This window comes from Centruroides sculpturatus, unplaced genomic scaffold (genome assembly GCF_000671375.1).
Source record: "Centruroides sculpturatus isolate CEXI.00-Female unplaced genomic scaffold, Cexi_2.0 scaffold179, whole genome shotgun sequence".
NCBI classification, from domain to species: domain Eukaryota; kingdom Metazoa; phylum Arthropoda; class Arachnida; order Scorpiones; family Buthidae; genus Centruroides; species Centruroides sculpturatus.
In genome coordinates this window covers 1-130,472 of record NW_019384425.1, presented here as the reverse complement: position 1 = coordinate 130,472, position 130,472 = coordinate 1, and the positions used below count along the sequence as shown (strand labels likewise).

The 130,472-nt window shown below is 27.9% G+C and overlaps 6 protein-coding genes and 1 long non-coding RNA gene across 17 annotated transcripts in view; 3 read left to right on the top strand and 4 right to left on the bottom strand.

Moving 5' to 3' along the window:
• Positions 1-40,362, top strand: part of LOC111619534 (UDP-N-acetylhexosamine pyrophosphorylase-like) — a 57,233-nt gene extending 16,871 nt beyond the window's left edge. For 2 of the 11 annotated variants that reach the window (XM_023361264.1, XM_023361265.1), the window contains exons 3-13: positions 16,525-16,583; positions 17,595-17,886; positions 23,191-23,395; positions 24,904-25,079; positions 25,170-25,342; positions 25,974-26,167; positions 28,813-28,947; positions 30,924-31,109; positions 33,461-33,526; positions 36,875-36,947; positions 39,554-40,362. In XM_023361264.1, coding sequence (XP_023217032.1) covers positions 17,607-17,886; positions 23,191-23,395; positions 24,904-25,079; positions 25,170-25,342; positions 25,974-26,167; positions 28,813-28,947; positions 30,924-31,109; positions 33,461-33,526; positions 36,875-36,947; positions 39,554-39,661 — 1,596 coding nt within the window. In that variant the 5' untranslated portion in view covers positions 16,525-16,583; positions 17,595-17,606 and the 3' untranslated portion in view covers positions 39,662-40,362. Of the gene's footprint in view, positions 1-8,261; positions 8,389-16,524; positions 16,584-16,608; positions 16,683-16,746; positions 16,943-16,970; positions 17,101-17,304; positions 17,425-17,504; positions 17,530-17,594; positions 17,887-23,190; positions 23,396-24,903; positions 25,080-25,169; positions 25,343-25,973; positions 26,168-28,812; positions 28,948-30,923; positions 31,110-32,995; positions 33,527-36,874; positions 36,949-39,553 lie in introns of those variants that run through there. The other 9 variants (XM_023361266.1, XM_023361268.1, XM_023361271.1 and 6 more) reach the window with 9 other exon arrangements.
• A 1,700-nt stretch (positions 40,363-42,062) lies between these two features.
• LOC111619528 lies at positions 42,063-42,700 on the bottom strand. Its single transcript, XM_023361258.1, is given in 1 exon segment — positions 42,063-42,700. A coding segment is annotated over 1 exon segment (603 nt). The 3' UTR covers positions 42,063-42,097.
• Positions 42,701-45,115: 2,415 nt separating this feature from the next.
• On the bottom strand, positions 45,116-46,958 carry LOC111619519. Its single transcript, XM_023361249.1, has 4 exons — positions 46,780-46,958; positions 46,091-46,392; positions 45,636-45,867; positions 45,116-45,519 (listed from the first exon to the last, which is right to left on the bottom strand). The coding sequence occupies exons 1-3, from the start codon at positions 46,820-46,822 to the stop codon at positions 45,682-45,684; spliced, it is 531 nt and encodes a 176-aa protein (XP_023217017.1). The 5' UTR covers positions 46,823-46,958; the 3' UTR covers positions 45,116-45,519; positions 45,636-45,681.
• An 18,769-nt stretch (positions 46,959-65,727) lies between these two features.
• LOC111619532 (protein XRP2-like) lies at positions 65,728-92,725 on the bottom strand. Its single transcript, XM_023361261.1, has 9 exons — positions 92,461-92,725; positions 82,114-82,231; positions 81,124-81,215; positions 75,763-75,935; positions 73,692-73,795; positions 72,577-72,708; positions 70,568-70,648; positions 69,383-69,476; positions 65,728-66,094 (listed from the first exon to the last, which is right to left on the bottom strand). The coding sequence occupies exons 1-9, from the start codon at positions 92,535-92,537 to the stop codon at positions 65,913-65,915; spliced, it is 1,053 nt and encodes a 350-aa protein (XP_023217029.1). The 5' UTR covers positions 92,538-92,725; the 3' UTR covers positions 65,728-65,912.
• Positions 76,890-78,213, bottom strand: LOC111619533 (histone-lysine N-methyltransferase SETMAR-like). Its single transcript, XM_023361262.1, has one exon. It carries the CDS (start codon positions 78,041-78,043, stop codon positions 76,994-76,996), a length of 1,050 nt encoding a protein of 349 aa, XP_023217030.1. The 5' UTR covers positions 78,044-78,213; the 3' UTR covers positions 76,890-76,993.
• Positions 92,726-92,898: 173 nt separating the features above from the next.
• LOC111619518 lies at positions 92,899-102,240 on the top strand. The gene is made up of 3 exons (XR_002755766.1): positions 92,899-93,034; positions 99,508-99,592; positions 102,098-102,240. It is a non-coding gene; the product is annotated as an uncharacterized LOC111619518 (long non-coding RNA).
• Positions 102,241-105,081: 2,841 nt separating this feature from the next.
• Positions 105,082-123,709, top strand: LOC111619557 (SPRY domain-containing protein 3-like). Its single transcript, XM_023361308.1, has 7 exons — positions 105,082-105,235; positions 106,039-106,224; positions 109,127-109,276; positions 111,748-111,787; positions 114,482-114,544; positions 115,663-115,853; positions 121,649-123,709. The coding sequence occupies exons 1-7, from the start codon at positions 105,146-105,148 to the stop codon at positions 121,781-121,783; spliced, it is 855 nt and encodes a 284-aa protein (XP_023217076.1). The 5' UTR covers positions 105,082-105,145; the 3' UTR covers positions 121,784-123,709.
• Positions 123,710-130,472: the final 6,763 nt, after the last annotated feature.

Genomic DNA, 130,472 nt, shown 5'->3' with positions numbered 1-130,472 from the left:
GTCAAATTCGCCGACTCCGACTCCTTTTTACTTACCAACTTGTTATGTATATAAAACGGAAAAGTATTGGAATCGTGTCAAATTTGACCCTCCAATTTTTTTTTTTTTTTTTTAATCTACACGTTTGGAGACCACCGGAACCTCTCAAAAAAAGTCAATAAAAGGGGAAAAATTTGCGTGTGTGTGTGTTGTATCTAATTTGTTTAATTTCTTTATTTTCTGTTCTGAGATATTAAACAATATTTTAGAATGGGTAAAGTTTAAGAAACGAAATGTGGCACTGTAGCCTGCATATAAAGGGGCATTAATACTATTAAATTTTGGTTTTTAATTAAAAATCGACAGGATGAAGACATAAATAAAAGTGGTCATGCGTCATATCTTTTAATGAATTTTTTTTACTCGTTATTAGTGTTCAAAATTTAAAAAAAAGAGTAAAACTCATCTCTACCCTCAAAGTAAGCTTTTTTGTCATTTTACAGTAGTACAGTAAAACCCGTTAAGATGTTCTCGCCTAAGATGTTAGAATGTGTATGGGGACACGATTTAGTTCAACCACTTTGACGCTTAATAACTAACTCCTGTGTTAAACCATCTGACTCCGATTCTGACCACTCTGACCACAGAAATTATTAGGCTTCAAACAGGGTGAATGAAATCATGCCCCACACACACAGTTTAATTAACATCCACACATATAGATAAAAACCTCGAATCTTTTGCATATCTCGAAATTTCAAGGTGTCCCAAGTCCGAAAATGTAAAAATTTGGGAGGGGTCATTTTTTGACTGAGTGCTACACTTTCCCTGTTATATATAACATCCGGAAAAGTAAAAATTATCAAATTCATATTTATATATTACTTAGAGGAGTCTTTTAGCTTTGGAATAAAAAGTNTGCATCATAATCAAACAAACAAATTCTTATACAAAATCTATAAGAATTTGGTTGTTTATTTATGCTGCACATCTGAAAAATTGGACTTCTTTCTACAGCGACGCATGTTGACCTTTTTTCCTAATTCTATATTTGATATTTGCCTTCTACTTGATTTTATTACCTTACTTCCTATAATTGGAACTGTATTTATTTTCAAATAATTACTACAATTGATATCTTTAAATAAATTTTTACTGTAAATAATATCTTTAAAGCAAAACTTTTGTTTTGTAGGCAATAAAAATGTAATAAGCAATCTTATTAATTATTAAAATATATAAATTTGTAATTATTTATTACATTTTTTAACTGCAAGAAGTTTGTTTTTAATTTTTGAAAGATTTATGACCTGCATTGCTGAAATTAAAAAAATATTATACATATAAAAAAAGTTAATAAAAAAAACTAAAAGGAAAAAGTACCATTAATAAGCTATTAAAATTTAATTATTATTTAAAGTATAGATCTGACTGCTCTATAAATGATTTTAAAAATAGAAAAACTTTCAATTATGTTAAGTGTTAAAATTTGAAATAATATAAATTAAAACTTAACAATTTTTATCTATTTGAAAAATTATAACAAATACTGTATTCTTTAACTTTTTAATTTTATTTGATTTTTTATATTAATATTCTGTTAATTTTGATTCATTCAGTTTTATTTTTAGTATATTTATTTTTTAAGATTAAATATTTATATTTTTAATATTTGTTTTTTTAACTTGAACTAAATTATTTTCTAAATCAATAATATTTTATCACAATAGTTTGATTCTTCATTAGAATAATTAATTATTATAATAAAGAAGGCAAAAATTTTCTTAAAGACAAGTTATTGTATGTTAAGTCATTTAGATTTTATTAATTTTTATATGTAAAAAATTAAGAAAATACAACTATCAAATGACTTTTTTTTAAACTGAATTTGATAGATTAATAATTTAAAATATCATCTCTAACAAAATAATAAATATAACTATTTATCTCTATTTAATTCTTTCATTTTTATGGGAGGGAAAAAATTCAAAATTTATACATTATTGAAGAGAATTTTTAATTATTGTAAATTTAATTATTTATTTTTATAGTTCATTGAAATTAGGATTACTGTTTTTGATATTAGATAAAAACAATTAAGTAGATATAATACATTTAAAAAGTTTTTTGAATTATTTTGACTGTTTTATTGAAGAGTCACTTAAGATGAGTTCTTATGTTATAAAGCATTAAGATATGTTCAGTTTTTAATTTGATAATTGTATGTCCAGATATATACAACTCCATCAGAACAATCAAACAAATATAGAAATGCTAAAATATTAAGGAGTGTGAATATTTTAATCAAGGTTAAATGTTTTTCAAGACATTTTGCCTCGACAGATCACAAGAAATTTAAATAAAGAACAGCTTTTAGAAAAGTCNACAAAAAATTTTAATAAATAAATAAAATTCTTAAACAGTAGCATAAGATTCAGAAAGTAATGGGACAATTTTCTCTCAAAAATATATATTCTAATTAAGGGATGGTTTGTGCTTGTAAACAGATAGTTTAAATTATGTACAGGTATCCCTTGTATAAGACGGTAGTTACATTCCAAAAAAGTGCCATGTTATGCGAATCTGTGCTTTATGAAACAAAGGACTAATGCAAAACATAGGGTTATGTTCCAGAAGTTAACAAAAACATACTATTCTTTTTCGTTACTAGTTGAACAGATAAAAATTTTAATGCAAAATCAAATAAAATTCATTCGGTGATTATAAAAATTTACTCGAAGAATAAAATTCAGTTTTCTTTTTCTTTTAGAAAGCTCTTGAATTACTTCAGTCATGGTTGCATTAATCTCTGTCTGTGTCTGTATGTGTTTGTGTAAGTAAAGCCAGTCCATTCAATCATGATTGTGTTATTGGTAGATCTTAAATAGGATTTTAAAAGATGTAAGGTGGAAAATGACCTTTTACTGACACATATTACTGGAAGCATTGCCAATATTTTTAATAAGTTAGGTATAGATTTTTGGGCTGCAATTTGAAAAAATTGCATATCTATAAATTCCCACTGTTGTCTGTGTGTTTTCCCATTTGTCCTTCCTTTCCTTAATCTCAAGAATTGAGTTAGAAAGTTGAGATTAGATATCAAAAGCTTAGAATCACTGCACTTTTAATCCTTTAAGCAAAATAAGGTAAAGGGCCCTCCGATGATTAGGACATAGTCTCTACATTCTTGATGTCAAAACACTAATATTTAAATATTCCTATTGCCAAGATTTTAAATTGCCAATTTTAAATTTGTTCTGTGAAAACAATGCCGAAAACCTGTTCTGGATTCTTAAACATTGCTAAACTGCACTTAATAGTAATTACGCCACTTTTTTAAACTCAACCTGGTGAATACTAAGTGTACCCTTTTCTTTAGTAAGTACATTATGGTTTCGGCCAGGCCCTCTGTGGGGCAACTAGGTAGTGAGGAATGGGGCCTGACATTTCCAGACAGATTATCTCTCAAAAAATTCCTGGAGTTTTTCTATTTGTCCAGATTTGTTCCCAGTCCCCAGGGTGATAGGTTGCCAATCTAATCACTCACCCATCTTGTGTCTAATAGTTATGCCCTTTACTTTTATCTGACATGATTGATGTTTTCCACTTCCACTGATAACTTTACTAATTAAACACAAAAAATTTAAATTTCAGATGAAAAATAAGACTATAAAAGAAAAATGTTATTGGCCAAGTTAAATCAAAACATCTAACAAGAAAATTTTTATTAAATATATTTTTCTGCAGTTAAAAATACTATATCATTATTTACCTTTAGCAGCAGTGTTACAGTATTTGATGATTTAGTTTTTCAGAATTTAATACAACTGTTCTGTTGGAAATTTTAGATAAAGTGTATGGCAAATTTTGTTCTAGAAAAATTAAATGAACTAAAAATCTTCTGTAGCACATTCCTTAATGCTTCAATAATAATGAATGAAACAATATATTTAAAGATATTTTAACAACTTAATGATTTTTTTACATTTTAATATGGTTTGATTTTTATGTAAACTGGCCATGTTGGAAAAATTGTTGCTGAAATCTACAAACTTGAATTTTAAGGACAAAATATAGTGACAGTTAAATCTCAATAAAATTTTTCTGTTGTATGGAGATTATTGTGCTTTGATTAGTGTTCTAAAAAATTGGCATTAGTTATTGCAATTTAAATGAGAAGAGGCATAACATTTTCAACAATTTTATCACTAAATTTACTGTAGTTAGTATCCTTTGTAACAAGCATTATTCCATCTAATATGCATCTTAAATGTTAGTTTTTTGTGATTTACACTATGTCAAGGTCAGAGAGAAGAGGTGCAGTGTTGACTTAATTAAAAGTAGATAAGTTAAAATTGAAACTGATAAATAATGTTCAGAATATTTTTTTTTTCAGAAAAACAACCTGGTGATAAAAAGTTTAAAATATGTCAGAAAAAAGAAGTATTCTTGGAAAAAGTTCTTAAAAAAATTGTTCATTATCTGTTTACTACGTATTTTATCATGATCAAATAGAAATATAGCATTGGCTTCCATCTTATTTTTATTACAAAATCTTTTCTCCTTAGTAAAAAAAATGTTGGAACCTAGACAATTTTTAATGATTATAGATAAAACAGCAAATAGAAACATGAAAACAATTTATTGAAAAAAATAATAAACAGATTAATAATTAAAAGCAGATATTATTACTTAATTCAAACTGGTCATTAATGTGAAGTTAACCGGTTAAAGTATTAAAATTTTATTACAGAAGTTATTTTAGTTATTTTTATTATGAAAATAAATTATGCAATTATACATATATTTAAAACTCATTTTATTGTTGATTATTATTAAATAATATAAATAATATATTTAAAATCAGATCAGTGATGTAACGTAGTGGGGGCAGCAGGGGCGGCCCACCTCAGGCGGTACTTTTAGGGGGCGGCAGAATTTCACAATAAATAATAATAATAATAATATCTTCCATTTCATTTCATATTTTTATCGCACTTACGATTCGGATTGATTGAAATGAGCATGGAATTTTTCATTACTTATTCTGTGATGAAACTGAATTTTAGTCTTTTAAATTGAGATACCTAAATAAAGGGGCGGCAAAANTGTCGCACTTACGATTCGGATTGATTGAAATGAGCATGGAATTTTTCATTACTTATTCTGTGATGAAACTGAATTTTAGTCTTTTAAATTGAGATACCTAAATAAAGGGGCGGCAAAATTTTCCTCCACCCCAGGCGGCTGACACCACGCTACGCCACTGAATCAGATGATTCAATTTTTTAGGGTAATGAACTTTCTAATATAAATTTGATATCCTTTTTAAAATTTATTCATTACAACAATGAAACAGTAATAATATCAGGATATTATCACCATTTCATTGCATAAATAACCTGACACTTTGCACAAATAAAATTAGATATATGATTAATACACAAATAGAGTTTATTTTAAGTAACAATATAAATATAAATATTATATACATGAAATTGAACTGTAATTAAGACATTATTTAGTTAGTATGATAAAATATTAGGAAGACACAATTGAATATGTTAGTTTTTAAAAACATTATCATCACACAAAAAATTTTAATAAATAAATAAAATTCTTAAACAGTAGCATAAGATTCAGAAAGTAATGGGACAATTTTCTCTCAAAAATATATATTCTAATTAAGGGATGGTTTGTGCTTGTAAACAGATAGTTTAAATTATGTACAGGTATCCCTTGTATAAGACGGTAGTTACATTCCAAAAAAGTGCCATGTTATGCGAATCTGTGCTTTATGAAACAAAGGACTAATGCAAAACATAGGGTTATGTTCCAGAAGTTAACAAAAACATACTATTCTTTTTCGTTACTAGTTGAACAGATAAAAATTTTAATGCAAAATCAAATAAAATTCATTCGGTGATTATAAAAATTTACTCGAAGAATAAAATTCAGTTTTCTTTTTCTTTTAGAAAGCTCTTGAATTACTTCAGTCATGGTTGCATTAATCTCTGTCTGTGTCTGTATGTGTTTGTGTAAGTAAAGCCAGTCCATTCAATCATGATTGTGTTATTGGTAGATCTTAAATAGGATTTTAAAAGATGTAAGGTGGAAAATGACCTTTTACTGACACATATTACTGGAAGCATTGCCAATATTTTTAATAAGTTAGGTATAGATTTTTGGGCTGCAATTTGAAAAAATTGCATATCTATAAATTCCCACTGTTGTCTGTGTGTTTTCCCATTTGTCCTTCCTTTCCTTAATCTCAAGAATTGAGTTAGAAAGTTGAGATTAGATATCAAAAGCTTAGAATCACTGCACTTTTAATCCTTTAAGCAAAATAAGGTAAAGGGCCCTCCGATGATTAGGACATAGTCTCTACATTCTTGATGTCAAAACACTAATATTTAAATATTCCTATTGCCAAGATTTTAAATTGCCAATTTTAAATTTGTTCTGTGAAAACAATGCCGAAAACCTGTTCTGGATTCTTAAACATTGCTAAACTGCACTTAATAGTAATTACGCCACTTTTTTAAACTCAACCTGGTGAATACTAAGTGTACCCTTTTCTTTAGTAAGTACATTATGGTTTCGGCCAGGCCCTCTGTGGGGCAACTAGGTAGTGAGGAATGGGGCCTGACATTTCCAGACAGATTATCTCTCAAAAAATTCCTGGAGTTTTTCTATTTGTCCAGATTTGTTCCCAGTTCCCAGGGTGATAGGTTGCCAATCTAATCACTCACCCATCTTGTGTCTAATAGTTATGCCCTTTACTTTTATCTGACATGATTGATGTTTTCCACTTCCACTGATAACTTTACTAATTAAACACAAAAAATTTAAATTTCAGATGAAAAATAAGACTATAAAAGAAAAATGTTATTGGCCAAGTTAAATCAAAACATCTAACAAGAAAATTTTTATTAAATATATTTTTCTGCAGTTAAAAATCATACAGGGAACCAATGAGCAATTGGTTAATTGGTTCAAACAACCTTTGATCAATATTTCCCTGACTGAAAAGCATATATCATATTTGCTCTGCGGTATAAGTTATGCTCTTCAATAAACTCAAATCAAAATAATACAGAATACGAACTTTGAGTAGATCATTTGAGAATATAGGCTACAATGCACATTGCTTATGACCTATGGCTGAGCATCTGCAAGGATTGAAAATATGATACTCATGATTTCTGTTGGTTCAGGTTGGACAACAAAATAGTACTTGGTCCATCCAAACACTAGTTCATTTGCCTTGTGTTCACAGCACTCATGATTTCCAACAGCTGTAAGAATTATGTAACTGCTAAGTTACAAGAAATTTAGAAATAGAAGAAACAACAAAATATGAATATAGAAATGAATTTTAATTAAGAAGTGTTTTTTGGAAAATTTTTTAGTGTTTTTGCTCTTTTGAATTTGGGGATGCCAGGGCCACTTGACCCCTCCTGAGTGTGTCATTGGATTGGAATATTATATTTTTTTTTTATCCAAAGTATTGATGATTAAAGCATTATTCAGCCATTTTTGACTGAGTAAAGATGATGTTGCCATCTAGTGATGTGGACATTTTTTCCTTATAATATCTATATAATTTGACATTGTCATGTCCAACATCTGATCTCCATTCCTTCAAACATTATAGGAAAGTTCAATTAGGATTACTGCATCTCTTTTCTATTTTTTTTATAAATTTGGCAAACAACTGTATTATATACTGATAACAAATTTAACATTTCCAATTTAAAAAGATCTACAAGAGACTGACTTTCTATATTCAAATAACATACTGTATAAAAGAAATAGCAATGCATCTGATTTCAGACTGATATTGTTCTTCCTACTTCCTACAACTGTTATAATATTTCTATCTATTACAATTTTACACAAGATTTCCAATTATGTTTTAATGCTATATGCTGAAACTTCTACAAAAATTTACAGTGCATGAAACAATTCATATCAAGTTGCCTGGCTATTTCAATACAAGTGATTAGTCTATGCCTTATCTGAAAAATAAAGCAGAAATATGTATTTGTGTAGTCTGTATCTGGACTTTGCTTGATTTGAAATTATGATTAGTCAATGCTTTTATATCATATCTATTTTCAAATTATGCTTGTATAAACAGATAATTTGCATTTGACTTTGATAATAAAAATTAGAATTTTTTTATTTATTGAATTTAATTTTTTTTATAAAGAAAATGTATTTATATTTTCAATCAGACAAAAATATTTCACTTACGCAGAAAAGCCAATGATGTGAGTTGGATATATGAGTGTAATGTTTTCTATGTCACATTGTTAGTTTACTAGTTTTATTTTTTAATTATGAAATGAAGAATAAAAAAGTTAAAAATAAATAGCAAAAAAGTACTCAATAAGTTTGGATTTGGTGAGTTAATGTTCATTTGGCATAAGTTGTTTTTACTCAGAAAAAATTATTTGTGTTTAAGGTAAAAATCTAAAGGAAATTATCATTTAATTGTTTATCATCTATGAACATATTAAGTGAATATAAGTTATGGCAATTGAAAAATAATAATAATTTTCATAAATGTGAAATATAATGAATTTAAAAGAGAGAGTATATTTTTTTGTTCAGATCAATTTTATGGAAGTGATAGTCTATTTAAAATCAAATAAAATCAAAACTCAATTACCAAAAAGTCTTAATTGAAAAATTTATTTTTAGTTTTCTGTGTTAATTTATAATAAAAAAAAAATATTACATTTAATTAATTTTCATCTGATTTTTATTAGGGAATTTTTCTTTGGCTCACTTTTTTCTAATAAACTGAAGGTATAATCAATAAATTCAATAATTTTTAAAAAGTTAAATTTCATAGTCACCAATTTTTATACTGGTATAAAAATTGGGTGACTAGATGACAATCATCATGTCTGGAGAATGCTTTTTTATTAATTTGAGAAAAATAACCATTTAAATTTTTATTCACAAAAATAAAATCTTTATAGAGGTAAAATGATGATGGACCTCAGTTTTTTTCTGGGCTCAGGGAAAAATCCTATCAAAGACTGATTACTGGCAAGTTTGATGCACAATTGGTCATCCATTGCATGCCAAACATGCTGTAAGGAATGAAATTATGGCCATTGTATATTCTTAGTCATATAATCTTAACACTATATGCTGGTTAATCAACTTTAATATAACTTACTCTTATTGAAAAAATATTTATGCACCAAGGAGGAGACATTGAAATCTAATAAAATTTTATTAGTGTGAATGTAATAACAATGGTAATAAGTAATTATAGTATAATAGCAAAGGTACAATTTCCTGTGCATCAACCGTGCAATTTAAAGGAACTACTAGCACTTTTAATGGCCTCTTGCCTGGATACATGAAATGATACAATTGGACAGAAACATACAGGCACCATATTCTATTTTGTAATAGATTTGCCCAAAGATGTTGCAAATGCTATATATTCATAGATTGCCAAAGCTGGCATCCAATCTCACCCTACAAATACTGGATGGGCAAAAAATCTGGAGAATGAGCAAGCTAACAAAGTATGGCAATGTGATGGAGATATTCCTAGGAAATGCTAACCGAGTGCACTTGCATATTACCTTGCTGGAAAAGGACTGTTTGCAGTCCTGTAACACAAGGTCTCAGGATTTCTTGAATGTACTTCTGTTTGTTAATGTCTTGTATCATTACTAGAGGGATGACCAACTACCATTTGAGATTTTCTGAACCATCAAGCCAAAAGTGGGTGAAGTATGTGGAATTGAAGCACTTACTAGTGGTTCTACATACACTAGCACTATGTGGTTTGTTTGCAAACAGAAACAGGATTTGTCACTACAGATGGTACTCTGCCAATTCAGATCAATTTTATGGAAGTGATAGTCTATTTAAAATCAAATAAAATCAATGCTTTGCATCGCATTACTACTGTAAACGTCAACAATGTTGGAGTGCTAATGGTATGATGCATAGCAAATGCTATGCATACAAATTTGCCTATGCTAGTTGCCTGCCAATGGTATGGAGAGAGAGCTCTGCAACAAGGCTTCCAGCTGTCTCTGGATGGTGGACAAAGACACCATTGCAACTGTTTATGCTTGTCTCACAATTATAAGATTTTCTTCTGATGATTCATCTGGGACATTCAGAATCTGACCACAGTGTATGTGTGCTCTGACACTTGTCTCCAATCAAGTCAGAATGGACCAGATGATGGGCAGTCCTGAAAAACAGCCATCTTTCTATTTTCATTCTGATAATGCAGCCTTTCTCAAACTATGTCAATTCTGCATAATGTAAAGATATTATCCATAGTGAGTGTCCTACAGGCAGGGGCAGATCTACATAGGGACTAATAGGGCTTGAGCCCTGTGCCCCCAAGTGTCAAGGACCCACAAAAATTGAATTATTATCATAAATTTTTAATATCTTTCATAAACAATGAGCACTTACCATATAGTAAAAAATAGTTATTATTATTNAATTGTTTTTTTTAAATAATGCATGTTAAAATAATTTATTGTATATATAATATATATATATAATATGATACTACTGATTAAACTATATAAGCTTAGAAGCATTCAAAAGACAATTAGGAAGCTCAGGTGGTGTAGGGTGTAGTAATTTTGTTTTTTCTGTATAGGTAATGAGTTCCCACTAGTTCACAATATTAGAGTATTCATATTAATTTTTTAACATCTTACAATGATTACATTTATTTGAATCAGTGAAGGTAAAATAGATCACATATTCTTGTCAAAATATTAATAATAATGGAAGATTATTTTGGATTTAAAAATTTTTTGCAAATAAATAAACACAGTTCTAATTAAAGAAAGTAAGATGATGCATTCAAGTGGCAAGTGGAAGACAAATATTAAGTATAGATTTGGAAAAAAGGCCTTACATATAGCAATGTAGAACAACAACAAGTTTTTAGACATGCATCATAATCAAACAAACAAATTCTTATACAAAATCTATAAGAATTTGGTTGTTTATTTATGCTGCACATCTGAAAAATTGGACTTCTTTCTACAGCGACGCATGTTGACCTTTTTTCCTAATTCTATATTTGATATTTGCCTTCTACTTGATTTTATTACCTTACTTCCTATAATTGGAACTGTATTTATTTTCAAATAATTACTACAATTGATATCTTTAAATAAATTTTTACTGTAAATAATATCTTTAAAGCAAAACTTTTGTTTTGTAGGCAATAAAAATGTAATAAGCAANAATGAGCACTTACCATATAGTAAAAAATAGTTATTATTATTATTAATAATATAATAATAATTATAATTTATAGTATTTTTTGTTTTATTGTAATCAATGTAATGCAGTGTTTTTCAACCTGTGGGTCGCGACCCCAGGTGGGTCGCAAAGCCATACACGGGGGGTCGCGGGTAAAAGAAAAAGTCAAGTGTTTGTAGGTCCTACACTACAATAAAAAACTTACAATTTCAGTGAGAGGCTGTGCCTGTTTATTTTACAGTACAATTAGTTTTTTGATCGATATTTAAATCTCAACAGAAAGAAAATTTAATACGTAGTTTTTAAAATCACTGATATACTTTTTTAATATGGCCGTGGGGGTCGCCAGAATTTTTTAACTTGTAAAGGGGTCGCGTATTCAAAAAGGTTGAAAAACACTGATGTAATGTAATTGGTCAGTAATTAATCAATGTAAATATTTCTTTATTTCTTATGTTATTTATATAAGATAAAGTTTGTCATTCAACACCATTTCGTAAATAAATAAATATATTTAAACTGTTTTTGATGTTATTAAAAATGAATTTTAAATCCCAATTTAAATGGGGTTTTTCAGGGCCTAGGGCTAGGTTTTAGGGTGGATTTAGGTTTTTCAGGGACGTAGGGCTTATTGAAGCCAATAGGGGCCCCATTGGACTTCAATAAGCCCTAGGTCCCTGAAAAACCTAGATCCGCCTCTGCCTACAGGCATGTCTGGCATTCGAAGACCTCCAAACAGGTACTGTACACTGAAATTTCTGAATACAGTGAACCAATGTGAGCCTTTTTATAAGACAAGATATTGGGGTAACGATTTTAAGACACTCAGGTGATTTTACCTACCATGAAATATGACCACGACTGTAATCATTTATATACCTAGTTGCAGTAATGAGACAACTCCATTTGGGTGCATAATTTTTGTCAATAAGTTGTGATTTAAAAGTTAAGAATTACCGTTACTCCTAATTAGCCAATTATTTTTTTATTATTATAATTTTTACATCATCTGTATTATTATTAGATTTAAAAAAACACTGGAATAACATTATTCTAGTAAACAATAAAATAATTTGAGTCTTATATTTACTTTCCTGCTGTTATAATAGAGGGAAAGTATGGCGATCCGCAAAAAATGACCCCCAATTTTTGGACTTAGGTACCTTGAAATGTTGAGAAATGCAAAAAAAAAAAAAATGGTGGTAATTTCTGTACGTATGGATGTTTTGTTTACCCTCTTTGAAGCTTAATAACTCCTGTGCTTTTTGCCACAAATTTCTGAAATTTTGCAAGGAGTTTATATTAGGGAGATCGATGCTATTAATTTCGGTGGTTAAAAGTCGAGGGGGTGGGGAGATAATGGGGGTCGAGTATTTATCAAGTAGGGTCGGATTTAATGACGATTTTACTCATTATTAGCATTTACTTTCTATATTTTTAATTATTATAAAATGGCAAAAAATTAATTTTGAGAGTAGGGATGGGTTTTATAAAAAAAAAAAATGTAAATCCGACCCTATTGTGACCCCCTAAAATCTCCCCACTCCCTCGACCTTTAATCGCCAAAATTTAATAGTGTCAATTCCCTAATACAGAAACATTCCTGCAAAATTTCAGAAATTTTCGACAAAAAGCACAGGAATTATTAAGTATCAAAGATAGTGAAAAAATCGGCTCCCCACACACTAACATATTCTGCCAACCCCATAATGGAGAGACCGATTGGTGAAAGACGGATCCGAATATCCGGATCGAACTATCTCCGAAAAATTCTACGTTTTTTTATCCGCCAGATTCAATCTCGGGTACTCCATAGCGTTGGGCTGATGCCTTAAATCGCCTCGGACATTCGGCCAAGTTCACTTATATTAATGTTTCCGCCCGATTTTGAAAAATTTTTCACAATGAATTAAATTAGTGTATTAAATCCGTGAAAGTACTGTATATCTTTTTACTCATTTAACAAAAGCATTTCAATAATGCTAACCTTGAAATTACAAGAATGTTAATTTATTATACCACAAATGTACTATACTACTTAACGCAGCATAAATAAGTTTCATGGAATATGGAATTTAATCTAATGTTATAAACTTCGCCGTATTATTAAATAATAAACTAGAAACATATATAATAAATATTATTTTTAAAATATCTTTTGTTTTTTAATAAGAAGACTATAGTGCCTTTTTAGAATGTTCTAAATATGTTCTGAACAGTGAACGACCCTCCCTCCCCCTTACGTCACCGTTGTGTCACAATCACACCAACAAAGAAAATAATAATAAATAGCTTTCAGAATGTTTCCTACCCTCTCAATAGGAAAATTCTGTTGAAAATACCCGTGCTGTTGAAAGAGGTTGAATGCTATTTGATTCTTTTCAAGCATAAATTTTATGCTCATTTTTTCTATTGTATTTTCAGAATTTTAATTTGATGTAACTGTTTTTATACTTGCACGTTCAGATGTGATTATTTGGAAAAAAAAACATTCGTTTCGTAATACCGATTTAATATTTATAATAATAAATATTTAAAAACGTTTAGATATTTGGTTATTAAAATATCTTATCATCGATGCTTGCTCAATTTTGTTTTTGAAATTCGTTTTCTACAGTTTGTATAGTAGATGTACCTATATATACAAACAATTTACCTATTTTTTGTGCAATCTCTGAAAGTTTTTAACATTTAACACGCATTTCTTAATGTTACGTCAGAATGGACCAGATGATGGGCAGTCCTGAAAAACAGCCATCTTTCTATTTTCATTCTGATAATGCAGCCATAATATAATTTATCACAAATGCTATTTATATTTGAAGCATTGAATATAGTGTTACAAGATAATTTAATCATGTATTTTCTTACGAGTAATTTTAGATAAATATCAATTCACAAAAAATACAGTACATGTATTAATTTATAAATATATATTTAGAATATGATGACAAAGATAAACTAAATATAATAGTTATGATCTTAAATTTCTGACTTAAATATGTTTTAATCAAGCTGCTTTTTTCACATCATAAACATATTTTTATCTTCTACTTAGTATAAAAGCAAGCAATTTTAGAAAAAATGCATTATAACAGTATTTTCTACTCAAAAGTATAACACACAAAGCATTACCCTGACTGATTAAGAAAATTATCTGTTTATTTTTGCAGCTAATTGCGGCTTGTTTATGCAGCGTTTCCAAAAATCTGTCAGTCATTTTTATATAAAATGTGTAATAATACTAACAATCAAAAGTGTGTCAGCATTACTGAATAGTGATTAGCAAAAAAATGAAGGCGAATATTATTTTGTTAGGCAATTTCAGTAGGCATTTCTTGACATGCATGGTAAGTGAAAAAACACAAGTTGTCATTCTATTTTAGAGTAAAATATTTTCCCATGAGTTTTTCATTTATTCTCTCTATAAAAAGTTACTCTATTTTTGCAAACAATAAAAATTTCAGTTTTACAATTTATATTTGTTTCTTTATTATTGCATTGTATTATGTCTTATGAGGAATTCTTAGATCTCAAATGGAATTTTTTAATAGGCCTGAACCAACATTTTGGCTAACATTGAGATTACATGTGACCAAGCTGTTAAAGCTTGACCTAAATTTATTTTCTATTATCTTTCAAACATTAGTTTTTATTCAAAAGCAATTAAAATAATATTAAAAATAGAAGAAAATATAAATGATATAACACTTTCTATAATGCTCACTATATCATTATTTACCTTTAGCAGCAGTGTTACAGTATTTGATGATTTAGTTTTTCAGAATTTAATACAACTGTTCTGTTGGAAATTTTAGATAAAGTGTATGGCAAATTTTGTTCTAGAAAAATTAAATGAACTAAAAATCTTCTGTAGCACATTCCTTAATGCTTCAANAAATATCTTATCATCGATGCTTGCTCAATTTTGTTTTTGAAATTCGTTTTCTACAGTTTGTATAGTAGATGTACCTATATATACAAACAATTTACCTATTTTTTGTGCAATCTCTGAAAGTTTTTAACATTTAACACGCATTTCTTAATGTTACAAATTAAACATTGTGTAAAATTGAAGAAATTTGTTTGACATTATTATTAAAAATAGTAATAATAATAATAATTAAAACATTGTATATAGAACCTGCCTAATTTCAAAACTGTTTTAAAAATAAATATTTAAGGTCAAATACTGTGATTGTATTTAACGATAAAAATGAAATATTCGTCATTAAAATGTTAGAGGTGGTTTTTTTTTCGCTGATAAATTCACTGATTAATGCCTTGCTTTATTGAATATCTAAATTTCTATTGATTGAATATATTTTTAGAAGCAAAATGCTTCAGTTGAGCCAGGTAAATGAATGAAGAAAATATTGAATTTATGATACATTTGGATATTTACGTTTGTTTCCATCTCTGCTTTATTATTTTATTAATGGTCATTTATTTTGAACTAATTGGCCTAATTAAGTTTAAGGATTGTAATTTTTATAATTAGTGTATCTATGTTTTGTGTTAATTTGTTATCCCTGTATACTGTTAGTTGCCCAGTATGATTGAAGAGCAAATTAGCTTTGTATTAATTAANTTAATATAGTAATTTAATATATATTATTTTTAGTGTTAAAAAAATATTAGAAATATTTATAGAAACATATTCTAATGAAATCGATAGGTTTAATCATAGAACCACATGATAAACGTTGTTTATATTTTTCTTAATAACTAGAAAATTTATATACCGTTGTCAGTTGTGAAACTTAAAATGTTGTATAAATTATACCGGTATTATTATACCTGTGGAGTAATTTATACTGGTTGACTCATTGATCCAACTTTTTAGCGTGCTCTTTTGTCGAATAAAGATTTTAAACTTTTCCTACAGGACAGAAATTAAATCCAAAGTTCGTTAAATCGAGATGTGTTAAATCAAGGGTCTTTTATATTTACAAAACACGCAATTTAAAGCTCCAGAATTATCAGTTTTGAGATAGACTAAATAATACATTTCATTCATATTTGCACTTGAAAATTGATAAATTTGAGTAAATAAGTTTTCGTTAGATTTGGTCTCATCAATCTCTATCACTTATGTTTAAACTAGAGAAAACATGTCAAGGCTTTTAATATTTCTTATATAAATAATGCATGCTATCTGATCTTACATATTTAAAATCGTTAATAATTATAATTAACTACGTTATATTTTTCCTTAAATATAGAGGACATTCGAATTAATTAAAAAATTTTTAAAAATCATTTTAGTAACGGAACGAAGACAGTTGTCATGAATAGGGCAATAGGAGATCAGATGACGTCATAAGGTAGGTGATACGCGATTTTTTTTTTAATAATTTTTATCTTTTAGTGCTAGTCATAATTAAATATAGTTGTATCTATTAGGTTGTGTTTAAAGATTAAAGGTAAGAGGAGTGTCATGTGTCTTTTTGTGGAATTAAGACATTTTAAATTAGTATTAATCGTAAACTTGGCATATTTAACCTATATTGACTGTATAATTAAGATGTAAAAGTTTACCTTTTATCATATTTTAACTTCTCATATCGAGTTACATATCCGCTTATGTAATTTATCTTTAAGCAATTCATGGTGTTTTATTGTTTCCGGGAATGTGTAGGCAGTTTAAGTTTTGGGAAAGTCGAAAACATTACTTACGCGTAAAGTAATATATTTTTAAAGTTATTTCGTGTTGAAATTATGCGTTATACTTTTATTTTGGGGATATTTTCGATGACTTTTCGTTTTAAAAAAACTTTCGAATTATATAGCGACTTGTGTAATCTACGATGATAATTATCGCCGTTTAGGACACGTATCCAGGTCTGATTTTTTAAAATAAAATGACAGTTTATTCGAAATTAATTTTAACATTGGCGCAAATTAGTTTATTAAAATATGTTGAAGCGGCATCGTCCATTATAAGCCGAGTTTTATGTACTGTACACGTGGCAAAACGCGTACAATAATAGATGCATCGTTATTATTGAACTACAAGTTCAACTACTCTACTTCTATCGCACTCGAATGCGGTCATTCCGATAAATTGTCAAATCAATGTCGCGAATGTGTTCTTGAAATATAATCTGTATTAATTAATCACGACCATGCATTGCCAAATGTTCTAGATTTCCGATGTAAACAAAGGTCGCTGACACTGTCCTACTTAGATTAAATTTTCTTTTTATTTGTTTATTTTACCGGAATAACTACGAGATATTCGTCTGCAGTTCTATTTTCTGCTTCAAAATAGTTATGTGAAGTAGTATATATATTTTTTCATTAGTTAATAATTAGATTAATTTTTTTTTCTTTAGCTTTCGGAAGAAATGGACGTAGAAAGTCTACGAAAGGAACTAAGCCGCTTTGGCCAGGAACACTTGTTGCATTTCTGGGACCAGTTAAACAACGAACAAAAAACTGATTTGTATAATGATCTGAAAAGTATCGATTTAGCTTATGTAACTAAAATCTTTAAAGATTGCGTGAGTAATGGAGGAGGAGACGATTCGGGAAAACTGGATGATGTTCTCCAACCGATACCTTCCGACTTATATGGTAGCGTATCAAGAACTAGTCCTGAAAAATTAAGAGCATACAGAAATGAAGGTGAGTTTTATCTATTATTGGAAATTACATCAAGAATTTTTAAATTATCAAATTAGATAAAGACAATTTTAAATCGCTATTATAAAACTTTACAATTTGTGTAATTTTCAGATAATAGCAAATTTGATGAAAATCTCATGATAAATGTCACTTCTAAATTAATAATTTGTGACTTAATAAATTAATCAGGGGAATTTTTATTTTTTAAGAAAGGATTTTGTTATTTCTTATTTTATAAATAATAATAAAATTATTATATCCTTATTTTAATTTGCTTTATTTATATTATTTGTTAGAATTTTTCTATAATAATAATAATATTTGTCCAATATTATTCTAGAAAAGAAAACATTTTCTAGTATAAAATATTTTCATTGATTTTAATTTTAATAAAAATTTTAAATTGAAAAGATTTTTTCAAAAATATTTTAGTATTTGTTTATAAAAAATATAAAAAACTTAATATTTTCATATGTATTTGTATGTAAATACTGAAATATTAAAGTTTGCTTCAGTAGAAGCCAGTAAAAATATGAAAATATTTTCATACTTCATCATAAATGTTGTGGTTAAAGTGTGTTGTTTCTATTATTATTTGAAAATTTGTGTTTATAGAATAACAACTTTATTGAAAATATTTAGTTATTTATTTATCCTCACTTCAATTAAAAGAAGGATATTGTCCTAAATACAGAATAACTTCTAAATTGTGTTCAGAACCCAGGTGTTTTTAGCTGTGGTAGTTCCAAGAGATTATCATGTTATATCATTATTACAGCTTCAACAATAGAACAAAAGTTTATTAAAATTAAAAAAGAAGCACAAAAGGTGTTTAAAAATAATTATTGATAAAAAAAAGTTTGAAAAACCTACATCAAGGAAAAAAATAATAATAAAAATGGTGATATTTTAATAATCTGAAACTGTGCTTCAAACTTTGTTGCTTCAAACACAATGAAGTGTTATAAATTAAGATACTTGGCAGTTTTCTCATCTTTTATTCAGTTGATACATGTGAAATTATACACGTTTCGGGCTCTCAAGCCTCTCATCAGCTAACTGTGTATACACTCACTTCCAAAAGTTAAGCACAGAGCAGAAAATGTTGATGTTTGGAAAGCAATCTGCATTTGAGAGGTTGCAATTCACTGCAGAGGTAGGTGGAAGTATGCAAATATGTTATGTTACTATCAATCATGATTACGTGTCGCGAAATATGCAAAACACACAGTCGTATAAGAAGCCAGCCTTCTGAAGTGGGAGAGGAGTTGCATGTAAGTGCCGAGAAAAAGTGTGGAGAACTGTCGTACAATTAGTGTGCATGACTGATGTGTTTCTATGACTTCCAGAGGACGAATGACAGACAGTGAGCACTGGCTGTGTATGGGACGCCTTGAAACAGGACAATCAATCACAGATGTTGCTCTTTTCTTCGGTGTTCATCATTCTGTCATTTCACGGTTATGGAAACAATTCCAAACAAGCCAAACAGTTGTCCGAAGACCTGTGGCTGGTTGCCCAAGAGTTACGATCCCTGCAGAAGATTGCTATATTGCTGTTGTAGCCAAGCGGAATCAAAGAGCAACCTCTACACGTATGACATTGATGATTGCTGCAGCTATTGGTAAAACGATATCTGCTACTACTGTGCGCCGAAGGCTACACATGAACGGACTGTATGCCCGGGTACCACGAGTTTGTGTTCCACTATCTGTCCAATTCAAAGGCACATGATTAAAGTGGTGTCGGCAACATGCGAATTGGACTGTGTCTGATTGAGGCAACGTTATGTTCACGGATGAGTCGCGATTTTCCCTGGAGCCAGATGACAAACGTGTAAGAGTATGGAGAGAAAAAGGCACACGCAACTGACCTCAGAACATTATCGAGCATCACGCATTCCGAGGTGGAAGTGTTATGGTATGGGCAGGCATTTCGTTGGGATATTGCACCGACCTGCACATCTATCGAAGGGGTTCTGTAACTGCTGTCCGGTATCGGGATGAAGTCCTCAAACCTATTGTGAAATTGTATGCTGCAGCAGTTGGTCCTGCTTTTGTTTTAATGGATGATAACACATGACCCCCTAGAGCTGCCTTCGTTGACGACTACCTCGAGAGAGAGGGAATCGCAGGTATGGATTGGCCGGTGTATTTGCCAGCCCTCAATCCCATTGAGAATCTTTGGGATGCCCTCGGCCGTGCTGTGTGTGCACGTTTCCCACCCCCTGACACTCTCACAGAGTTGCAAACTACTCTACAGGAGGAATGGAACTTATTTGACTCTGGAGTGGTTGATCACCTCATGGAAAGCATGGTTACATGCTGTAAACTTTGTGTAAAGATAAGGGGTGACCATTTACCCTATTAATGTGGGTTTTGTTTGTTTGTTTTGCATTTAAACATCATTTTATTAATGATTCCAATATGATTTCATCTTATGCTTTATGAAAATTCAATATTGTTTTCATTTTTCTATGTAATTCTTTGTGTTGTTTCATGCATAAACATATTTGCTACTGTCCTGCCACATTTTGTGTCAATCACAGATGTATTTGTCGATTTTTTTGCAGTTTATTGCTCCGTGCTTAACTTTTGGCAGTGAGTGTATTATATATGTATTGTATACTTCTTTAATATTTTAGTTGGCTGATGAGGGTCTTGGGCACCTGAAACATGTATAATTTTACACATATCAACTGAATAAAAGATGAGAAAACCCACCAAGTGTCTTAATTTATAACACTTCATTGTGTTCGAAGCAAAAAAATTATGGTCTTGAATATTATACTTAAATATTTTCTGATAAAGTTTATTTAATGTTTAGTAGATGTTAAATAAACTTTATCAGAAAATATTCAAGTATAGTGGTATAGAATTAACGTAAGATCAAATTACAGGTTTATTTATATACTACTAGGAGATTATGACAGGCTATAACTTCACACTTAATGGCCCATAAAAGTCCGGCAATTAGATCTTTGGATAATTCAATATTGTGCTTTGGTTTATTTGTGTAGGGATATAGATCAAATATTATGATAAAATATACAGATGACTTTATAATTTATCATGAGTTATTCTACACAAAATGATGTATAAATAAATTACTAATATTTAGAAAATTTATTTATAGTTGAGAAACTGAGTAGATAGGAAATAGTTGAAATTTGGAAGAAATTATACAATATAACATAAACAGAATTTGAATTTACTTTAATATAGTTTGAGAATTCAGTTTTAGATTGTGTTTAGAGTCCAAACAGTTTTTATTTTATATTAATATAATATGGGTTTTTTATATTAATATAATATGGGTTTGCTAAGAATGTTGAATCAAAATTTTTTTAATCATAAATTACAATACATTTTGAAAATGATTTAACAAATCAAAATTTTTAAATAACAAGTAACCATTTTTAAGAATTTAGAAATAGTGTGGGTCAGATCAGTTAAAGCTCAACTCAAGACGTTACAGAAAGCTTAAATAATCTCTCAAAGAAAGAACTGTACAATTTATATAATTTTGTAATTAAAATTGTGAAGAAAGATATAATTATTAAATAACCAACTAAATTTAAGAATTTGTAAGGAAATAACTAAAGACGTAAATTTTTGGTATTTTGTTTACAAAATGTATATTTTAATATTTTTAATTGGTTAGTCCCTGAGTAATGGTGTGCCCACCCTTTATACTAATAAAGACTAATAATGATATTGCTTTATTTTTTCCAGTTTTGGGGTTCTGAGTCTAGGATTACACACTACGCATGTGAGGCACATGCCTAGTGGGTAATCCAGCACTGTGTGAAATTATATAAAATTATATTGATTATGAACAATTATTTATTGTGACATTGTCACAATGTCAGGCTGCAATTTTTAATCACATTTTTAATTTATTTTATTTAAAATATATGCTCTTCACCTCAAGTTAGTAGTGGCTTGATCCTGTATATCATATTTTTCCTTTAACAATAGAATCGTGCCATCAATCTATTAACTGTTCTCAGGGGAAAGTTTTGAATTGAAATAACATGACTTCTGGTTTTCATCAGACATTCATATATAGTTAATCAGGGCCTCCTGCCCCTAAGTTTCTGTCTCTGGGCTCGACTTTCATGTATCTAACTTCGTTCTCAAGATTAAGGAAGGACAGACAACAGTGGGAATTTATAGCTCTACAATTTTTTCAAATTGCAGCCCATCAACTATTAAGGTTTTCAGTTCTCAGCTGTTTTAATCTTTCAGTCATTTTATCAATGACAAATCAAAAGAATATGAAAACATACAGTATTTCCTCTATTTTCATGGTTTTCATTGACACAAATTCACTTTAATGCATTTGAAAAATTTAAAAATTTTAAATACTGTCAAGAAATAAATTTTCAACTTTATGGAAATAAATGATAGTTATATCAAAAAGTTTTTTGTTGTCAGTAAACTCTTATATAAATGTATATTTAAATTATTCATGTAAATGGAAGGATTACTGTGTTTTAAAAAAATGTTCACTTATGAAAAGTATAATGAAAACTGAAGAAATAAAGAAGTAATTCAATTTGCAAATATGAATGTATTGTTTTATTATTGTAATTAATCCCTGAAAATATATTTAATTACTTTTTTTCTATTAATATATATTATTTTGTTTCAGTTGTATAAATATTAAGTTTTTGTTAGATTAAGTACAACAGACTATTTTGCAAATAATAAAAAATGTAATGCAATCTTTTGTAATAAGTAATGAATTGTTTTAATTAATGATTAAAAATAGAAAAAAAATTTAAATATTTTCCTCAATTTATATGCTATTTAAATTTAAAAACTTAGCATATTTTATAAAGAAAATATTTTGAAAAAATCAAGAAATGTTCTAATAATTTAAAATAAAAATTGAATGAATAAAATTAGTAATTTAACAGATATTTCAATTGATTAAATCATATATTTAAAATGATTATGTAAAAACAAATAAAAAAAATAAAGAATGTTCTGATAGTGTTTTATCTATACAATATTAATATGTTATATTAACTTATTTTACTATCAAATATTCTTATCATAAGGCATTATATAATTATTATTTTATGTAAAAATTATAGTTGATTATGTTTGAATGAATAAGAAATTAATTAATACATATTATGTGTTATTTTTTAAATTAACTATATTTTAATTTGTATTTAATTAATAAATTAATATTAGCTTGATGATGATTGAATGAATTTGATAAGTTACTCATTTTAATAAATATGACTTAAATAGTTAAGTTTGTTCAAATTTTTTTTTTTTTTTTTGTAAGGTTTACAACAAATAGCAAATGGAAAAGTAGCAGTTTTGCTTTTGGCTGGTGGTCAGGGTACACGTTTGGGTGTTTCTTATCCAAAGGGCATGTACGATGTTGGCTTACCATCTCGTAAAACATTATATCAACTTCAAGGAGAACGTATTCGTCGTCTTGAACAATTAGCTTATGAATATACTGGAAAGAAAAGTACTGTTTCTTGGTATGTTAAGTTTTGTTTATGTATCTAATATTAAAGTCAAATGAACTGACAAATTATTGAGCTATATATAATTGGCAACACATTCACATGGTACATGGGAGTTGCAGGTCAGTCCTGCTTCAGGGCAATTCTTTTCTTCCAGAAAATTCTAAATTAAATTAAATTTGTTATAATGGCTATATAACTGCCTATCTCTNTTTACTTTTCTAGAATAGAAAATTATAGGAATGAATAGAAAAATTAATCTATATATATAGATTAATTTTGATGTGTTCACATATAATAAAATTCAGCAGTTCATTTAACTATTAATCAGGTTTGAGTTGATGTGTTCACATATCATATATATATGATATGTGAACACATCAACTCAAACCTGATTAATAGTTAAATGAACTGCTGAATTTTATTATATGTGAACACATCAAAATTAATCTATATATATAGATTAATTTTTCTATTCATTCCTATAATTTTCTATTCTAATAAAGTAAAAATTAATATTGCATATATCTCATTTGAATAATTAGCTAAATTAGAACAGACTACAGTACTATAAATACTACTTTTAGTTTTATGAGTGATATTTATACTTTTTATCCAGTATACAGTGTGTTTATGACTTTAATACTGTGAATGGAATATAACTTATTCCATATAACCAAACATATATTTCAAAATATTTTTAAAGAATTCCATCAGTTGCCATAGCTATCATAAGTACAAACATTCAACAATTTAAACTGTCATAAATTCAATAATTACAAATTACTATCACATTAATGATCTCAATGTCAGTTTACACTTAGTCAGTGTGTTCAAATAAAAATAGAAATAGCATTTTAATCTTATAAATATAGTATTTTAATCAAAATATTAATTAATTAATTTTTCATTTCTATGAATTGGATCTTAAAATTTTTATGCTGTAACATGTTAGTCAAAGATAAATCATATACGAGGCAATCAATGAATATTGTGTATCTTTGAATGTGATTATGAAAAATCTAAAAACGGGAAATATTTCAAACAGTTTAAAAATCAGGACGGCATTACTTCTTTATATTAATCATTTAATTAGCCTAATTCTAGCCCAATCTTTCAAGCGATCATTGGTTATTTCAGGACATCATATTAAAAAAAGCAGGACTGTTCATCTAATTTGGGATATGGTCACTTTATAACTTCTCTAAAAGTACAATTAATTTTAATTTATAACAATTATATAAGAATTCTTTTTGCCAGAAGCATTTGTTTCTCTTTTGGTACAGGTTTTCTTAAACAGTTTTTCTATACAAAAAAAAAATCTTAATTTTGTGTACAAGGCATTGTAAAAAATATTTATGAAATATATCATCTGATTATATATACAGAATTTGTATATAATTTTTTTAAATTTAAGAATCAATAGTTTATTATATAAAATTTCTAAGCATATTAACAATAAGCAAAATATTTTTAAATATGTAATTTATATAACAAGTAATTTAAAGTATATTTTTATTTAGGTATATAATGACAAGTGAACATACCATGGAACCTACTTTAGAGTTTTTTGAAAAAAATGAATATTTTGGTTTGAAAAGAGAGAACTTAATTGTTTTTGAACAAAATATGCTTCCTTGTTTTACCTTTGATGGAAAAATAATTTTAGAAAATAGCTGGAAAGTTGCACGAGCTCCTGGTATTATTTTAATGTGTTAAATTTATTTTAAAAATTAAATATTAACAGTATATAGAATATGTCATTATTCGTATTGTATAATTTTTTCAGATGGTAATGGTGGCTTGTACAAAGTTTTAAAAAGTGCTGGTATTCTCACAGATATGGAAAGGAGAGGTATTCGGTATGTTCATGTTTACTGTGTGGATAATATCTTAGTGAAAATGGCAGATCCAGTGTTTATTGGTTATTGTGTAGGAAAAGGTGCTAACTGTGCTGCTAAGGTAACAGATATTATTAAATATTGAATAATTATTAAGATTAATTCTATAGTATGAAGTATTTATACCAAATTCCATCAACTACCAACTTATCATAACTTAACCACACACTTCTTGAACCTTCCTCCCTTTTCCTCTTTCTGAACATTAATTCTATCAAACATTTTTGACTTGATGCAGATCTTATTAGAATCAAACGTATGTTATGATGTATTTATGTTAAATTATATTTGCTGCTATATTTTGAAGGTTTTGTTTGTGTTATTTTTTTATATTGATTTATTGCAGAACGTGTACACATAATGAACAAAATTTAAACTGCTAGTACAGTCTATAATGTGATTTGTATCTCATTTCAATTATTATTTCAATGTTGTCAATTAAAAGGAAAACTACTGTTTAGATATATTGCTTTATTATATTTATCCTGTAAATTTTTAGCAAGTCAATATAATAAACATAGGTTTGCACAAAAGCTATAGTAATATGTATTACATTTAAAAATTTTTAAATTTCAACAAGAACTGTAAGATATCTTTCAATTTCTATTAAATAAAAGGTTATATTTCATAATTTTTTTTTGTTTGAAATTTTAAAGTTTTAAGTTACTTAAGTGATATATTTAAATTTTCAGGTAGTTGAGAAAGCATTTCCTACAGAAGCCGTTGGAGTTGTATGTAAAGTAGATGGAAAATATCAAGTTGTTGAGTATAGTGAACTTTCATTACGTACAGCTCAAAAAAGAAATTCTGATGGCAGATTAACATTTAATGCTGGAAACATATGTAATCATTTTTTTACAGTAGATTTTCTTCAAGAAGTTGCAGAGTAAGATTTATAAATTTTTAATAAATGTTTTAATTAATATAATTAAAGATATAATTATATATCAGTAAAACAATATAAAGGTTTTTTGTAATTCTAAACATAAATTTATTAATATAATTACAATTTGTTGGTTCATGCTTGTGTAGTTGTTATCCAACAACTACACAAGCATGAACCAACAAATTACAAAATCAAAAACAAAGATTAAACAGACAAATCTGAATGTTGCCATCCTTGATTTAATTTAAAGATACAACATAAACAATAAAGTAGCTGAAGTGCTCCTCTACTGGATCCTTATCATTTCAGAGTAGAGGAGCGCTTTGTGTTTTTGCTATTCCTTTGCATGATACTCATATAGACTGGTCTTTGGTATACATTGGAACTATGGCTATGTCCCTTGGGATGAAACTAAAAGAACATACACATAATGGTTAGTAAGAAGCTCTTCAACAAAGCTCTGGTGACATACATTCTGTATGGGGAAGTGAGGGTAAATTTTGAAAGTGCATGTCGACTTCATCTTACCTCGGATACCATGCACTTGGGATATTCAGAGGTTTAAAATTTACAATGCTGTTAGGAATCAGAGAGCAATCAATTTTAGAGTCTGATACTCTCACTATAGCATGGAGGGCATGCTACAAACTCTATCAGGACTTTTGTTCTGTGTAGTTACTAATACACTACTTGCTTGCAGGCAATTTATGTTTAAAGTTGTAATGTTAATATTTTAAAATTGTAATTTTAATTTCGTATGTGTTACATTGGTAATACCACATCAATGTGCATGCACACGATTCAAACCACTTCAAATCTTTATATTTAAATGTATTTTATTGTTTAATTAATGTTGTTCTGTTTGGTATTTATTAAGATATACCTGATGACAATTATTAGAAATGGACAAAAATGTTTGTATTATTAAATAATTTTACTCCTTTTACTGGTTTTGGATATATTTGTGTGCTTTTTTTCATAATCTGTTATGGTTATTTAACTTAATATTAAATAAATAAATTATTTATTTAATTATATATGTATATATGGCTATTTATAGTATTTTTTAAAGCAATAGTACATTTCAGACATAATCATAAAATATTAATATGTGAACTCTCTACCTATGTACTGTACTTAGAAATAATTACAGTCAAACTCTGTTATAATGAGCACTAAGAGGACCAGCAAGATTTCCTTGTTATAACCATTACTTGTTATATCAGTGAAGAGCAGTGACATAACTAGAGGAGAATGGGTGCTGCTTTGGGTGTGAACACACGGGGACACCCCAAAGACAGCAAAACTTGTAGCTACACTACTGATAATTAGTGAAATCTATCTATTAATTTTTATTCTAAATAAGTTGAGTCAAAATAAAAAAAAAAAGGAAATTACTTTATACTGTGTTTTTATTAGTAATTATGTAAACAATACAATTAATATTAAGCAATTTATTTTCTTGTAATTAAAGATAGTACTAATTAATAATATGCCAAATTTCAGTTAGTGTTTTATCTACAAATCTTAAAATAGATGTTTGCTTTATTTTTTCATAATGTTGATACTGTTAAAGAGGACAAAGAAAACTTTCTGCACACTTTGACATTTTTAGCACCACATTCTAACTTGCAAATAATTTCTGCTTTTTCATAAACCAAGAGACATTTTCTTGACATCTTTCTCATAGAAAGGTTCATTTTTAACTAGAGTATATGGTAATTTTACAATCATAGTGATGATTAGGGAAATTGGCAGAGTAATACTGGAAGCTAGTCAAAAAGAGGGGTATAGTCTCAAAAAAGTTAAATGATAAATAGGTCAATCCATGCAAGTTGTAAAACTAAGCAACCCTTTTAGTTTTATCTATTCCAAGAATTTAGTACTGCATTTCTTTCTAATTGAACTGAACAAGTAAGAATATTCGTGTTTGCATAGCTACCAAAAATTTGCTCAGTATATCGATGAAGTTTCCTTGTTATAACTGAGAAAATGTATGAAAATACACACAAATTAAAATTTTTATGGAATTTTGCTCATTATAACTGTAAACTCATTGTATCCATTTATAGAAAATATATTTCGTTTTGACTATACATACATAGATGAGTCTTTGTCAATTTTCTGTACCTTCACACACTGTACAAGGCAATAACAATTCCACCGGCGAAGTTGACCTTTCTATGTAGGCTACCATTCGCCGTAAAATGTAAAACAGTTAATAACATCCTCTAGCTGTCCCTTCACACGCTGTACAAATTTTATTTAATTATTATTTTATTTTTAACAAAATGTAATTATTGATTGTGTTATGCTACCACTAGAGGATGTTATTAACTGTTTTACATTTTACGGTGAATGGTAGCCTACATAGAAAGGTCAACTTCGCGGGTGGAATTGTTATTGCCTCGTACAGCGTGTGAAGGGACAGAAAATTGACAAAGACTGATCTATGTATGTATAGTCAAAATGAAATATATTTTCTATAAATGTCATAATTTGTCCTGGCAATTTTTTATTTTTAACAAAATGTAATTAATCATTGTATCCATGTTCATTATAACAGAGTTTGACTGTAATTCATAAAAGTTCTTAGACTATTCTTTTGCTATTTTAAATCTATGTTAATTAAATTCTTTTTTTAGAGGACATGAATTAAAACATCACATAGCAAAGAAGAAAATTCCTTTTATAAATGAAAATGGAGAATTAATAAAACCAGAAAAAGCCAATGGAATAAAAATGGAAAAATTTGTTTTTGATGTTTTTGAGTTTTCAAAGTAAGTCAATTTTTAAATTTTTTATGATAAAAAGTTTTTAAATAAAGAATATGTCAAGAACTTATTTTATTGGAAAATTCTGTTCAAAAAGTGATTATTATAATGTATTATATTGATAAAACAGAAAAACAGGTTATAATTTATAATTTGAAATTAATCAAACATATATGCCATTTAAAATACATATTTATAATACATAAATCATTGACTATTACTATATATTTATATTTTTTAAATTAGTTGAATGGGCAACTTGCTTTTCAATATCATGATATATTATTACATTTCTTGTTAATGCTTTTTCTTCAGTAATTGTTGATTTTGTACTCAAAATTTCATTTAATTTTAAATTAGAGATTATTTTGAATTTCTAATGAAAAACATAAAAAAATTATGATAAGAAATTTGTTTTACGCTTTTGCAGTATGTATATAGTCATAATCTCAGGAATAGATTTCTTATTTGAAAACCAATTTAAAAGTTTATCTGATCATAAATCTGAATAACAATCACTATGTAGCTATGTATACAAAGGTTATTGGTTAAGTTTTGATCAGAATGATTTTTGTGTGGAAACACATAATAGGTCTGATTAACATAAGGAAAGCATTATAGAGCTAATACAAGAAAAACTTATATAGCATGTTTTGTAAGCATATGAATCATGAAGAAATTAAATGTTCTGTTATAGATTTGGTCTTCTGAACTGTACTCTGCATTTAGATCTATGCTATTTTGAACATTTGATAGTCTTTTAGTTCAGTATTTTTGTTTTATTGTTATTGATAAAAAAAATTACCCTTTATGTGTATTTTTGTTTTTGTAACAAATATTCTCACCCATTACCTCTACAGTTTCTCATTTCACACTTTCATAGCTGTATAACAGTTGAAAATTGGGAATATGTTCGTGACTTTTTAAACTTATTTTCATATAAAGAATCTATTTCTGATGTTATGACCATACATTCAAAATCAGAACTTTCATAATTATTTATTCTAGATGAAATTTAGAATAAGCAATTAATCTGTGAAAAGAAGTAGGCCTATATTAAATAGTCTTAATAAAATTAATGAAATTTAGTTAAGTTAAAATAAATTTATTTAAAAGCCTAATTATTTTCCAAATATATTCAGCTTGTCCTGAAAATAGTGAGATTGAATCATACAAAATTTTATTACAAATTTTATAAAACACAAGCCTTCAAATTACGTAGTACTCACATAGCAGTTCACAGTGGCATTTGCAGTGAAAGAAAAGCTGAAAGTCTTTTTCTATAAGTTGATTTGTGAGGTCAGTTAAAGCTTTCTTCATCATTTCAATTAATTTCAAATTTTACTCTTTGATTTTTAATTTTAATTTAGAAATAAAAATGTCAAGGTAATGGTAAGATGGTTGGGGAGAACAGAGATGCCTGTTTCTGTTGAAAATTGAGTGATTGAAAAAACAGCATGCAACAATGCATGTCATGATGAAAAATCAACGAATCTTTGATTTTTAGGTCTAGTGCAAAACTCTTTTGTAAGACGCCAAGAACTACTACTAAGTAGTGCTTGTTAGTAGTTTGTTTCTATTCCTCAATTGTCAAAAATGCACAGCAGTATTGTCTTTTGACTTACTTTTTTTTTTACAAAAAGATGATTTTGTGTGTCACTTTTTAAAATTTTATTATCAGTCACTTTTCTCCCAGAGTCTCACACACAACATGATGGCATATTTCTTATCTCCATCTCCATGTCACACACTATTACAGTACTTCATTAGTAAAAGAAAGTGAATGTATATATGAATATTGCAAACTGCACAAAATGTTTTTGAACTCAAACTGAAAGTAAAAGGATTTATGCTATGTAAAATTGGTACATTTCATTTTGTGCTGCCACTTTACAAGCTACAAAATTAATTTCATTGCTGAAGATAAACTATTATTATTTTTTATTTTGTAACATTTTAAAAATCAAATTATTTTATTGTAGTAACTTTGTGGTATGGGAAGTTTTAAGAGAAGATGAATTTTCTCCATTGAAGAATGCAGAGGGTGCTCAAAAAGATACACCAAAAACAGCATTACATGCATTATTCAGTCTTCATCAACGATATATTTTAAATGCTGGTGGTAAATTTATTTATGATGATGGATCAGTCATTCCTTTAATTCCAAGGTAGGATGTAATCTAGATAAATTAAAAATACAAATTTTAATTACATAATTAAAAAAGACCTTTTAAATGCTATTTTATCAATTATATAAATCAATTTTTTAAATACTAATAGAATAGAAAAAGAAAAGCTTAAGGTATAACTATATAAATTTCATATTAACTATGGTCTATTTATTGTAAGTTGGCACCTACAGTAAACAAACATTTTGTTGATATCAATCCATTGGAGATTTTCATTGGTCATTCACAATTGGAAGTGTCTAGACACATGTTGACCAGTTAAGCCCCTTACTCTGCACATGTTAAAGTAGGCCAGAGTGGTCACAACAATTTAAAAATTACTGAGATAATACTACTTTAACATTTTTACATAGCTGTTTAAATTATTTCCATCATTTAAATATAGTTAATAACATATATTTAATAATAATTTTTGACAAAGATTTACACAAAATATATTTATAATTGTGTAGTTGAACATAGCTGTGAAGATACTTCAGAATTTTTATTTTATTAAATAGATAAAAAAACAAACAAAGCAAATTTTCCAGCTATTTTTAAAAATCATTCTCAAACTCCAAATGAAAACATTATGGTAATGTCTGAATTTATCTATGTGATATTTACATAATTAAAAATTTTTATAAAATAATTATAGTGTAAACTTACCATATCAATCATTTGTACCAGAAGTTTGAAACAGCAATAGTTATTGTAATGAATGGAAAACAAAACCAAAACATTATAATGCATATGACCAGAAAAACTTTATTTTTAATGATTCACAATGTCAGATATTCATTAAAAATACCAATTTAACAAATATGAAATAATTGCATTTATAATCATTGCTAAGTGACCAGTATTTCATTAATGATTTTATAAATAACAAGGAACTAGTTTCTGTGGACAAAAGAGATGCAATATGGTTTCTAATTGATGGATGTAACTTTAAAGCAATAAACAAATGTTTACAGTAGGTGCCAACTTAAGAAAAATAGACTATAGTTTTATATAAAAATAATTTTATTTAAAAATTATTCCAAGATATTTGTTCATATTATAGTCCTATAAATAATAATGTAGAATTAAAGAACAGACACAGAAACAATGACAAAACAATTAGATTTATATATAGCATATTTTTTTGCTATTTAAATATTCTTGTGAAGTTTTTTGGTATTAATACAAATTTTATTTTAATGCTCAAATATTTGACCTTTATTTTGTTATTTTAACGAATGTTTGTTTTCTCCTACTTTAAATTTCACCTGTTTTCTTTAAAATTTCATATTGTTTTTGAAATAGTTAAATTACTATATAGCTTTAAAATCATAAAAATTCATTTTGCCTTGTCTAATTTCTCTTTCATTGATCATTCCAGTTTTCTAATGAATACTAAGAAATCTGATACTTATTTAATAAATACATTATTTTTGTGTTAGGGTATTCCTATTCTTTCTATAGATGATTGTTGTTTCAATCTATCAATTCTATTTGAATTTTTATTGTCTTGCTTAAATAATTTTGATCAGTCAAAAAAATTATTTATTCAATTAATTCAAACGTAAGATTTTTTTTACTTTTTGGTATATTAATGTACATTTACAGATAAACAAGGTAAAATAAAAATAGTTTGAGTTAAAATAGGGTTATTTATCCATTGAAAATCTCCTCATAATAATTATACAAAATATACATAATACATAAAATCAATAATTCTCTGAAATATTAATATAAAAATATCTTTTAAAATATTTATTTTAAGTGTTTAAAAAAAAAGCTGGCTATAATCCATCATATACAATTTATTTTAACTAATAGTCTTAATTAAAGATAAATTTATTTATATTTTATTATAATTGAACATTTTATTTTAAAAATAGATTTATATCCATTAAATTAATGTACAGCATGTTATGAGCAGTCAGAAAACAAATTCAGTGTTTAAAGATATCTAATAAGCAAATTATTGTAATGTATTAAAGATTTCATTCTTAATTCCTAATTGTGTAACTTTTTATTTATATTTGAATTAGTATTAATACAACTTGGGTAGCTTTTAAGTTTCATATTATTTTATTTATTCCACATATTAAAAAAAATGTTTACAATAAATTAATACGTTATTTTAGTAGTGGTGCACTTGATTAGTATTTTTATTTAATATAAAGTATATCAGTGTTTATTTTAAATTTTGCTTTACTCATATGCATGAAAATTAATGTTGTTATTTTATTTGTTAAGCCTGATATTGCATGATAATCGATTTATTTTCCCAAGGAATCATGGATGTAAGATTGTTTGCTTAGATTAGTTTTTTTATTTCACTTATTGCATGATGGATGCAGGCACACAGCAGCTGATTCTACAGTTAACACAGATGAGGTCCTTAGAAATGGAGATGGAAATTATGGGTATATTAACATTTTCTCTTCAGTTATTTTTGTAGATAAATTGTTCACTCAGTATTTAAAATATTTTAAATAAAATTTTTCTCTTACAATTAAAAAAGTCTATAATGCCATAAATGTAATGTAATAAATTAAAATTTAAAGAAAAATCATTTGTTTTATGAATGTTTGTACTTATGACAAGCAAATTTTTGCAAGATGCTTTATATAATTAAATAAGTTTAATTAATAGAATAAACTAGCAATAAAATAATGAAACTAATAAAATTTATACGAAGAACCAATGATTTTCTTGTTTTACATATATTAAAAATATTTTGCTCCTGTAATGAAGTAATTTTTCAATTATATGAATGTAATGAATTAATAAAATTATTAATTTTATTTTGTAAATTTTTATATTAAGTTAGATTGAATTGGAATTGTTTTAAAATCTATTTACTCAAAAAGTAAATTTAAATGAAATTGCATTTTTAATAAATTTTTATCTAACTCCATACATTACTTGAAATTATTTTATAAAGTGGTTTTAAAATTATGTATTTTATTGAGAATTTGAATAATTTTGTTAAAATAAAGAAAAACTACAAAAACTGTAAAAAAAATTCAAGTAGAAATTTTTATAGAAATTACAAAAATGAAGACTAACATGAAAATGTTTTTAAGTCTCCTAAATGTCCATTTCAGTTTGTCAGAACACACTCAACATTAGCAGAGAGAATCCTTTTTAAGTCCTCTCTGCTGATGCACATGCAAATCATCTAATTCTCACTCTGGCATCATTCTTACCATTTGCATATGTTTAGATGAAGAGGAGCCTATAAATAAAGGTTCTGATGACTAAAATGGGCATGTGGAAAATTAAAATGTTTTCATATTAGTTTTCATTTTTGTCATATGAGAGCTATTTTTTAAATAAGGTCCGTTTTTTAATAAGAAGAAAAATACTGTAAATATCATTAAAATATATTTTTTCCCATATTCTACATACTTTTATCTACTTTTCTACATAATTTCCATTTTTGTTCAAACATTTGTCATACTGCTCAACAATTTTTTGAATTCCAACTTCAAAGAAATCTGCTGCCTGTGAAAAATCCAAATCCATGACTGCAGTTTTCACTTCATCGTCATTGAACCATTGGCCACCAAAAAACTCCTTTAAGTATCGAAACAAATAAAAATCACTGGGTGCAAGGTCTGTACTATAATGTGGATGATACAATTGTTTCCATCCAAAAGAACTGATTAGACCTTGTGTTTATGCAGAAACATGTGGCCTTGCATTGTCATGGAGCAACATCATACAGGAAGACAGTAGACCATGCCACTTGTTTCGTATGGCACGCCGGAATTTTCTCAAGGTCACACGATATCCATCAGAATTGATTGTTGTGCCTCTTGGTATAAAATCCACTAACAAAATCCCTTTCTGTCCCAAAAGACAGTTGCCATAATTTTCCATGCTGAAATGGACTATTCGGCTTTCACTTTGGTTGGCGAATGAGTCCTGAGTCCAAGCAACAGTCAATGGAATGTGTGTCCCATTCCATTGACTGTTGCTTGGACTCAGGAGTCATGTGAGACACCCAAGTCTCGTCTCCTGTAATAATGTGGTCCAACAATTCATCTCCTTTCTGATCGTATTGAATCAAAAACGATAAAGCACTGCCCAATCTTTTTGTTTTGTGATCGTCAGAAAGCAGTCTTGGAACCCACCAAGAACACAATTTTCGATAATTCAGTTTCTCCGAAACAATGGTATACAAAACTGATCTTGAAACCTGTGGAGATTCAATTGGTAACATTAAAATCGTGAATTGTCAGTCCTCTCAAATTTTATCCACATCACAAATCAAATCTTCAGAAATCGGAAAAGGTTGGCCAGGGCATGGCTCATCATGCACATTAACTTGCCTGACCTTGAATATTCTTACCCACTTTCGAACTTTACTGTCACTCATAGCATTATCACTGTAAACTTCACAAATCTCATGGTGAATTTCTGCTGCTGCCAAGTTTCTTGCACTCAAGAATCGAATAACAGATTGTATCTCACAGTCAGTGGGTGACTCAATTTTCTTAAACATTATAAACTTTTACAGCTCAGCACACAGACAGACTATACGGCTGCAAGTGGTGTCTAAACACGCGCAAAGCATGCTCGAAGCAGACATACATACACTCTGCCATGATCGCATGTCATTCTCACTCTCATTCACAAATGGACTGTGTTTAAAAAATAGCCCTCTTATATTCCTTCCAGGGGATTCTTAATGATACCTTTTTAAAAATAAATCTTAAATAAGTTTTTATTTTAAGAAAATATAAATATTTTTTTGAAAAATTCTGCCCAAAATATCAAAAACTGGCCCTCTAAAAACCTCACTCAATTAAAAAAAAATAAATAAACCCAAGTCATTTGTATTTTGGTTAATTTAAATAATAATAATAATAATAATGTGGTTAAAATTTTTATATAAAAGACAATCTAATGGGTTTCTAAAATTATACATTTCTTATATAGCTCTGTTGCTTTCTGCTATTTTCCAGATAACCAATCTGGCCCTGTATTTATGTGTTCAACAACCTTATTTTTCTTATTAAACCCAGATATTTAACACATGCAAAAATAATGACCATTGTAATGATTTTTACCTATGATGCCAAACCATTGAAATACCATAGATAAACAAATCCCTCTGTATCATTATTTTGCACAAATTTTACATGTGATATGTGGAACAAAAGTTTTGTCCTGATCATTTAACTTCATTTTAAAATATGCTAAATACACCATTTATCAAGAGTTTGTAATGTTTTTCTGCTGCTTCATTATATAATATCCACATATATAGCAGAAGCTATTTAGAATTTTTAGGTAGACACTCCTAGATGCACCATCTATAAACATTAATAACAACAACAACTTGTCTTAAATAATGTAGCTTATATATACAGCTATATTTAAGACAGGTTGTTATGATTAATGTTTATATTTATATGTGTATATGGAGAGAGATTGAGAAATCTACAATGAAAATCCAGAGGGCACTTTTGACTTTGTCATATGATTAACCAGGGCTGTTTTTCAAATGGAACATGCCAGTAGTCATATCATTATGTAAGATGAAAAAGTACTAGTAACTTGCTCAGTAAAAATAATACTATATGTTCAGTCACTATATATTTACTGGCATTAATTTAGAACCTACAGAGTTCTGCATTCAAAATCTTTGTAGACTTGTGGCATTATTATTGATAAGTCTAATCTAGTAGTTACTAAACAAAATGTATTAATAAAGATAAACAAATTCATCTTACTTTTATAATTATTTGTTCCTATTTCAGCCAGAAATCTTACTTGAAGTATGAGGATCCTGTTGTCTGTGAAATATCTCCTTTATTGTCCTATGATGGTGAGGTATGTATTTAATAAGCTAAATTAAAAACAAATTTCTTCCATACTATTGGAAATGATAACATACAAAATATAGTACAAAATATAATTCAATAATGCAAGTTATTATGTTGGAAATTGAATCTAAAAATATGTTCTTTTGTTTAATTTACAGTTGAATTTCTATATTCTTAATGACATTTTACCTAAATAAAAGCTAACTTGTTTGAATTATTTTGTTTTATTTATGTTAAGATAGCCAAATGACTACCTGACTTTTAAATATTTCATGTACGTAATACAGTAGAGCGTTGATTATCCGAAAGAATTCCAGTCGGCAAATTTAAATTTTCGCCAGTGCTGTGGCACTGCAATCTTTGGCTATGTCTTGGGCTACTCAAATATTTTACGTTTTTAATACTAAATTAACTTCTAAAGTATAATTTTTTTATTGTTTTTATATTTTNCCAAAGATTGCAGCGCCACAGCACTAGTGAAAATTTAAATTTACCGACTAGAATTTACCGACTTTCAGATAAACGACGCTCTACTGTAATAAAAAATCCTCAATCTTAAGCAGTTTTGAGAAAAAGGAATTAGTTTTAAGCTGTTGGATTTATACACTTTAGTGCCGCTAAGGCTATATTGAGAGCAGTGGGGAAGCGGATGATGCTATATTCCAAGGACCTGTCATGAAGACAAAATACTAGAGAAAGACTGCAAACATATTCATAAGAGTGGGTGGCATAGTAATGCTCTGCTCCATGAGTGGATATCTCATGGCTGTTTTTAGTTTGAATTTTCAAAAAAATGTGAAGAGAGACAACACTAGCTAGCAACTTGGAAAGAAATATTTGTAAGGTAATATTTTTCCAGATTTCATCAGGTTTGCTCACATTTGATTAATGAAAGTAAAAATCCATACATTATTGCTTCAAATATCAGAATTTGTAAAAGGAAGAAAAATGTGTTGAAAATATGATAGCATCAAAAACAAAATTTCAGTTAGCTTTGTCAGTCCTTTTTAAACATCCTCTTGGCATTGAAAGAACAAGAAAGAGATAAATTCAAGAAATATATCCCTTTCTTGTTCTCTTTTTAAATACATCAACAGTGATCAACCATCATATTCATGTTCCAGTATCTTTAATTTCTTTTGTTTAATTGCATTGAAACACTCGTAATTTTAGTAGCAGATTTATTTTTAGTATCATTAAAAGTTAATAACTTATCTTTGAACAAAATATTCTATGTTTTGACATTAGTAAACTCAATTAGTTAAGTTAAACATATTTTAAATTAAATTTAATGTGATGGGTGAGCCTGCTTATTTTGGCACAATAAATTAAACCTGGGTTTAATATCAGTCAGTGCAGGTCTCTTAGCGATTTCTATGTTGCAAAGACAAGAGTGCTGCTTTGTTTTGATGTTGGTCATTACTGAAAATGCCATTTCTCATAAATAAGTGGTTGCAAATGGTAAGAGAACTGCCATTGCTAATTCAGAGAGTAATGAATACTTTGCTTTCACACTAAGCCAAAAAGAATCTACTATTTCTAAATATGAATCCATAGTAAATTTATAAAATATTGAAAAAAAATTGATTTGTCAAATTTTTCACGACCCCCACTTTGAGAATCACTGAGTTAGATGACTGGCACAACTGTACAGTCAACTCTCCTATAACACTGTTAATAATTCTGTTTTATATGAATTCCATGTTGTATGAGTCACTTAGATTTTACAAATACATGAGCCATTCACAGCCCGGCACACATATTTGTAAAATCTAAGTGACTCGTACAACATGGAATTCATATAAAACAGAATTATCAAGTGTTATAGGGGGGTCGACTGTATTGTTAAAGGAAATGTATGTACAGGGGCAAGCCACTGTGGATAGCTCATATTTTAAATTAAATAAATTTAAAAATACGATTAAAAATTGCAGCCTGGCATTGTGATGATGTCACAATAAATAATTGCTTGTTGACTTTATATGACTTTAAATATGGGAAACAAAGGAAAAAGCCTTAGTGTTATTATTAATAAAGAAAATTTAACATTGATTGTAATAATAATATTAAGAACAAGCAATTTGAAATTTCTTGTTCTTAATATTAAGACTAAGTTGTCAAATGGGTACAAAATCTTAGTATTTTCTTGATGTTGGAGTCAGAACATTTTTACAAATTCTGATTCCATTCAAAATTGCTTCTGACTTGACTCCACAACACTGATAAATTTTACAATATTTTTAGAAATCAGGATATTTTGTCTTAATAAAATTAGACTCAATTTTATTGAAGCCTTTCATGCTTCTTTTTGAACTTTCATTATTCTCTTCAAACTGTTTATCTGCTTGCTGGTAGTTTTATATTAGATTTCACAAATATTTCTTTCATATGAATGAAAGAAATGATAACAGGCTCAACCAATCATCCATTTTAATTGTCAAAGTCAAAAGAGGCAATTGGTGGTGGCAGTTATCAACATTTAATGTTACCTTAATTTTGTCACCCATTTGCATTAAAATTAACACTTAATCTTAATATTTATAGCTATTTTTAGTAGATATATAGAATAATTATAAGAATATAAAGTTTTTTAAAATTAAATTTTATTTGTAGGGTCTAGAAGAGATAGTTGCAGGGAAAAAGTTTTCTCCGCCATTAGTATTATGGTCAGCTCAAGAAAAGGAAATTCAAAATGGAATAAATGGAGAAATTATAGAATAATATAAACTACTCAATATAAACTTCTATTTGTCCAAATTTTCAAATGTATTTAAGTTAAACTATGACTGTCATTGCTGTCGTCATGATGATTAATAACAAATGTGCATTATGATGCTCATAATGTACAGTCAGAATTTTATATATTTTTTAATTTCAGATGTATGAGAATGATAGGGTTTTTTTATACTTCAGAATAACATTTCTCTATTTCATTTATGGTGGGAACTGTGATGAATTTATAAAATACTTTATTGGTGCACAAATGACATTTGATTTCAGATAATATCTAAATTTGGTGTTGTGAAGTTGGTATTTTTTTAAAAATTGAATAAGCACATTAAAGGAATTTGGTGTTGTAGATTCATTCCACTTTACGGGTGTTTGTTAAATATTTTCCTTTGTTTATCAATATTGCATTGCATTGCATATACTCTTGAAAAGTTTATCATTTAAAGTTATGTGATCTGAATTGCTGTCTTAATTTAGAATGTATTTATTGCTTGTCTTTAATATATTTTGTGCAATAATATTATGATTTTAAAATATTCAAAATAATAATTTATGCATTGTCTCGTATATTAATGTACTTATATAAGAACCATTAACATTGTATATTTCTCTAAACTGTTTTTAAAATGTAAAGTGCCTTATGCAAGGCATGATGTTAACTCAAAATATAAAGTGCCTCATTTGAGAAGGAATATGTAAACTTTGCTTTATATTAGTGATTCTCAATTTTCAGTCAGTCGTAAGAAAGTCTATTTAATATTACTTACTCGTTAGAGAGGCACAAAACACATCATATCTAAAACAACTTTGTACAAAATTTTTTAAGTAATTTACACTATTTAATTAATTTTTATGGCTAATATTTTAGATTAGCTCAGTGGTTCTCAGCAGTGTACCCCAAGAGATCAGAATATTATGAAAGTGAAAAGAAACTGATTTGCTACCACAGATATAACAACTCTAAGGCCTACAGAATAACAATTATTATAGTACACAACTATTTATAATTTAAAATATATTAATATATATTTTTAATTTAGTACACAAAGTGCAGCAGAAAAACTTTTCACATTTTACAGTGTGCCACAAGCCAAAAAGTTTGAGAACCACTGGAATAGCTACTCTAAAGTTTTTAACCAGTTTTTACATTAATTTAAAATTAATAAATATAAACATAGATTATAACACTCTGTGTGTGTGTATGTGTACATATAATAATGTAATTATTTCTTTAAAAAAATACAAAAGCTTCAATCCATAATATGTACGTAAATTTTTTTAAAATTCATAATAAGTTCCTGTAACTGTACGCCATCAAAGAAAATGTTGTCATCAGTATTATTACATGTTGTTGACAAGAGATCTGATAAAGCGTTCAAATTTTAAGATAAAATTTACCAAAACTTATTAGTATATCAACATTAAAATGTACTCTGAGAAGAAATTTTAGTTTAAAAAGAAAAAACATATTGTACTAATATAGTGAGGAGAATCCAGAATGAAAGACATGAATACTTCACTAGAATATTATGGCATGTAATAAAGAATTTAAGAGTACTTACGTATGAAGAGCTAGAGCTGCCATTTAAAAATTTTTTTTGTATGAAAATATTTGCATATACTTCCTAATTAAAATTTCTATTAGCTGAGAATTTCACTAGTGTAACAACTAGTAGTATATAAATATTTAATCTTATAACTTTTCAAGAGTATATAGATATGTAAAAACTGAAGCATACTCAGTTGTACTGTATAATAAAAGTAGCATTAAATCAATGGAATTATATTTAATGAAAATTCGTATAAAAGAAACATTTTATTTTTAATTTCTTGATTGACATGTAAAAGTTCTGTTACTGACCCAAAAATTACTTTTTAAAGTATTAATAAAATAGGACCAAATTCATTGTTTTTATCAAATCTCAAGAAACATTTTATATCTAAGAAAATNAATTTCCATTTTTGTTCAAACATTTGTCATACTGCTCAACAATTTTTTGAATTCCAACTTCAAAGAAATCTGCTGCCTGTGAAAAATCCAAATCCATGACTGCAGTTTTCACTTCATCGTCATTGAACCATTGGCCACCAAAAAACTCCTTTAAGTATCGAAACAAATAAAAATCACTGGGTGCAAGGTCTGTACTATAATGTGGATGATACAATTGTTTCCATCCAAAAGAACTGATTAGACCTTGTGTTTATGCAGAAACATGTGGCCTTGCATTGTCATGGAGCAACATCATACAGGAAGACAGTAGACCATGCCACTTGTTTCGTATGGCACGCCGGAATTTTCTCAAGGTCACACGATATCCATCAGAATTGATTGTTGTGCCTCTTGGTATAAAATCCACTAACAAAATCCCTTTCTGTCCCAAAAGACAGTTGCCATAATTTTCCATGCTGAAATGGACTATTCGGCTTTCACTTTGGTTGGCGAATGAGTCCTGAGTCCAAGCAACAGTCAATGGAATGTGTGTCCCATTCCATTGACTGTTGCTTGGACTCAGGAGTCATGTGAGACACCCAAGTCTCGTCTCCTGTAATAATGTGGTCCAACAATTCATCTCCTTTCTGATCGTATTGAATCAAAAACGATAAAGCACTGCCCAATCTTTTTGTTTTGTGATCGTCAGAAAGCAGTCTTGGAACCCACCAAGAACACAATTTTCGATAATTCAGTTTCTCCGAAACAATGGTATACAAAACTGATCTTGAAACCTGTGGAGATTCAATTGGTAACATTAAAATCGTGAATTGTCAGTCCTCTCAAATTTTATCCACATCACAAATCAAATCTTCAGAAATCGGAAAAGGTTGGCCAGGGCATGGCTCATCATGCACATTAACTTGCCTGACCTTGAATATTCTTACCCACTTTCGAACTTTACTGTCACTCATAGCATTATCACTGTAAACTTCACAAATCTCATGGTGAATTTCTGCTGCTGCCAAGTTTCTTGCACTCAAGAATCGAATAACAGATTGTATCTCACAGTCAGTGGGTGACTCAATTTTCTTAAACATTATAAACTTTTACAGCTCAGCACACAGACAGACTATACGGCTGCAAGTGGTGTCTAAACACGCGCAAAGCATGCTCGAAGCAGACATACATACACTCTGCCATGATCGCATGTCATTCTCACTCTCATTCACAAATGGACTGTGTTTAAAAAATAGCCCTCTTATATTCCTTCCAGGGGATTCTTAATGATACCTTTTTAAAAATACTTTTTTTTAATATAAATTGAAGATGTAAATTAAAGACAGCATTCTTTTTATTTATAGTGAAACTTTTGAATATGACATTCTTCCAAATTCTATCCAAATTTGGAATTACAGATTCATTTTTATAAACATGTATATAAGTATTGTGATATGTAATTTTTTTTAATGTATTTGTTATTGTTTTTGATTTCCTTTATAAGAACTGGCTAATCCTAACACACCAATATTATCATAGTGAAAGTGCAGTATACTGTACTTGATTTATTCTTAGAGCGTTCAATATATAGGCCTATGTATGTATTGTTTTTTTTATTATTTGTCAACAGTTTCCCCGAAAAAGTTACTAATCATAAAGTATTGGTAAGGCCATATTTTCATATTTATTTTTTAAAAAGACTGTGGATTTGTTTCTGTTATGATTATTTGTCGTTGCTTCCGTTTGCCGCAGGCTGCCTATTTCAGTTTGCAGGTAATTAATTAAAGAATTGTGTTAAACTTGTCTGACAGCACAGCGGAAGTACCAGTTAAAACGGTTCACCTCAACGTCCTAAGATTGCAGCCTCTATTGCTAACGATACGAATTTGAAAATTGCAGTTTTTTTCGTATGAAGATGATTACTTCAGGCTGAGTGGATGACAATATAGAAAATAACATATGCACATCCATACAGAAATTATTCCCGAATTTTTTTTTTTTGCATTTCTCGATGTTTCAAGATGTCCTAAATCCAAAAATTTATCCCATTTTAATGATGATTATTTTAATTTACTTAATTTTATTATTCTTAATTTATTTTAGTTTCACTTGTTTTTCGTTCTCACTTGTTTTGATTTTAAATCTACACCATTTATCCAGAACCTTAATTTTTCTCAGGGTTTTGAACATGTGTAATATAAATAAACGTTAAGTTTAATGTAATTTATTACGCAGAATTTATAATTGTACAAAAAAAAAGGACTGCGGGAATGCATATCTGTTCTTTTGCACAAAAATATGCGATACAAAATAAAGCCTATTCTCTTCTTCACGTGTATTTCTGTATAAGTTCGACACAGCAATTTTATGCTTTTTCCCCAATGAACATAGAACAAGAAACAATCAAGTATTATTGTATTTTTCGCTCTTCTAGCTAACACTATCTAGTCCACGTGTAAAAAAAAGGCAATTGTTTGCATCCTAAGTTTACACGATGAAAGCGAAAGTATATGTTATATAGGTCTGAACATAATAGGTCTAAGCCAGTGGCACGTTTATAGCTTTGGAGCCCAGGCAAATCTGAATTAGCGGTCCCACATACAGTACAATGTTGACTTCAGAAATTTTGCTTCGGGGAAACTTAGATTGGTATAGGGCTTCCTATTGGTGAGCCCCCGGAAAAATTGCCCTTTTTTGCCCATAGGATAACGCGCCACTATGCTAAGCTGGAAGCTATTAGGCCTTTAGGCTGTTATACACAATAGGGAAAGTATGGAAATCAGTCAAAAAATGTCCCCAAGATTTTCACATTTTTGGATTCGAGAACTTGAAACGTTGGGAAATGCAAAAAAATGAGTTTTTTTTTTTTCCTGTATATATGGATGTTAGTGTGTGGGGTGAAAATGATTTTGTCCTCTCACTTTGAAGCTTAATTAATACCTCCCGTGTCGTTTGTCGAGATTTTCTGAAAATTCGCAGAGTGTTTCTATATTAGAGGATTGATGCTATTAAATATTGATGGTTAAAGGTTGAGGGGTGGGGAGACAAAGGGGAACTGTGTATCATATCGAGTAGGGTCTGACTTAATTAAGATTTTATTCATGAGTTTTATGAAAAATTGTAAATGCTAATCTGTCAAAATTAGGCTTTTTACCATTTTATAATAACTAACTTTTTTTTAATGAAATAACAACAAATGGATTTTTTTACAGGATAGCCGTTTCGAAGTCACAGCACTATGAGATAGCTAATTAACCTGATCGGGAATAGAATCTACTGAAACAAATTTAAAATAATTACAGCTCACTAAATAAAATAAACAAAAAAGTTAGATTTTAGTTAAAAAAAACAATATCTACTGTATAAAGACAAATTGTTATATTAACTACAGTACCTTAGTTAACAAATTTTTACTTTACGTAAATATAATATTTTGAATAATGTATATCAGTGTATTAAAATTTTAAAACATAATTAGAATCCAGAAGAATCAGTTTAAAATTTCATAAGATCATAAATGTATTCCTAATCGTGAGAGATAATGCAATGAAAGTTTTTGCTCAAATTGCTTCTTGCACTGTGAAATCTATTATAGGCTAATAATATAAAATTAAAATATCAAACAATATCATGTTAACGACGACTTTAATCGAAATGTAATCAGACTAAAACAAACTTCTCTTCCAAGTATAATAACTCAATTATTTATCTTTCAATCAAGCATTTATATTCTCGATATTTTACACAAAAGTTAAAAACATGGCATTCTTCTTTACTACGCTATGACAATAAAAGTCAAGAGAATTCATTCGAATTTTATAAAATAAAATACAGTCTGAATGACGTAGGCTACACAAGATTTGTAAAACTTTTTCCTCTCCGTCAATCGTTATAAAAGTCCACATCTAAGAGTATTTTCCTGAAAAATAATAAGCATAAATTACTAAATAAACATATTAATCTTCTGAAGTCAATCATTCAAATATTTTGCAATTATTTTAAAATAATAATAAAACATGACAATTAATTACTTACCATAAAACCATATAATTAAGTCCTTTTGTAGAAGTCAAGTTACTTCTTAATCAACAAACCAAGTGTTGAAAAGTGAGGCTAGTTTATTAATCAGTGTGTAGTTTCTTAAGTAAACTCGTTGGTATAATGTTGGAGGCATGTAATAACGTTGAGATGTGAAATCGTCGTCTAAATACACCGAAGAATTCATCATATCCGTGTACGAACCGAGCCATATTTTAGTGTAAAAGTCCTGTCGGAAGACATTACAAATTACATTTAAATCAAATATTACAAACTTATAGTAAAGAATAATACGGCAAATGTTTTATCATCAAATAAGACATAATAAAACATGAATAATTGTTATCGAGTACGAGCAATTCGACTCTAAAGCGTTTTATGTTACACCTATTCTCGTTTTAATATATGGAAAATCATTAAATCGTTAAGAAATGAAAGATTCTTAGACTCACCTCTAGTACATCCACGTCCACGGGTCGAACGTATCTACCAATTGCATCGTTGGCATGAAATCCGTCGCCATGATTACCGAATCTTTCTGCTTTAAATCCTTTTAAGTACATCCGTTCTAAGAGGCAAAATCTGCAGATTTGATAATTGTCGCAATTTCCCGTTTTGCTAATGCATTTGTATCCACCGACGAAAACGATGGCGATTATAAAAAATCTGACACAGCGTTTGCAAGCAAAATTTCCATAATAATCGGTCCAGGCTTGACGGTCGCAGATCACGCATTTGGAATTAATAATGCTACCTAAGAATACATCAAAAAGACGTTTTTAAAACATTCAAATATATTATGAGAAACTACAGGATGATCCGAAAACAAAAAAGTTTTTACTCAGGAGTTATTGAATTTACTCAGAAAATAGTCTCAGAAATAAAGTATGACGACTCGTCTATGCTTACGTATGAGAGGCATATTTTAGTGATGAAGACACCTATCGAGATTTTAAAGGATAAACTGAAATTTAAAATAATATCCTTTAAGATTTGCATTCGCAATTGTTCTGAGATGCACAAAAACAAAATGAGATCAATTGACTTTCGGACCACCCTGTAGCATGATCTATAAAATTGTTCAAACTGAACGATTTTAATTTTCATGGACTTAAATAAAACGAGAATAATACAAACTTACCTCTTTGCCTTCGAAACTGCTCAATCTGTTCAATTGAACACATGTTCACAATTATTAATCGACAAGTGTTGGGATACAGGCAGATTTACACAAATGTCAGTCGTTCGATTTGTTCTGTGGAATAGCGTTTAAGGTACAGAAGGTAAATCCTGAATACGAGTTACAAATATTCGTCACCTAGGAAATATATACCGGTGACGTTTCTGTAGACCAATCAAATGCTAGGTGTATTTTTTCTAGTAGACGATTGGCAGTTTATGTCACTGACGGAACTGCCAATCATTCACTAGGGAGGGATCACTGGGCAAGGACTTCCCAAATGAAGAAAGTTGATAAAACTATGTTATGTATTTAAAAGATTGTACGTTTTTCGCTAACTTTTATATATCATCATATAAAAAGTGGAAAGAAGAAAATGATGTAGGATGTTCAGAGATATAGAACAGTTGAAATTTTTGAACATCTTTATTTGTCACAGAACTACTACTCCCTCACTACGGTACTCCTCCGTCAGGTGTTTTCTAAGGCAAGACACCTGGAACACTAAGAAGAATGCTAATAAAGAGTTCATAATCTTATATATATATAGTATAACTTACATATAAATATATTACAATATATATCTGTTTTATTCCTTCCAAAATACAAAAATTAAATAGTTAAAATTCTTTGTCTCTGTTCTTTTCTTTGGAATATTCGTCCTTTTAAACTCATTCTCTCTTAAAAGTATAGTATATGAATTTCAAATTTGCGATTAGTGTTGATGTATATTAATTATAATTATTACTACTGTTAATTCGTAACAGTAGTAAGCCTGTAACCCAAAAAAATATCCCAGGTAGAGATCATTGTTTCACGCACCGATGACTCCGTTCTTGATTAATTGAAAGCATTCGGAGTTTTCTTTGTTGTAACTTTTCTGGAATTATAATTAATTCAATTGAATCTCCTTCGATAACTTGTCGATTTTGTATTATCTTAGAAAATATAATATTTAGAATTAAAGTCTTTAAATGCTTTTCTTTCTTTGTGTTATTTTTAGAGTAGAGCAAATAAAAATGTATTTTAGAATTTTATATTTGAGTTTTTTAAGTTTAAATAAAACACCAACAAGTTTAGTAGATTACCAAATAAAAAGCTGTTATTTGTTACGGAAATTTCGTGATGAATCCGATAGATTATTATTTTATTTTTTAAATTTTAAACACCTTGATTGTATTGTCGTATTAGGGTTAATTGCCTTTTTGTTTGAAATCTCGACAGGTGTTAATCGTGGAACCACGCTCATTTGCACTAATCTCTTGTTAAATGTGTATAGATGACTCCCCAGAGAGCTTAATCTCCCCAACGACTAATGACTGTCCATTAAAGGCATTGTAATAATTAACAGGTCTCTCGAGAAGTAAAGTAACCGAAAAAACACTTAATAATACGGTTAATTGAAATTATTCCAATTATTAAAAGCTACATTTTTGTTTCTGCATCGTGCCCCATTAATTCATTATTATTTTAATATTCTATTAATGAAACAATACAATTATTCTTAATTACCACTATTAAATTTCCTAGAGTTATACAGTATTTGCATATTTAAAGCACTGAATAATACATGTTATAATCAGAGATTTAAAATATTTTGTGTTTAAAATGCCTTTTTCCTTCTTTAATCAACCTTAAATAAACATATAATTATTAAAGACATTTAATGGATATATAAATATACATAGTATTTATATATAATCTAAAGAACTTGAATAAGGCTGTTTTTCATTTATTTTAATCTCACTTCTCCTTATTACAGCATTTTATTTAATTTCCTTTGTTTATACCGAAACAGTGAAAAATAAAAACATACTTTAAAATGATTAATATAATATAAAAGAATAATCATCATTTAATACTTTAACAATCGTTTATAAAGTTCATTATGTAATGTCATAATGGAAAAGAGGAGCGTTTTGTTACGAATCTTGTAATAAAATAATTAAGCTTCTAAAAGAAGTAAAATTTTTTTTTGAATTTACTGTAATTTATTATTCATTAAGAAATCCTTTAATGTGTCACAAAAGTATGGATTTATTAAATTTATACTTTTATATATATTAAAATTCGGGTTTAAACAAAGAAAATTTAATCGGTAATTAAACTTTTTATTTACATAATAGAAATGATTAAAGCGAGAAGCAATAAATGGTACTATTTAAATCTTATTAAATTTTTTACACTTTGGTTCATTAAAATCTGTACCCAAAAAGGAGGGGTGTGAAAGATAATTGTGATGGGTTCCGAACGAATTGAAATATTTTGGAAAATTTTTTACGGATATTAAGTTATTAGAAATTCTTTCAGATTCATCATTTTCCTAATTACTGTCGACCCCCCTATAACACTGTTGATTATTCTGTTTTATATAAATTCCATGTTGTACGAGTCACTTATATTTTACAAAATGACTCGTACAACATGGAATTCATATAAAACGGAAAAATCAACAGTGTTATAGGGGGTCGACTGTAATTAATACACCATTTTTAAAATTTAAATATTCCGATTACTATTATAGGGGCTCGAGCTGATCCTCTTTCCAAGCCTATCACAACTCTTTTTCTTACACGTTCATTTTATAATTATTCTTCATATAAACAGTATTAGTTTTAAAATATTTACTTTAAATACATATTTTAGAAAATATTCCAAGTTTTCCTGTAATTTTAAAAATGATCTTCAACTGTCAGTAAAAGAAGCAAGCCTCTATTAAATAGATATACCAAAGTAACAGCAGTGTTAATTTTCCTCAACCGTTTTCGGTCAAATTCACCATCCATCTTCAGGAGCTGAGATTGACGACGAGATTGCCGTATATTGCGTTGCCATATCCTATCAAATCAAATCAATTAGGCCGTAAAACAGGGGTGATATTGGAATTTGAATTTGATTGGATTTTTGTTATAAGGCAACGCAACACGTGGGCGATCTGGGGAGTTTCTACGGGAAACTGTCCCCTATTTAGTTAGTGTCCGTGGAAAGAATCAACTTGGGTATTAACGATTGAGCAACGGCGCCCGTACTACATTGGGGCACCCGCCGCCCACTTTTCCTAATCCCCAAGGGAAGCCCAAACCACACTAGACTTCTAGCCTATTCTGTAAATATAAAAAAAAAACTAATGAACGATATTTGCCCATTGACCGATGAAACTTTGTCCTATATTGATCTAAAGCCCATTCCTTGTTTTCAAGGCCAAGATAGCCCGAGTTCAACCAGTGCCACCTTTATAGGCCTAGGAGTGCTGTCCGACGTTGAATCATGAGTTTGAAGCTCCTTGCGTAATGCACGATAACCTTTTTTTATAGTTTGTGCTCCCCTTTTCATAGTCTGAAGGAGCCACTGCCAATGAGTATCAGCCATTGATAGCTTAGTTGTGGCAAGTTACTTCCGCTTTCTTTCTCCTTTGTTAAACACGTTACCGCCGTTATAAACAGTGTTATGGAAGATTCGCGTTCTGTTATTGGAATACGAGGAAGTTCGCTATAGTATTCTTTAAATGCACGATTCTTTATAGTTAATGAACGCTATAAAAATTAACGCAATTAACGAAAATTTAAATTTAAAAAATCTTAATAAATTTTATGTAATTATGAAAAAATGAAAAATCCAAATGAGTAATAGTTGAAAAAATCTTTATTATAAAATCTGTGCTGTGTAAAATAGCTGCAGGATAATATATCCCACTAGTGCTAAAAGTATGGCAATGCAAATAAGTGATAAGCATAAATCAATTTCTTTACATCTATGTCCAGTTTCACCTGAAACAATTAGATTATTCATCTCTCTTCATTCAAGAAAAAACATCACATAACAATCTCTTAAAATATTACAGAACAATACAAATACATTAAACATACAAATTATGGCAAATAATATAAAATGCATTGTAAACATAACATTGTATAAAAATAAATACATCACATTTTTTCTTTTTAAATATTCAAACAAGAAAATGACAAATACTTTCAACATTAACACACAAATATATTTAAATTGGAATAACTAAGATTTTTCACTCTTAAATGAGTGACTTTAAATCATTTCGTGCTTTTGTATTTGTTGTCTCCACCTCAATAATGTAAAAGGAACTGTAGTATAAACACATTCATTAAACAAACAACAATATAATTCAAAGTGCAACATGTAATAACACATTGTTTTATGAATGTATTTTGTTCAGATAAAAAAGTTATTATTGACAATACTGTTATTGATTTTTTTTACAAGTCATTATATTTTTGTTCTTTTGACTATTCTAAAATTATCCCAATCAGGGAAAAATGGGCTTGTAACTACATCACATTTTAATATATACTACATAATGAATATACAGATAATGAAATTGTTGTAGAAGAATTCTATCATATTTTCATTATTATCTTCTTGTCTACTTAAATTTAAATTCTATTTAATTTAAATAACTTTCATTTCATTATTTTCACAAACGGTACAATATTAAATTTATCAATTTTTCTTTTATTAACAACAAAAACAGTAAATAATCATTAAAATAAAGAATTTCTCCAATAAAATGGAGTGAAGTGAAAAATGCAAGTATTGGTTTTCGATAAGAAATATAATTTTTTAAATCATTTTAATAAATAAATATATCTGTAAGTTAATCAAAATCACAATTTGTCTTATTTTCTAACAAATATGAAACTTGGCAATCTTAATGTATTCTTATAGGAATTTGGACAAAATGTACAGGACGGTATAAATTCATCTTTCAAATTAATTTAAACTTAAATATACTTTCTCATGTAAGTAAACCGAGAATAAACGAAGAAATCACAAAATAAAAATTAGATTAAAACCAAACTAAAAATAAATCTACCATCAAAACTTTGAATCATCTTGAGCTGGAACCATACTCTAAAGCTGTCTTTTAATATGAAACATTCTTTCAATTGAAACTTTTAGTTTCCGCAACTTTAAATTCAATTTTCTAACATTTCTGTTCTCTGTATGAATCTAATTCATGTCATTTGACAAAATGATTTTGTTTTTAGCCAAATTACTGATAACTTTATAGAATGAAGAGATTCATCTCAATCAGCTATCAAATGTTTCACATTAAAAACAGAACTTTTCTTTCAGTATTTCACTATTTATAATGTTGTACTATATTTATCACTTTAATTATTCTTTGAATGTTAACTCATTTGAAATCTGAATAGTAAATATTTTGCTTTACTTTTGCAAATGCAATATTTGTATTCTAATTTTTGGACAAAATTTACTTTGAATCTTTACTAAAAGCATATTACTTCAACATAAAAAATGAATTTAACTTAATTAAAAGAAATTATTTAATAAAATAAACATTACTGTATGCATAAAGAGAATACAAAATATTCTATTTAATTTCTTAAAAATAAAGAAATGCTTACAAAATTATTAATTTAATGTAATTTTGATTTAAAAGCAAATGTTTTTGATTCTGGAGATCCAATCAATGCATTCAAAGGATTCTCACACAAAGTTTAATGAAATAACATTTTTCATTATTCATTGCTAATATTAAATGATTCCTAATTAATTTTATTAAAATGATTAAATTATATTTTGAAATCTAGTATGTTTCATAATATCAAATTATTTTATAACATTGATGGATATAAGACCACTTTATAATATGTAGTAAATATTAGATTAGTATTGATAATCTGGAGATTGTATTGTATGATATCTAAGCACTGCTAAACTTGTCTGACTGCTCGTTATTATTGTTATTATTGATGTGTAATTTACAGCGACAAAACATCACATTTATTAATTAGCACACAAAAGACAAGTTAGCCAATGTAACAAGTATATTTATATATTGTTTAGATATCATACCATACAATAATCTTATTTGAAGACAGTTTTGTAACTAAGCTATTAGAGGCTAGAGAACTACTCACAAGTATCATATAGAAGAATTTTTCAAGGTTTTTATAAAAATTAATATAACTATTTAAATTATGGATATATCTAAGCAAAACTTTTTGCTTAGTTTATTTGATATGTAGCATGCTTGCAAACTGTTAGTATTTTGGAGCTGTTATGATAAAAGCATGCTACATTGAGTAATCTACTTTTTAGTCAGAAACAAAGTAATTTTCAATGCTTTAAATTAGTTTAATCATTGTATTATAAAATGCTAACTAGTTATAAAATGCATCAAAATAAAAAAAACTTCAAATAATTATGCAGTATGAAAGAAAAATATATTAGTTTACACATTTAAAAGTGATGAAAAATAAAAGAATCTGGAGTAAAAATATGTTATTCTTTTTATTAGTAAAAAAAATGCCATTAACAAAGGGACTATCTATTAATTATGTAAAGGAGTATAGTAAAGGAGTAAGAGGGTTGCAAAACAGTATATTGTTATATATAAACAGCACATGAGAGAAGGTCAAAGCATTGTCTACATGGACTTGTTTTAATGGCATATAAATTTGTTTTTATAAGCCTATTTACTAGTCATGTTAATAAACTATCAAAATATTTGCAGAACTTTTAAAAAGTAATTTCTTCAATGTCAGTGGGTCAATAAACTATTATACGGATACTGTACATGTAAATGAAGGGGAGAGAGTTTGGCAATAAAAATATCATTGTACACAACAGGAGGTCAAAAGTGGCTCAAAAACTGTATGCACAATTAATGGATAGTCCAAAAGCTATAGTACTATTTTCATTTCATATTCTTCAATTTTTATCAAATGATAATTAAACCTTTGAAATAAATACTAGTATTCTATTAAATTAATATTACAATAAAAAGTATATATGTAAATGTTTTCTTAAATGTACTCTTTTGAAATCTATTTTCATCTCATCAAACTATTTTTATTATAATATTTGTTTGAATAGATTGATAATATTTTTATTAAACAACACTGATCAATTAAAAATAAATATTACTTAAGAAAAAACAGAAAGTAGTTCAAATGTATCATTAAAATTAAATTATTACTTTTTCATTTTTTCTGATTTCTTGTAATGTATTTCATTGCTTTTTTCTGAATGAATAAGCTACTTTGTTAAATAGTAATTTCAAATCTAATTCTTAATGATAATTTTGTAAAAGCTTAAATTAAAAATAAAAAAAAACTCTTTAAAAACTAATTATTTACAAAATTCTAAAATGGTAAAAAGTTTCTAATTATATCTCGTGATCTAATATTAATTATACTCAGTTTCTCACTAATTTAAATTAATTTCCTTCAAAGCAGATTATGTTATTGTCACACTTTAATTTCATAACTCATAAAATAATATATTTTTGTATTTTTTTTGGTTCAATAAATAATTTAATACTAAAAACATTATTATAAAAACATGTTAATAATGCATATTTGAGTATTAATGTACATGTAAATCTATAATTAATATCTACAATTAAAATCAAATTAGCGCATGTGTTGTTTTCTATACAAATAGTAAAATTTTACATCTATATTAAAGAATTTCTAAATGCAAAATGTTTTCATGCACTTTTAACATACATATTTTAAAGCAAAAGCAGTTTTAGAAATTTGTAAAATCTATTATAAAAAATAAAAATATTTTTACTTAAGTACTTATTTCAATTTGTCTGTATTCTGTTTTACTGTAATATTCTACCTAGACAGACTAATAAAATTAAAATATTATAGATATTTCCTTTTTTTTTCTATTTTATTGTAACAAATTTAAAATATTGAGTCATCTTTCAACTCCTTATTACTTTAACTTAAAAATCTAAAACAATCTCTTGATTAAAAACATAACATATTGAATTGTAAATGAATGAATGAGATTTTTCTTAGTGTCATACATTTTCTCATGAATTAATCAAATTTAATAACTTATTAAAGTTGAAATGTTACTAACATTTATATTATGTAGGCAATGATGACATTTAAAGACTGAAATTCTTTTAAGAACTTTTACTTCTTGAACACTGCTATATTGTCACTGCCCACATAATATAAACATTCAACATTCAGCAATGACAACCTAATGATCAAGGCAGTTAAGGTGTCAATCTACTGTTCTGGGAATCCTGGATTAAATCTGGGAACCAGGTAGCTGAAAATCCCTAGGAATTTTTCACGAGTGGTCCATCCTGGATATGTTGGCTCTTTCTCTCACCACCCAGTTTCTTTCATTGTGGGCCTGGCCAAATCCACAATACCGGGCACTAAGAGGGTTTGGCTACAGAAAAAGATCCTCTTAGTGCCTACAGAGTGGAAAGAGTAAAACGAAAGAAAGAAGAAGAAGAAAAAAAATCAGAACTTTTCAACTTTAATAAGTTTAATTATTTTAACAATTCATAAATAAAAGATATAAAGCTGAAATAAATCTTGAAAACATTCATTTGTTTAATATAAGACATCTTTAACCAGACTTTAAAAATGTGTTTTAGATAATTTTAATGTTGTATTATATTAACTTAATTATATTGCATTGTTATTTTTAATATAACCTAATTCCTATATTTTTATTTTTAATTATATACATACAAATATATATAATATATTGTACACATACTATTTCATATGAAAATAATCTAAGCTATATTTTATTTAATATATAATTAAGTACAAAAATTTTAGTGAATATGTTAAATTTTAAACTTTTCATTTAAAAAAAGTCATATCTGAATTGAAAAATCCTACACTCAAGTCATAACTATAAAAAATAAAATTCTGAGGACTAATTTTAACTCTATTTAAAATTAAAAAAAATATAAACAATTATTTCAGTACAACTTTATAAGTCATTAAATTATTATTTATTTAAGTACTTATTCAGTACAACCTTTTAAGTCATTAAATTATTATTTATTTAAAAGACTACCTGTAATCTAAGTCTAACATAATGATTATTCCAATCAGTGGCATAGTGAGGGTATGATCAATGTGGTCCTGTCATTACTGCCAATTAACTGAAGGTACCAATGTTTTTAAAATTTTATTTATTAAATATCAGTAATAATAATATGCAGCTTGAGAAAAACAATGTGATAAAAGCTACATGATATATGTTTACATATGATATAATCATATATATCAATAAGTTTTTTACATTTTACTACATATGAAAGAGCTTTTTACATTCCACCATAAGCACAGCCCCAGATTTAGGGTTTTAGGTAACCTGAACAAGGGCCCAGTAGTCCCATTTATAAATCTAGCACCATATGAGCATTAAATTTTGTCATTATGCCACAGATTTCAATCAATATGCTGAAAAACTGTTTTTAAATATATACAGTATAACCATTATAAATGACACTCAGGTTAATTGTCAAAGGTAAAATAAATAAATAAAAAACAAAAATGACTAGAATACAATTCATTCACAAAAAACTCTTTAAAGTAATTACTACAAAATATAACATAAAAATAAATGTAAATGTTTTTATATGAATTTTAATTCTGTAATTTATCTTAGCATCTCAAAAACAATATTTTAATGATGTCCTCTTAGTGAACATAGTTGGGAAATGATTTAAAAATAAAAAATATTTCTATAAATTTGCAATTTAAAACAAATCTTATTGAAATTAACACATTCAATGCCAATTTATCATCATCAAAATGTATGCCACCTGTTTGAAACATGATTAATGATTCATTTAAAATATGCTAATTTTTTACATTGATGCATATAGTCATACATATAGTTTTAGATATCTTTATTCATATTAATTATTTAATATGTCCAATAATTTGATAAATATATTAATTTTTTATAATATCAATAATTAGAGTTCCATATTTCATACTTCAACTCATACTTTGATCATTTTATTCAATAAAAAGATACTCACAAATAACATTTTGTAGAATAATTATTGAAAATGATATAATTCCTTTACTTAATAATACTTTTCAGAAAATAATACCTCCTAAATTCTTATTAAAAATTATTTAGATTATATTAAATAATCTAGATTTTGAAACATTACTAAATGATTGCCTAAATAACCGAGCTATAACTCCGCTAATTTTAATAATTAATACTAAGTAATTTGCTACCATGATTAACTACGTAAGGTTACATCTAAATTTAAATACATCTGGAAGTAAAGGCTTACTTGGAGTCCAGGTGGTGCAACTGGCAAGCAAACCACACAGCAAGTGGAGGTTGCGAGTTCATGCTCTACCTGGGTCAGTTCTTTTCTTCCAGATGGTTCTAAATCATTTAATAAATTATTATTATTATAATTATTAATTTAGTTGAGAGATGGCATCTAATGTCTAGTAGCAAATTACTTAGTATTAATTATTAAAATTAGCGGAGTTATAGTCTGATTACTTAGGTCAGCGATTCCCAACCTGTGGTACGCGTACCCCTAGGGGTACGCGATAGGTTGTTTAGGGGTACAGAAAAAAGTTAGTTATTATGGCAGAAAAAATAATATATTATGTATCACAAACTAATAGTATTAAAAAATTATTAGATAAAAAATGTTCCTTGCAACAATCACAACTTTATTATACATTTTTTCTTTTAGGTTATTTTTCTTTAATTTAAAGTTACAATATGTAAAATTAACAATACGGTTACTCACTAAATTTCTTAAATGAGGGGTACAATCTAGAGATATGACATGTCACGGGGTATGCTAATGAAAAAAGGTTGGGAACCACTGACTTAGGTGATCGTTTGGTGATGTTTCTATATACATATCGGACTTTCCAATGTTTGTTATACTTTATATAAATTTTGTATAAACAAAGTATGATTCACATTCAACATGAATGTATAGAAAATAAAAATATACTCTGTTTTAATACATTAAAATACAATTATTGCAGAATTAAATAATCATTAAATACGATGTTCCACTTAAAATAAGCCCAACTGAAATGATAAAACATTAGTGATGTAAATTTTGTAGAGGATATTTTAAAGTAAATGAGAATCCCAGAACTATATCCAAACTGAAGGAAAATAATTGCAGAAGCATTGAGGCTGTTGACACCAGTATTTTATGTAAGGCCAGTCCAAACATGATTATGCATACACAAAGGTGGCACAAGGACCCCACTGTCAGCATCTTCTGTAAGTTTCTGTATGTTAATATGCATATACATCTTTTACAATTTTTGAAAGTGTTCTTTATAACTTATACTAATTAAAGGCATTATAAATTCAGTTTATAATCACTACCTAGAATAGCAATCACTCAGAGATTTTCAAATGTACTCTTATTGTATGTAAATTGTATTATTGTATCTAAATGTATGTAAAGTCTTATTTGTCAGGTAGTTGCTAACACTAAACATTAAAGATCACTGGTAGCATCATTAGTTTTATTAATTTAGTTTTATTTTTAAAGTTAAATCAAGTATACATCAGTCCACTCAACGAACTAATAAAAACATATAATCATAAATCAAATTATTTCAAAAAACTTTCATGGAAGCTGCAGATAAGAAAAGTTTATTGATACTTAATTTCAATTAATGATTATCATCATCATCAAAATTTTAAGATGATCAACACGTCTAAATTTATTTTTAAATAAGCATATATAAATATTATTATTTATTTAAGTACTTATTCAGTACAACCTTTTAAGTCATTAAATTATTATTTATTTAAAAGACTACCTGTAATCTAAGTCTAACATAATGATTATTCCAATCAGTGGCATAGTGAGGGTATGATCAATGTGGTCCTGTCATTACTGCCAATTAACTGAAGGTACCAATGTTTTTAAAATTTTATTTATTAAATATCAGTAATAATAATATGCAGCTTGAGAAAAACAATGTGATAAAAGCTACATGATATATGTTTACATATGATATAATCATATATATCAATAAGTTTTTTACATTTTACTACATATGAAAGAGCTTTTTACATTCCACCATAAGCACAGCCCCAGATTTAGGGTTTTAGGTAACCTGAACAAGGGCCCAGTAGTCCCATTTATAAATCTAGCACCATATGAGCATTAAATTTTGTCATTATGCCACAGATTTCAATCAATATGCTGAAAAACTGTTTTTAAATATATACAGTATAACCATTATAAATGACACTCAGGTTAATTGTCAAAGGTAAAATAAATAAATAAAAAACAAAAATGACTAGAATACAATTCATTCACAAAAAACTCTTTAAAGTAATTACTACAAAATATAACATAAAAATAAATGTAAATGTTTTTATATGAATTTTAATTCTGTAATTTATCTTAGCATCTCAAAAACAATATTTTAATGATGTCCTCTTAGTGAACATAGTTGGGAAATGATTTAAAAATAAAAAATATTTCTATAAATTTGCAATTTAAAACAAATCTTATTGAAATTAACACATTCAATGCCAATTTATCATCATCAAAATGTATGCCACCTGTTTGAAACATGATTAATGATTCATTTAAAATATGCTAATTTNGCAGGGTAATATTTTGTCTTTTTTTTTGGACAAAAGTTGTGTCTTATATGCCATAAAATACAGAACATATTTAAACATTTTTTTTAATGTATATGGAATGTATTTCTTTAAAAATAAAAAATATTCACAAAAATTCTATGCCAAGCATATTCTAATAATTTTCCATCAATTTTTCTATTACAAATTTTAAACGTTTAATCTATTAATTTGATAAACTTTATATATAGTATTTGGCAAATATATGACATTTTATAGTTTATTTGTATATGTTATAATGGCAAATAAGATTGCCAAATTACTTATATACAAAGTTATTAAGTTTTGATATTGCCATTCTACACTCTAAAATACAACTATTTCAACATTTCATATAAATTGAAATTTTAAATTTTCTTTCCTTATCTAGTTTTGTTCCTAATCAATAAACATTAACTGCTAACAAAATATTATTGTTCAACTTACTATATATATGTATATATATATATATACCTTCCTGAATAGAAACTAAATTTTTTCTATTTTCAATGTTTTTAAATTAGCAATATAATGATTTTAATGAACAATCTGTTTTTAAAAATGATTACTTTATTTTTGTAAAATATATGATGTCCTTTAAATATCCAGCAAAACTTTGAGAATACATCACTAAGATCACCATCATCATATTAAAAAGATGAAAATATTACACATGGAAAATGTGTGTGAAAATGTTTTCATGGAATATTGTGATACTGCCATTCATTACAGCAAAATATTTTTTTAATCAGAAACCAATGTATGACTTTAATGTATCAGGTTGGTTTTGTTTATATATAATCAAAAACCTTTAATTAGATTGGCTTCAAAAAAAAAGAAAAAGATAATTATATACGGGTTACAAAAATTTGGATTCCATAAAAAGTATTCAAAGTGACCAAATGATAAACTTCTCTTGAAATTGTTAACAATTCTTTTTCTTTTCTTTCCTTTCTATGTTGAAAACACTTCTAGAAAAACTGGAAACAAATATACCAAACACATTAATCACCTTACACACTTTTTCAGAACTAGTTTAATCAATGATTAAACTAATGATTGTTTTAATGTGTTTTTAACCTGAAGCAAACCTCTGAATGGGGTCTAAAACATTTGTTTTGATTAAACTAGTGCTGTAAAAGTGTGTAAGGTGTAGTGTGATTGCTGTGTTGTGTTTGCCTAAATACATGGAGAAAACAAACCTTACACAAAAAAAAGAAACATCTTTAGATTCATGTTCATATGAAAGGTTTTCATTCTGTTAGTACAAAAAAAATGTATTCTTGAAGTTTTGTTGGACATTTCAATGATATCTTACATTAAAATTTTACACTTTAATGTGTTCATAAATTGCCAAATTGTTATAGTATATAATAAAGATCAGAAAAAGTCATGAGATTTTGCCNAACATATAATCATAAATCAAATTATTTCAAAAAACTTTCATGGAAGCTGCAGATAAGAAAAGTTTATTGATACTTAATTTCAATTAATGATTATCATCATCATCAAAATTTTAAGATGATCAACACGTCTAAATTTATTTTTAAATAAGCATATATAAATCAAAGTCAATGTTTATAACTTATTTTCTTTTTTTTTATAAATTAATATGAAATAATGAAGAAAAAGTTCAACTAACAGGCAGCAAAGAAATTCAGGCACTGTATGTGTTAAAGTCATGTTAAGTCCTAAGTCCTTTACATGACATAAATTTAATTTATATGGAAATTTTTGTACTTTAGAAGTTCAAATAACATAGAAAATAAATGAGAATTTTGTGTATCAGAAATAAAATTAAGTCTCATGTCAAAATTAAAACTAAAAATTAAAGAATTATAATCATAAATACTAAATGTTGTTTTTAAATTTTAATATCAGTGTAATAAATAATATATGTATATATTATTTAATTTGTTAAATGATAATAATAAATTAAATAATTGCTGTTAAATACTGTATTTTATGACATATAAAACACCCCCCATTTCAGCACTGAATATTTAGAGAAAAAGGATGTAGCATAACAAGGCAATAAGATTCTATAAATCACTGGTAGCATCACTAGTGTTATTAATATAGTTTTATTTTTAAAATGAAATCTAGGGCAATATTATTATACGGAATGATGCACAGACAGGAGGACATAAGAATATCTGGCAAACAGAGTAATTATGAATTTACAAGGTTTAGAAGAAAAGATAATCAACATTAAGGACTCAGACACCCTCCCTAATGCATCTAAATGATAAAGGGAGAGGACTGGGAGAGGAAACAAGACAGCAAAAAGCTGTGGATTTCTGCTCTTTTTGCTTTCTTCAGTTTAATTTATTATAATTGAGTTTAAATAGAAAATATTAAATGATTGTAAATGATAGAACTTTGAATTTTGTATTTTAATTTGAAAATGTTCAAATGTCCAATTCTAAAACTAACAGAAACAAATGTGTTCTGTGTTCTAAATTCTGTTTAAGTCTAACGTTTATCTTGCAAATATATATATATATATTTTGCTTTCATTTTAAATGAAAAGTTAGTAAAAAATTAAATCTATCTTAAATTTAAAATTAAAATCCCTGGTAACCATGAATATTGGTACATGAAATTTGGAGAATTTGTTAGCTTTTGGGAGATTGCTACATGTAAGATGCAGGGTAATTTTTTGTCTTTTTTTTTGGACAAAAGTTGTGTCTTATATGCCATAAAATACAGAACATATTTAAACATTTTTTTTAATGTATATGGAATGTATTTCTTTAAAAATAAAAAATATTCACAAAAATTCTATGCCAAGCATATTCTAATAATTTTCCATCAATTTTTCTATTACAAATTTTAAACGTTTAATCTATTAATTTGATAAACTTTATATATAGTATTTGGCAAATATATGACATTTTATAGTTTATTTGTATATGTTATAATGGCAAATAAGATTGCCAAATTACTTATATACAAAGTTATTAAGTTTTGATATTGCCATTCTACACTCTAAAATACAACTATTTCAACATTTCATATAAATTGAAATTTTAAATTTTCTTTCCTTATCTAGTTTTGTTCCTAATCAATAAACATTAACTGCTAACAAAATATTATTGTTCAACTTACTATATATATATATATATATATATATACCTTCCTGAATAGAAACTAAATTTTTTCTATTTTCAATGTTTTTAAATTAGCAATATAATGATTTTAATGAACAATCTGTTTTTAAAAATGATTACTTTATTTTTGTAAAATATATGATGTCCTTTAAATATCCAGCAAAACTTTGAGAATACATCACTAAGATCACCATCATCATATTAAAAAGATGAAAATATTACACATGGAAAATGTGTGTGAAAATGTTTTCATGGAATATTGTGATACTGCCATTCATTACAGCAAAATATTTTTTTAATCAGAAACCAATGTATGACTTTAATGTATCAGGTTGGTTTTGTTTATATATAATCAAAAACCTTTAATTAGATTGGCTTCAAAAAAAAAGAAAAAGATAATTATATACGGGTTACAAAAATTTGGATTCCATAAAAAGTATTCAAAGTGACCAAATGATAAACTTCTCTTGAAATTGTTAACAATTCTTTTTCTTTTCTTTCCTTTCTATGTTGAAAACACTTCTAGAAAAACTGGAAACAAATATACCAAACACATTAATCACCTTACACACTTTTTCAGAACTAGTTTAATCAATGATTAAACTAATGATTGTTTTAATGTGTTTTTAACCTGAAGCAAACCTCTGAATGGGGTCTAAAACATTTGTTTTGATTAAACTAGTGCTGTAAAAGTGTGTAAGGTGTAGTGTGATTGCTGTGTTGTGTTTGCCTAAATACATGGAGAAAACAAACCTTACACAAAAAAAAGAAACATCTTTAGATTCATGTTCATATGAAAGGTTTTCATTCTGTTAGTACAAAAAAAATGTATTCTTGAAGTTTTGTTGGACATTTCAATGATATCTTACATTAAAATTTTACACTTTAATGTGTTCATAAATTGCCAAATTGTTATAGTATATAATAAAGATCAGAAAAAGTCATGAGATTTTGCCAAAAATTGCCTCTTTTTTTAATTCATATATAAAAGATTCTTTTATTTTGCTTATATATAATAAATTATTCAATTCATTTAATCATTTTTATTTTCAGTATTAAATTCTTAAACTTTCTTATGAACTACTGTAATATTAAAATAAGACATCAATTATGATTTGTAATTGATAAAATATATTTTAATTTGTCAACTTTTATTGGCAATAAAGTTAGTATTTAAAAACTTTGATTTTTGAGCATATTTTATGATAGGAATCTTTTAGTTTAAACAGATTTTATTTTGAACCTGTCAAATAACTGATGTAAAGATATAAAAAACTTAATAAAAATAGATATTCTTTTTTCTAAATTAATAATTATTATTGCATAATTTTAAACAACAATCAAATTCTGATTTTATGTAATCTTGTAATAAAATACTACTATTTGGTATATAATGATAATCATTTATTACTAGTTTTAAATATAAAAGAATTTGTATTAATTTTATTGCTAAAGCTTAATGAATTCTTATTTTTTAAATTATACTTATATATGAATATATCTTTAATGTTCAAACTATAAAACAAATATGAAAAAGTCATATTTAACTTAATGATTTATTAAAATTTATATTAAGATAGAAATGAAAATAAAAGAATAGTTTTAAATTGAATTAAAACTATAAAATAAAAATAATTCCATCATAAAAATTTTATTAAAAAATAAATTTTTTGTTTACTATAATCTTAGATTTATCACTAAGGGCTGGTTGCATGAATTACCATTTAAACTACAGAATAACTATCTGTGGATAAATTTAACCTTGCCTCTAATCTAAACTTATTGCATGAGTTATTTTGACTTGACAGATAGCTATTGGCAGTTAGCAGAAAAATTCTTACTGCACAGTTGTGTTACCAAGAGCAAGAGTAAATGAGATGGAAGAGAGAAAAATGAGTAAACAAAAAGTGTGAAATTGATTGGTATAGATGAAAATATATATTAATAGATTTGGAAGATACTATTTTCAATATTTTAATGTATGTACTGTATAACAAGAAATGATTAATTATTATAAAGTTACGATTTATTTAATTCTGACAATTAATGTAAAACTGTAGCTTTTTAAATCAAAATTGATTCTTGAAACTTACACTTACTGTAAAATGTTTTAAGATCAATCTTTTCTAAAAATATTCTGCCAATATTGGGATAAACTTCATTTAAATAGTTTAAACAAATGTTATCCATATCAAAATCAGGGCTGATCAGGCATCTTGTCTTTTCATTAATCTACAGAATAAATTTTATACATACAAAACCAATCAATTAACTTTTCCAGCAATTTACTCCAAAGATTTAGACTTGTGCAATGCTTTGTGGGTAATCCTGTGGATTAAAGTGCATTTAATCTTGAGATTAAAACTCATGCAACCAACCTTAAAGGATACAAATGTATAAAAAGTGACATGTTAACTTCTAGCATGATTTACTAACAGCAGTAAAAATGCTTTTAAAACATTGATTGATATAGAATCCTAATCAATTTCATGAAAAACAAAATGATTCAAATGCATTTATATAAAATTTTTCATTTATCTAAGATGTAAACTATAAGAAGTTATTTGAAATTATAGAGCAATTTAAAATTAATTTTAATAATTAACAGTGAAACTCTTTTTATGAAATTGATTTGTATGAAAATAAATTATGATCTGAAAATGGCTATCTAAAATGCTTAAAGTTTATACAATTACCAAATTCATTTGTTATATTATTTCCAAAAAGCAATGATATACATGCTTAAGGACAATATATAATTTGGTAAAGAAACTACTAAAAAATTCTAATTCAATATTCATACAACCTTTTATTGAATGTGCAGTAAAGTGTATATATTTTAAACTAAGTAGTTAATAAAAAATTTTGAGAATTTTTTTTCAAATTAGATCATCATTCTGCTTCCTTATGTCAATAATTAAATCAACATTTTTTGCTATGTAAAACAATTCAATTATCACTTTAATAAGCTATAGATTTCTTAATTATAAATATCATCAAGTCAAAAATTTATTTAATGATGTTAACTATAAATAGTGAAATTTTTGTATTTTTCTATATATCTATGTAATATGTAACAAGTTGAAGTTTTATGGATAATTTTATATATGAGAGAGAAATTAAATATTAGCAAGCAAAAACTTACACAAGGATAACTAATGTATTAAATATTCACTAAAATAAATATTTTCTTTGTATTTTATATTGAAATAAAAAAATAACTTATTTACTTAAAAAATTATTAAATTAAAATTTAAGTTTATAAATTTAGAATTAATTTTTCACATTGAAAATAATAAAATTTAATATAATTTTATTCTGCAATAGAATTAATAAAAATATATATTTAACATAAACTTATATTCTAGTATGTAATGTTTATTTTATAAATTAACCAATAATTTTTATATTATTTAAGATTCTTCATAGTTAACAGTATAACTTCTGTTTAGTTTTGTTAACTAATAAAATCTATCATAAAAATGTATATTTGAATCATATAATCAATGAGAAAGTTAGAATTAATATTAGAATATGTAGACATTAATTCTAACTCTATATTGATAACTGTATATCAGCATAATTAAATAAAGCTTCAACTTGTTTACAAGCTGTTTTTGCAGAACTGCTGACATATACTAATCCTGTAGATCCTGTTTCTGTTGCAATTGCTTTTGCTTTTTCTTGACAAATTTTAATACAGTTTTCTCCACTGTACTCCAATGAGAATACTGGTCCTAAAATACAATACATATATAAAAATTAATAAATCATATTTTTAAGTGCTTTTTATATTTTATAAATATGTATTTTATATGTATTCATTTTTAATATTAAATATGAATTATAAAGCTCAATTTAAGTGCAGCATATGCAGCTGACATTGTGTTGTTAGTGGCTTAAACATTTACAACAGTGGTTTTCAATAAAGGTGCTGCAATGATATTCAGGAATGCCATGAAATAGCATTGAGCAATACAATAACACTGCAATGATAACATGTATTACAAAATGATTTATTTTTATTACTTTTCATCACTTGATTTCAATTTGAGACAAACCATTCTTATTAAAACATAACTCCAATAATACACATTTTTTTCCTATTGCATTAATTGTATAGTAAATTATGTAAAAACTGTTGTTGTTAAATATGGTTAAATTCAATTAGGTATAAAAATAGCTACAATATAAACTTTATATATTTGTAACTTTTAATCCAAAATGGTTGTGGCTGTCTGTTTTATCTAAATTTTCAGTTATCTCAAGTAGCATCAGTCCACATTACCTTGGATAATTAGAGTTCTACTTACATAAATTATTTACTTAAGGCTAACTAAATCTATATATATAAAAATGAATGTATGCTGTCTGTCTGTCTCTATGTCCTTCATGCATTACCACACCATTTATCCGATTGCCATGAAACTTTGGGAAGTTGTTTAATATACTCTCATGAAGGTTTCTGGCATAGTACATTTATCCTACGATAGATGGCATGCGTTTATATGAACATATCACTGTGTGTTCGATCGATTTTAAATTGTGAAGACCATTTCCCCCCTGCAAAAAATATTTCTATATATGCATTTGTGAACTGTTATTTACGATATTTGTAATAATTTTTGTTTAATCACTTTATTTCAATTTTGTTTTGCTAATTATGTATTCGCTTGAACTTCGTTAAAACCTTAACTGTACCCCAAACAACTACCCGTGCTTCTCGCATGGACAACTGTATGTGGCCAGCTCATGCGTCGGAAAACCTTCTGATATATTTGTATACGCAACAGATGGAAAAACAAAAAATATCGTGTATCCACAAGCATTCCAATAAATAAATAGAATTGAAACAACACTTTGAAATGTTTTCCCGATGAAAATGAATAATAATAATAATAAATTTCAATAAAAATGATAAAATGTAAATTGAATTTTATCATAACGAGTTTGCTTGAATTTCCTTTCTTCTGAGATCGCAGCAATGCACGANTACCGATCTAGGTATCCCCCTTTTTCAAATTTTAATATTGACTCAAAATAATTTAAAAAGACAAATTACAATAAAACGGTTTATTATCCAACTATCAGAAATTTCACAACATGCCAAGGAAGAGAGGAAGGAGCAATTAAATAATTAAAATTATAAAGTATTAAAAAATATATATATATATAAATGGGGAATATCACACTTCTGACAATCGCTGCAACTGTGTGGGCTAAATTTGGAGAATCTCGCATGGACAACTGTATGTGGCCAGCTCATGCGTCGGAAAACCTTCTGATATATTTGTATACGCAACAGATGGAAAAACAAAAAATATCGTGTATCCACAAGCATTCCAATAAATAAATAGAATTGAAACAACACTTTGAAATGTTTTCCCGATGAAAATGAATAATAATAATAATAAATTTCAATAAAAATGATAAAATGTAAATTGAATTTTATCATAACGAGTTTGCTTGAATTTCCTTTCTTCTGAGATCGCAGCAATGCACGACGGGTAAGCTAGTATATAATAAAATACAATATTACTTAATTTATAAATTATATTTGTATGAAACTACAAAAGAATGAAAACAATTTTTAGTAGTTTTGTACAAATTTTAAAATAAAATTTGACCTGTAGATATTGCAACACCATGAAGGAATGCATGTAGCCACATGCAAATTGCAGGACCAGTAGAGATGAGAGATATGCAAATGATTAAGTTTGCATACACATCAGGTCAGGTGGTACCCAGTTTTGGGCTATAAAGACCCACAGCCAGCTTGGGACACAAATGCTAGCAGTGATGGTTCAATGCAGCCAAACTTTTGAAGAAGTGTAAAATAGCCTCAGAAATGATGGTAAGCTGAATACCAACAAGATCACATCCTGGAGCTGAATGATCTTGGTTTTTCAATATGTCTGTGCTGTTCCCACGTGTGTTGTGCACAAAGTGAATACCATCCAGGGATGTGTGGTGGATGCAGGAACATCTGCAAACATGCCAAAGAGGGAGTGGATTGCACTAGAACATGACAGATTGCATAAATTGGAAAATTTGCCAAATGATCTGTTGGGACCTGTTCACCATGGCATGTGACATCTGAAACCACTTGTCACTGTCAACAGGTCATCTGTGTCCACCCAAACCATTCACAACAGGTTGCATGAAGTCTGGCTGCATGCATAGCAACCAGCAATAGGGGCACCATTAACTATTTGATACAGAGCTGTATGCCTGGCATGGTATTGTCATCATTGTAATTGAATCACTGAATGGTATTGAATATTGTTTACAGATGAATCCTGCTTATGTCTGTGGAGGTGTGTAGCAGTATCCAAGGAAATGCCCTTTTTGCTGAGTATCACACTGACCCCATACTGAGCATCATGTTCAATCAGCAGAAAGCCCTGGTGCACATTTCTGGTACTCTAACAGTGAACCAGTATGTCACACGAATTGTGGAGCCCATGGTTCAGCTACTAGTGCAGGCTGCACCTGACATAGTGTTCCAGCAGGATAATGCCCGACTACATGTCACATGGTGAGCTCTCACCATTGTGAATGGAATTCACATCCTTCCCTGGCTGGCAGCCTCATTCCCATTGAACACCTATGGGACCTCATCCAATATGAGGTGCATCAGAGACCACTGCCACATACTATAGATGATATTTGCACTGCAATGAACACAGCTTGGCAAGGGATACCTCAGGCAACAATTAATCCCTCATTTATAGTATGCCTTGCTGTATAGCAACCTGAATAGCTGCCTGTGGGGGCCATATTTGTTACTAAATAAATAGGTGTCCGTTGCATATCTTTGTTTTTGCTTTTAATCATTTGCATATCTCTGTCACATCTAATGGTCCTGCAATGTGCATGTGCTATTCCTTTGTAATGCTGCAATTTCACTTTTGAGGAGTATTATCCACTTGTCGAAAAGGAACAAACTGTATTATTATTTAAAATTTAACAAAGATATATCTTTAATTATAACATATTATAAATTGTAAAATATTGAAACTTACCCCTTATTACAACACCATTGTAAGAGTCTGTTCCAAATATCCTTTCAGCTTGACTTTCGTCTAATTTAATCTCTTTTGTTCTGATTAACACATTCTAGGAAAAATATGTATTGTTGATTTTAAATTGATACTTTATCTTGTAGTATTTTCAATTACAAAATTATATAACATTTATATTTCACTTTTTTCATAGTAGTTTTATATACAGTGGTACCTCAGGATACGAACGCCCCAGCATACAAAATTTTCAGGATACGACATGAAATTCGAACATATTTTTGCTCCACGATACGAACAAAAACTCATCATACGACATTACATTAGTTCGCAGCGCCATTTTTTATTCACTTCTGTTCATCGGTCTCGGTCCGCGCATTTGCTTCGTCATGGATGGATCTCGCTCGATAAAGGAAATCTCGAGATATTATTGAAAATGACTGATTTTATTAAAAAGAAACATCCCGAAAAGGTTCACATTGGCCGTATTGCCACTCGGAGTAATGAATTTGCCTAAGTCATTTTAGAAACAGTTTAAAAAGTAGGCAAAGCCAAACCTTTTCGGATAGATATTTTACCAAGTGATCTCTATCCAGTGAAAGTGCTGGTGAAAGTGAAGGAAAGAAAGCAAAAAAGCAGTGAATAAAAAATTTAAAAAAAAAATATGAAACAGAAAAGATTAAAAAATTAGTGTTAACTTACATAATATAATGTAACAACAACTTAAGTTTTAGTGTCATTTCCCTTCTCCTTCTCTTCCACGCACCAGTTTACACCTCCACCGTCGTCTATCCTCAAAGGTAAAGTGCAAATAAAACTACATTTTTTTTTTCAATTATTATTCTATTATGGTTATTTATACATTTACAACTACAAAATGCATTTTTCAGTGTTTTCCTTACTATAGTTATTTTTTTTTAAATATACAACTTAGCTTTAATTTGAGTGTGTTTTTCGTGTTGGAATGAATTATTTGGTTTTATGTATAATCGTATGGGGAAAAATGATTCACCTTACGACATTTTCATGATACGATCTCAGTTTCGGAACGGATTCATTTTGTATCCTGAGGTACCACTATATTGCCAATTAATAACTTTGATTTACTTTTCTTATGAAATAATTAAAATAATATTTATTTAATTTTCTATATTTACAGAAACAAAAATATATGAAAAACAAACTTACCGATGTTTTATTTAATTCTCTTATATATGAAAGTGCTCGTTTCTGCGCTTGTCCATCAGGAAAGAATACTACTAGACAATTCTATAAAAAGCAAAATTTTTAATAATTATATTCAATAAACATATTTTAACAATTTTAAATTAATTAATATTTGGTTATTAAGTATAAAAATACCAAATTATTATGTTAATTAATAATTAAAAAAAACCATATTTAAAAAATGATTTATTTAAACAATATAATTGATTTGAAAAATTTTTTCTATCAATTTTCTAATGAATAAATGCCATGTTTTCTTTAAATTTCTAGTTTTAAAAAATGAATTCATTGATGACAATTCTAGAAAGTAAAAATGGTTGCATCATACTGATGTTTATGAAGTTTCTTTATTTGTTTTTGAAATGTATGCAACCAAGCATTATCATGAAGACAGGTGCATGCTGACATACAAATTCCAGATGTTGGATTTTCAACTTTTCATGAATATGTTCAATCCATTAACAGTATCTTTTTATGTTAATGATAAGGACATATTAAAAAGATTAATGAATCAAACCATTTATACAGGGGCAGATCTAGGTTTTTTGGGCCTAGGGCTTATTGAAATCCAATGAAGCTCCATTTACAATAAAACAAATAATACTATAAATTAACATTATTATTATTTATTAATATTAACTATGTTTTACTATACGTTAAGTGCTCATTGTTAATGAAAAAGTATTAAAAATTTATGATGATAATTCAATTTTTGTGTGCCCTTGACACTTGGGAGCCCAGGGCTTAAGCCCTATTAGTTCTTGTGTAGATCCGTCCCTGCATTTATATTCTGTCATACTGACAACATTATTTTTAATGATGAAGAAAAAGTTTGAGAATGTGGCTTGAAGTTGCATTTTCATTGAACTACTGAACAGATTATTTGTGACTGCTGTACTGTATCCATGTTTTTATTTTTTTCACAAACAATTTTATACATAAATAAAAACATAACATAAAGTCTTCATACAAAGTTTGAAATTAAAAACTTTACAGAAATAAACTTGCCAACATTTTATTTTTGCAAAAACCTGACCATTTCATATGAATCAATTTAATAGATGTTAATGATCAAAGTTCAGGATATTATGTCATGAAATACAATAACATCATTTATCATGTTATAACAGTTATGTAAAATTTTCTATTGAATTAGAATGGAAGAATTGCACATTTTTCTGGAATTCAACTGAATAATTTAATTTGTTCAACACTATAAACTATTCAACACTATAAAATTCAATTATTTATATTCCCCACTTAAGTTCTAAAAATTAATACAATTTCATAAGTAATCAAATTTTATATAAATTTTTCCTTATGAGGGACTTAAAACTGAAATATTTTATAATGTACAATCAGACATTTCAACTGATGTATTGATTTTATCTTTCTGTTTGATGTGATTGACTTAAATAGGAGTTACTTCAATAGTTTCCAATATGGATTAGTTTAAAATTATTTAAGATACTACAATTAATTAAAATATAATAGGAATTATCATAGATGCCAACACACTAATAACTTAATACTCATACAATGAATATTGAGAATATTGAAATGAAAATTTAATTGGATTTCATTGCTAAAATTTTATAGAACTGAATTGAAACCAATGACTCATATGCAAAAACAAATACTGAATCTTGCCTATAAATTATACATTATAGTTTAGAAAAATTATATTGTCTTAGTATAATTTATCATATTTTTTACATAAGTCCTAGATTTACAAATGAGAATGATCCAATTTTACTTAATTATAATTCTAATTTGATTATTATTTCTTGTGATAATGTGCATTAAACATATATCAAGTTTAATTAAAATGCCTCAATGTCCTTTTTTTTTCCTTATTAATATGTAAAGTTTAATCAATTTTACAAAGTAGATTTCTATCAAAGACATTATATTAATAAATCAAAAATGTAATTAAAATTTAAGAAATTATTAATCTTATATTAATATACCTCATCAGTTATTTTACACTCTCCTATATTATTTGTTTGTGGTACTACACTCAGATGTGGAGCCATGCTAATTTGAACACTTGAAAGTTCCTCTGATGATGGGAGGGGAAAAAATTCTTCTATTTTTCTGTTCTGAATTAAATATAATAAAACATTATAAATAACCATGTATAAATACTACATGAAGAAAATTTTTAGATCAATAATTATTTAAATTATATTAAGTTCAATATATATATTTATGTATAAAATCAATTTAAAAAACCCAGCAATGAGTTGCTGAACTTTCTTATGGCAACATTAAAATTTTGGTGATGTCCTCTGTTATGGTATTTTATTAAAAAACTTTTTATATTTTTAATTATTATAAAATGGCAAAAAGTTTAATTTTGAGGGTATAGATGAATTTTAGAAGAAATTGTAAATGCTAATAATGAGTAAAATTATCATTAAGTCTGACCCTACTTGAGATACGATACGACCTCCGTTATCTCCCCATTCCTTCAACCTTTAACCACCATAATTTAATAGCATCAATCCCCCTAATACACAAACCTCCCTGCAAAATTTCAGAAATTTTCAACAAAAAGCAAAGGAATTATTAAGCTTCAAAGAGGGTGAACAAAATTGTGCCTCCATACACACACAAACATACATACATACAGAAAGCACCCCCAAATTTTTTTTGCATTTCTTGACATTTCAAGGTCCTGAGTTCAAAAATGTAAAAATCTTGGGAGGTGATTTTTTGACCAATTGCCATACTTTCCCTCTTCTATATATAACAGAACTGGGAAAGTAAAATTAAGTTATCTGCAAAATTTAAATTTTAATACAAATAATTTATAGTAATTCAGGACAAGAATAAATATAAAATAACAGATAATATAACAAAAATTCACTATACCTTTAAAATGCAGTCTAGTTTACATCTGTCTAGACAGATGTAAACTAGACTGCATTTTAAAGGTATAGTGAATTTTTGTTAAATAGTAATGCAGTTAGAGATAGAATGAATAGAATAACAGATAATATATATTCATAATTATAACATATAATATATAACAGATAATATACAAATAATATTCATAAACTGAAATAATTTAAATTCTTACCTTTGGTAAAAGATTCCAATTTTCTTCTACTTCAGTAGGAGTAAAGTCATGTATATTATTCCAATTATTGTTGAATGTACTAAGGGAAGCTTTTTTGAATTGCTCTGCATAAAGTAAAACCAAAATTTTAAAATATGTTATAATTCAGTTAGATTTTTTGATGTGGAAATGTTTATTATAAATTTAGAAGAGAAAGACAAAGTCAATCATACAAGAAGAATTAATATTTTTATCAGAATTCTGAGAGTTCAGAGTTTCAAATATTTTAATGTTTGCACAAACTCATCAAATTTCCAATAATATTTTTCATTTCCACAATGTGGAACATTTTCTTAAACTTATTTAAAACCCAATGATGGCCTATAGCAGAGATGAGCAACCTGTGGTCCACATCACACAAAATATTAATAAATATATCAATTCTCCAATTTAAGAAAGTATGTAGCAAAAATTCTATCATTCTTTTCTACAACTTAGTGAGTGAAAATTTTGTAAAAAGTAAAATAAGAAATCAGCTAACAGACACTTCAAAACCAATTAAAACTAGCAGTGACTAATATTTCACCAAGTACTTTGGTTGGTTGCTCGGTTGGTTTGTTAAGGATTTTGGAACAAGAGCTATTTAGGCTAAGCTGTGCCATGTCAAGAGATAAACTATAAATAAAATTCTATGAAATATTATATACAAACTCAATAACAATAATAAAAACAACAAACAAATAAAGGAAGCAACAACAAAGTATTTACAAATAGAATAATCAGATCTCTTTGTACATATTAGTGATTTTCAGAAAGTCCAATAGTATGTCAAGATTTGGTCTCTGGACCAGAATTCCCGACAAATTTGTATTTTTAAAATGCTGATGATGACTCATTTCAAATACAGAGCAACTGCACAGTGTATGTTTAACACTTAAAGTACAATTGCAGTGCTGGCATACCGGTTGGTCTTTGCCCTTCAAAATGTATTGACAAGTCAGATGTCCGATTCTCAAATGAGTAAGAATGACCACTGATCTCCTGTCATAAACCTCATTAGGTGTCCAGTTCTCTATCAAAGGCTTGATCTTATACAGTTTATTGTGGACTTGTTCATTCCACATGTTCTGCCATATCTCTGCCAGTCATTTTTTAATGACCAACTTCAGATTTATTCTTTCTATTTGATCTAATTATAGATCAAATAAAAAGAATTATGATTCTATCCAAATTTAAAATTGGAATTTCTATTCTAAATAAAAATTTCAAAAATATAGAAATATGCAGATCATATCCTGGTTTTTAAATTCTTAAATTTATAATCACAACATACTACTATCTTCAGCAAAATAAATATATAGAAAAATGATAACTTGACTATTTATATTATAAATTTTATCTAGTCTAAAAGTGCTTTTAGCCAATAACAGAATGTACTGTACTAATTAATACATACTGCTAATCTTTAATATCAAACCTTGAATATTTGCAAAAATCATAACTTGTAAAATTATTTTGAAAGAAATAAAATAGTACTATCTCCATAATATTACAACAAATTTTTTAATAATTTGTAACGTTTGAAAAAAAAACTGATTGAAAGTGACTTTTAAATAAAATACTAGATCTAAATTTTCATTATGAGAAAAATAAGCAGTCTTCAATGTCTACTGCATTTAAATTTGAATCTGAATTGTTGTTATTCCATTTCTGTTCCATTTGACTGATGAAGATTATATGACAATTATTAAAAGTATTTGAGATTAAAATGTAGTTGTTTGAGTCAATTCTGTTAACATTGAAGTGTGAAAAGACAGCTTGAAAATATTTATTTTAACTCAAAATACAATAACTTTAATTGAAACTACAATTACAATAAGTAAAATTTTTTAAACATTTTTTAACTTGAATGTTTTCAAACATGCAGATTATAACAACAATATCAAGAAGGCAATAAGCATATTATTATTATCTAACTATATTATTATCAATTTTTATCTGGTATTTTGAATTGAAAAAAAATTAAGTGTAATTTAAAATATGCCATTACAAAATTATTATTGTTTATCTTTTGAAATAAAATATATCTTACCATCTAATTCTTTATAATGAAAACAGAAACAACCAAATCGCATTTCTGTACACGATTCAATTATTGGCTGTGTAGAGCAACAGAGAAATACATCAAGATCTTTACAATCTCTAGCACGGAATTGCTGGCAAGCAATAACAAATCTACATTCATGACAGTCCCTCAGAAATACACTATAAATAAAACATTTCCACATATGAATTTAATAAAAATATAATTATTATAATATAAGCATATTTTAATATTATTTTTAATGTCATGCATTATGTCAGCATTACATTATACAGGACAGAACAGAAACATCTCAACAGTTTTCAAAATAAAATAAAGAAGCATTACTTTGTACTAATGAACTTTTAATGGTGTACTTATAATGTATTGATATAAAGAAAGAAGATTTATCTTGAATAGAAAATCAGTAGCTCTTACAACTGTTACATTTACTTAAAAATTATCTTTTATATGGTCTCCACTACACCACACACATTGCTGGAATTGATTTCAGAATCTAAACATTACTTGCCATAGTATATCCTGTGGTCTGTTTTCAATTTCTTGTGTTATGGATTAATTGAGATCCTTCAATGTGAATGGGTTTAAAGTGTACACATCATTTAACTAACATTGTAGCAAAAAGTCTGGAGAGATGTCACAAGAATAAAATGGGCAATTCAAATCTTTAAATCATGAAATGATGTGCTCATCAAACAAGTTACAGACAGCAACCATACTCACATATGCTGTAGTCCTGTCTTACTGGAACCGTAAGTTCTCTTGATTAGATATAGCATTGATCTTTGGGCAAAGAAGTTGTTTATCATGTCTGTATAGCAATCAGCCTTGCTGTCATATATTCCTATTGTGATTTTCAAAGAAATAAGAACTAATTTTGCAGGATGATGAGAAAGTATACCAAACTGTTAACCTCAAACTATGCAAAACTGCTGATGTAAATCAGAGATTCATAACTGCTAAATAGCAGAAATTCTGCTTTTTAACTGCATAATCAAGATGAAAATAATCATCATCAGAATAAACTGTGAGGTTCCTAAAGTCAAATTGAAATTTTGATTAAGTATAAAAATTCCTAAGATGAGAAATTTTGGAGGTCAAATTGAATCAAGAGCTTATGTTGGTAATGTAGACTAGATAGAAAGGAAAACTACGAGGGTCGTTCAATAAGTCCTTAGAAAAAGATAGAAAAACAAATTATTTTAGGTAGATTTTTTTTTTATTTTTCAACATAATCTCCTTTAAGCTCTATACACTTTTCCAAGCGTTTCTCCAACTTTTTTAAGCCATCTAAAAAGTAAGATTTCGGAAGGTCCTCAAAATAGGCATTTGTTTGGGCAATGACCATCTCGTTTGACGTGAATCGTTGTCCACCAAGCCATTTTTTTAAATTTGGAAATAAAAAAAAGTCACTGGGGGCCAAATCCGGTGAATACGGTGGATGTGGTAATAATTCAAACTTTAATTCCGTGATTTTGGCCATCGAAACTGCACAGGTGTGCACCCGTGCATTGTCTTGATGGAAGAGGATCTTTTTCTTTTTCAAATGAGGACGTTTTTCCTTGATTTCTTCGCTCAACCGGTGCAATAATGATGCATAATACTCTCCAGTTATTGTTTTTCCTTTTTCCAAGTAATCGGTGTAGATGATTCCGCGTGTATCCCAAAAAACCGTGGCCATCACCTTCCCGGCCGATTTCACTGTCTTCGCCTTCTTTGGAGCCCTTTCGCCTTCAAAAACCCACTGTTTTGACTGTTCTTTGGTCTCTGGAGTATAATAGTGTATCCATGTTTCGTCCACAGTTATGTATCGACGCAGAAACTCGTCAGGATTGCGACGAAAAAGTGCCAAAATTGCCTCAGAGTCGACCACACGATTACGTTTATTCTCCACTGAGAGCAAACGCGGCACCCATCTTGCCGAGATTTTTTTCACACCCAATTTTTCGTGCAAAATTGAAAACACTGTACCTTGTGATATGCCTGTGGCCTCAACTATTTCACGCACTTTGATTCGTCGATCACTCAAAACCATATCGTGGATTTTGTCAATCATTTCGGGAGTAGTCACTTCCACTGGACGTCCCGAACGATGTTCATCTTTTGTGGATGTACGACCACGTTTGAACTCATTTACCCAATTGTAAACAGTTGCAAACACAGGAGCAGATGTGCCATGAACTTCATCCAACTCAGCTTTGATCTCTTTTGGTGTTAAGCCTTTTAAATATAAGTGTTTAATCACCGCTCGAAACTCACTTTTTTCCATTTTTCTAAATAAACAAAAGTTTCTTGCTTCAATTGACAATAAAAATTAAACCATATGATGGATATGACTGAGATTTTCACAACTGTCTAGTGAGACATCATGCTTACAAAAAACGTGCCATTTTTGAGGCTACGAGCGCCATCTATTGGATTTTCTAAGGACTTATTGAATGACCCTCGTATATATTTGTTTTAAAACAAATGAGATGTGGTGATGAACGACGGAAAGGAATGTGGATGGAGAAAGAGGGAGCTTCGTCAGGGTGCTCGTATGCAAGTGCCAGGGCGTAAACAATCAAAGAAATGGGGGGCTAATGACCAAAAGGACACCTGTTAGGTCATGTAAGCCATAGACCATTTGGGGGCGTAAATGGACACAAAACATCTGGCAAGTCAGCTAAGACAAATGTCCGAGAAAGACTATAATGGAGTAAATTACCAGTGCAGACTTCAAAGCTCCATCAACACCTCTCAAATCTTTCCTGTGACCCGAATTGGTCTCGATTTTGCCTGGAGACAGAAGAATGACCAATTGGGGTGAGGGAGAAGGGACACAGGACCAATCAAAAGAGTGAAATTCGAGGGGAAATCACACAAAATCTCTGAATCACAAGGTCGAAGAGAGTTCTCCTCCAGCCAAGTGTGCTCGTAAGTGACCCAGGAATCCAGTCCATCCTTTTGCATCATGCAACGAAGTCTCCACACTTGTTCTACGAATCCACATCTACTAGTGCCTCAGGGCCACCTCAAGTGTCACACCTTGTTTACCATCCGATGCCTGGAACTTCCCCAACACAAGTCGATCTAGATCACATTGCAATTCTGATAGTATGCAAGTTAATTTTTTTTATGTTAAAATAAACAGTTCTAGTAAGACACTTGTCATCTTTGCCTCTACACCACCACCCACATATAATCAGATCCTAGGCTTTTCCTGATTTGCAATTAACTTATTGCCCCTAAAAGTCAGCATCTTACAAAACCAAATTGACCAATATTTTAGAGTTGTTTTGCAACAGATTTAGCAAGGCTGTACAGCTTTCAACTCTGTTGTTTATGCCCATTGTTAGTGATTGTAAGATCTAAATTTTGTAGGAATGGAAATGTAACTCTGCACAATGAAAACACTTCTTGACAGTTCTGTCACAACATGCTTCCTAATGGATCTCCTTGGACTTTGAGTGAATGCATTTAGCAGTATTTTCCTTTGTATGAATAGCTCTACATCAACCTAGTGGGTTTGTGTCAACAGTAGAAACAGAACCTTCATCTTAAAACTTAAAACTATTCTTATAAGAGTATCTAAGGTCATCTTATCAATTGAACTATCTATGAAATTCTTGCTGAGTAGTCATTGCAGACTTCATTAGATTAAATAACTCAGTAACAGTTGAATTATTTAATATAATACAGAATGTATTAGATTAAGTCATGCAATAGCAACACAGTCATGTATAGATCAATGCACCATGGCAAACTAAACTCCAAGATGGAGGTTATCGTGTATTATCATGCAGGGCATGTAAACTTATAATGCCAGAAATGTCCATTTCAAAACAGTTGTTTCTGCTAAATCCCATATATAATACCATCATTTCTGAATCTATTCAAATAAATATGTAAAATTTTCTGTTTGATATCTAATTAAAAATTTCCAAAAGTTACAATAATTATTATATGTACTTAATACAATTTGATCAAAACTTTACATATATCCTTCATTATATGAAATATATCTTTATTAAAAATAGACTTAAATACAAATTTTAATATCAAATTGTATAAATAACATATTATGTTATCAAATTAAACATATTAAGTAGATTACTACTTAAAAAGTAAAAATAATTAATAATAGAGGATGTACACAAATTATTGGACAATTTTGTTACATCTTAGGTGAGTCAGAAATATCCCAGTATCATAAAATTCCTGTCTATTGTACACCATGAACGTATGTTTGGAATAGCTCTATTGCTACTGCCATCAGATGAGAAAAGTGCACATCAATGATGGGAAAAATGGCTGCCATAACTAACTGACTATAGTTAGCGTGTCCTAGAATATGCATGAAGTAACAGTGTTATGATTCAATGTTCCAGTTGCAATTAGGACATTGCAACTGGAACATCAATCCAAAGGTGATACAATTTTGCAACAGAGAATGCATCTGTCATCAAGGGAAAAGTTGTATGGGGAAGCCAAGTGTTACCAAAGAAATGGTCAACAGTGTGTGTGAAATTTTCATTTGAAACCCTAGGATATCTTGCACAATCAATGCATTTAATGTCAGTACAAAACTGCAAATATTCCTATTTGAAATAATGATAATATCATGTATTTCTTCTGTTCAATATTGGTGAAAATATGGTTTTAAAAAAATCAAAAAATTATACAGCATGTGCACAAATTATTGATGTTATTTAAATGACTTTTTAAACTATTTTATTATTATAAATTTTTGCTATTTTTATAGAAAGCTTTCAAATGTTTAATTGTCATTTAAGTCATAAATAATTAAATAATGTGTAATACTTTTAATAATGAATGCTAATGTAATAAATTAAACCACTGTTTTATATTTATAAATAAAATTTACATTGAAATTTTTTATAGATTACAGCATTCAGTATGTTAAAATGATTAGTCTTTAAGTTATAAATTTGATTAGTCCTAATTGAATTAAGATAGCATATTGCATCAACATGTTGTTTAATAATCTATATACAGTATATATATTTTCTATAAGATTTCACATTTCTGATATAAATACTTTCTGATTTATAAATATCAGAAAATACTGATAAATATATTTTTGAAAATTTTAATAATTATAGAATAATACTTTTAAAACATTAAAGTATAGCATCAATTTTTTCAAATTTATCACTTTTCAAAAATTTATCATTTATTCAGTTATTAAAAATGAAATTCAAAGAAAATTCTCAAAGAGTAAAATTTCATAATTCATTACACTGTATATGTTTTTAAATGTAAAAGAAATAAAAGAATAAAAGGAATTTCAAAAGCATTCTATATTTAAAAATGTTATAAATTTATCTAAAAAATAATTAAATTTACCTTCCTTTAGTTGGACCAATAAAAACATTGCAGTTTTTACAATCATCAACTGTTGCTGTGTTTATATGATCAAATATATAAATATTAGAATTCTGAAATTAGAAATAAAATCATTTTAAATGTGAAAATCATAAATTAATTTCATAAATAATTATTTAGTATAAAATTATAAAATGCAATCTGTTATAACATAATCTATGAAGTTTAAAGATTGTATAGTAGTTAATTAAAAAAAATAAAAACTGAACAATAAAACTTATATGTTCTTAATGAAAGATATTTGATTTTAATGATGTATAAAAATTTCAAAAAATTAAAGCAAATGCTTCTGATAATGCACACCACAGAGTTCGCAAAAAAAGTGCTTGAACAAAACTACAACCCGTTATGGGCTCAAACAACACTACTCAGATGCTGTAGCAACTGGAAACTCATCTTTATATGGGAATCTCTTCTCACAATAACCTCAGAACAATGCAACACTCCCACACTTGACCTTCCCAACATATGGGTCGCCCTATATAAACGGTTAAACAGTGATTTACATCAACTGTCACAACTTTGAATCCAATATAAGTCCTCTATATAATTAATATATTATTTGTAAAAATTTATTTTTCAATGTAGTGTTTTTGACTGATTTTATGAGGACATTAAAGAAATATATGCACTAAAAGGGGTTAGTAGTCCAAAAAATTTGGGAAACACTGATGTAGATGGTCAACTACAATTGTCTTAGAGAACAGTGTATCTATAATTCAAAAGAGTGATAATACAGGAAACAAACTTCAAATTTCTAGAAATACAATTTCCTTTTTCACCTTATAAATTAAGGTTATTACTAACAATAAACTGTAACAATTAAAGTTTATACTTATGTTTTAATTTTAAGTTTTTGTTGAAATCTAAAAATCTTTTTAGTGATATTATAATTTTCAAAATATATGAGTTTAATAAAAAAAAAAAATGAATTAATTTAATATACTGTACTTCACAGTTCTGTATTATAAACTGTTGTCCATTTACACTTCCTGGTAATTTTCCAGCAGTCTCTCCTTTTAAGTTTTCAATTGTATAATCTTTGGGATTGACTTTTTCTTTGTTATCCCTAGAAAAATTACATAAATAATACTTTAATTACATTTTATTATTTCCTTTTAACATTAAAACTGTTTATTTAAATAAAACAGAAATGTAAACACCACAATTTTACGTAAATTTGTAAACTTATTATTTAATTGAGATACTTTTTATTTGAAAGATAAATTACCATATTTTATGACATGTAAAGGCATGACTTTTGTCACAAAGAAAAAAAGCTCAAAAATTGTCCTGCAACTTATATGTGAAGTTACAGTCTCCTTTAGGCTAATGAATTTCCAAATGGCCTTCAATAAGCTATAAGTAATCTCTAACAGAATAGAGAGAGAACATAAAATTCTCATAATATTATGAGAATTTTTAGCCCAATTCTTAAGTAAAAATGTTATTGTTAAATTATTGGGTTTCAATTTTAATACTGAAGACCTATAAATTCTGACTAGCATCCATTTACTGTCTGTCTCTTTCCTTAATCTCGAGAATGGAGTTAGATAGATAAAAGTTGAGACCAGAAATGGAAAGCTTGAGAGCCAGAAGTCCTGATTAACTATATACAAACTTCCAGTTTGGAGTAGAAGTCATGTTATTTCAATTCAAAAATTTTCTCCAGAACAGATAAATGACTGATATGACTCTCTTGTTAACAGGAAAAGTATGATATACAGGGGGAAGACACTACTAAAATCAACAGAACTGTGCATTGCAATTCAAAAAATTGCAGTCCAGCATTGTGGTAATGTCACAATAAATAATTGTTCATTATTTTTATTATTCTTTGATATAATTAGCAGCTTTTACATGCATTCATATTGAATATTTCAAGAGTAAATTTTACTTATAAATGACTTCTTTTAAATTTCTCTTTTCCCTGACAAATAAAAGTGTGCATTCTAATTTTACTTTTTACAATCAAATTAAAGTTAAAAAAATTTGGGGAAGTGCCAAAGGATTTAAATACACTAAATACTATTTTCCTAAATACTCTGTGCTGAAATGGGAATACTTCTTATATGGCCATGTGTCCTATATGCTGTAAAATACAGTACTAAAAATCTTTTTTCCCCCCCCTTTCAAAATTTACAAAGAAAATCAATGTTATATTAATTGCAAAAAATTTCAAAACACAATGATTTAAAACGATCCCATGATCATTAAACTATTGTAAACAAAACAAATTCAAATTATAAAGTTCTCAGCTTTCTATATTTTTTGTAATGTGAATTAAATAATGCAATAATCAATATTCAGATATTTTTGTAGCTACTTATTTAAACTGTTGAGGAAAAATAATGAATAAAAACAGAATTTTTTAAAATAAAAATTTAAAAATCTAATAATTAGAATTGCACATTAAACAAAATTTAGGTAACAGCATTCATTTGAATAACTTTATCTTGAAATCTGTATTGATTGTCTCATTTATTTTTATTTTTGATCTCTAAGATTAATTATTTAAATTTAAATTGTCATATTTAATGGTTACTTCATTTTAAAAAAATTGATAACTGTCAATTTTTCAGTATATACTTAAAAAGATAGAACACTAATTCTTCAGTTCTAAGATGTGCTATGATTTTCAAATCAAATTTTAATATTTTTCTATGAAAGAGAAAATTTTAAAATAATAAATTTTATTAATGTTTGGGAGCTTTATTCCATGCTCTTCTGTGTACAGAAGAACATTTCATTTTAATGCTTTATCATAATGTTGTCATAAAGACATTTTAAATGTTCAATTGATTTGCCCTGATGTGACCTTTAAGTAGTAGAAGTAAAAGCATCTATTATTGGTGCATGTCTATTATATATATCTATCTATCTATCTATCTATCATCTATTACTGGTGCATAATGCACCAAGTAATCTACTCATAAAGAGTGCTGATTTTTATTTTGTTTCTAATACAATAATCAGCATTTATTTGTTCAAAATAGAGGTGTGTAAAGATACACCTTTATTTTGGAAAAATAGAAATGTTTAAAAATGTGCATCTTAGAATGAAGGAAATATGATAAAAATTTAATTTGAAGAAATATAACAAAATCAAAATTACTTTCCATTTTAAAAATATAATCAGTTCAATTTGACATATACATATTTAAAACATTATATTAAATATTGTTTTAGCTCTTCATATTCAAATAAACTAATAATTTTGGACACTAATATAAACTTAAACATATATCAGAAAACAAGCATAAAGTTTAAATTACTGTAAATGATAAAAGCAACTGATCTAAATATAAAAGTCATAATTATGTTTCAAATCCAATCATTATTAATTTGGACGTAACATAATAATAGATCTCTAATAAATTCAAGATAATTTGACTAGGATAAAATGCCATGAACATAAAATATTACATTACTACTACTATAACTTAGATTTGGTAAATGTTTTTCATATCAAGCCATTAAAATTTTAATAAAAAATAAATTTAAAAATTTATTAGTTTTTTACACTTTTATAAGATAAAATATTAGGTTGATGGTTTAAAGCAAAGCAAGGCAGGACAATTTGTCAAGGAAAAGTATGCCTCCCAGGAGGGCTTTCTACAGGAAATTGGCCCGTATTTATGTGTTATATAATTGAAGAAAACCAAACAACTTCACAAACCCACAACCTACTACCAGTATTCAGTGATTTTATCTATTTGGCCAGTGGTGGGTGCACACAAAATATCAACAAACAGCACATTAAAACGAAATAATTTAAAATTATTATTTAAAAGAAATAAAATAATCGATAGGTCTAATCAACTAATTTTTAAAAATATATAGTCGACCCCCTATAACACTGTTGATAATTCTGTTTTATATGAATTCCATGTTGTACGAATCACTTAGATTTTACAAATATGTGTGTCGGGCTGTGAACGACTCACGTATTTGTAAAATCTAAGTGATTCATACAACATGGAATTCATATAAAACAGAATTATCAACAGTGTTATAGGGGGGTCGACTGTATTTATTTTCTTCATTCTTTCAGATACAAAAAGTGTCTTTTCCTGTTACAAGGAGAGACAAAAAATTTACAAAAAGAAATGAAATAAACATTTTTATAAGGAATTGATAAGGCTTGTAAAAAATAATCATACACTTCATACAAATTAACTTTTAGTCATGTTAGTTAGACAAACAATTTCTATAAATTCTTACTTGAAAAAAAATCTATGAAATATCTACATTAATCTAAATACATTAATCATTATCACATGGAAAGTAATTTATTACATTCATTCAGGGAGCAATAATTTCTGAAAATACTAAACCAAACTATTGCCATAACTAATCAGGCTATTTTTTGCTACTATGAATAATTATAATAATTTAATATTTATTAAATAATTTTTAGAACAGTCTGGAAGAAAAGAATCGGCCTGAAGCAGAATTAGAACCACGTCTGCTTACCATATGGTGCGCTGCAAATTATGACAATAGTTTGGTTTAGTATCAATACATTTGGGCTTTGGGATGCTTATATATATAATTTCTGAAAAGTTAGAATCTATAATTATTTAAATTTTTTGAAAAAGTAATATAGTGATTGTTTAGCAAATATGGAAAATTTGTTTAACTAATTTCTTCATACAGATTCTTTTATTCATCTTAGTAATAAAATATCATAGATAGAATTTCTAATATATGATGATGATGATGAGCAAAAACAGGATTAACCAAATCTTCTTGATCTTTTAATGTAGAGCAAAAAAAAAAAATGCACTAAGATTGTAATCAATGCATTCTATTTACATTCAAAATTTTGACATCATTCAATTCTATTAATATATTCACAACCAAGGATCAAGAGTCAGAGTTAGAAGTTAACAAATTACCATTCACTTTACTTTTAGTATGTGAATGCTTATTAATTAACTTCTAATATAACTCTTGATCCTTGGCTATGAATACAAGCATAAATGTTTTCTGATAATCATTAGATGATTTTGTTTCCACAGTACCTATTGAACTATATACTTATCATCTTAATTACTTAATTATTAATATACAGTGGGTGATTGGTTAACGAACAAATCGGATAACAAACACTTTCGCGAAAGATTTTTATGATCGGATAACAAACACTTCACTGAACAAACACAAGAAGCAACATAAAATAATGAGTACCAATTGGTCTACTCCAGTGATTTTCAAACTTTTTCAATCCACCGCCCCCTTTGTTCCATAAAGTTATACCCAACGCTCCCTAACCCATTTTCCCTTGTGAGAGGAAGGATTGGAAATATTTTTAGGAAAAGTTTTCTACGAATCTCACACTTTGTGCCCTTACCGTACATTGTTCTCGACATCTGGAAACCATTAAACGCAATGTTTCCTCTTATCAGTTTAACAGAGGAAAAGGAACAGCTTTCAGTAACCCCAATTTTGCCTTTGGTCACCATTCAATACCCTGCCTCCAGCGCCTTCCTAGATTTACTCATCGCCCACAAGGGGGCATTATTGCCCACTTTGAGAAATGCTAGTCTACTCTTATCTTCGGGCAATAATTCAAAACTTTTCGGTGCGCGGGAGATGTCGACATCGACGTTCAACCCAGTATATACTGATCAGATAGTATTCCCCCAAACTTTGAAACTCTCCCTTGTAATTCCAGCCTTTTATATTTCTGATAGAAACAATTCTTTTACGTTTTCTTCTGAAAAAGTGGATTTATGCCGATACCTGCTATTAAAGATTTTTTGAAGAAGTGGGAGGATGTCAGAACAATGGTCTTAAAATGGAATCCAAACCAGGTTGAGGTTAATAGCTTAGGGATCTCTACAATTACAATGCGATTAATTACTTCTGAAAAATCATGAAGAAGACAAAAAAGCAATCGACATTGGACAGATTCTTTAATCCCCACAAACGGAAAAAACATGACTAATAAAAATGCAAGACCAAGTACAGTACATATGTATTTTTATTATTACATATGAATACACATAGTAAGAAAGTATATATTTTTTATTTTTTGGGAGTCTCCAGAACAAATTAATCAAATTCCCATAGAAACCTATGATAAATCAATAATCAGTTAATGAACAATTCAGATAGCAAACAAAGTCTTGGAACAGAATATGTTAGTTAACCGATCACCCACTGTACATGAAATTAATTAATTATAATAATTTATCAAAATAATTTATATATGTATACCAATAAAATTTTAGAAAGATAAATAAAAAACAAAAAATTTTTTAATGAAATATTTATTTATTTCAAATAACATAATGATAATTTCAACATCTTTGATATTAAATATAGCTAACAAAACTGCTTCAAAATTATATGAATATATAATCAGAAAGGAGAATTATATACCATATTTACTTGCGTATAAGATGAGGTTTTTATTTGTTTCTCACTGCTTCAAAAACCTAGGTCGTCCTATACGTGTGAGCAAAAGATTCTTTGCATTTTTGCAATAATTTTTGTGAACCATGTAGTCACATTTTTTACCGAATGCTCACCCTCTGGTGTTTAAAAACAAAACTATTTTATCTGGATCATTTGAATCATTCTTGTGTATTGTCAGGAATAAAGATGAATAGCAATAGGAAAGGCAAAGCTTTTGAATTGAATTCCGAATTGGAATTTCATTCCAAAATCACATGGGAGCCCAATATAAGTTTTAATCCATTCCCATGTGAAAACAGATGATTCTTCGGAAATCAGAATTTGGAGAGACTCATAAGTGTCGATTCGACAGAGAGTGGATTCAACTGTTAAAAATTGGCAAAAAAAGTTCCGAATTGTCCAGCTTTACATGAACAAATTTTGTTGTTGATTTTACAAGATTTTTCCTTAAAGTTTAAAATGCCAGTAATTTTGTAGGACAATGTGTGCATTTACATGCATTTGATAATATTTTATTTGTGATTAAACAAAATAAAATTAAAATTGTATTAATATATCTAATTTTAGGTATTTTCTTAGCACAATGTTGCTGTTGAGAACAAATCACACAGGAACACTTTCAGAGGAAAAAGGTTGTTTTATTGATTTGGACGAATATGCATTTCGGGCTTAATGCCCCTCTTCAGTTCTATTATTACATATTTATCAGTAAATTGATTACAGGTTTACAAATTTACAGAATGCATTGAAAAAATTAGGATATGCATACAATGATTTATATCAGGGCTTCTTAAACTATAGGTCGCAACCCCATTTGGGGTCGCGAGATTTTAATACAAAATATTGAAAATAATTTGTGAGAGTTTGAAAATAGCACGCTTTGTGTCAGGTTTCGTGAGTTGCGCTTTGTGTCACATCTGGTGCAGCAAGACAATGACACTGTAGTGTGAACTAGTATAGTGTTATCGCTTTTCAGTGTATTCAGTTGTCTCTGTTCCATTGTAACACAAGAGTGAACTGTGGTAGGACACCATTATTGTTTTTGCAAATTTGTATATATCAATATATATCTTTAATTTAGATTTTTTTGGGGGGCGCGAAAAAATTCACAATCATAAATGGGGTTGCGAATATAAAAAGTTTAAGAAGCCCTGATTTATATAATAAAACTTAATTACCTGAGATAGTGACAGTTAACGTCATGTTAACTACAGGTAACCCCCATATAACACGGCACTTCTATAACACAGATTTACTCTGACACGGTTCGAGAATTGGGTAAAACCCTCGTACAACAGGAAATGTAATAAATTTTTACATACTTAAGTAATAATAGTTCACGAAAATTATTATTTTCGTGAACTATTAGTACTTAAGTATGTAAATTTTCTCTTCTCGCCTTCTGTCGATACACGTGGTCCTTCTTGAAACTTGTTTCAATGTCGCTAGATCGCGACACTTCTGCTTCTGATGTTGCAGAATGTTTTTCCCTTATTCCATACTTGCTTTATTCTTCATAAGTGCTTAGCACCATATGGGGAAATTTATAAAGATCTTTTAACTAGAAGCAAGCAATCTAAAATTACATACATTTTGCAAAAGGTAAAGCATGGATCTGAAGATAATGCAGAAAAATGCTCAGAGGATAAGGATAACTTGCCAAAAAGAAAACGCTCTCGGTTAATTAATAGTGTTTTTAGTGATGACAAAGAAAACATTGTTTAATTTATATTAATATGTATCACTTAAAAAATTTTAATGAAGATATTTATCTTAATTATGAAAATATACTAGCATGTTTTTTAATTTTTGGAACCTAACCCTGCTTTTCGTATTAGTTCTTTGTTTTGCATAACACGGCAATTTTTTGGAACGTAACTACCATGTTATACGGGGGTTACCTGTATTTAAACTAATCTTTAACTGTCTACTCAGACATAGCTTATTAGTAGGACGTTACATTGATGTTTAATAATTAATTAATTATTTATTTAACTATGTTTTGAAGCTTTTTAACATATTTGAAGAAAGAAAAAATTTTTTCTTACATGAATATAACTTTAATGGTTATCATTCATTAACTGTAATGATAGATTTTCTTTCAGAAAATAGGCAGATTCCAGTTACATCATAAACACGAAAGTTTACACTATTAGGGGTGATACCAAAAAATCAATTCAAGTTTTATTTAACCAAATGCTCCTGTCCATAATTACTTTTCACTCAGAACCAGGACCAAAAATAGCTTATAATGGAGCCTGGGAGTAGAGTGAATTCCTTTACTCATTTCTTTAAACAAATGAAATATATAAAACATGTGGTCTGAAGATCAGAAGTTTTGTTGCATAACCAGCTCATAACCAGCCCCTTGGGTGGGCCATTAACTTATTTTTTGTTCTATTTCTGGAACCAGAAATAAGTTAATAATGGATAAATATATAAGTTAATGTATGGATAAACCTGAAGTTGATCTGTAAAGCAGCTCAAAAACACTTGTCCAATTATTAATATTAAATTTGCACTGGAAAGTGAAAAGGTTGTTTGCATGATTTTGTTCTCTGATAATAAAAAACATTCACTTTATAAGATAAGAACCATTATGGGTACCTAAATTTTCATTAGGCATAGGAAAAATCCCCAGTTCCCCCCTCTCAATAGCTCTATCTATAACCCTAGAAGGATGCTAATGACTGGAGGGATAGAGTCTTGCCTTATTCATTTTTAATTTATTAAAAGAAATATCAATTTTAATTTTGCTTAAAATATTTTTTAAAAATCTTTTAGAAATATAAGATTGAGATGACAAGATGATGGATAGATAGCTTTAAATAAAAAGTAATGTGGTTTGATTTCTAATGTGAATTTCAGAATGTAAAACAAAATGGCATAGGGCAAGGCCATTGAGAAGAATAACTAAGGATTTTCCCTGACCCAGAGAAACCTGTGGAGGTTCCTATCTCTATAAATTAAAGTTATTTTTACTAACAAAAAATAAAATTTTTAAAACTGCTTTTTATTAAGTTAATAAGATATCTACATAGTTAGACTGTAGATATCTTCAATTGTTCAAAACAAAAAACGTTTTTTGTTTTGAACAATTGAAATATTGTTCAAAACAGTTTTTTGATACAGTTACGTCACCCAGACCTCCAAACAATCACTCGGAGGTCTGGATGGCATAACTGGCATTGTAACCTGCACAGTAAGTGAGAGTTGCAGGTTTGAATCCTGCTCTGGGCCAATTCTTTCTTCCAGACTATTCTAAAATTATTTAATAAATATTAAACAAGCAATTATTTATTGTGACATTGTCACAATGCTGAGCTACAATTGTTAATCATATTTTTAATTTATTTAATTTAAAATATAATCACACCCAAAACCTAATGTCTGATGTTGGAAAAATGCACTTCATAAATGTTTTTGGGCTCCTCCAGCGTCCTGTTTCAGGTGAACATTGCCCTTTCTTTGACAGAACACCAATTTAAAATAAAAATTCAAATGTTCAAAAAATATAAAATTATATCAGTATCTGTTGAGAATGGAATGTATTTAAAATTGGGAGGTCACAGAGTGTCTGCCTAAACATTACAAAAAATGGAATACAATGCTATGAGTCAGTATGGGAATGCGCCATAAGTCCTACGATAACCAAATATTATAACTCCGGACCATAAAGGGCCTGCCAACCTGCCAACAGATAGAGTTCCTCCTTGTAATTGATACATGTACTGTTAAAACTTGCCTTGAAAATTTCTGAACCCTCGAAATATCTATGGCAGTTGGTTGTTGCGTCATTACCAGGATGCTATCTTACCAGACATTAGGTTTCGGTAAGAATTGTTCGACATCTGGTTTGAAGTGTTCTCTATAGTCTTAAAATATATGCTCTCCACCTTAGTAGTGGCTTGCCCCTGTACATCATACTTTTCCCTTAACAATAGAGTCATGCCAATCATCTAACTGCTTTCAGGAGAAAAGTTCTGAATTGAAGCAACACGACTTCCGGTTTGCATTAGAAGTTTGTATATAGCTAATAGAGGTCTCCCTCCCCTATGGTTTCCATATCTGATCTCATCTTTCATCTATCTAACTCCATTATCAAGATTAAGGAAAGACAGTGGGAATTTATAGGTCTACAGTTTTTTCAAATTGCAGTCCAATTACTATAATTATTAATTTTGATAAGAGATGGCATGTAACATCTACATCTAATACCAAATTACTTAATAACTAATTATTAATAGTAACAGAAAATAGCTCGATTAATTATGGCAATCGTTTGATTTACAAAAAGAAAAAAAAAAAAAAAAATAGAAAAAGACCCAAGCCAAATTCTCAACAGCCCCTTCATAAGAATACCAATTTAAAGTCAATATATAATTTCAACTAATGTAGGGTGGTCACATATCTGATATCAGGGGACCATCCTCAATTTTGCCAGGTTTTAATATTTGGTCATAGAATCAATTTTTGAATAGAGCAATTTTATTAACACTATATATTGATGATATTATCACCGATTCTGAAATGTGTCCAGGGTTAGATTGTAAACTTGGTCTGTAAAATGGAAAATTCTTCATCAAATAATTACTAATAAAGAAATAAAACTTCACTTCAAGATAAATATACGATGCTTACGTAAATAATTAAGTATCTTATCTTTAATATAATTAAAATTACCAAACCCATTTCTAATTTCAGCTGGAAAGATAAAGCATTTGTCGGTAGCAGTAACTTTTAGTTAGTTCACACGTATGTAAACACATAAGCAAGTAACTAAAAGTAACTCCTACCGTTTATTATTTAGACAATACTAAACGACAATTTAAAAAATGCATGCAACTTAAACGCGGGAGTTCATACACTTACCAAGAATAAGTTTTTGTAGAAGACGAATTCTTTCTTTTATTTTTAATCGATTCTGACTTCGAATGGAAACAACCCATATCAATATATGAAATTAACGTTATAAATAACCAAATACAGCGATTATCCTTAAATTATCGACATTTCTAACGCTTCCACGTGTTGTTTTCTCAATTACACAAAAATTAATCAATTTCAAAATCGTAACAACACCGTCCAATTGTCATATTTACGATCTAATTTAATCACTTTCATAATACAGCCAATGAGGACGTCGCTAAAAGCCGAAACGGGATTAATTCCGTTCTCTTTTATAAAAAAAATCGATTTACGTATAAAAAAATAAATGGTGCGTTTATAAATTATAAATATCGTTCTAATTATCATTTTAATAGTTTTTTTTTATTTAATGTAAATTTTCCGTTTCGTATCGCCATTTCGGTTACGTTGTTAGTTTTGCTCGGGGAGTGATACAGTTCGGAGTAAAGGTTATTTACTTCGTAATATTTTTTCTAAGATTTCATTCATAAATGAGAGATTATTGGGGCTGGATTCCGTTCATGATATCCTTGTTAAGGTGTGTATTTATGAGATATTCGTTTAAATTTCCGTTGTTATTTTATAATTGCATCATATGTGAAGGTGTGTGAGGTGTACAATTACACTGTTTACAGAATTTGTCATAGACAACGTTAACTTTAATATTGTCTTATGTTTTTAGCCAGACAACCCATTATATGACGTCATAAATGTATTGTGTGATGATCAGGTGTATACTTGAATGTCACTGTAATTTGTAATTAAATGAAGATTGATCCAAGTAAATTATGATTAATATATTATTAAAGATTCTGAATTAATTTTAATGTGGTTTATAAAACAAAATGTTTCATTATTTATAATTTTTCCATTCATTCCTATGTATTTTATGAATTATTTAATTATTCCTTTATTTCTTGTGTAAAATTGAAGTAGAGTGTTTTTATATTGTTTCCAGAAAGTTGAGAAGTTGATTTATGATAATAAAGAACTTACATTTTCATCTTACTTTACACACTTTTTTTTCCACTAAATAATAATAATAAATGATGGAGAAAAATGAATATTTTTAATCATCTTCAAGTTAAAAAACTTATTCAGAAATGGATATTGGAATAGGATGGACAATGGAATGTAATAATTTAAAATATAAAACAAACCTCTGATTGGCAGTCGAAGGTTGTGTGTTTGTATCGAGATGTAAAATTAATATTAAGTATCCAAAAATGCCCTCCGAGTTGGGGATGATGTGTTGTCGTCCTTGTAGTTGACAGCTGTGTTGTTTGTAAATTTCCAGCATTTTCGGGTACTTAAGTAGAGGAAGCTCCTGTGTGATGGTGCTTGCTAAATGCAATTGAAAATGTTTGTTTTTCTGTGTTGTTTTGTGTTTCATGAGCTGGATGTTTGGTTGGGTAAATGTTTTAATAATAATAATAATTTTTGAACTGTAAAAAAGTTTATAGGTGATGGTGACAAACACCTAGATTATGGAATGTCATGAAATAAGTAAAATTATTGCTTTGAATAATGTAGTTGGAACCTTATTGGGGTTGTAGACTGTGGTCATAGGAATATAAAAAGTCAAAGGAATTGATAATCTACGTATGACTCTTCATGGGATATAGACTCCCAAAATCAGCTGCTTTTTAAACATGCAATAGACTTAACAGTGTTATGTAATGTGACTCTGATCGTTCCCTTGTAGTAGTTGGTGCAATACTGTTTCTCATGTTTGAGCTTTTAGCCATCTCTAGTAAATTGGAAAACAGTTAATTTTTAGCATTGTTTTGAGAAATAGTTCTGGATTTTTTTCACTTTTAAATTTTACCCCATTTTTGAGGGTCTTCAAAATTCTAGATACGTCAATTTTCGGGGCTATATCTCTCAAAGAGTCACATGTAATCCATTGGTTCCATTGACTTTTTTCATACCTATGGCCATGCTCTGATAATCATGTCTCAACTGCCTCATTCAAAGCTGAAATTTTACCAGCAGTTATATATATATATGTACTTTTTCATTGGGTAAAAAATTCTTCAGGAGATGGAAGTAATGTGTTCTGACATGTAAGAATGAATTTAACAAGATGCCACTTAGTTTACTTATTTAAAATTTTTAATATTTTTTAAATAATTTAATATACTGTACTATATATATTTTTCAGTGAAAGTTTTTATCATCAAAATTTTGATGAAAATTGTTTTTCATAATTTTTCTAACAATTAATATTTAAAATATCAATAATCAAGAAGTCATTCAAATTTTTGGTCACCATCATTTTTTGTACTGTTGGTACTTTCAGAATCATATGTCTTAAGAATCTTAAGGTTATTTCTTTATTAGACTATTAATTTCTGTTTTTCCTACAATAATAAATTTGATTATCCACAGTACTAAAAATGTCTACACAGTACTACATCATCATTGTGATTTATTCTGAAGTTATATGTGATCAGAATTTATTTTACTTACTTAAATCTTCAAAGTTATAAATGACTAACATATTATCATTAGAAAGTTTTAAAATATATTGAGTTAATATTTGTATTTAAAATAATGTATTTAAAAGTTAAGCTGTCTTACAGAAGTCATTACAAGTTATAAAAAATAAAAATATGATATAGCACATTATGATTAATTTATTTACAACTATAATTTTCAAGAAAACAAAAGAATAGAATTTCCAAAATGTTTGAAAAGTATGATTTAATTTTAACAATTAATAAATTGAAGTTAAGAGTTGATTTATTGATATCACAGCTGCTATTTTATGATTCCAGTCATAATTGCTAATTTGTAAAATTAATATGAAGTTAATCTGAAATATTATTAATCAATGCAATGATAATATGTATAGATATATGAAATGTATGTATACAGGGTGATCAGAATTAAAGTTGTTCTGTTCAGAAGATTCTTTAGATCCAAGCAATAAGCTGATTAACATCAAAACTTATTTACATTCTATTCAAAGGATGTGAAAAAGAAATATGTTAGTCCCAAAATTGTCTGCTACAAGGTAAATAGTGCTGCAAGCAAAGAAATGTGACATGCATAGCCATATAGAATATAGCAACTTCTGTGTCAACATTTCACTGACGGCCAGGTGATTAGCTGTTGGTTTCTGTCCATCTGGCCACTACATTTTCTGGATCTGAATTCACATAGGTTTTCCAGACAGGAATGTTTTTTTATTTTCCATTCCCAAATCCTGAGAAAAGTTGATTGAAAAAGTGGGAAAATTGGCTCCTAGATCCCAGTAATATCCACAATGGGAAATAAATGTACTACTCACAATGTATCTTTTAGACATTTTTCCTATTTATTGCTATATAAACTTACATTGTGTTACAATATTACACATCATCATGCATGTGTGACATCAGAATTAAATAACATGTAACCAGCTAATTTTAACTCTTGTAAATTGAGCACATTTGGTCATGAGGAATGGAAAACAGTTTGTATTTACACAGTAAAATATTTATTTTCATAACCCAGGATTTGACTACAAAGTCATCTTCAGATAAATTAACTAAAGAAATCTAAGGTAGCTCACCTTAATATGACATTTTAGTCAAATCCTGGATTGTAAAAATAAATATTTTTCTATGTAAACAGAAAACTGTTTCTGTTCTCCACAATGAATCAGTTCCACAAAGTGACAACCGATACTACCAACCACATTCAATCACTTTGTTTGCAGCTGATGATTGTGATGTACAGTAAAATCTCATTATTTTGAAACTCAAGGGACAAAAAAACGCAGCTTTGAATTATTTGGGTTCAAATTAGTCAAACTTTTTTTTGAATCAAAGTTTATTGTAATTCTAGAATAAAATTACGACATTATCTTATATAATTTCATCCATTTGTTTACAAATGCATTAATATTATGAGTTATTACTTAAATAATTTAATAAAAAAAAATGTTGGTTGTGTTTACTTAATGAAAACAATGAAAACATAACCAAATTATATTCAAAGCAAGACCTGAAAATAACATATAAAAGAAGCTTAGCTATTATTACAGATCATCAATGAAAATTAAATATAAAAGGTTATTTTGAGAATTCTTGGGAAATATGATTTCCTGTTCTTAATTTCTGAAGGTTTCAAAATGTTGGGAATTTGGAAACCTTATTTCTGGCTGTGGGCCATTTAAAGAATATGATTTATCATGGTAATGTTGCAGTTTGACATACTTTAAAGGACAGTATAGCATTGCCTGTGCAAAGCATCATTGGGAACAGTTGTGGTTAGCTGATTTAAAAGATGAGCAATTGGAGAAAATAAAAAAACAGTTTGCTAGATAAGAAAGAGGATAGAGAAGGAAGTGCAGAAAATAACAGGAAATTCATAGCTGAATGAACATATTGAATATTGAATACATGGTTGAATACATTGTACAGTTCATTGTCTTCAAATTTTACACCTAAACAATGGGGAACACATTGAACAACATTCCCTGCATTGCTAATCAGTTTGTGCAACTTGTACTGGTACAGTATGTCCCCATACAAAAGCATAAATGCTTTTTCATTGTGTTTCTGTTGCTTTGTCTTGAAGTGCCATTTACCCACTTTTGGAACTAAAATGTTTCTTTGCAAAATCCTTTTCCACATCCTTTGAATAGTGTGCACACAAATTTTGGTGTCATTGGTTGTAGCTACAGAGTTCTCTGAATAAGACAACATTAGTCAAGATTATCCTGTATATTCGTGTATTTTATACATAAAATATTTTAAATGCAAACATATTAGAAAACAAAAATAGGAAAATTTTTTTATTAAAAATATAATTAATAAGATTATGTAAATTATTGAAATATTAATTTAACTTGTGCAAGAGACAATTCTACAGCTGGCTATCACTAGTTTAATTGATAGATTTAAGTGATTCTAAATCTATTTGGATAAGCAGTTTAATTTGAAAATTTACAAAAAAAATTATGACATTATTTTCAAAATTTTTGATATTTTCTTTTATTAGGTTATTCTTTAATTGGGTTATTAATTAGTAAAAATGCAAACCAGTGAACCTTGTAAATGAAATTCCAGTATAGTTTAATGCAGATAAAATACAAACGTTTTCGATTTACTTAGATCTTCTTCAGGTTAATGTTCCAAAATGCAAGGAAAAGCTTTGTGTTTTTCTGATTTACTTTATTCCAGTCTTACGGTATTTGAACTTGTTTGTAATTAATTGTTGAAAATAAAATGTCTGATCCTAGTAACTTATATTTAATTTAAATAAAATGTTATTTTTCATTAAATTTTAGAAGCAGTTACTTAGATGATTAACTTATATCAAATTATTTACAAATGTTTTTCTATAATAAATTATTTATAGTCAAATAAAATATTTTATGTAGTGTTTACATATTCAACAAATATTGTAAAAGATATTGTTTACTAAGAAGCTTTACTGTTTTCAGCTATCAATTCCTTTGAGGGCTTACTTTGTACTTTCTTCTTTTTTAAATTGTAACACAGATTATAAAAGCAATCATTTAAAAATTAAAATTTTAATGATTTTTGCTATTATCATCATTTTCAGATATTTAAATTATAACCAAAAGATCTATATAACTTAGTAAAAAAATTCAAATAACTCAAATAGAAAATAGAAAAACAACTGATTTATGAAACCAAGAACATAACAGAAAATTTCAGGTTATATTTTGACCATCATCAGCTGTTTTTAAAAAGAGAATGCAGCATTCAGTATACATATTTCAAATATTTAAATTTGTATAAATTTTTTGTATTTTAAAAATTACAAAAAAAATACGGGATAAAATAACAAATAAAAAAGTAGAATTTATAATAAAATAAATACAAATAAAAGTAAATAAAATTATAAAACCAAAAAGCTGCTAATTATCCAATTTTAGGATATGTTGAATGAGTTCAGTAACCTCTATGTTCTAGAGAGTTTGTGGGCTTTATGTTTATTTATAACCTCATTGTTTTTGTTGAAATAATAAATATATAACTTCTAGTATTCTGAAATCCTAAAATTATGTTTTTTAATTATATGAGAATGATTTCAAGTGATTTTAACACTTTAAACATAGGCCCACTGAGCTAATGATGTAGTAGTTAAGGTATCAGCGTTACTAATTGAAAACATTATTAAGGAAAAAAAATTATCAAGGATGTGAAGAGTAGTGAAAATCTGTAAATGAATTATGGTAGACCCATCATTAATGGACAAAAAATTTCTGTTCTAAAGGAAATATTTGGAATTATGAATAGAGTAGAATCTGTGTTAAGTAAAAAAATTTTTAATTTGCAAATACAGCATATAAAAATGTTGGGTCAATGAGTATAAATTACTTAATGTGCATTATATTACAATATTTTATTCTTACTTTTATATTATAATAACGTTTTAATACATCTTCTATGGTACATTGTAAGCTTGTTATTAATATATGTTTGCAAAATACATCTGATTTAAAGGACTTTGGTAATAGCAGAAAACCTTCCTTTCAATTAGGCCACTTAATTCATGTCCTTTAGTATTTAAAATAATTTTTTTCCATTTATTCTTCATATTCTTAAAATTGCATACCTTTAATGAATAGTTTTTGCAACTGATTCTATTCATTATAGAAAGTTGTTACAAAGCAACATTAAAAAAAATTAAAACAGATTTCTGAAAAATTTTTTGGAATTCTTTTTTCATTAAAATGTTTAGTTTTTGACATTTTCTGTTATTTATTCATTAAATTATTTTAAATTAAATTTTGAATTTTCAGTTCCAAAGAGAATATAAAATAATTTTTTTAAGTAAATAAATCATTTATAATAATGCTTAACATTCTATTGATATTCTGTTATATCAGTTTATGTGATATACCTGTATGTATTTATATTATTATTCTATTTGCTTTTATAATTAAATTATTTAAAATTCAGATGAAATATATTGCATATTGTATTTATTCATAACAGTAATGGTTTTACTTATAAATAATTCTTAGATATTCTTTATTAATTTTAGAAACTAAACTCAGCTGGCGAAATTGACTGGCTGACAATTCATGCTGAGTTGTGTCAATCCGCACTCTTTGCCATATTTTAAAAAGGTATGTTGTTTATTACTATAAAAGTTTTGAAATTGAAAATATTTTATTTAATGTTATGTTCTTATATATATATATATTTTTTTTTAATTAAAAATAAATAAATAAGCTTTTAAAAACCATTATTAATTTTTAATTTTACTTATTTTTAAAAATTAATGCTGGATTTTTAAGGGTTTACATATTTATTTTTACTATTTCATTTACTACATACAATATGTTTCATTTTTTTTTTTCTATTCGAATTCAAATTTGTATTGATTTTTATTCTGTTGTTTCTTTATCAGGTTACATTTCAGTTTTCATTACAGATAAACAGCTTTTTCATTTTAGCACTTTACTTATTACTAATATTTTTTATTCATTATTGTAAAGATTTCTGCTGTGTGAGATTTGTAATATAATAATAAATGTTTTAATAAATAATAATTTTTTTCTATTATCATATTCTTTATTGATCTGTGAATAATCAGATTTTAGAATTACAGTATTTAAATTTAAAAAGTCTTCATCTTTCCTGCTTTTTTTTAATCTACCTTCCATTCTTTGGGTGCTAACAGGATTTATTAATCATACCCATCATGGGTTCAGCCAGACTCACATATGGAAACTCTGCATGGTTGTGGACAGGGATAAGACAATTAAATTACTGTCTAATTATTAAAATTATCATGCTGAAACAACTATACTTACTTCTAGTATCATATTTATTTGAAAGTAACTTTGAACTTAAAAATTGCTTGGTGAAAATTCAACTAGTGTTTACATATTCAACAAATATTGTAAAAGATATTGTTTACTAAGAAGCTTTACTGTTTTCAGCTATCAATTCCTTTGAGGGCTTACTTTGTACTTTCTTCTTTTTTAAATTGTAACACAGATTATAAAAGCAATCATTTAAAAATTAAAATTTTAATGATTTTTGCTATTATCATCATTTTCAGATATTTAAATTATAACCAAAAGATCTATATAACTTAGTAAAAAAATTCAAATAACTCAAATAGAAAATAGAAAAACAACTGATTTATGAAACCAAGAACATAACAGAAAATTTCAGGTTATATTTTGACCATCATCAGCTGTTTTTAAAAAGAGAATGCAGCATTCAGTATACATATTTCAAATATTTAAATTTGTATAAATTTTTTGTATTTTAAAAATTACAAAAAAAATACGGGATAAAATAACAAATAAAAAAGTAGAATTTATAATAAAATAAATACAAATAAAAGTAAATAAAATTATAAAACCAAAAAGCTGCTAATTATCCAATTTTAGGATATGTTGAATGAGTTCAGTAACCTCTATGTTCTAGAGAGTTTGTGGGCTTTATGTTTATTTATAACCTCATTGTTTTTGTTGAAATAATAAATATATAACTTCTAGTATTCTGAAATCCTAAAATTATGTTTTTTAATTATATGAGAATGATTTCAAGTGATTTTAACACTTTAAACATAGGNAAAATTTTTATATTAATTAAATTTTATTTATATTATGTTATTCTTTTTTTAAGCTAATTATTAGTCATGATTTACAAGATAATTTTGAGAAACACAAAGTAATAGCATTTGTCTATTCAAATTCAAATTTGTATTGATTTTTTCTTCTGTTGTTTCTTTATCAGGTTACATTCAGTTTTCATTACAGATAAAAAGCTTTTTCATTTTAGCTCATGCACAGCCACCTTCAAAAGAATTTATTGGATGATGATATATTTTTTCTATTGCTTGTATAGCTTCAGGGCATATTGCTGTAAGCCATCTTTTGTGTCCTGTAATGTTGCTTTTACCTCATTTGATGACTCGAAACATTGAAAGAATGATCTCAAATCTTTTATGATGGATGGACTCACACAAATGCCACATTTTACACTCAGATATGTAGTGTTTGTGTGAATCTATTCATCATAAATGGCCTGAGATCATTTGTTGCTGTTTTAAGCCATAAAAAGAAGTAAAAGCAGCATTGCAGGAGGCATTATGGATGAAGACATGCTACTATGTAAATCTTTTATATTCATAGTTTTAAATTTAAAATAAACATGGTCATCTGTTTTATCTGAGTTTTCAATTATCCAAGGTAGCATTGGTTCACATTATCTTGGATAATCGGGGTTCTACTGTATTTGCATCATTATTCTAGAATACATTTTGAATTTACGATCTGCCTGGGTTTACAAATAGAATCGAAAACATAGCAGACAAAAAAAGGAAGTGAGTGAAAATTAATAATATGTTAAACAAAATTGTATAAAAATAATATTTGTTTTTGATCCAAATTTTGATATAACAGATTTTTTCTAAAAATTTAATAAGTTAATTAAAAGTTAAAAAGTTAATAAGGCTAGAAATTAGTGAGAAAGGTTTTGTGCTGATAATCTTAGAAATAGTTCTAGCCACATATGCATAGTAGTTTTTCTAAAAATATGATAAAATTAAATAGTTTGCAAATTAAGTGAAGAATGTGAAATTTTTTTAAATGATAATTTTATATTCTCTATAGCTGTTCACATCATTTGAAAAAATGGATGGTGTGCTTCAGCGACATCTATCACGTATTTATAAACGTGAATCACGAGATAGATTAATTGAAATTCCAAAAAGACAAGTTCGTTCCGAAAGAATTAATCATGATGGAGATATATTGAGGTACTTTAATTAACTGAAATCTAATTTATAAATTATTCTATTCATCAGCCGATAAACACGATATAAAGCAAAATTCACAGCAGTTTATATTTTAATTACTTATGTAAATTTAACTGAGAATTTCTCAGTAGAAAGAGATTAAACTAAATTTAAAAAATTATTTTAGGGAATCACATGGGCTATGTGCCGACAAAGATTCCTGTTGATAGGACTGTATTTAGGTGTCAGACATTTCGATTTACTCGAAAATGTGCACTCTGCCGAGTGTGAAAGCAGAGAAATTAAATAAGTTATTTTTGNTATTAAAATTTAGCATATTTAATTCCAGCTAATAATTATTATTTCAGTTTTAATTACATTTATATTACAATTTTAAATACAATCTGTACCATTTGTAAACTAAATCCTCTTACTTTGCAAATATAAACCAAACTTGATTCATACTCTACAGTATTTTCTTCTGTGCAGAACAGCATTGGTTTTATTGCTTGATTGATTAATACCAAGCTTTTCTTTAGTAATTTGTGTGTTCTCAAACAGTCTAGATATGCTATTTAAAACATACATAATTTTAACATAAAAAATGTAATTATTTACTTCTCAATTACATCATAGTACTTCAATAATTTTAAACAATTTTTCTTTAATCAATTCCAAATTAAAAAACTTTTATAAATGTTTCAGAACTTTTTGAATCCATTCATTTATAAAACTTTTTCTTGGCATTTCTGTATCAGTATAGGATGATCTTAAATTTTTTTTTTGTTTCAATATAATAAAAATATTCCAATACAGCAAATTGTGTTAGGTTCATCTTTTAAATTATGAGAATGTTGTATGTGAAATACAGCAGTCCATAATAATTTAATAATTTAAATTTATATATATTATATATTGCGGAATGCTGTATTTCACATACAACATTCTCATAATTTAAAAGATGAACCCAATACAATTTGCTGTATTAGAACATTTTTATTATATTGAAACATAAAAGATTTTAAGATCATTCTATTCTGGTACAGAAATGTCAAGAAAAAGTTTATAAATGAATGGATTCAAAAAGTCCTGAAACATTTATAAAAATTTTTTAAATTTGAAATTGATAAAAATATATATATACATTTTAAAGTACTAGGAAGTACTTTAAAATTTATTCAACTGATTTTCAGAGGTTCATATTAAGTGTCAATTACTATATACCATCTAAACAAACTTTCTGGGTGCACTTTTTTCCAATCTATCTAATACTGTCATTTGGAAGCCATGAAGCAGAATTTAGGCACAAGGTTAAAAGAACACAAGGAAAATTGTAGAAGAGGCAGGATAAATACATTGCTAGTGGAGAGACCTTTCAGAAGTAAATAGAGATTATTTGGGAGAGAGTAAAAATATCAGAAGGTGATGATATGACAACATTGGCAGAAAGAATATGGATCTCAAAGAAACATACAGAAACAGTATAATAGTTAATAAACAAAGGAATGTAAACAGTTTGGTGACAGCATTCTGAAGTTGCTAATAAAAGAAAAAAACTTTAAATGGTTCAATAGAAAGATAAGAATTTTTAAAATGAGAGGAAAAAGATAAAGAAATAATTTTAATTTTGACAAAATCTTTAACAGCATGCAATCAGTTAGCAGGGAGACCACCCAGAGTTTGTTTAGATGGTGTGTAGCAGTTGATATTTGATACGGACTCTTGAAGATGAGGTGAAGAAGCTTGCAAGTATTAGGAATTATTTAAAGAAATTTTTTCATATCATTGGTTGGCAATCAAAACCTCATATCTGTAATTTCTAAAGTTTTACAAGAGAGCTAAAAAATGTGGTTTGAATGGAGCAAAATTTTGAGTACAAGGTTGTGAGTTTTTGACAATGTCAGAGAGAATGCTTAAAAGGTGCAAACCACTTACAAGTTTTGGCAATATATAGAAATTGACTTTAAATGCATTAATGCAAAAATGAGGTTTTGACTAATTATTGGAGATACAAAGTTTTGATTCAATGATATGCTCTAATAAAGTAGAAAGTGGTGTTATCATTGTTTATTAAAAATTAGAGGTTATTATTGAATTGTTGTATAAGTATAATAATCCATGCATAAACACTTATTAAAATTTGATTAAATAATTATCAAATTTGATATAATTAATCAATGATTTGAATTTAAAAAACTACCATTAAAATATTTTGAGATTGAAATCTCATCTCAATAAATAATAATTATTCAAACACATTCAGGTCATTGTAAATTAATAATATATTTATAGCTAGAAGCAGGGCCATTGAGAGAGAGTTGAGCTGGAGATTTTTCCCTGGAAAAATTCCCAGCCCTCTCCCTGGGTCCAGAGAAAACTTAGGAATTTGTAATGGTTTCTACCCCTATAAATTATTATTGCTTTTACTGACAAAAAATACAATCTATAAAACTGCTTTTTATTAACAAAGAAACATTCTGTTTGTAATTTGTTAAAATTAAAAAAAAAAAGATGGCATTTGAGCACCTTTACAAACTCTCAACAGCCCTACTTAGAAGATTGGAAAATTGAGTCAAATATATTTGAGGGAAATATATAATGGCTAATTCAATTTGTTATTGTTTACAAAGATTACAAATAAATTTAAGGGAGAGATTTTTAATTTTTCTACTTGCTTAAGTTAGTTTTTTATTTGTTTTAAATTGAAAAAGAAAATAATCTAAAAATATATGATAAAAGTAATTAATTTGAATCACATAACCTATAACTTTGATATTATATTGTCTTAAAATATTTCTTATAAAACAAAAAATAATAATTTATTTAAATTAAAATTATTTAAATTTTTTCAAAAAGATTGTATAAAGGTACTCCAAAAGTTGAAGGATTAGCATTTGGTCCAAAATGTGAAACAGGAGATCGAATGGGATGTGGTATTAAATTTGAACTTTTACCAACACAAGATAATCAAAGACCATTAGTTCCAGTTTTTTTCACAAGAAATGGAAGAGAGGTAATCTATTTATTTATCAATGTGTTGAAAAATGACATAATTGATCAATAAATAAAAAATGTAATTTTATACTCAACAATTTCTTTTTTGAATTTTAGAATAATTCTATAATTGTATAGAAAAGTATTAAATTTTCTGTTAACTTCTTTTAAACTCAAATAATATTTTCTGATCAGACATAAAATTGAGAGCATTTCTTTAAATAACAATGTGTGATATACTTGATTCACTTGTTAACTAGATTTCATAGACATATAATAACATTAATAATCTTAAAAATTTTATATAAATTTTATTTATTAAATTGTTTAAAAATATATATAATAATAATAATAATAACAAAGGACCATAAGCAGTTTTGAAAGATCAGTTATATAAAGAGTGTACAAAGATCAGTAATTTTTTATAAAATAGAACAAAGTTAGCTGATTATCTGTATTATTAAATTAATTCTTTTAAAATCTTTATTATATACTTTTGTTGTATTCTACAGCAAAATATATAAACTCAATACAGTATAATGCAAGCTCACTCAAATTATTCACCAATTTTTTTGATCCAATCATTCAAATTATAACAAGTCATTCTGATGTTTATTACTGAATGTCATTGGTTAGTTTAAAATATTTTTTAATAGCTACATAAAATATTTGAATTAAAATAAATAAAAACATTAAAGAGTGTTATTATTATTGATTGAAAAGTTCAATTTTCTTATAAATTTTGAATCTGATAATTCAATAAATTTAAATATGTATAAAATATGTTAATTTTAATAAATATTTATAATTTATTTAATACAGATTGGAATTACTCGTTTTCTATGGCCTCCAGGAGGTCTTTTTCCAGCTGTTAGTCTTCGTTCTCTGGGTGAAGAAGTAAGATTAACATTAGATATTAAATGGATTCCAGAAGAAGACATGCTTATGTGTATAGATAGCAATGAAGAAGATTGGTCAAGACTACATGATATCCGTTTAAATGGTTCAGTAAGTATTCAATTATTTAGCATTAATTTATTAGAATATCATATCTTTCAAATTTCAGTTGGTTAGTGAATATAATTTATTTTTAATATATATATATATTAAAATACAATAATAATTAAGGGCTGGATTTGTATGCACAATCATGTTTTTCTTCTGAAATGTTGTGATGTCAAAACTTTAAAAGAAACACAATTTGAGTCCAAATAGATCAAATTAGTGTTGTCCAATAAAGCATATTTTCTATGCATTTTATATTTTATATACAATTTGACCATTTTTAGGACTAAATAAAATTTATATCTTGTTTTGTATAATGCAACTGCTATTTTTAAAATGATCTATAGTCTGTTTCTGCAATCTGTGCAGTGAATCTTTTAAGCATATATAAGTTCCAGTAAGAAATATTACTCCATCATTCAACTGAGTAAGTTTATTGCAATGAAGTATATTTAAAAAATTTACAAATTTGAAATAGATTATGTCTAAAGATAAGAATGTAAAAATAAAGAATATAAACATAATGTTTAAATTAGTGTTGTAACGAATAGTATATTCGGCCTCAGGCCAAATACCGAATATTCAGCCAGGAGCGTAGCCGAATATTCGGCCAAACTATTCGGCTCGATTAACGCACGTACGAAAATAGGCGTGCAAACTGCATTATGGCAAGGATCCTGCTCTCTATTGGCCCACTGTCACTACGCTTCACCAATCGCGTTAATTCTTGGCAGTTGTAGCCGACAGACAAGAGTGTCATGGAAGTATGCGATAAATGATGATATCAAATGACCTACACTTGTAAATAACAGAAAAATAACAGAGAAGGACCGCGAAGTGAAAATGTGAAAATAAATATGAAATTGAGTTGATAACATAATCGAACAAGTCGAGGCAGCTTATTGGCACGAAATTCGCACCCGTCAATGCCAAACAATTGTTGTCATAGACTTCGGAAAGCTAAATGCTTGTAATGAAAGTCACTTAGTGTGCACGAGCGAAAGCCTGGGGCTGTTCGGGCTATCAAGCTGTCTCGAATCTGTGAAATCATAACTGTGACTTATATCGATGTCCTATCTGTCTCTTTTTTCCGTTATCATCAGGCTGAGTCATGTAATTGTAAAATGGGAACTCTACGACGGAAAAGTGACAAATCGAAAGTATCGTGAGCGCGTATTATGATGTATGCACAGGCATACATGGATTAGAGCGATAGAGGTAAGAGAAAGGGAAGAGCAAAGACAAGCACTTAAAAAGAAGGATAGGCAGGGTCAGACCCTCAGATGTGCGACGATTCTCGAACGAATAGGTGTGTACGTGTGCTGATCTTTGTAATTATAAATTGTGAATACATGTGACTAATATTATTTTCTTTTTTATTTTGTGCATGTTACAAGTTATAAATAAATATAAACAAACAACACTAACTCGATAACATTAAATCTAAGTACCAAAATGATTAATTTACTGTGTTTTTGTTATTTATTACTCCTGTTTTTAGGTATTCGGTATTCGGCCGAATAGTGATTAAATATTCAGTATTCGGTCGAATAGTGAAAAATAGGCCGAATACCGAATAGTAACGAATATTCGTTACATCACTAGTTTAAATATTAAACAAAAACTACAGATCATACAAGGATATTTTCATGGAGAATAAAACAGTATTTTACATTACGTATTTACATTTTAGTGTTTTCAATCTACTATTAGTACATTATTTTTATTATTATAGAATTTTCTATGTAATCAATTCTCTGCATTTTGCAGAGGCAGTTTGTTATATAATAATTTAACTGTAAAATTTAAATATTTAAAAAAATAATTAAAACAAAAATTAATAGTTGGTTACACAATTTTTTTTTATAATGATCAATTTTTCTGGTTACTAATAAATAGAAATAACTAAATTTTATAAATTTTATAATTTCAAATATATAATATTTGAAGACAAGTTCGCCCAAATAGGGATCACCATTTTTTATTTTTGCGTTCTAGATAGTACATTTCCGGTGACTGACCTTCCTTTCTAGGTTACTAGCTGCCAAAAAGTTTAAAAAAGTCCTTTTAAAAAAACAAAAAGATTTCAAATTAAAAACACAAAGATTTTCTAAAATTAGAACAGGTGTTATACAAACGTCTTTCTTGTTACCATCTGTACTTCTTGGGGGGTGTTTCGGCCTTTTATCCACAGAGAAGAGAGTGCTGGAAAATGTAGATAAAAAAGGTTTCCCCTGGTGACGATATTTTATAGTCATAATTCATAATTTTTTTGTTTGATGGTTCTTTTTATTTTTTAATATTTGAAGACAAGTACGCCCAAATAGGGATCACCATTTTGTACTTTTGCATTCTAGACAATACATTTCCAGCGACCGATCTTCCTTTCTAGACGACAAATATTAAAAAATAAAAAGAACCATCAGACGAAAAAATTACGAACTAAATTTTAATAAAAAATTATGAAATCTGTGTCCTAATTCATGTATGTAGCAGCTATCAATTCATCAACCTAGTCCAATTTTAAAATTATTTTAATTAAATCATTTAAGATTAATTTAGTCAAGCAAATTGAAAGTTAGATGAATACACAGATAAATAAAGATATTAGACTTTTAAGAAAAAAGTTTATATGAAAAGCATATTTGTTTATCTTCTTCATATTCAATAATAATCCCCATACTAACTTATTTTTATCATATTAAAATATCAAATAACTTTTGAATCATCTCAAACTTTTGATAAAGAGGCTTCTTTATTTTTGGTATGAAATGTTTTTCAAGTTTACTCAACTCATTTTCAGATGCAACTCTCAAACTCAATGATGTTTGATTGAATTTTGAATTGTATCTTTTATCATTTAATATATTTTTTCATATTAAGATTTTATTATTTTATTTGATAGATTTTAGAATATGGAGGTCGTGGAAAAAGTATAATAGATGTTGGATTAGCTCAAGCTAGATACCCATTAGACACTACTTCACATTATTTTGAAATAGAAATCATGAATCCTGGTGAAAACTGTTACATAGCAATTGGATTAGCAAGGAGGGTAAATATAATTAATTTTTTATATATTTATATGTACTGTACATATATGCACTTTATAATATGCATATGTATTTATGTCTATTTAAAAAATTTGTTTTAAATATAAATAATATAAAAAATATTAGAACTTTTATTGGTTGAAACAATTTTTATCTTTATTAATTGTGCCTAGCAACTGTCTTCCAATCAATATTGTGTCTAGAAGCCTTGTCATTTCTTTGATTTTTAAACTTACATTTATTGTAAACTCTGAAGTTTTAATTTCTCAAGAAATAAAAAGTTTAAAGAGACCATAATAACAACAGATCCTATTGTATAAATAATTACATTTAAAGTAAATGTAATTATTTATATAATTGGATCAAATATAAAATTTTTTCCATTACAATCTTATTTCATGTTTAAATTTTCTTTTTCCCTTTGCAATTTTTTTAATATTTTTTGCATAGAATTTTGATCAGTAATAAATATTTATTATAGTTTTTAGACAGGATTGACATTTACAAAATACCATTAAGAAATCCACAGATGCATATACTTTATATACAGTAGAGCGACGTTTATCCGAATCAATTGGGGACTGAGGTTGTTCGGATAACTTATTTTTCGGATAACCGATTATGTACGAAAAAATATTTTAACCTATCCTATATTGAAATTTTTCTCCGTTGCGTGTTGCTTTGCGTTGAATTTTCATCGATGTTAAGACTAATGTAAACTTTTTAAAATAATAATTGTGGCTATTGTATCATTAAAAATTATTTTTATTTTATACAAACAAAATAAATATATTGAAAAATATAAAAACAAAGAAAAATTATAAGAAGTTAATCTAGTATCAAAAACGTTTGATTCAGCACGACACACAGTCCTCAGAAAAACACTACACAAAAGCGCCAGTGCTGCCAGCTAAAACACACACACCAACAAAAAAAATATTGGAGTAGCTCAAGATATAGCCAAAGATTGCAGCGCCACAGCATTAGTAAAAATTTAAATTTGCTGACTGGAATTCTTTCGGATAACTGACGTTTTGGATAACCAACTTTTGGATAAACGATACTCTACTGTAGTAACAGCAACAAGAACAATTAATTAGTGAATATAAAAATATATTTTTAAAAGTAAACTTCTTCAAATTATTTAAACTGTAATTGCCAATTGGTGTTTGCTCATCATTGAAACTAAATATAACTTTATTAATTAAGGTGTTTTGTGTCATAAATATTATTTAGTGTCTGTAGAAAATTTATTACAAATCTTTGCAATAACATCATAAATAAATGACAGTTTGCATAATTTTTTCATCTATTTTGTGTTCCATTAATTATTAATTTATGATTTAAGTGTAATGAGTAATTATTTATTGTGACATTATCACATAGCTGGGCTGCAATTTTTAATCATATTTTTAAAATTTATTTAATTTAAGATATATGCTTTCCATCTCAAATTTGCAATGTCTTGCCTCTGTACATTATACTTTGCCTATTAGCAATAGAGTCGGGCCAATCATCTATCTAACACTTTTCAGGGGAAAAGTTTTGAATTGAAATAACCTGACTTCTGGTTTGCATCGGAGGTTTGTATATAGCTAATTGGGACCTCCTGCCCTTAAGCTTTCCATATCTGGTCTTGGCTTTCATCTTTCTAACTCCTTTCTTGTGATTAAGGAAGGACAGACACACAAATGAACAACGGTGGGAATTTATAGGTCTACATTATTTTCAAACTGCAGCCCAAAAATACTAATTTGATTGAAGGCATTCTTTGATGTATAAATTGTATGACAATAACTTTTTTATGATCAGTTCACTTGATAATAGTCACTTTTTTACAGTTTTGTATTTATTAGATATCTTTAAATTTTTTATGTATAATTTGTGTAATTTTANTACAAATGTTTTTCTATAATAAATTATTTATAGTCAAATAAAATATTTTATGTAGTGTTTACATATTCAACAAATATTGTAAAAGATATTGTTTACTAAGAAGCTTTACTGTTTTCAGCTATCAATTCCTTTGAGGGCTTACTTTGTACTTTCTTCTTTTTTAAATTGTAACACAGATTATAAAAGCAATCATTTAAAAATTAAAATTTTAATGATTTTTGCTATTATCATCATTTTCAGATATTTAAATTATAACCAAAAGATCTATATAACTTAGTAAAAAAATTCAAATAACTCAAATAGAAAATAGAAAAACAACTGATTTATGAAACCAAGAACATAACAGAAAATTTCAGGTTATATTTTGACCATCATCAGCTGTTTTTAAAAAGAGAATGCAGCATTCAGTATACATATTTCAAATATTTAAATTTGTATAAATTTTTTGTATTTTAAAAATTACAAAAAAAATACGGGATAAAATAACAAATAAAAAAGTAGAATTTATAATAAAATAAATACAAATAAAAGTAAATAAAATTATAAAACCAAAAAGCTGCTAATTATCCAATTTTAGGATATGTTGAATGAGTTCAGTAACCTCTATGTTCTAGAGAGTTTGTGGGCTTTATGTTTATTTATAACCTCATTGTTTTTGTTGAAATAATAAATATATAACTTCTAGTATTCTGAAATCCTAAAATTATGTTTTTTAATTATATGAGAATGATTTCAAGTGATTTTAACACTTTAAACATAGGCCCACTGAGCTAATGATGTAGTAGTTAAGGTATCAGCGTTACTAATTGAAAACATTATTAAGGAAAAAAAATTATCAAGGATGTGAAGAGTAGTGAAAATCTGTAAATGAATTATGGTAGACCCATCATTAATGGACAAAAAATTTCTGTTCTAAAGGAAATATTTGGAATTATGAATAGAGTAGAATCTGTGTTAAGTAAAAAAATTTTTAATTTGCAAATACAGCATATAAAAATGTTGGGTCAATGAGTATAAATTACTTAATCATAAAGTAAATTCTTTATTATTTTTGTTGATTATTGAAAAACAAACTTCATATACAGGTGTTTTGCAAGATAGTGACTATATTTTTGTAGCATGTTCTAGAGTCCCGGGGATCCAAAAATGTCTTGTAAGCATAACCCTTCAAACACATTGTTTTAGTGCTAGCTATCCTTTAAGATTCTGCTTTGCAGCACTGCTAAGCACTGTGGAGAAGTCAGTATCAGTGATCTTTATGTTTTTGCAAAAAATATAATGTTCTGAATGTAAGAAGCTCAAGTGCAATCAACTCGAGGCTTTTCTACAGTGTTTAGAAGTGCTGCAGAGCTAGTCTAAACTTTAATCCTTTCTAGTTCTGAAACAATGCATTTGAAAAAATTTATAAGACATTTTTGTATCTTCTAAGCTTATAGAACACACTGTAAAAATATTGCCACTACTTTGCAGAACACTCTAAATATCAAAATGTAAATATGTTATAGTGAAATGCTAAAATTTGCCATTTTAAGAAATGCTTGTTCATTTTTTGAAACGTTAGTATATCCCATAAGAGACACTTGTTTTAGATTCTATCTCATTTCATTTCTTGAAATGTTAATAATATTGAAATGGGTGTATAATTCAGAATCTGTCTAATAAAACTAAACATTTCATATAATGTCTAATGACTTATTTAGACAGGATTGACATTTACAAAATACCATTAAGAAATCCACAGATGCATATACTTTATATACAGTAGAGCGACGTTTATCCGAATCAATTGGGGACTGAGGTTGTTCGGATAACTTATTTTTCGGATAACCGATTATGTACGAAAAAATATTTTAACCTATCCCGTGTTGAAATTTTTCTCCGTTGCGTGTCGNCATTCAAGGAAAAGTTTCAAAGTATGGGTTCCTCCCAAAACTTTTTTTTGGTTATGTTACTAGATTATAATATTTTATAATGAAAAAACAATAATGAATACCATTTGATAAATACACTACTCAAAAATAAGATTGCATAATTGTTTTTATTTAGTTAGTTTAGTTGCAAAGCTAGCAATAAAAGTAATGTTGGTAACAATGCAGCAAAACAAAGAACTTTTTTCTTTCACTTTGAAATGTTCATGAGATAAATTAACATTGAGAACACTGTCATTTCAACATTATCCATGTTTAATGACGAAAAGAAATATTTTTGTGAAAACATTTATTTTCAACATTAAACATGGATAATGTTGAAAAGAAAGTGTTCTCAGTGTTAATTTACTTATGAATAATACAGCATAATTTATTTTCTAATGTTTGCAGCATTGTGCTTTGCTGTAAATATTATACAAATTGAGTGTTAGAAGTGTGATGGTTGGATGTATGACTGTGGTGATTAAGGTGTTAACCTGCTTTTCTTGGGAAGATCAAGGATCAAATCTGAATGACCAATGCCAGAAATTTTTTGGGCAGCAAGTCCTGGATACATTAGCGAGTTTGTGGCTGAAGTTTTCATCTCTAAAATGTGAATGTCAACCATCGAGTGCTGCTTACAAGATAGTGACAATAGTGACACTCAACATTCGATGTTCACGTTTTAGAGATGAAAACTTCAGCTCTAACCTCGCTATTAAGCCATGTCTCTCCCCACTTGGTCATCCTCACTATGGTTCTTGCCAATCTCATGATGGGTATGAGAGAAAGGTCCTCTTAGTTCCCACAGAGCAAAAAACAAAGTAAAAAAAATTTTTTAATATGTAAAAATTGTCATCAAGGACATGTATCCAAGAATCTACTTGTTACAATATACAGAGATCACCAAATGATAATATGCTAATCTGCCACAGTGGAATCCAGGTTCATACCTACTCTAGACACTCCCTAATTGATCATGTGCAGTACAAGTCATTTTAGAACAGACATTCTTTATTTTTCATGCATGCTGGCCTATCTCATTAAGGTGTTAATTAGTTAACAATATATACAGAACATTGTATGGTACAAGACTGTGTATAATATACAGAAAATAGAGAAACATTCAGTTATTTTGTTTTATGTCATGTGCTAATAAACCATTCAACATTACATTAAATGCTTAGTTTCATTGGACAGATGCTGAAATATACACCTGTTTCGAGATTGTAGAAACTATGATAGCATTTCAAGAAGTAAGCAGAAAGATTAGACTGATTCTGAAACAAATGTCTGTTAGAAATGTACTAGCACTTCATGAAATGGCAAGGCACTTCTTGAAATGACAAATTTTAGCATGTGTCTATGACTTTATATATATATTTTATAATTTAACTGTTATAGATGATGGGAAAATATTTGTTGGAAGTGGAGTTGGAGATCCTTTTGGACCATGTTGTCATAAAGGTAGTTAAAATTTACTGAAATTTGAGACTTTTTGTAAAAATATTTTACAGAAATAGATCAATAAAATATTTTTTAAAATAAATATTGAATTATTAATTTTATTTTGTATATATGTATACAGTATATAAAGTGTTTCAACTATCATTTTAATTTAACTTTTAATATTATAATATGAATACTGTAATGATAATTTCAATTTAATTTTCATTTTAATGAATTTTCAAATTACACATTAAAAATGATTAGTTTTAAAATATTAAATCATAAAAAATAAATTTTCTTTAACATTGGCTGAGTTTGATTATATACTTTTCTTATGTTTGTTTTTATACAGTACTTCAACATGTTTGTATATTATTAATATTACAATAAATATCAACATTATAATAAGGGATAGTCAGGTATTAAATTGATGTTTGAAATAATACAACCTGTAGTGCATGGAAATGAAGTACAAAACTGTGACAGTGTAATGCAAATGACAAGCCAAATGTGTTTTACAATTCAATGGCTAAATTACAGAAAGCATACCTTCCCTGCTGATCTCCAATAAAGTCTTACTTGTTAGTTCTCTTCATCAGTACTTTGCCCAATTCTTCTGCTGCTTCTTTGCTGATTTTGTTCCATACATGCTTGAATCTACAAAGAGATTTTGGTTGGGACTTTTGATAGGAATACTGTGCTTACAAATCACCCAAATCTTTCAATATCCTGGAGAATGTTAGGAGCATTCTCAGCATTCTCAACAAAATTAATGCCAGAAACACTGAAAAAGTTGTCATTAAAGTGGCACAGTGAACAGAAGCAAGACTGGTTGGAGTACCACTTTCTTACATTCGTAATGCTTGTCAATGAAAGGTATCAAATACTTCTTCAAACACTTTTCAGTGTACACCATTGCCATTGTAGTCCCCTCACAAATGAAAGGTTTTGAAACAATTTCAAAAGGACCCAGATATTGCTGTACAATCCATTTCTTTGGAAATTTTTACTATTAATGATAATAAAATATTATAACACATTTGAATTTTTTACTGATATTCTAATGTCATTAAAAAAATAAATATATTGCTCTTTTAACTACAAAATTCAATCTTATACAATTTTAATTATTTTAGGAGACATTATGGGATGTGGAATTATTTTTCCTAGAGATTATATTTGTAATTATGATAATGGTAGTTCTCATGAAATGACTCCTTCTCCAAGTGATGAACCAGATGATGATTATGATGCTTCACAAAGTGAATCAGAAGATGAAGAATGGTGGAAAGAGAAAAATAATGTAGAAAATGATACAATGGTGCAAGTAAGTATTTTATTGAACAAAAGGAAACAAACTATTTTATGCACTTTTCATGTATTAAGTAAGAGAAATCTCAGATCATCCTTTAATTATTATTTTAGAATTGATTAGCTTTAATTTTAATTTTATATAAAACATATTATGTATTTTACTAGTTAAAAAAATTTAATTATTATTAGAGTTATAGATTATTTTTATCAAAGAAAATTAAAATATTATGAAATCTATACACTGTAATACCCCGACTTATGCTACCCCGACTTACGCGAACCCGGAGTTACGCGATTTTCAAATCTCGTCGATTCGTCTTTTGTTTGAGTGCCACGCAACTCTCAATTACTCACTCCTCTCACACTATTGTTTGGCTTACATGTTCGGACATGTCGCACAGAATCGACATATAGCTACAATTTATTTCTGTGTTTGTTATATCTACGAAGACTCGAGAAACTCTACTATGTCATCCAAATGAAGTAGAACTGATTCTCCTGCATCAGACAAGAAAAGAAAAACTTTATCTTTGAAATGTAAAGTTAACATTATTAAAGACTTTGATACAAAAATGAAAATTTGTAATTGGCAAAGAAGTTTGATTTACCGGAATCGATGGTCAGAACAATTATAAAACATAAAGAAAGAATTCACGAAGCTGTAAAAAAATGCTCAATCTTTAAATTCAAGCATCATTCATAAACGTCATGGTATTATCCCTGAAATGGAAACAATGTTAAAATTATGGTGTGATAAACAAGTAATTGTGAAAAATTGTATGATAATATAATATGTTATACATATGTATTATCTAAGATTAATCATTTTTTTCTAAATTATATTTTTCTTTAGTCTTCGGCCCCAATTAAAAATTATTTGTATGTATTTATATGCGAAATTATACCCCGACTTACGTGGTTATCGCTCAGTCCCACCTATCGCATAAGTTCGGGGTATTACTGTATATATATAGATTTCACACATAGATGTATATATATATATATATATATATATATATCTAAATTACTTGTCCTGACTGACTGATTGATTCATCACCACCCAGAGCAAACTGCTGAACCTAAAGTGGTGAAATTTGGTACACAGGGTACGTCATGAAAACACACACTAAGAAGGGATTTTTTGAAATTCCCTCGCAGAGGGGAGAGGGAGAAGATTAAGGCTTAACCTGAAGAACAGCTTCTACTATACTATTTTAGATGCAATTTTTTATTTTCAACTACATTTAGTCTTCATTGAGTACTTAGGTGTATTAAATTGATAACATTTCAGATATTGTTATAAATATTTTTATATATTTTGATTTTTTAACCAAATGTTCGAACAGTTTTAAATTCAAATTTGTTATTACATATTGGTTCAATTATAGAATGATTGTAAACGTTCCAGAAAATTGATCAAATTGAAAACAGTTTGTTTGATTCTCAGCAATTCTCATCATTCTCAGCGGTAGGTGTTATATAACAATTACTATGGTTGTTGAAATACTGAATATAAATGGGGTTTACTTGCTAAATCCCCACGGACGAAGTTGCGGATAACAGCTAGTATACACACATACACACACACACACACAGAATATATTAAAGGAAAATCTATATTTCTAAATTGTTAAAGTATTTACATATGAATTACATTTACATTTTATATATTATTTTCAAAATTACTTAATTACATTAAGTAAGTTTGAAAATTTTTTATTGCATCTATTTTACTGTTTAATTCTAATTCTAATTAAAATAATTAGAAGAAAAAAATATGCTATTTCACTCTTGCATAGTGATCCTTTCAGCCATTCTGGCTAATAACTTACTCCCATTCAATATAAAAACATTTCTCAAAATAACTTCTTGAGTTAGCATTCCTTCATTGATTTCCAATTATTTTTTGATTTTATGTTATTAATAGAAGCATCATTTTAAATTAAATTTTGGTCAAGAGGAATTTCATTCAAATAAAATGATGCCTAAGTAAAGAACTCTTACATGTAAGAAAATTGGGCTGCAATTTGAAAAAATTGTAGACATATAAATTCCCACTGTCATCCATCTGTCTTTCCTTGATCTCAAGAACAGAGTTAGATAGATGAAATTCGAGACCAGATATGGAAACCGTAGGGGCAGGTAACCCCGATTAACTATATATGAACATCCAATTCAACCTGGAAATCATGTTATTTCAATTCAAAACTTTTTTCCTGAAAGCAGTTAGTAGATGATCAGCATGACTCTATTATTAAAGGAAAAGTATGATGTACAGAGTAAGACACTACAGTACTAATTTGAGGTGGAGAGCATATATTTTAAATTAAATTAAAAATATGATTAAAAATTGTAGCTGACATTGTGACGATGTCACAATAAATAATTGCTTGTTATTTATAAAAATGATACATGATAATGGCCAATTAGCAAAATAAACTATTCCCATATTAAAAATGAGAAAATACTTACTTAAAAGCTACAAAAATATACAGAAAAATATATAACTATATAAAATATAGATATAGAATACACATAAATATAGGTACAGATACAGAGATACAAAACTTGTTTGGAAATTTCTGTCCTCTACACATAATTTTTAGTTTATCAAAATTCTCTTTACTACACTTGATGCATCTTGCCATATGCTGAATCAAATCATACCTTCTACCTTTCTTCTGGGAGGGCAGCATACTTGATTTCACACTGCTTGAAGCTAATTATTGCTGAAAAAATGCCTCCCTTTGAGATGTTTTTTGACTTCTGGAAATAAACCAGTAATAGGGGGCAAGATAAGATCTAGGCTGTATGGAGGGTGATCTGAAAGAGTTAGTCCATCCATACTTGATCAAACTGCTAGTTGTGTTCTTTGACTTGTGTGCTGGAGTGTTATCATGATGAGAGAGCCATATGTTAAGCCAGGATCTTGGTCACATGTTCTGGAGTTGTTGAATGACTTTTGACAAACATGTTTGAGTGTATCAGGAACTAGTGACTGTGTATTGTTTTTCTAGTACAACACTTCTCACAATACCATGTTTTCCAAAGAATGTGGAAATAATTTTCTTTGTTGAATATAATTTTTGGATCTCTACTGGAATTGCTTTGTCTTCAAAAAGACAAATTTTGCTCTTTGATTTTGTTGGCACATTGTAATAATACAGCCAAATCTCATCATCTATTATAATGCTGCTAACATCCTTGGATGTTCTAGACTCAAAGTGTTTAAGCATTTTTTTCATCATTCTACCCTGTTGTACTTTGCTATTCCATCAGTGAGTGGTGCACCAAAAACAAAGTTTCTTTGATTCTAGGTTATGATGATGCACTAATCTGCAATAGTTCCTGAATCTGCTGGTAGGTTATCTGTCTGTCTTTGCTGAAAATTTCTCTACAGTGGCTACATTTTCTGACATCATTGCTTCTGCTGGCCAACCTGAGTATGGATTATCCACCACACTATAATCACCACTTTTGAACTGTTTATATCATCATGTAGTGATCTTAAAGAAGGACATTGTTCTCAAAACAGGAGATATTTCTGAAAACACTTTACTGAAATTGTGTAAAAAATTGTAAAGATAATTGTGTGATATTTGGTTTTTGTCCACTTTGCCATTTTCCAATATTTCCTCAATGCTTGTTCAGAAATTACTGGAATCAGGAATTTGGCTTAGACCTTACCTCTTTATTTTTCATGCTCTTTTGATTGGTAAAAGACTCATTTTGCCATGACCAGTAGATGATGTGCAGGAGAAAACTTTTCGAGCAACCTACATAGATATACAAAGTTTGTTCAAAAAGTAAGGCAATAGAATTTATTTTACCACTAGTATGAAACATACAACCACAAAACTTGGGCATCTCATAGTTACCTTCAGTTATTCATGTTATTTTTCAACATAGTCTCTGTTCTTGTCTTTGGCCCTACACAAGCATTGAAGGAGGGCACGTATGCTGGCTCGGTATCAGTCCTAAACGTGTGCATGTAACCACTTCCTGTGACAACAGCTTCATCTGACTGGAACTTTATCCCATGAAGAGCATTTTTCAAAAGACCAAAAAGATACAAATCTGACTGCACTAAATTAGAAATGTATGATGGATGTGGCAATACTCCAAAAACCAGTTTCATGATTGCCTCACGAGTCTCCAGACTTGTGTGTGGTCTCACATTGTCATGTTGAAGAAATAATTTATGTGGGTTCTTCTCGTATCTGACATGTTAATAATGCTTCTTCAGCCTTTTTAACATGGCATCATTAGCCTCTGAGTTAATGATGGATCCTTTAGGCATGATATCTACCCAAATGACACTGCAAATGTCCCTGCAAATGTCCCAAAACACAGTGATTATAACCTTTTCTGCTGATGGAATGAGTTTGTTTTTTTCTTCCATGATGAGTGTAGATAGTACCATTCCATTGATTGTCTCTTTGTTTTGGGTTTAAAATGTGGCATCCATGTTTCATTTCCAGCGATGATGCGAGCCAAGAACTTGTCACCATCAGACTTGTTGCAAAAGTTCCAATGCAATGGTTTTCCTTGCTGCTTTTTGGTTGAGTGTGAGCTGTTCCAGGACCCATTGTAAACACACTTTGACATACCCAAGTTCATGGATGAATTTATGAACATTCCCAGCACTAATGCACAAGCATTCTTCCAGCCATTGGACTGTAAATTGTCATTCCTCCCAAATCATTTTATCAAAGCACTACATCATGGCTGCTGTGACAGCTGTGGTGGGACGACCACTTCATGTCAAATTGCAGAGATCTATTCCTATTGTCATTGACTTCACACATTTCCCCAAACAACTGACAGTGTTTTGATTGACAGCTGCAGTACCATAGACACCACACAATTACTTGTGAATGTTTCCAACAGTTTTCCCTTTTCAGCAGTGAGGAATTCTATCACTGTATGCTGCTTGGAACGTACATTACTGACATTTGTTATTTTTCAATGGAGCTGTAGTAGTCCTACCTGGTAGTGGGACTTGAAGTTTTCCACAAAATTAGCAAAAGCTTCCAGGTATAACTTCTCAAAAGAGGAGCCATATCACAGTCTTCACTTCCCAGATATAAATTATGGTGCATTACTTTTTGAACAACTATTATAGATATAATTAAATAAAAATACTGTATACAGAAATGACAAATTTTAAGTTATTCATTTTTTAGAACTAATTCAGACTCTAATTTCATTTATTATATGATGATTAAATATTTTTCTATAGTTGAAAAAGATTTAATTTGAAAAACTTGCAACAGATTCTAATATTCAGAAAATTTCCTGGTCTATAAATTTCTCTGCACCACAGAATCTTATTTATGCACTATTTGTGTTACCAGTATCAATTTGTCTTTTGAATATAATATAACTTGCAAACATTAGACACATGATACAAATTCTTAATTTGTATACTTTACATGTCTTAATAAATTATAGTTATAAAGTGGAGATCTACTTTATGACTACTTTTATGACTAATATGAAATTCTATTATGATTATATACATTACCATATTTAGATTATATTTTTTATTTTTCTGTGGAATTACATAGTTCAAACTATATTAGAAACAGAACCTCAGTTAAGGACACTAAACTTCTGAAATTTAATATCTTAATACAGTTTTTCAAAATAAACCAGGATTGTAAAGATAGAGGTTTAATTAACTTCATTGTATATATTTACATATAATAATGTTGAAATTATCAATATATATATATAGATGTGTTATAGCTGAATATCCTAACCAAACTTATAATAAGTAATTTTAAAAGTTTTTTTTTTTTGCAGGTATTTTTTACTAGAAATGGCAAAACAATTGGTCAGAAAGAAGTGTGTATACCAAAAGGAGGATTTTATCCAACAGTTGGAATGTTGAGTATTTCTGAAAAAGTTAAAGTTGATCTTCATCCTTTAACTGGTTGAAAAAGTTGAAATATCTGTTATTGGTATGTTCAGCCATCCACTTCATATGGTGCTGTTCATGTTTGTTTGGATTGGTAAAATTTTCCATATCATGTCAACATCTGTCAATGTTCTGAGGTTTACAAATTTGTTTTTGTTTCAATGAATTTACAAATTCATAAAACAGATAATAATTTAAATAATAGATAACATATAGAATTTGAACTGCTGCCATTTTAATTCCACAAACAAAATCTGAAGTTATATTTTATAATATATTATTTAAAAGTTTTTTGTAGAAATTGGAAAAATCCAATGTGGAATTTGACAAAATTGATTTTTTTTTTGCTAACATGTTATTCAAAAAGAAAGCTTAAATTTCATTACTGAGATTTTTGAGCTGTTGCATAAACGATTTTGTTAAATTTCAGCTGTGAATCAATATATCAGTTATTTGTTATAAGAAATTCATTTTTTAAATTTATAATAATGAATTTCTTGTAACAAAGATTTATTTATTTATTTATTTTTTATAAGTGTTAATAAATATAGCCATAAATTTTGGGGATATGTGAAGTTTTGAATGATAGTATGTTGTAATAATGTTTTTATCAATATTCTTTCAGACTTTACATTTCAAACGTTATCTTTTAAAACAGTTGAAATGTTTAAAATTTTTATAAATTTCAAGTTAGGTGCCAAAGATTCTTATTATTCAGAAGGGCATAAGTGTATGAGAATATAATTTTACTTTTTATGGCTTAATTCTTAATTTTTTAAATTCTTCCATAAGTATGGTACTTAAAAGACAGTTGAATGTATGCATAATGCCCAAATTTGAATATTTGCAGAACAGGTTCTCATATGTTGTCTAATTGTGATATTATGCAAATGACTGTAAATATGGTAATAACTTGGAATAATGCCTATCATAGTCATATATTAGATTGTCATTTTTTATAGAAATATGTCATTTAAACATTCATTGTGATATACAATAAAGTTATATTGATACTTTAGCATAGATCTAAAACATAACAATAAAAATATCAGATGTTCTCATAAATAAATTTACTAAATGTAGTAATGATGCAGCTCCATTATCATCTTGGCAGCAATATTTTGTTTATGAATCATGCCAATGAATTCCAGTTTGTATACCCAATTGGATTTATTTGAAATGTCCATGTGTAGAAATGTGTATATATAAAAAATGACAGATATAAGTGTTCCTATATTTCTTCCTATTTTATAAATCAGTTCTCTAGGACAAAATAGATTTCTTAGGATTTTAGTAGAGATGTTTTATATGGATCAGATTACAGTATATACAAAATAGAATGCAAGAAATTGATTTGGAACACTTCATAGGTTTTAGGGTGTTAACAATACTTTGTTATCAATTGATCTGTGTATGAAATGGTATTAGTTTTCATATTATTGTTAGTTATAAAATACTTTTTCAGTAAAAAATCAAGTGGAAATACTCAGTAATAACTTATTAATATTTATAATTGAAATACCTGTATAGGGTTTATTTTGAAGGGCATTATTGTCTACTTTATTCACAATCAACACCAGAGTTTTAATTCTCAGATATTGCTTATACTCTTAAGAGTTTTATTCTAGAAGATTTCAGCAATAGAAATTTGTGCAATGTAAATAATAAAAGTTATTATCCACTTGACTGACAATTACGATACCTTGCAGATTGATGTAGTAAATTGAAGTACAAAGCACTATTATTTATTTATGTAAAAAGTAAGGCATTAATATTAAAATATTGTATGGCTGTTGACTGAATTTTGTTATATAGTACATGTATATTATTGTATAAATATTTCAGACTGTTATTTCTTAAACTTTTATAATTTTTCCTATCATAAAAAAAAATCATTCACTTAATCTAAATTTGAAAAAGTCAAAAAATCACCATCAATAATATATTTTTTCTAACCTACTATAAAAAAATAACTATTTTAACAATGTAATTTTTCATAAAATTATATTTTTCTTGTTAATATATATCTGGTGATTATTAATTTTTGGCTATCTGTAACACCCTTTTTTTTGTGAATAATTTTACTCATTTGTTTAATGGATAAAATAGTACACGAGGCAGGACCCATAATTTCATTTGTAATATATTATGTGAACATATATTAAATTTCCTCAAAACTACTAGTCAATTTTTTCCTCTCCTTAACTTATTGGATACAAAGAATTATTGTAAGCAAGGTAGAGAGAATTTTTGAGAACAAAAATATTTTGTTTATGTATATTATATAAAGTTTATTTATAGGTCAATTTTGCAACAATATGTACTTAAAAAAGTGAATTTTAATTTGACCTTAAATCAATAATTTAAACTATGTTAAAAATGATGAATTTGATTTTTAGATGAATTACAATGTTGACTGGGTTAAAGATAACTGAAAACTTAGGATACGAAAATTAACGACAGGTGAATTGTAAGTCAAAAATTTCATTACATTGAATTTAGTCATATATTATGTCGTTTTGAGCAATGTAAAAAAATTTCCAAATAATTATTTGTTAATAAAGTGCAATATTTGTTTTTATCAATAAGATATTGCATTATCATTATCGTTGTAATTTTTTATATATAAAAGATTGGCGTAATCAATCAATATTTTGTGATTTAAATAAACCTCATATTGGGGTAATCACCAAAAGACAAGCAATTGTTTTTAATGAAAAAAAATTCTTGAAATAAATATTGTGTTGTAAATGGTAATTTTGTTTTGCACTCTTAATTTCATTATTATTTATAATTTTAATTATTATTATTATTAGATAATTTAAGTTTTCACATAATGATAATTAAAACTATTCATTTCAGTGCTGTTCTCAAAAGTGTTCATTATTCTACTTTTCTATTACATACACACATATATTACTATTTTTAGTTTATCATCATTATCTTCCTTACAAAAATTCTTTTTGGGTGCATACATTTCATCAGAATACACTACATTATTATAGTAAAAGCTCTATTATCCATAATACTTTAATCACCAGTGTGCTAAATTCAATTTTGAGAAGTAGAGTTATTATATAATAATAATAAGTACATACTGTACTGTATGACCCTCTGTTTCTACATTATATGTTAAGGGACTGCATTGCATATAAATACTGCAATGTACAGTAAATAATCGGTTGATTGCATAATGTTGTGCATAAAGGATTGTAATTTAATTCTTCTGTACTAATAGGGGAATTCTATTATCTGTCACCATCTCAATCCCTATCCCCGATAATAGGTTTTACTATACATCAATTTTATGCCATTTTATACTTTTCTATTACAAAAGATAAAGGAGTGACATCAAATTGTTGTAAAAGTATATACTGTTCTGACAAATTGAAAATACATGATAAAACTATTTAAAAGTGTTCTTCTATGAATACTTTTTGCTACACATTTCCATAATTTGCAAAAATTATAGTATAAGTTTCTAAAATGTAAAATTATTTAAAATGGATTCATTATAATAGAAATTTCAAGTGTCAGAGCATAAAGTTCCTTTAAGTTGTGTAAAGTTATCAAATCTCTAGTAAGATTGTTTTTAATTGGTTGTATTGTACCATCAATAGCATTTGATAGAAAAAATATAAAGATGGAAATAAAATTTAAATTAAAATGATATGTGTACAAAATTTTAAATCTTTTATTGAACTTTATTATATAAATTTATAATTTTAATATAATATTTTACATTAAAATCTTATGTAATATATCACCTGTATCATTGTAAAACAAAGAAAAAAATGTTGCACCCAGTCATAAATTCACCCCAGTCACTTTACAATCAATTAGGTAAATTATTTTATAGTAGAAATCATTCTAAATTAGAATAATTTACATTTTCCGTAACATTATTTCCAGATTTCTGATGATGTAAAAAATTTTTGTTGTTGCAGGTAACAAATTTTCTCTGTAACTTTTGAATATATCAATTTATTATAGCAATCTTCATACATTTTATATGTTAAGTTTATTCATTGCTTATTTTATTGATATGTTACTAATGGAAATAGTTATCAACCTGAACCCAACCATAGAATTTTTTATATTAAAATATTTTTGTGGTTATTCATTTATCTTCTGGTACCATAAAACAAGAAACAAGTTGAGGTGTTCCTAAGCAATTTTCATATTGAGTTAAACAAATCTATACTATTAATAAAACTTTAAAATGGTGTGAATTTTATTTATTACAAATTATTGTCATTGTAATCACCTATTTACAATTATACCTTTAGTATAAATAATTTACAAACAAACTAAATGGTGATGATCATTTAATAGTTTATTTAAAACACAAATGTTTCATTGCATATAGATTTGATGGTTCCTCTAATTTAAAAATTAAGTTATACATTGAATACTATATGATTTATCATTTAGCTAATACAGCCAGAAACAGGCTTGTAGCAATATTAGAAATATGTCAATATTTAGCTTACTTACATACATAGTTGTAACTGTGCTTAATAATTTTTATCATCTAACATTTACATAATGTTTCTATTGATATGAAATAAAAAATTTATATATTTATTATATTAACCAAAATTTGTTCCTTCTTTCACAATATATATATTTTATGCAGTTAAGTTTTTATTGTGTAAATTAATGCTTATAGTATATATTATTTCACAATATCAAAATGTTGATATTTTAAAATAAATAAATAACTGATTTTAATTATGTAAAATTTCGTGATAAGCAGGATCATTAACATGGAAGAATTTATTCCTAATTGTGAGAAATTAGCTAAATCTTTCCTATCATACTCTGCAATGATATCTTATTGTTTGCTTTTTAATTTTATACTTAAGATATCGTTTGCGAGAATATGCTTGGGAAATAGTATAATAAGTGTTTAATTCCGGCTAATTTATTGTTTAATCGAATGACACGTGTAAACGCGTTCAGTAACTCTTCCCAATAAGATCGGAATTAATTTTTGGTGTTAGTCATGTCACATTTTCCTGGTCGCAGTCAATTCGTTTGTCTATAACAAGGGTGGGCAGCCTTTTTTATAACATGGGCCAGAATAAATTTTACGTTTCTTCGGCGGGCCATAGTAGTTAATTGACACCTTGTGACCTGTAAGTTTTTAGTCTGCAAATATGAAATAAATAAATAAATAAAAAGAAATTAATTACTACAGTCGACCCCCTATAACACTGTTGATTATTCCGTTTTATATGAATTCCATGTTGTATGAGTCACTTAGATTTCACAAATGCGTGTGCTGTGCTGTGAACGGCTCATCTATTTGTAAAATCTAAGTGACTTTAAACACAATAAAAACAGCACTATGTAGTTGGATACGACAGACATTACATTTTCTAATTGCATAGCTTTTGCACATAGATTTTCTTGTTGGATGATGCGATGAGATATAAATAATTTAGAAAAATTCTGTTCTCCCAGTTTTTGTTTGAATAAGGAAATGATTCCCTTGTTTTTTCCTGTCATTGCTGCCACAACACTTCAGAAAATAATATTCAATTTAAACTAGACGAATTACATCGAAAAATATTTATTTATAATTTCTTCTAAACATCTCGCGGGCCGGATAGAAACTTTTCGCGGGCCGAGGGTTGCCCACCGTTGGTCTATAACATCAGACATGAGTTTATTTTTGTCGTTGTTTGAGCAACACTGAAATTTTCCTGATAATATTTGTACCCCTAGAATAGCGAATGTTAACCATATGTAAAGACAGATTAAGAGTACTTTAATTAAATACAGATCCGACAGACAAAAGAACTTCTTTTGTAATGATTTGCAGTTTCTCAGTAGGCGAAATACACAAACTGTGACAGGTCGAATTCCAAATATTCTTTTGAAAAATATACTTATGATGCAAAATAACATTATACAAAAATCAAAAAGTAGGTAATCAGAAATGCATTTGTATAGAGCAAATATTCTCATGATTGTTTCTACGATAAAAAGTGCGGTTAAACAGTTATTTGTCGTTTGTACAATGTGTGAGAGTTGAATCTGCTTCTACAGATGAAAGCACGTGAAAATTATATAGACAACGATGGTGATCAAACTCAAAATTTCAAAATATTTCTTTCAGTTATTCTCTTCGTCTTAAGGTGAAGTCTTCATGAAATATTTAGAATTATCCGAGGACAGAAAGAATGCATTTCACTTATTTGTTTTTAGAGTATACTGTACTTTTGAACAAATCAAGAAATGTCCATCGATTCATATAAAATTGTTTGTGTTGTTAAAATTCCTTTTTCAACCAACCAGTATCAATGACAACAAAAATGTACTGTATACAAAAGAAAAAGAATACAGTAAACGACAATTCTGCTAAAGACAATGGCTAATGACAGTTACTATCTTTTTCATCGCCGTTAACGACTGTGATAACTTCATTAATTAATTAAACGGTTCAAGTGTAGAGATTTAAAAACACTTAAGATACGTAGATATGAACATTTCTATATTACTAAAGACTACAACTATTCCATCAAAAACTCTCATCATTGGCAAATCCGCCTTCGTACATAATAATAGTTAAAAATAGATCTAAGTAGCAATGCAAGTCAGTGCATGTTTGTAGTGTATCAGAAAACGATGAAATGTTTCAGACATTTTATAGTGTTAACAAGCCAGAAGAAGTGTTCCCAATATCATAGTAAAGAATCTGAATGTCTCTGTCACGGAATTATGAATGAAACAGTAACATTTCATTCGTATTTGTCTCCAAAAATTCAATTTCTCAAGCACTTCATAATTATCTCTTCCAAATTATTTTCAGACGGATGTTGCTGAGCATCTACGATAACCGTTGGACATCTTTCTGCTAAATATTCTTTAGAACCTTTGGTATACTTTACTAGTTGAACGTTATTGAGATTATAGAGAAATTGTCCCGCTTCCCGAAAATATTCTACGTTTTCTTTAATTTAGGAATCTTCTTCCAAAATATATTGATACGAATTGGCCACATTAGTAAGCATAATACTCAGAAGGAAATAAGTTCCAAAAAATATGAGTGGAACGAAAAAGAAAATACTGAATGAGCCTGCTGTGTGAAAGATATTTTTGTAAATTTTTTCACTGTCGTCTTGTGTAATGATACTAAATATACAAAACAGAGGAAAGGAAGGTATAGAAATTCAGTACGTAACCTGGTTGATTTATGCCAGCGTTTTTTGGCAGGTGTAACCACGAGAACAGTGTCTAGTTCCTGTTATATTTCTACATCTGATAGGATGTCTCTCGTTGTCCGACAATCAATACGATCTGTTTTGAATGTTAGAAAAAGTGAATGGAATGTTGTCAGAAACGCATTTTTGTAAAAGGATTCCCATAAAGAACTCTTTTTCCACAAGACTGGTAGTTATTACGTAAAAGATTGTAAGCAATGTAATACCAGTCATAGCTATAATGGATCGTAGCATTCCGATGGAGATTGTACGAAGACCCGACATGATCGAAATTATCTTCAGAATTATAAGCGCTTTCAGCGATTTTACTTCTTTCAGATAATTCTCATAGTTGAAGATGTTTAAATTAAATGTAACAGTATTCATTATAACTGCAATAAAATCGAACCATCGCCATGGAGATCTTAAATAAGTAAAATTTTCTACGACAAATCCACGAGCAATACAGTAGAGCAACATTTCAAGAATATAAATTGACGCAAATAAATAATCCAAATTGTAATCAGATTTGTGTGCCAATAAAATGCAATTAGAAATAACAGTTACGATAATGAATCTATCGAAAATCTTGCGAGTTACAATATAGCATGCAATTCTTCCAATCCAGTTCGTCGGTCTAAATATATACGGTGATTTCTTGAATCTGTAGACATAACCTTTTCCAAATTTATAGGAGATCATGCAGTGGTTGAGGGATCGATGTCTTAAAGTATAACTCCTCTGGCATACTGAAGAGGAATTGTGACATCTTCTTTCATACTTTGACCATCGTTTATTTCAGTAAATTCTTGTTTAGATGTGTCCATTTCTTTATTTTTCGAAATTATTCACATAAAAATCCGTTGAATCCGAAATGATTCTAATCGATTTTCCAACATTCGGATTTAATGAATTCAAAATTTCGAAATATGTTTTAATGCGTTTCGAAGTTTTTCGTCGCCTGGAATTTTAAATATTAATTTTCATAATAAAAAAATAATTTTTAAAATAATTAATAACGTTTTAAGACGTTGTTAAGTATTTTTTCAATATGTAAGACGAAGAAGATTAATAAAATTAATAATATTTAAATGTATGTTTACAGTATTCTAATAATGCTACTTATCAAAACAACATAAACTTAAGAATTTTCTTTTAAATTTAATGCTTTATATAAAATTCTATTAGACATTTTATTGAAATTAATTTTAAATTTGTTACGTTGTTTATTTTTTTAATATACTTGGTTAGAAAGCCTATACTTTTTAATATACTTTTACGATATTAAGAGAACGAAATACATTTTTGTCATACAGTAAATATTTATAGTCATTAATAAATAAACAGTTAAATTAATATTAATTAATTTTGCATTAATGAATACATTTCAAATCAATTACAGTGGTACCTCAGGATACGAAATTAATCCGTTCCGAAACTGAGATCGTATCATGAAAATGTCGTAAGGTGGATCATCTTTTCCCATACGATTACATGT

Coding starts and splice junctions, on each gene's coding strand:
- LOC111619557 (XM_023361308.1), top strand. CDS start 105,146: ATGGGATGTGGTATTAAATTTGAACTTTTACCAACACAAGATAATCAA. Junction 109,277..111,747: donor CAATTGGATTAGCAAGGAGG/GTAAATATAATT, acceptor ATCCAATTTTAG/GATATGTTGAATGAGTTCAG. Junction 111,788..114,481: donor TAACCTCTATGTTCTAGAGA/GTTTGTGGGCTT, acceptor TAACTGTTATAG/ATGATGGGAAAATATTTGTT.
- LOC111619532 (XM_023361261.1), bottom strand. CDS start 92,537: ATGGGTTGTTTCCATTCGAAGTCAGAATCGATTAAAAATAAAAGAAAG. Junction 81,216..82,113: donor TTATAATACAGAACTGTGAA/GTACAGTATATT, acceptor TTCTAATTTCAG/AATTCTAATATTTATATATT. Junction 70,649..72,576: donor AGTGTAAAATAACTGATGAG/GTATATTAATAT, acceptor TGCTTTTTATAG/AATTGTCTAGTAGTATTCTT.
- LOC111619533 (XM_023361262.1), bottom strand. CDS start 78,043: ATGGAAAAAAGTGAGTTTCGAGCGGTGATTAAACACTTATATTTAAAA.
- LOC111619519 (XM_023361249.1), bottom strand. CDS start 46,822: ATGTGTTCAATTGAACAGATTGAGCAGTTTCGAAGGCAAAGAG. Junction 46,393..46,779: donor GCAGTTTCGAAGGCAAAGAG/GTAAGTTTGTAT, acceptor ATGTATTCTTAG/GTAGCATTATTAATTCCAAA. Junction 45,868..46,090: donor TGGACGTGGATGTACTAGAG/GTGAGTCTAAGA, acceptor GTCTTCCGACAG/GACTTTTACACTAAAATATG.